Source organism: Sarcophilus harrisii, chromosome 5 (genome assembly GCF_902635505.1).
Source record: "Sarcophilus harrisii chromosome 5, mSarHar1.11, whole genome shotgun sequence".
NCBI classification, from domain to species: Eukaryota; Metazoa; Chordata; class Mammalia; order Dasyuromorphia; family Dasyuridae; genus Sarcophilus; species Sarcophilus harrisii.
In genome coordinates, this window is record NC_045430.1 from 210,206,531 (window position 1) to 210,350,709 (window position 144,179).

General features: G+C 34.0%; 1 protein-coding gene and 1 pseudogene across 3 annotated transcripts; both read left to right on the forward strand.

Annotated features, from left to right (window-relative positions):
* Window positions 1-2,741: 2,741 nt before the first annotated feature.
* WDR60 (WD repeat domain 60) lies at window positions 2,742-86,479 on the forward strand. Of its 3 annotated transcripts, none has more exons than XM_031939583.1 (25): window positions 2,742-3,000; window positions 15,613-15,666; window positions 17,144-17,555; window positions 23,051-23,139; window positions 25,420-25,725; window positions 27,063-27,121; window positions 28,179-28,236; window positions 29,907-29,972; window positions 31,825-31,902; window positions 32,564-32,840; window positions 35,593-35,695; window positions 38,713-38,842; window positions 43,144-43,255; window positions 46,755-46,846; window positions 51,474-51,603; window positions 53,098-53,270; window positions 54,145-54,307; window positions 63,194-63,307; window positions 63,398-63,459; window positions 64,375-64,426; window positions 71,476-71,536; window positions 75,736-75,835; window positions 76,775-76,906; window positions 78,800-79,023; window positions 85,823-86,479. In XM_031939583.1, the coding sequence occupies exons 3-25, from the start codon at window positions 17,213-17,215 to the stop codon at window positions 85,992-85,994; spliced, it is 3,096 nt and encodes a 1,031-aa protein (XP_031795443.1). In that variant the 5' UTR covers window positions 2,742-3,000; window positions 15,613-15,666; window positions 17,144-17,212; the 3' UTR covers window positions 85,995-86,479. The 3 variants fall into 3 exon arrangements, with proteins under 3 accessions (XP_031795443.1, XP_023360785.1, XP_031795444.1); XM_023505017.2 differs by lacking the exon at window positions 2,742-3,000 and adding an exon at window positions 8,518-8,796; XM_031939584.1 differs by lacking the exons at window positions 2,742-3,000; window positions 15,613-15,666; window positions 17,144-17,555; ... (4 more) ...; window positions 29,907-29,972; window positions 31,825-31,902 and adding an exon at window positions 33,062-33,131 and having other exon boundaries at window positions 32,604-32,840.
* On the forward strand, window positions 17,678-18,904 carry LOC105750738 (annotated as a pseudogene).
* Window positions 86,480-144,179: the final 57,700 nt, after the last annotated feature.

Below are 144,179 nucleotides of genomic sequence, written 5' to 3' on the forward strand. Positions count from 1 at the left end.
GTAATGTTCTTTTTGGTTCGGTTTCCTGGAGGTCTCTGGGAGCAGCCTTCATTTCAGTTCAGTAATTACCACAAGTACAGCCAAGTGTTAAGAGTCCAAATCCTTAATATTCTCTTTCCAAGTCTTGTCTCCTTTGCTGGGGCCTGCTTAGCTTTCTTAGAGGCCTATCTCTCTCCTTGGTTCCGAGAGCTTGAGCTCCTGTCACCAGTCCTTTGCCTCTGCCAGCTTCTCCAAGGAATTCTGGCTTAGGCTCCTAGTTTATATGCTGTACATTGAGTATAAACCAATCATTATATCATTAGGAAACCATTATTTGTTGTAAGATTAAATCAGTGCTAAACTAGATTTAACCATTGTCTCTATTAGTTCCATTGACTTAATACCTTGTAAGAATCCTTTGTTTCAAGTTCAGAGTTGTGGCCCATAACACTGGGTTTTAAAAGTCATTCTTGACTTAATTTTACTCATCTTTTACTTCCAAGAATTTGTAAAGTTCTGTTGATTCTACATCTTTAATATCTTTGCATTTGAAGGTTTGTGTTGTTGTTATTGCTGCTGCTGCTGTTATTTTGTTCTCCTACAATACTTCTCACTATAATTCCATGGCTGAAACCTCTAATTCAAATCTTCCCATTTTAATAATTATTTCATGACAGTGTACAGTCTAGCCCAAATGAAATATTCCCCAATGGTCATACTAACTTTTCCCATTTGTATGTCTTTCCAAAAGTTATCCCTTAGGTCTAGAATAAATTAGCCTATCTCTATTTACTGAAATATCCTTCCTTTTCTTCAGTATCTAAATTGTGAAGTCCTTAAACACAGGGATGATCCCATTTAAAAAATATTTAATGTCTGGCCTATTAGTACTTTAGATATGATAGTTATAAAATTCATTGAATTGAATTGCTAATGATTTATCAGAAAATCTGCTCTGCAAATTGATATGTACCTTGTGTAATAAAGTATTTAACCTTTATTCTCTAGATACAAAGTAAACCAAAGTACAAGTGACTATGTTTAATACAAATCACTCCTGGTAGCATTATCTTCCTAAAGACTTACTCTCCTTGAAGCTTTTTGCCTATTAATATGTGAAGGAAAGATACACAAAGTATCCTTCTGTTACTCCTCAGTGCCTTCCTCTCTGCAGAAAATAATCCTATTTCCTAAATGTTTACTCTTACTTTCCCCTGAATTTGTGTCCTGCTATTACTATGAAGATTTCTACCCTTGCCTAAATAAGATACTTTTGTTGCTTGAAATAAATGCTGTCCTGAGGGCAACTCTGGTACAAAGCTACAGATACCTACCCTAATTCAGTTTACCTGATTCTCTCTGAAAACTGGATCTTCTGAATTTAATGTGAAATAGTCACAAAGAATCAAGTTCTTAATCTTTGTTATTCCTTTATAAAGTACATGTCTAGTGCACTTGGGAGGCAAAATTTATAGTTAAACATGCTGTTTGTTTTGGTCATGTCTGATTATCTTGGCAAAGATACTGCAGTAATTTGCCATTCCTTTCTTCAGCTCATTTTACAGATGAGGAAATTGAGGCAAAAAGGTTAAGTGACTTGTCCATGGTCACACATCTAGTATCTGAGGTCAGATTTGAACTCAGGAAGATGAGTGTTCTTGACTCCATGTCTGACATTCTATCCACTGTGTTACCTAGGTGCCCAAACATTAGTTAGTTGTCCTTCATTCTCGAAGAGGACAAAAATGACATCATTATATTAGAGTCAAGTTACAGTGCATCCTTCGTGGCTGATCAGACCATTATGAGCTGGAAATGCTCTGCCACAGACTGGACACAAATAATCCCTATGAGCATTTGGAGTGGCTTCTCTAACTTTGGGCACCTTGCCTTCGGAGCTAATTCAAGCCTGCTTTGCTCACAGACCACCACACTTTCTCTGATGAGGGTTCACTATGGTGGGTGGTCCCGGGCCAGTGTCCTCCCTGTCATACAATCAATTCTAAAGTTCTTAAGACAAATGTTGAGAGTGTCCTTGTATCACTTTTTTCTGACCACCTTGTGAACATTTGCCCTATGTGATTTCTCCATGAAATAATCTTTTTGAGCCGCATACCTTTGGCATTTGAACAATGTGGTGTGCTGAATCCTGGGGAAATGGGTAGTAAGGGACAGTTTTGCACAAGAGTATTTTAAAATGCAAATATTCTTCTATAATAATATTGAAATAAGTAGAAAGGACACACACACACAAACTCTAAAATGCTATTGTGTTTTTATAAGGAAAGAATAAGAGGTTAACAGTAGCTACAATTTTGACGCCTGTTCAAGAAATCTCTTCAGTGGAATGAGCAACCTTTTAAAAATAAAAGGTTAAGTTAAATCTGTTTTCAAGGAAGGTGAGATGCTGTGAATAAATCAAAATAAGCATAGTTAGTGACTCTCTTTAAAATTTCACATCTCACTCTTTAAAATAAAATTTAAAAAGCAACCTTTTATTTTTATTTTTATTTTTTTTATGACAGGCCAGTTTTCCTCTAGATTACCTCCTGCCCCGTTGCTTCCTCAAACACACCCTGATCTTCTCATAGAAATTCTAGAATCTTCTATAATGGAAACTTCCATGTTCCATTGAGAATTTTGCTGGCCAATCCCAAGCATTCCCTTGCCTGTGACATCAAAGAAAGGAAACCAATCAGTGACATCAGAGTGAAAGTAAGTGTGCCCCTCCATAAAATTTATGGTCTTTTCCTGTTTCATTGCCCTCTGCAGGAGGTCATTTGGTTGCTGTACTATACAGAACTACTTCAGGGAGGTAGTTCACTGCTCTAGTTTTGAAGGTATTTGTTCTTTGTCTTGAAGTGTTTAGAGGAGTCAGAGAACTGTCTAGATTCAACTATTACATTATAGAAAATATAGAGACTATAAATAAAGAAGATATATACTTAAATGTATATCTAGGATGAGCCTCCAAAATGTAATTATTCTCTCAGCTGCTCCCTCCTGATATGAAGAGCACAGGTATGCTTTTGGAGATTTTTTTCTCACTTTCTTGGCAACATAGTACCATTCAGGAATCCTAAGTTTATGTGTTCATACTATTAAGAATAGAATGATGTTTTATTAAAAGGAATCAAACAACTGCCCAAAAAAACCCGTTGAATGAACAGCCATTTGTCTAAAAGATAACATTACGCATATCTGTTCATAATTTTAATATTAATCTCCTAGAAAAGTGTACAGTCCCAAGTGGAAGGGTTTTTCTAGTGAAGGATCTTCCCTACAAAGCCTATCTTACTCACAGTATGTGACAATATTCCTTCCTCCTTTCTCCTTTTAACAGTCTGTTCCTCATAATGTACATCTCTAAGAGAAAGAGTGAATACCCATCACTAACTATGCTAATTTTGATTTATTCATAGCATCACACTTTCCTTGAAAACAGATTTAACTTAACCCCAACAAGAAATTCCACTAATCACCAGTCCTATTTTCTTCTTTTTTAAAAAAATATTCTATTAAAAATTTAACATCAAATATCAATACAACCTACTAAACTGACAGCAACTATTTTCATTTAAATTTATTTAAATTCAATAGAGACAATAATTGTAAAAGTTCCTTCCCTTTCAAATTTCCAGAGGGTTTTTCCTTAATTCTCTCTTACTTTTCTTAAAGTTATAGTGTATTTTTTATTATCTTGGTTTTGCCCCCTTTTTTGTGTTACAGGATCTGCTCTGGTTTAAGGGAGAAGATGCTATTTCAGTATGATCTCAATTCTATTTCCTTTGTAATTAAATTTTTCTTTCTGGTATTTGAAGGATTATTTCTTTGATGAGGAGCTCTGGATTTTGGCCCTTACATTCCTGGTATTTTTCATTTTGAGTTCCTTTCACAAAGTGATTGATAGTTTTTTTCTATTCTTAATTTGTTCTCTGGCTCTTACAGACCTAAGTAGTTTACATTTGTGATTTCTGAAATATAGTGTCTAGGATTTTTTAAATCATAGTTTTCATGGAATCTGTGATTCTTAAATTACTTCTCCTTAACCTATTTTCTAGGACAGTTTATTTTTATATCAATTATTTTGCTTTTTTCTACTTTTTTCTCTCATCTTTTGATTTTGTCATCATTTTTTCTTTCTCTCATGGAGTCATTGATTTCTACTTGATCTATTCTAGTTTTCAGGGCTTCCATTTCTAAAGTAAATTACCACTTCTCGTGAACTACTTATTCTACTAATTCTTTCCTAAACTTTTAAAAATTTCTTTTAGCTCTTTCTTGATTTCTTCTAGGTATTCAATAGTCCTTGTTGAAAATCCTTTTTTTTTCTCCTCTAAGTCTCTGGTTAACAGTTATTTTAGAATTAGATTTATCATATATTACACACACACACATGCATTATACTTACATATATATATTTACATTTTTAAATTATATTGGAGGCATTTTCTTCTGATTTGCTTATCTTTCTAGCTTTTAGTTTCTGAATTTGAGCTTTTGCTATATTTAGTCTTTGCCCTCTGCTTTGCTCTTGAATGGGATAGTTGGCCAAACCTGTCTTGCCCTGAGTTTGATGGGTTCTTGTACTGACCTCTGCTTCTTGGGGTTTTCTCTCTCTCATATCTTTGAGGTTCGAAGTCCTTTCTAGTATCTCAGGACAAAATGTTAGGAACTTCAGAAACCCTGAATTTGCACTATCTTGATCTGTGTGCTCCTGGAGAATGGTATTGTGCTGATTGCTACCCATAATCTGGGGATTCCAAGATTACCCTGGGACTTTATCAGGCTTAAATCTCTTTTTCTGCTTTTGGATTCAGAGCCTTGCTGGCTATATACCTTTTCCAGTCAGTGGTAGTGCTGACTGGAGCTTACCTTGCTGGAAGGACTGTTTCCTAATGCTCATGGTCTTCTGATTAAGTTGGGTATAATTCTGGTGTGGAAGATGTTATAATTTCTCACTGTATTGTTCCGGTGGCTACTTCAAAGTATTGTAGAAGGTTGGTAGTCTTCCTCATGTTCAGACTGCCATATTGGCTGCAACTCCCTCTTTGCATTTTATTGCCTCTAGGATAAAAAAAAAATGAACTAGACTTTTTAAAATTTCACTTCAGAATTTGACTTCAGTCTATTTTTCCAATATTACTTATACATTGTTCCTCTTTCTGTATTTTAGTTTGCCCAAATGGCATTTTCTCTTTGTTTTCCAACTGTTTTTACACATAACATTCCATCTTTGATCTTGGTGTCTTTGCACTAATTGTCCCTAATTTTTGAAATCCATTTTCTCTCTTAAAATCTTTTTTTGTTAGCCCAAGTACTATATTCTTTCTGGTCTTTCTTGAACTCCCCAGCTTTTGGCTCTCCCCTTAATATTCTAAACTTTTCTTTTTGGTATGCAATTATATACTATGTTTTGTTTCCCCTAGTAGAATGTAAACTCCTTAATGATAAGAACTTGTGCTTATTTTTTTCTTTAAATCTCTACTTCACAGTACCTGGCAAATAGACATTTAAACAATGCTTATTGATTGATTGATTCTATTGTTGGGTTACCTACAGGTAGTAGTAATTAGTAGAATTTGGACTCAAGCCTTCTCACTTAAGATCCAGGCTTTTTCCACTGGAGCATATTTATATAGATAAACTTGAAACAGGAAATCCTGATGAAGTGGCTCATTTGGATTAAAATTTCTAAGAGGCAGTAGCTATATAGTATAAGAAGCCCTGAATGTTTAAGAATCAATATCTGACTTGTTTCTACCATTTAGTAGATGTATTTAATTACATTATGTGAATTTGAGGAAATGACTTAATTCTTTGAACCTTCTAACAGGATCTTGAAGACAGAAGAGAATAACCTAAAATCTAAGTCTAAGGTTTCTTCCCTCTATTCAACCCCTCCCCCCTCCTTTCTATTAGGTTAGAAGACATTTCAAAAATCATCTTGTCTAATCTTTTAAAATTATACATGGAGATAATTGAGATGCAGAAAGGGAAGGAACTTTTCCAGCTTGGACAGAAAATAAGTATATAAAATTTCAGCCTATTTAGCTTCTTGGCTAGGACCCCTTTGTATGGGATAACAGTTCTCTTGCCTTTGATTTTAAGAGGACCCAGTCCAGTTCACTAAATACAGAGAAGATGTAGCATTCTTTATATATTTCCCTTGAAAATGTCATTGACAATGTTTGTGCTTTGTATAATATAAAATAACAGAGTTAATAGAAAGCTGGGTTTTGTCTATGCCTGGCCATAGGAAGGGAGTTATCAATTCAATTTTGCCCCTTTCATGATGTGGAGTATATGGGGTATTCAGGTAGAACTAATACCTGTGGTGTGAGCTTGCCAAGCTCATTTCAGACTACTTCTCTACCTTTTGTATTTACCTGTTACACAATTCTAACTTGTGGCTTCAAGAAACTATAACATGCACTATGTCCATACCTGGGTAAACCATCTCAGCAGATGTACTAAACCAGGTTGATGGTAACTGACAGACTTCAAGCCCATCAGTGAGTTAGGGGATTGTCTACCCCAAGCATGTGAAGACATTTCCTAGTAGAATGACTGAATAAGAACAATTTGTTCCAGTGGACAAGAAAGTAGCTGAAGGAGTGCTTAAAGGTTGGTCAGTCATCAAAGATGCCCAGCATCCCAGGTCGTGACCAGTTTTTTTCTATCACTGGACTTTGATGATTTTAAAAGATAAAGTGAGATTTACAACTTTTGCAATTCTGCCTCACTAAAATCTAATTTACACACAAGTCAAGATCTTCCATTGTCTATTTTGCCCCATATTATGTTGACATCCCTCCTCTTTGACAATAAACATCAAGTAATAAAAGCAATTAGGCTTTAGTTGAACTAATCCCAATAAACAATAGGATTCTCATCAAATCTCTGGAGGAGAAGCTACTATCCTTGGTATACTATGATAGGGAACTTAGGTTACTTATTATATTGAAATAAGTAGAACTTTGGGATTTCAGGTGCTAAGGAGTACAACAATTCAGATGATTTTTTTTTAAATTTCTGAATTATTGTTTTGGTATGTAGAAAATTCAGAAAACAGAATTTTCAAGAAAAAAAACTTAAGTGATGCCATCTAGGGGAGGGAGTGGGAGAAGGGGAAAATTGGAACACAAAGTTTTGCAAGGGTTAATGTTGAAGAATTATCCATTCATATGTTTTGAAAAGAAGCGTTAATAAAATAAATAAAAAAAAAAAGAAAATGTCATTGACATTGACAAAACAATAATAGCACGACCTTGGTTCCCTTGACCTGATGCCAGCAGGCAGGTTTCACTGCATATTGATTATCCTCTCACCTAGTTTTCAAATCAAGTCTGAATCATTAGCGAATAAATCCATCTTATTAGCCAAGTCATGATTTGAGATTCTTCCCTTTGTGAAAATATTTAAGAAAGGTCAGCTTACTTAAGTGATATGTTTGTGTGCATATATAAATTCAAAATGAATTTTCCAAAACTGTAGCTAAATAATATCCATTAGTGGGAAAGTTAGAAGGGCTGTAGTTTAACATTCTTTAAAAAATCTATAAATTGTAGTAATTATTTTAAACAATGATAATAGCTCATAAAATTAAGAACATTCAGATTATATTTATGAAGTCATTTGTTTTATTTTAAAGACAACTGAAATACTTCAACAAGTACATTTTTGACAGTATTAATACTAATTACATACTAATATATACTAATATAATTAATATAATAGATATAAATAATAATAATAAAAATGTAGTCATAGAAAACATACTTTCATTTCATGTGAACTTTATTAGTGAATTAGCTACATGATATATTTTTTTCGCAAACATTTTGCTTCCCTAAGAACCTCGGGAAAAATTGTCATGATCAAGAAGAAATATTTATTTCTACAAGACTCTAGTTTAGAGGCTCTTTCAGACATTCTTTCACTTAGCTATTTCATCTTCACAATAATGTGTGAGTGATAGAGCATTGTTCTTAAAAATTCCCTTTGTAAGATGTGGAAACAAATTCAAAGAGGTTTAGAGGCTTCCCAAAGTTGACACATTAAAAGATAGTAAAGTTGGTCTAAGGAGTGGCCGACTCAGGACTAGAGCACAGGTCAGTTTTCGGCCCCCTAGTTCTTTGCGCAACCCTCCATAGTTACTCATGGGCACTAGTTTCTGGCATTTCGAGGTGAAAAGGGAATTGTGCAAGGAGTTTCATACAAGATAAACTGACTTCCAAATACTGATTGCTGGGAGATTAATGACTAGAACTAGTACCAGATCCCTATTATTCCTCTAATCTAAATCTAAAAAAAAATTTGTTCTTAGTTTCTTTCCCTCAATATTTCCTGTGTCTGGAGTGCGTTTTACTGGGTGGAGGGAAGAGAAACACCTAACCCCAGAGGCTTTGCAAACTCTGCAAAAACCTCACAAAGAGGCCACAGCCCCTTCAGCCAATCAAACCCTCTGAGCAGAGGGAATCGACCCCTCTAGACTGAGTGGCGGGAGGTGAGGGGCTGGATTGGGATGGGGGTAAGTGTGGGAGGGTGAACTAGATCGATCGTTTGCTCGGCCGTCTCCTGCTTCTGCCTGGCCGTTGCTAGGGAGAAAGGGGACGCGCGCCGAGGCCCCTCAGAATGGCCTCAGCGCAGGCGCCTGGGTGCAGCTGAGCGGTGGAGGGCATTCACTACGGGCCTAGCTCTCTGTCTTTTTTGGAATTTCTCCTCTTCTGGGCCCAAGCCACGGAATTCATTGTCCTCCCGGGACTGGGGAGAAAACGAGGTGTAGGTCTGAGGAGGAAGATGGAGTCAGGAAAGGTCAGTGCAAGGATGGGTCGGGGCGCGCCGAGAAGAGACCTTCAGGGCCTCCTTCCGTGGGCCATGGGGCCCCGGCGGTTCTTCTTCTGTCTCCTGGCCTTGGCCTTTCTTCTCTGTCCTTTGCTCCGAGGAAAACGGTTAAAAAAGTATCCGCCTGTGCCCCTCACAAGTTAGCAATTTCACCCCAAGAGAAGCTGCTTTAAAAGTGGATTGGATGCTGAGAGGACTTGGAGAAGAATCTGGATGGAGATACTGATTTACTGCGCGGAAATTTCCTCCTCCCTCCCTCTCCGGTCCCCGCTTCCTCCCGCTTTGCTTCAAAGCCATTTGGTCTGCCTCATAATCTGACAGTAGCCCTGCTTGGTTCTGTGTTAGCTGCTGGACATCTCGGAGTTATTGTTTTGAAGGAGTGGACCTAGTTCGTTTTCTGCGCCTCTGTATGTAGTTTAATAAAAGATCGATAATCCAAAGCTTATTCTCGTGCATTTTCCAAAAGACTTGGTATTTTGTTGGAAGTCAGATTCTTGAGCTTAAGCAGCACGCATTGAGGTGGCATTTAAAGATTTGCAACGAGCTTGACTTGAATCAGCACGTGTAGATTCCTGGGAGATAAGTCACCAAAAGTATTATGAACTCCATTTTACCCTTGGAAAAACACTCTTAGAGAAACAAAATGATTTTTGCCCGTGATCGTGACAGCGCCAGGGACAGAATTCAAACCCAGGTTTCAGATTTCAAGCATTATTCTCGATCTCCTTGGTCATCCACACTCCATTAGATAACAAATACCGAGAAATCATTATCAGTCTTCAAGCCTTTATTTAGTAGCCACTATCTTGTAAAGGCTCTGGGCTAGCTTCCAGAGACACAAAATAAGATGGGAGAAAAATGATTCTAAGTGCAAATTGAATTATGATTTTCTCACTTTTTTCTTTCTTTCTTTTTTTTTTTGGCGACTTGGCTAATATAGAAATATGTTTTGTGTGATTCCACATGTATAATTCACATATTGCTTGCTTTATTGGTGAATAGGGAAGGGATGGAGAATGGGAAAGAATTTGGAACTCAACATTGAAAAAAAATATATATTAAAAATTCTTTTCAAAAATCCCTCTTACCTATTAAGGAGTTTACATTGTAAGAAGGAAGGCAAAAACATATAAGTATACCCAGTAAATAGGAAGAATAAATTCAAGCAAACACAAAGTATTTAAATACAGGATAGTTTGAGAGGCAGGACATTGTGTGTGTGTGTGTGTGTGTGTGTGTGTGTGTATAAGTGTAATTAAGGTAGTATTTCATGTACAAGGTTGTGCTTGAATTGTTTCTTGTAGGAAAGAGGGATTCTGTAATGCCAAAGTGAGGAGCATCAGATATGCAAGATTGCAAGTGTAACAGCAAGGAAAATTAGGGAAATATATAAGGAAACAAGAGCAAAGACTATTTTGGTTGTACAAGATAGGGGAATATCCAGTGAAGTCAGGAAGGTTGCTTGGGGAGAGGTTGTATAGGGCTCTCTTTTTAAAAAAATTTCAAATTTCATTAATTTATTTTTCCCAATTTATTTATTTATCCAGGTATTCATTTATTTGTTTGGTTGTTAGATTCATGCTGTAGTTATGGTTGATTCATTCAGTGATTTAGCTGTCATCTTTTAGGTTAATAGAATGATAAAAAGAATGGACATATTTCTATCTAAACTTGTAAATTGCTTATTAGCACTCAAACTGATCAAACTTTATCAAACTATTCTGCCTTCAGAGTTCTATTCTATACTCCTACTGACTAGAAAATGTAGAAGCTTCTATCAAGCTATAAATTTATATAGAGTTAATTCATGTGAATTTGTATGGGCCTTTAAAAGCTAAAGAGAAACAGAATTTAGAGGGAGGAGAGAAATGATCTCTGGACAGAAACTTGGAGAACAGCTTCTGATAAAAATAATGAGCCAGTCCCAAGGATGAGCCAGACAGTTAAGAAGGAGAAGTTTGAAAAAAAGAGTGTCAGGATGATCCAGAGAGGAGATAGCTTCATCCTCCAGGAGATGGCAGGCCTCGAGTATCAGAACAGTTCAGTGGAAGAGAGCCTCCAGCAGGAAAAGGGAGGCCAGGATTGTCAGTTCCATCCAGAGGCTTGGAGTGTCAAATTCAGACAATAGATTAAGGGTACAGTTGGGGACAGGAGCAGGGCAGGAGTATGTGAAGGGATTTAAGAGCAGTTGAGATTATTGGTTATTGTGGAGAGATCAATTTCCATTGAGGAATGAATTTAGATGCCAGATTGCAAGGGGGCATCGTGATGATTGCAGTAGTAGTGGCTTACCAAAATTTTCAGTTTGAGAATTACCTTGTTTATACGCACAATCTAGAACATCTTAAATTTAGGTGCCTCACATATGATTCTTTAGGTAATAAGATTAGCTTGGTTATATATGAGGCTGCTTGGTGCAGAATAAAAAAACAGGAAAGTCCTGACTTAAGATTCTGCTTCGTAATATGGGCTGTTTGTGATATGAATGAGTCAAAAAGTTTTCTCATCTGTAAAATATAGACAGTAATATTCATAGCACCTACTTTCCAGAGTGATGAGGAGGATTTAAAGGAAATAACATGTGAAGAACTTTGCAAATCATAAAGCATATCAAAGTATTATTAATTTTCTCCATAATCTTCACTGGTTTTCTCCATTACTTATGAGATCAATTTCCTTTGAGTGAGTCCTTCATTTTCTTTATTGTAGTCATTGTACTTTGTTGCATCAAATCCTCTCCTTTCTCCAGATTCCTTATATTTATAATTTGTTGTCATATAAGAGTATCCCATTGTATTCATATATTGTGGTTTTTTCCAGCTTCCAAATGAAGGGAGTCTACTTTGTTTCTATTCTTTACTTCTATAAAAGGGGAAGATAACAAGCATCTATTAAGTGTTGACTATGTCTCAGTCACTGTGCACTTTTCTAATATAATCTCATTTTCATAGTATCCCTAGGAAGCAGGCGCTTTTATTCCTAAAATGGAGGTGCTTATATCTGTTGTTCAGATCAGAAAACCTGGGAAGATTGAGGTTAAGTGATTTTCCTGAGTCAAACAGCTAATAGTAAATCCTGGAGGTCTTCCTGAGTTGAGGTCCATTATTTAATTTACCACACCATCTAGCTACCTATCTTGGTGTATATCAGACTTTTGTTTTTATTTTTGATTTTCCTGGAGTAATGTTATGTCCATTAGTGATATTGTTCTGTCAAAAGGGTCTTAATCTGTTAGTCACTTTTTTTGACTAATTCCAAATTGAAGTCAAGATCAACTGGACCACTTCATGGCTCTACTAAAAATTATTTTTGTGCAATCTTTCCATAACCTTTCCGATATCTATTACTATTCCCATCTTTGGTTATCTTTGTCAGTCAGTGTGATATGAGGTCCTAATTTGCATTTCTTTTGCTATTTATGATTTTTTTTTTTTTTTTTTTTGGTGGGAAGGGGCTAGGGCAATTGGAGTTAAGTGATTTGCCCAGGTCACACAGCTAGGAAGTGTTAAGTGTCTGAGGTCAGATTTGAACTCAGGTCCTCCTGACTTCAGGGCTGGTGCTCTATCCACTGTGCCATCTAGTTGCCCCACTATTTATGTTTTAGTACATGTTTTCATGTGGCCGTTTGTAGTTTGCATCTGTTCCTTTGAAAACTGCTTATATATCCTTTGCTCATGGGGAATGGTGGTGTTATAAATTTGTATTGAGATTTGGTGTATATTTGCTTTTCTCTAGATTATTTTCTAGGTATTAGAATATGGTATTCGTTATAGAAATTTATGCTCTTTAAGATATGGTGTTTAGTTCTTGTTTATCCCTAATCACTCTCTTTCTGAAGCACAGATGACAATCTATTTAATCAGTTGCATTTGTGATATTTCTGTATCTCTAAGTTTATTTTATTTTTATTTTTATTTTTTGCTGAGGCAATTGGGGTCAAGTGATTTGCCTAGGGTCACACAGCTAGGAAGTATTATCTAGGCTTATTCTTATGTTTTAGTAAGTAAAACATGTACATATATATAAAAGCATATTAGCATCTATATATTGGCATTTTCAGCTGCAAAAGGCATCAGCAATTGGGCATTCAGGAAAAGTGGCTATTGAGTTGAGGTGTGAAAGGTGTACTGAAGGTGTGTAAAAAGAAAATCAAGTATTACTTAAGAACAAGTTAAGAAGATCATTATGATTAACTATAGTGAGTGCAAGGGGAGGAATGTATGATAAAGCTGGAAACATGAGTTGGGGATGATGAAGATGGGTAACAAAGACAGGAGTTTATATTTGCTCTGGAAGAGATAGGGAATCACTAGAATTTATTGAATAAGGGAGTGACATAGTTATATTTGGAATATAGAAAAAAATCACATTGACAGTACTATGGAGAATGGATTTTATTGGAGGATTTTTGGGGAAGTGAGAATGAATGAAAAATATCAGTCACGTCTGGTGCTGGAGATACAAATATAAAGTGGAAGACCTTTCTTGCTCTCAAATTTACAGTCTAATATCACATTTTACACATACACAAGATATATATTATATATATTAATAGTTTATATAATATATTTGTATTATTTATACTTATCATTAATAGTTTATATAATATACTTTTATTATTTAGACTTAGAGAAGACTTTTGGGTATAAGTATATACCCTTTCTCTCTCTTTCACACTCTCTCTCTTTCACTCTCTCTCTCTCTCTCTCTCTCTCTCTCTCTCTCCCTCTTCCCTCCTCCCCCGCTGTGAAATATATACTCAAAATCTTTAGAGACAGTGAATATGTTTGAGGGTAACAGACTATTTTTGAGAACCAGTTTACAGATGTAAAGATATATCACCGAAAATTTAGCCACTAGGTAATAGCTATGGTTATACATAAACTAGATGATAGAAATTGGGTCTCAGTCCTATGTTTGATTTCTCAGTGATGGTAGCATTGTAGCAGAAAGAGGAACAGGAGGTATTAAGAATCTAAAAATTTTTTATGGTCTAAAATATCACTTTAACTGTTGATAATGATAATGTGAGATGTTTAATAGCAAACTTGCTATATCAATAGAGTTCAGTGGCTTGGACTTAGTACTAAGATTTTATATATATATATATATTTTTTCCAATTACATGCAAAAACAATTTTTAACATTCATTTTAAAAAATTGAGTTTCTCTAATGCATTGTTTGTGGAAGTGAACTGATCTAACCATTCTGTAGAACAATTTGGAACTATGTGCAAAAGACAATCAAATTGTGCATACTCTTTGATCCAGTAATAACTTCTAGTAGGTCTGTATCTCAAAGAGACAATAGAAAAGGAAAAAGGACTTATGTGTGCAAAAATATTTATAGCAGCTCTTTTTGTGGTGGTAAAGAATTGGAAACTGAGGAAATTTTGCCTCTGAATTGGGGAAATAATTGAACAAGCTGTGGTATATGAATGTAATGGAATACTATTGGGCTGTGAGAAATGATGATTTCAGGAAAACCTGGAAAGACTTTTGATGTTTTCAGAGTGATGAAGTGATGCTGAGTGAAGTGATTGGGACTAGAACATTTAATACTGTAACAGCAACATTGCATAATGATCAACCAGGATTGATTTAGCTCTACTCAGGGATATAGTGACCCAATTCAATTTCGAGAGATACTTGCTTAAAAATGTTGCCCATAGCCAGAGAATGAACTATGGCGTCTGAATGCAGATTTATATTATTTCCACTTTTTCTGTTTTTGTTTTTTGTGGCTGTTCCCTTTTGTTCTTTTTCTTCTTTCATCACATTATTAATGTAGAAATATGCTTAACATTACTGCACTTGTGTTATCTGTCTTGGGGAAGGAGAAAAATTTGTAACTTAAAAGCATGTAAAAAATGAATGTTGAAAACTTTATTTATGTGTAAGTAGAAAAAATAAAATGCTATTTACTTAAAAAAAAAGTTGAGTTCCAAATTCTCTTCCTCCTTCTTCTCCTTCATCCTTGAGAAGACAAGCAGTTTGATATAGATTATAATATATGCAGTCAATGCAAAACACATTTTTGTATTAGTCATGTTGCATAGACCCCCCCCCAAGAAAATAAAGAAAAATAAAATTAAATAATAATGCTTTCTGACAAATAAGAAAATATGTTTAGAAGAATACATGTTTAACCGATATTCAATTCTTGCTCTCTTGGAGAGGAAGAGAAGGAGGAAGAGAACACAAGGTTTTATAAAGGTGAATGTTGAAAGCTATCTTTGCATATGTTTGGAAAAATAAAATACTATTAAAATATTTTTTTAAAGCATGATTTGATCTGCTTTTAGACTCCATCAGTTGTTTCTCTGTCTGTGGACAGTATTTGTTATTACATGCTTTGGAACTGATTGGATCATTGTATTGCTGAGAATAGTTAAATCATTCATAGTCAATAATCATACAGTATTAGCTGTTACTGTGTACAGTGTTCTCCTGGTTTTGCTCACTTTACTTTATATTTATCTGTTCATGTGAGTCTTTTTTTAAAAAGTCTCTTTTGGGATACAGACCTAGGTGATTTTGCTGGGTCAAAAGATATTACAGTTTTATAGCCATTTGAACATAGTTCCAAATTATTCTCCAGAACAGCAAAGTTTGATTAATTTTTTGATGATTGACATATATCTTATATGTTCTTCTTTGAATAAGACAATAATATTAATTTCTAAAAATAGAAATGAAATAGAAGAAAATATGCAAAAAGGAAACATTGTCAAAATGGCTCATTCTAAATTTCTTTGTACAATTTTACCTTATTTTTCTTTTCAGAGAAGAACCAAAGATGACACTTGGAGAACTGAAGACCTCAAGAAATACCTTCGGGTAATGTTTCAAAGATTTGAAGGAAGGTTCATTTAATTTCTGAATTATTTTTACTGATAACGTTATTTATTCATTAATATGTATTCCATTATGAATATACTATTTTAAATTTTATTTTTTATCATTTTATGCTATTTTTAAAAGGGAGATTTTTGAGATAATATAGCATGTACTTTTTATGTCTTTATATACTTATGTATTGAAATGAATTTCTCTCTTGGATGACAACAATGTAATTATAGAAATAGGGTAAAAAGCATGGGGCTCAGAATGGGTCTGCCACAGTGGGCATGGAAGGAACTTTCAGATCCCAAATTGTTGGGTAAATTTTTGCTCTATATTCCTACTTCCATTGGACTTATTGAGATTTGTTATAATGGTAAAATGTATCAGATATTCCTCTAGTTTCTGTGTTATTGAGAATAGGTTGGACTTAGTAGGGCATGGCAAATCATATAGGGAAAAGGTACAGTGGATAGAACAACAGTCAGGAAAACTTGAATTCAGACACTTACTAGCAATGTGACCCTAAACAAGTCACTTGACCCTGTTTGCCTAAGTTTCCTTATCTGCACATTAAACCAGAGAAGAAAATGGTAAACTAGTATCTTTGCCAAGAAAACATCAAATGGGCTCATGAGGAATTGGAAATGACTGAAATGACCAAATAGTAACAGAGCGCTTTCAAGGCTTCTCTTTCAGATTCTGTAACCAGGATTCCCAGAGCTACTAGCAGGTTTCTATCAATTGTGTAGTAACTTGCTTATATAGGTCTTATGGCCACATCATTTGTTTATATTTTGTGAAACACAAAGTGGAGATCAATGTCCAGAACCAGAGCAGGGATCAGTTTTTTGTTATGGTAACAGAATCTGTTGAAGCCACCATTGGTAAAAGCCCAAAGGTTGCAATAAGGAGATAAAACATTTTTTTTTTTTTTTTTTTTTAAGGCAACTGGGGTTAAGTAAGTGTTATATGACTGAGGCAGGATTTGAACTCAACTCCTCCTTATTTCATTTCTGGTACTCTATCCACTGCACCATCTAGCTGCTCCATGGAAATGAACATTTAAGAGGAGTGGCAAAAAGGGGATCTAAGCTTTGGTACAGTGGGAGATGGGCGGGCAGAAATGGGTTTAGAAAGAGAAATGTATAAGAAAATTAGGCAAGATAGATGATTTGTATTATATTAATGTTTGTAGTGGGTAACATTATTTAATACCTATCATATTATATATGAAATAAAATACAGTTGAAAATTGAAATGATCACCTTACACCTTTATCTTGCTGAGGTTAGAAAAAAGTTCATTTGGATGAATATATTCTAGTGTATGTTAATGGGTGAGCGTGGTTTTTCTCTTTTGAAGGAGAGTAATGATTCTTACCCAATATCAAATATACTTTGGACTCTTCAAGGGCAAAGACTCTTTTCTAGTATAAGAAAGTATCATTTTTTTTTCTCTTTATTCACTCTAGGCATCACAGTCAGATACTCAAAAAGAAGAAAAGAAACACAGAGAAAAGAAAGCACACAGAGATTCAGAAATGAGTGAATTGTTTGACTACAAAGAGTATAAACACAAAGATCAAGAGAAAGAAATACTAAAAAGCAAAGAATCTGGGAAAGGATTTTATAGTGATAGAGACAGAGATAAACAAAAAGAAAAGAAAAAAGAAACAAAAGAACGAGAGAGAGAAAAAAATAAAGAGAAACATCGTGAACAGGATGCTGAGAAGGAAAAATATCACCGAAGCAAGGATAAAGAAAAAGAGAAAGAGAAAAAAATTAAGAAAGAAGATATAAAGCAAACTGTTAGTCCACATCATATTAAGGGATTTGAAATGCGAGATAAAGATGTGGAAAAATTGGACAGGAAGGTTTTTTCAGGTAGGTTGACTTGTTTTATTGGGCAAATCTTGGCTGTTTCTCTCAGTTCATCACAATTACTTAGAATTGATCAGCTGGAATTAGATGTGATTTTAAAAACTGCCCCTTATTTTTATACCAGAATGTACAAAAGTTACACTCAGGCATTGCTAATGTTAACTACAAAAATGATCTCAAATATATTTCTTTAAAAAAAATCTTGCTTTTTGGAAGATTTTTGTTTATGTAGATTTTAAACTGTTTTATTTTAATTTCATTTTTTTGAGCATTTAGATTTTATTGAAAGAATTTATAGTAAGGCTTAATTAGGTGAGTGCCCTTGGGGCCAGGCCCACAGTGGATTAGTGATGGAGTTCCCTATTTCCATATTCCTGTTCATCTTCCCTAGTGGGGATCCTGACTGTTTCCTTTCCAGGACTTTTTTCTTGATTCTCTGGGGCATCAAGTATAAGGAAGGCAGGTGCTATTACTTGCAGTGGTGGAATTGGAATGACTCAACATTAATTTGGAATGCCAACTTTGAAACTCTATGATTCAGTTACAAAAGGAGTAAGTGACCAAGCCCTTGTGGCAGTTGTGATCACTTTTGCTTTCATTGCTATACTGAGAATATATATATATATATATATATATATATATATATATATATATATATGTATACACATACACACACATACAAACATCTATATATATCCACATAGCTATATTTATATATGTGTGTAAATGTATAAATATATATCTACACACATACATATGTATGTGAATGTGTGCGTATATATATATATATATATATATACACATATGTATATATTTTTAAGAATTGGCAAAACAAAACATTCATCCTGATAATCAAGAGCTTGTTATGGGTGCTTTAGGAACAACTTTGAACAGAACAGTATGTACTTGCTGCTGTTTAGTTGCAGTTATACACTAATATGTCCTGTCCAATCTTTTTATATAAGGTATCTCTTCTTGTTGAAATAAACTGTGGATGTCTTTTTTTGTGGTACTTGCATTATTGTATTCTGGCAATATGGTTTATGGCTTGGGACCATTAATAGTCCAAGCAGTTTGCAGACAAATGGTTACCTTATTCTTACTGGTATTTGGTGAAGATAATTAGACTAAAGATGTCTCAGAATTATATCAAAATGTTAATGACTGTAATAGAAGATTCTCAGGACAACGCATTTCCACAATTTTCTATTGTGGAAAGAAGTATAGATCTGCCCACTTTACTGAGTCATACGTTCAGAAAAATGTTTTCATTTGGGGTCTTTTCTGGATGTTTTACATCAGGATATTACTTTATTGGGAGCTTTTTTTTTTATCCAATATCCATTTTGTATTTTATTCCCCCCCATGGGGGGGGGGAGAAATAGGTGAAAAAAATTTTTTTGTTTTTACCTATCTCTCAAAACCAAACCAGTTGTGTTATCTGTACAAAATGTTATTATTAAATATGCAGTTTACTACTTTCCTATATAATGAAGTATGAATATTATAATTTTCTTAAAGTAAAATGTTACATAAAATTTTAAAGTTAAAAAAAGAAAGCATTTGTCGAAAATTCTAGACATCTTTTTTTGTGACTGTTGCAAATAATTTTATTTTAGTGGAAAATTATATGTTCAAAATCTTTGGTAGTTGCTGGTCTCTTAATAAAAAGAGATTAGGTTCATTATTTTATTGAAAATTTAGTTTCCTCAATACTGCATGTACTACTTCACAATGGATCCAGTGGTTCATATTGTGTTATCATATAGTAACCACTTAATACATTCTGACTGAATAATAAATTGATATTATTCATACCTTCTCATCCCATGCAATTCTTATCTATGTTTGGAATTGTGTGGTACATTGGAAAAAGCCAAATTTAAAGTTAGAAGATATGAGCTTAAATTTTAGCTACAAAAATACAACCTTGAATATCCTTTGGGAAAGTCCCTTAATCTCTGCTTCTTTATTTGTGAGGATTCATTGTCCTATGATTTGATTTAGTTTTCTTTTAGTTTTAAATCCACAAATTTGTGTTCTCTCTAAATTCTCAGTCTATTATAGAGGATCAACTTGAACATCTAAAGGTTTTCTTTTGTGTTAGTTATTTAATATTTCAAGTTTTGCAGGTTGTTGTCTTGTCTATTATTTCTTACTTGCGGTATCATACCATGGTAGTAGTTTTTTTTTTTTTTCTTTTCTGATCATTTATTACTAGTATACTATCTCTTGGGCACATATTAGGATTGGTAATCTGTCAGTGCTCTCCCAGTTTACCATTACTCTGACTTCTACTTTCATTTCTCCCCAGTCCTGAATTTATAATCAGCTGATTCAGATACATACTGTCTTTCATGTTTGAATCCCTTAGCATTTTGTCCTATCAAATATCATACTTTTAATACCACCATATGCATTCTCTTTTCTTACTCATTGGCTTCTAAATGTTGGTGGAGGGAGCCACACAACCATGTGGCCTAAATCCACTACTAATTTGGCTTGTCTAATCTCCCTTTAGCTCTCACTGCAAAATAATCCCTTTTCTCTTTTCTCTTTATTATCACACTCCCCTAGCAACTGTTTCAGATCTTTGTTTTACTCTCCAAACTTGTAACATTATTTTTCACCTTGTCACCTCATCATAACACCTTCTTTCATACTTTTCTGAGAAAAATAGAAGCTACTTGCATTAAGCTACCTCTTCTCCCCTGTTTTGTATCTATCTTTGCTGCAGCCTGCAATAAAGAGACTCTATTTCCTTTTCTTATACTTTTGTCTCTGATCTTTTTTTTCTCCGTCTTCTTTAGCAATTTGCTTATACTATCTTCTTCCTATTTTAAATATTTAAACATTTCTTCTTTGAATGATATACTTTTGTTCCCAATTACATGTAAAAAGAACATTTATTTTTCAAAATTTTCAGTTCAAAATTCTCTCACTCCTTCCTGTTTCTCCCCCCTCCCTAAGATAGTAAGGACTTTGAGATAGCTTATACTGGAGGACTTCGTTAAGTGCCATATCCAATAATTTCTCAGTCCTTATCTTTATTAAAATCCCTTTTCTATTTTGGTGTTGGTATTTTTCAATTAAAAGACATATGTTAGTGGCTTTTTTTAGTTCTAAATTGTTCTTTAGAATAAGTTGAACTAATTTACAGCTTCATCAGCCCATCTTCCCACCTCTTTATAGTTTATATCTATATAGTTTATATCTATTCATCGTTTGTCATCTTTTCCAGTCTAATATGGATATGAGGTAAAATGTCAGAGTTTATAAATTTTTCTTGTTATAGGGATTTAGAATAGTTTTTCATATGATTGTCAGAAATTTGTGATTCTTAAATTCACTCACTTATCATTTAGAAAGTGCATCATGGTCTTATATATTTTTGTTTCTTCAGCCAAGACTCTAAGGAATAGAGAATTAATGTTTCAAATCAAGCTTTTATATTGTGGAGGTATTTGTACAGTTGATAGCTTCCTTTCTTTTCTTTTCTTTTTTTTCCTCCACTTAATAACATTTTGTTTTTTTCCAATTACATGTAGATAATTTTCAGCATTTATTTTTGTAAGATTTTGAGTTCCAAATTTTTCTCACTTACTTCCTCCTCCCCAAGATAGTAAGCAATTTGATATAAATTATATGTGTGGTCATTTTAAATGTTTCCATATTTGTCATGAAAATCAGAACAAAAGGGAAGAAAAAGCCATGAGAAAGAAAAACCAAACAAAAAAAGATGAATAGTATACTTTGATTTGCCTTTATCTCCATAATGCAGGTTCTACCTTTTTTCTTCTAATTGTTTGACCTCAACTCATTGTCCATTTGCCTTGCCTACCTCTTGTAGATTAATTAATTCAATGGATTCCAAATTCATGTCATAATTGGGATAATTGGTATTATTTATTCATTTTTCTGTGTGTGAATTTTCTATCTCTTTTACATAATCATGAATCTCACTGAGGAGGATTTTTCGGGTAAAGGGCTTGATGTAGTCTGCCTGATATAATTCATAAACAAGCATACCTTGAGGATGTTACCATTTGTAAGAGGGGTTTTTAATTTGTAAACTTAAATGGGGAAAAAATTACATATGTATTTTTACTAACATTTGATTTCTTTTGTAACCTTACACATTTATGTGTTTAAAAAATATTATTCTAGGATATGGTCAATAGGCTTCAAGAGACTTCCAGTGGGCCATGACACTAAAAAGATTAGGAACCTTTGATGTAAAGGGAAATCCCTCTTTTTTTCTGGCCTCTCTCTGCTCAAGACATAGGACCATGGGTTTAAAGAAAGAAAGAAAGAAGCTTAGAGACTATTTAGTCTTATTTTATGTATAATTGAGTTCTAGCGATGGGTCTTAGAAACATGATTTTGGCAGTTGTATGATGGATGGATTGAAGAGAGGAGAGACTGGAGGTAGGGATGTTAATAGGAAATTTATACAATAGTCCAAACAGATATCAAGGAGAATTTAGTTATAGGACATGTTGGGAAAATGGAATTGACTTGGTCACTGGCTAAATATAGGATGGGAGTAGCAGTTTGAGGGAGAGACAAGAGTCAGCTTCCTTGACAATAGTGAATATTTCTCCCAACTTGGCTCTTCATGTTTTATGTTAGTAATTATTATTCAGCAAATTTACCTTTGTGGTGACATCTGTAAAGGAATCTTGCATTATTTTAACATGTATAATGGATATGTATTCTCGGAAAGAAACCTGTATTTTTTTTTTTCTTCTTTTGACTCAATTGCTTGTTTGTAATCAACATATAATAGACACTGTATTTTCCATTTTTTGTTTTCTATATTTTTCCCATATTTATTAGTAGTTTTTATAATTATGAATATAATGTTCTGGTGTAAAAAATTGTCCAGGGAATGCCAAATATTTTCTATGAAGATTATTTTTGCTGCATGTGTGAGAAATTGTCAGCTTTATTTTAAAAAATAACTTTTTATATATAATTTATTCAGCTCATAAGAACTGTGTAAGATAAGATATAACATTTAAAATATAATAAATATTAAACCCTTATAATAAGAAATAATCTCCCCCCTCAAAACAATTGTTTTCCTCCTTCCTTTCTTTTTTCTTCCTCCCTCTTTTCCTTCCCTTCCTCTAATCTTTCTTTCCTGCTTGCTTGTCTTTCCTCACTTTCTTCCTGCCCTCCATTCCCTTCATTCCCTCCCTCTCTCTCTCCCTCCCTTCCTTTCTTTCTCCCTCCCTTTCTTCTCCCCCTCTCTTTCTTTCTCTCTCTTTCCTTCCTTCCTTTCTTCCTTCCTTCCTTCAGTAAGCATTTAGCTGTAGACATGGCTCTTGACCCCAGTAATAGGATGTGTTAGGACCTACATGCATTTACAATTCTTTCCTTACTAAATAGAAAATAAATAAATAGGAAAAAGTTGCAAAAGCATAATAGAACCATTTTTTGGTGTTAGAATTTCTGTATTTGGAGTATAAATAAGAAAAAAATCATTTTAACAGGTATTAAAGGAAAAGAGAAAGACAAAGAACCAAAAGATGATCCTGAAAGAAGAGATGATGACAAAGAAAAGAAGTATCGAGAAAAGAAGGTAAAAAAGTAGGAATTAAATTCTACAATGTTTCCAAATTAGAGGGAACTTTAATAATCATAACTAAATATGATTCTTTGAACTTTGTGAAATATAAGATGTAAACAGGTCAGGACAAGGCCATGAGATAAATGGGATTAACTCTAGATTGTCTGTATTTTAATGTATAGTTAGTATTGGGAACATGAATAATAAATGTATACAGGATTTTCTCTTTTGCCTTAGTGACATATGAGTATTAGATTCACAGTGATTAGAAAAATGTAGCCAAAAAGGACTTTATCAGAGTAGACTATGTGAATATGGAATTCAGGAATTTTGTTCTATTTTGTTTGATGAGTTTTTAACATGGTCTTTTTACATCTCTTTTTCTTACACCAATGAGACTGCAGAAAAGAAGTATAATCTTGATGACTAGCAGTCCTACTAAAAAGCAGAGAGTCAGGGAACTGTCTGAGCTATAAATGATAGGTGCTCAGCAACCAATATCATTTTTAGGCTCCTTATGATCTGTCAGACACTGATGGAAATCTTTAACTGAAGAGAAAAGTTTGAAGAAATACTGGAGAAGCTACCGCCTATCTTGCCTATTGTAATGCTGGCCTTTGCCTGATTAATCTATCAGATCAAGTCAGTAGAGGGCAGATTATCATATAGGACTACCTACATGTTGAATGAATCAATGAGAGCACACAGGTAATTGCTGTGCTGCTGAAGGGCAGTGAATAATACCTGTTTTGAGACAAGGAAATCTTTTAAATTCTGTTATTTTTTGTTTTTCAGATAAATTTAGATTAAGTAATTTTCTCAGTGTGGTGAAGTAGGGACAAGATGATCTCCAGTTCCCTAATTTTTTGATGTTGTCATATCTTACTCCTGAGTTTGAGGTATCAGGTAAAGAGAATGAACTGGGAAAGTTGTCAAAAATAAAAAGATTACAGACTGTTAGAATACCTCCAGTCAATGAGGTAGAAAAGTTTTTAGGAGAACACCAAAATTTTTTTCTGAGGACAGGTAGTCTTAGACTTTATAAAAAAATAAATATACTGGGTTTTTTCCTTGGTATTTATATTTTCCCTAAGCAACAATAGGAAATTAGGGACAAATATACCTGTGGCCAAACCTATAACAATAATAAATCACATAGTAATAAAACAATTGTGATAAAATGTGATGAGAAAAAAAATGAAGAATTAAAAGCAAATATTTCAGAGGAAACCTCTGAAATAATTTCAGAGGAAGTTATTTTAAATAACATTCTTGGAAGATGAATGAGAGTGTTCACTATAAATCAGAAGGAGTAGAGGGATTTCAGCATAAAGCCCTGCTTGGCAGGATGACAAACAAGTGGCTATTTTAGGAAAGTATTATTTCTAATTATGGAAAATTGGATAGCAACTCAAGGAAGAGAAATAAGGAAACCTAACTAGAGGGTAATTAGTTAGAACATAATATTATCCCTTGATCACTCCTAGTCAGAATTATTCTACCCTCCTTTCCTACAAAACTTCATATACTGCTTTCAACCTCTCATTCTCTTAGTATGAGGTATGATGGTAAGTCAGAGTTTGCATTGCCATCCTTCTTTCTAGTCTTCCTCTTCTTTCATTTCTCTTTTGCTGGTGATAAGCACAATTGACATACTTGAAGATGTTTTTATAGTTAATATAGTCAGTATGTGATTGTTTTAAGGTCAGTGGAATGACTGCTATTCAAAGTTTGCTTTCTCTTCTATGATATCATAGGTTAACATGAGAAGCAATAATTTGGTTTCAGGTTATATTAAGGTCTGTAGATTTGATAAAGAAAGAAGGTTTTCAAGGCTACCTAGCTAAGGTTTAATTCAATTGTTTTTCAGTTGTGTCTGGCTCTTTATAAGCTTTGTGAGCTCTATTTAGGTTTTTCTTCACAAAAATATTGGAATGGTTTGCCATTTAGTTCTCCAGCTTATCTGATAGATAAGGAAATTGAGGCAAACAAGCTTAAATGACTTGCCCAGGATCACACAGCAAGAAAGTGTCTCAGGCCAAATGAGTCTTACTGATTCCAGGCCCAGCATTTTATCCACTAAGTCACCTAGATGATCCTTAGCTAAGGTTATCCATTCATCTTTACATAAAATATATGCAATTCAGAGATTGTTGTTCCTAAAGTTGTTGGCATATAAATATATTCATTTTTCTTCTCATGACAGGGAAATCATGTATTTTGTTAAGTTAAGGACTTAATTTTTTTTTTACAGTCAGAAACAATTCATCTTAATTACTTTAAATATTTCAGTATGGTGAAAATAAAGAATTTACTCTCAGATATTATCTGCATAAAGAAGATGGAGAAAAAAAGCACAAGAAACAACAAGAACAAGAGAAGAAACATAAAGACAGAGAAAAAAACAACTCTAGGGAAAAAAAAGAAAAAATATCAAAAGAAAAAAGCACTTCAATCAATGATAGGGATATGGAAGAAAAACATAAAGACAAACGACATAAAGAAGGAGTTATTTTTGAGGATGAAAGACCAAAATATTTTGCAGACAAGAAAGAAAAAGTATCTAAAGAAGAGCATAGAAAGAAAAGAGATTCTAAGGTAAAAATTTCTTTTAAATTAGAAACTAAATCTTATTCTTTAGTCCTTTAGCTTTTGTATCCTACTTAACCTCAACATAGTAGGGTAGAATCATTTATTGTTCCAAATATTGCAAACAAACTTTGTTGAAATTAGGATTGTTTGATTAATATTGAAAGATGACAAAACCTTGATGTACTGGAAATAAAGCCATCACCTGTCATTTGTATGTTGATAGCATTATTGAAAAATGCTTTGAAGTATTTTGGAACTTCTCTGGAAATAATGTTGAACAAAAAAGAAGTTGTGGCTTTATTATCACTTTGTATAAAATTTTTCTTGGGTGTAAAGGGTCTGATTATGTTATACATTTATATTTATTTAAATGGTGTGGTTGCTTAATACAATTCTGGACTTGTTACTGAATTTCAAAGAAATCAATAATATTTTATTTATTCATTACATGGCTCTAGTGAATTAGAAACTAAGGCTTTTTTCTTTTGTTGCTATTTTCTTCACAATAATTTACATTTATAATATATTGCTTCTCTTTACATGAATTTAAGATTTTCACATATTATTTCATAGGAAGGAGTAATTTTTAGCTCCACTTTACAAACCTGTAGCCCAGAAAAGTCACTTAGAAACACTTATTCCTTTCTTTTATTTTCTACATCTAGTCATCCTGTCCTGTCATTTTTACTTTGAAGTGCCTTTTTTCAGTTACTAACTTCCTTTCTATTATATCCTAAGATAGACTCTGCTTACCTCCAATGTGGAAAGTTATAACTGTCTCACAGCTAGTCTTTTTGACTTCTATACATCCTTTTCCAATTTATGATTCCTAATGCTGCTAAAGCAATTCTCTACTCTTCTAAAAAAAACCCTGTTATTATATGAAGACCAGACTAATCTGTTTGATTCCCAAATCTGGACCCACTGTATCCATCCAACCTTATTTCCCACTTGGCCTCAATTACTACATCAGAGATACTTCTTAACTTGTCTCGTATAGGACATACTCTGAATAGCTTAGTAGATGGAAAGTAGGCTTTGGAGTTGGGACAATTGACTTAAATGAAGTATAAATCTAATGTATGTATCATTGATTCTGTGGTCCAGACCAAGGGAGCTTCTCAGTATAATCATTTTATCAGAATACAAAAAAGGTAAATGTCTACCAAATTCCTCTTTGTAAAGGACATGAATATATCAGCAGTAAAAAAAAAAATTGGATCATTTTGAAAGACTAAAAGTGAAATACAAAATTCTGTAATTGTAAGCATTTTTTCTGTTTTATGGTTTTCTATTTTCTGTAATTAAGAATAATAATAATTCATTATTTCTTTGTTTCACAGACTAGTGAACACAGAAGTGGAGGAATAAATTTCAAGAGAGAACATATATCTGGCAGCCAGTAAGGAAGATGAATAATTTGATTTCAGATACGTATCTCATAGTTCTTTTAGAGTTTGCTTACAAGCTCTATATGTTGGCTCTAATTTTAATTAGAGCAAAAAATCAAAAGATACACTTAAGACTGTTCACTATTTGTTGAAATCTTAGTGATAAAATTTGCAGTAATTTGTGAATGAATTATGAGCATAACTTCCTGGGAACTTTTATAATTAAAAAAAGATTCTACATCTTGGTGAATCTAAATATTGATGGCATGAGGAAGGGCACAAGATTTGTTAATATCCTTTCCTTTGTGAAGAAGAATTGATGTTAGCAACTTGACAGCCCACTTCTGAAAAGTCGCTGAATCAAAGCAGGGTTTTTTGACCTGTGGTCCACAGACTGCCAACAGGCCTATGGATAGATTTCAGGGTGTCTGTGAACTTAGATGAGAAAGTAATTGAATCTTTGTTTTTAATTACTTGTAGCTGAAATGTAACATTTCCTTTGATTATGATTTCTTTTTAAAACAAGCCAAACATTATTCTAAGGAGGAATCCATAGGTTTAATCAGTCTGCCAAAAGGGCTCCATCACAAAAAACATTAAGAACTCTTGCTTAAGAACATTAAAAGAGATGAAAAACCTTTTGCTCAGAATTTTATGCTTTTTAAAAAGCTCTCTTTTTTGAAACACAAACATTAAATATCAAATTGTTGATAGCTTTTTTTTTGGGGGGGGGGAGTAAATAATTAGCTATTTAACAATATAAAACCAAGTAAGAAATAGGGTTAATTTTAAAATGGAACTCATATTGATTAATAAAAATTTAGGTCTCACATTATGTCTAGATTGGGATGGGAGATTAAATAAGAGAGTTCAGGCATTTGCTAAAAATTTTAGCCTATCAAAGATAAGAGTGTAAATTTAACAATAAATACTTAAAATGACAGTGTTGTAATTTTTAGTTTGGAGAAATCTTATTAATATTTTGCCTATAAAGATACTTATTCTTTCTGTCATGTGAAAAATATAGTCTTATTTAGTATTTAAAACTTTGTTGTATTTGGTTTCCAGGCGTATAGAGAATTTAGGAAAGACTGGTGGAAAGGAAAACAAAGACTCAAAAAGAAAGGTAAAATAATTTACTTTGGAAATTAATAGGTCACATACATTTTGATATAAAACAAAATCAGGGGTGTATAAACTAAATCCTTGTAGCCTAACAGGGTGTCATGATTGAACAAGAAATTGTGTCATATGCACATAATTAAAGTTACTTATCTTTTACTATGTGGTCATGTTATGAGAAAAAGTGAGAAATTCACACTTCAAATTTAGAGATAATACTCTACTTCTCTGGAAAAATTTTCATTTTTAATTTAGACAGTTTGACTCCCTATTTCATGCCTTTTTGTCATACTGTCATATTTCTTTTAGTACGGACATTTTCAGCTGATGGCAAAGAAATATTTAAAGAAAATTTAAGCAAAATAAGCAAACATTTTGTTTGTCTGCTAACATATAAATAGGATGTAAGAGAACAGCATTTCTCAGCAATAAATTGCTTGTCCATTAATTCTTTCAGGATGTCAGGTTAACAAGGCCAATAGGCAAAATTTATAGTGCTTTTGTGATGTGAAAATTTATAGGTGTGATTAATTCATACATACCTTGTAAGTACTTGAGTCTTTCATAGTCATCACATGTTCAGGACTCTAATTAATGTTTCTTGAATATCAGCACAACTAAAACTTTAACATGACCTATCTTTGTCAAAATGAATCAGTATGATTTTCTGAACATGAGGGCAGAACTCACCTATAGTACATTTCAAGTCTGCTCCAGAGAATTCTTTTCATCCTATATAATTTAGGATCTTATTATTCAAACAGTATGGAAATAGTTTTAGATAGTGGCTTGCCTAGAGACTTTCTTTTCAAAAAATGAGATGTCTCCTAGTTGTATATTTTTTTATTATAGCTTTTTATTTACAAGATAATGCATGGGTAATTTTTCAGTATTGACAAATGCAAGACCTTTTGTTCCAATTTTTCCCCTCCTTCTCCCCCACCCCTTCCCTCAGATGGCAGGTTGACCAATACATGTTAAATATGTTGAAATATGTTAAATACAATATATGTATACATGTTCATATAGTTATTTTGCTGTACAAAAAGAATCGGACTTTGAAATATTGTACAATTAGCCTGTGAAGGAAATCAAAAGTTCAGGTAGATGTAAATAGAGGGATTGGGAATTCTATGTGGTTCATAGTCATTTCCCAGAATTCTTTCACTGGGTTTAGCTGGTTTAGTTCATTACTGCTCTATTAGAACTGATTTGGTTCATCTCATTGTTGAAGAGGGCCATGTCCATCAGAACTGATCATCATATAGTACTGTTGTTAAGTATATAATGATCTCCTAGTCCTGCTCATTTCACTCAGCATCAGTTTCTGGCCACTACAAAGAGGGCTGCCACAAACATTCTTGCACATACAGGTCCCTTTCCCTTCTTTACAATCTCTTTGGGATATAAGCCCAGTAGTAACACTGCTGGATCAAAGGATATGCACAGTTTGATAACTTTTTGAGCATACTTCCAAATTACTCTCCAGAATGGTTGGATGTATTCACAATTCCACCAACAATGTATCAGTGTCCCAGTTTTCCCACATCCCCTCGCAACATTCTGCATTATCTTTCCCTGGTAGTTGTATTTTTAAGATCCTATATTATAGGTAACATAAAAGTCTACTTTTTATTTTTTTTAACTTGCAATTTTTGTTTATGTATCTTTTAGCAACCTGGTGATGAAGGAATGTCAGTATGGAAATCTGCTCGAAGGCAATCAAGTGAGGACACTGAGGTAAAAAAGAAAATATACTTTTAAATAATAATGATAATAATGACAATAATTTCTATAGTTATTTAATGTTTGCCAAGTGCTTTCATACAGAGTCTTCCTTGACTCTTACAGTGTCTCTGGGAGAGAGGTGTTACTAGTATTATCTACTCTGACGAGGAAACTGAGACTCAGAAAAATTTATTTTCATGTTACCTGCTTGTTGCTGTTATTTGGCTTTCATTCTCAAAAAACACCAGTGACATCATGAGGATGACATTTTGACTCAAAAGTTAATTAGATTTAAGTAATGCAGAGTTGTGCAAAGTCATCAACCTCACTCCTCCAGGGTCACTAAGTCCAGTGTCAGGACTGATTGGTGTGTTTAATGCACTTTGTTCTTGAAGAGGACCAAAATGGCATCACTAGGGTTCCACAGCACCTACTGCAGCCATCTTTTTGGCCTTTGGGGAAAAAGTGTTCTCATCCTATCATTCCATTAGGAGACATCTTCACATGCTTTGGTTCGACATCCCCTAACTTACCAACAGGTTTGAGGCCTGTTAGTTATCCTCAGTGCACTCCAGCTTATAATATTCTTCCAAAATTGTGGAACTTAACACATTATGGCAAGGTGAGCTCTGCAATAAGTTTCTTTTGGCTCTTAGCTTCTCTGTTCTGTCAAATAAGCTTGGTTCCATATAAAATCATTCTGGGGGCCCAGCCAGGCAGATGGGAAACATATAGGCCCCACATCTGTTGGTGAATTAGAGGATATCTACTGTAAACTTGAAGCTTTCCCTTGGTGGAATGGGCCGATGAGAACAATTTGTTCCAATGGCCACAAAGGTGGCCGAAGCAGACACCGTGGAATGCTTGGTCAGCCGTTGAAGATGTGGAGGTCTGCTTGTGTCCTGGTCCATGGCTAATCATCAATCTTCATCAACTCTGGAAGAGAGAGTGGGGCTGATGACTTTGCACAAGTCTGCCTTATTTAAATCCAGTATATGTACAAGTCAGTACATCACCCATGAATTGTCATTGCTCCTTTTCTAAAATGAAGGACAAACATAATTTGATTTTACTGGTTTATTCTTGATCCTAACAAAGAAAGTCTACATAAAAGAATTTATATTTCAGCAAAATTGAGGAAAAAAGAACATAAAAGAATAATGCTTTATTTATTCCTGTTAACCAGTTACATTAAGAGCAAGACAAGATTAAACTCTTTGATCCATAGAACCTCTTAATTCAGATACAAATAACTTCATAATCTGTAAAAATTCAGATGGGGATGAGCGTTGAAATTTGTCAGTTTACCAACCTTTTGTTCATTCAGAGTACCAATCAATAGTATAAAATGGAATATTTTCTTGTGAGGAGAATATGCATGAAAAGATAGGGAGAGGAATCTGGAAACTACCAAAAAACTATGGAGGAATATTAACATTTGTTAAGATGATAGGGGAAAAAAATGTGTAAGTGGAAGCACATTTTAAAAAATACTGTAGGGGGCAGGCAGGTGGCGCAGTGGATAGAGCACCAGCCCTGAAGTCAGGAGGACCTGAGTTCAAATGTGAACTCAGACAAGTAACACTTCCTAGCTGTGTGACCCTGGGGAAGTCACTTAACCCCAATTGCCTCAGCAAAAAAAAAATACTGTAATTTTCCTGTTTATGTTGATACAACAATACTATTAATTCATAAATGTTTGATACCTTCTTACTTGGATTTTAATTTATAAAATTATTCAAAAATATTCATTAATCAAAATAAATAAATAACAAAATTAATTCAACCCATTCAATATATTCAAATGAGGTGAATAGTTTTTATCCACTTTGGTTTATTCTATGTTTTGTTTTTACTTTTCTAGGATATTGAAAAGGAAGACATTGATTTAGAAAATGATGGTGCTGATGACTATACTGCAAATTATGAAGATGATTTTGAAGTACTTGACTTTTTTCTTAGCCCGAATCTTTGATTCTTAGCAATAATTTTATTATTTATATTACATTTCTTATTACTACCACTAATATCCTATTTTTGAACTATTTGGATATACCTTACCATATTTTTAACAAAATCTAACAGTAGGAAATAATCAAAAGAATAAAATTTCTTTCATTTTCAGTTGTTCCTTTTATGATACTTAAGAATCTGGCAATATTTGATAATTAATTTCTATTACACTGGGATATTTTCAATATATATTATATAATGTTCCTAGCATAATTCAAAATATAACAAAACATAGGAAGTTTATGAAAATATGGTGCAAAACTGAAATAAAAATTTTCTTTTTTTATAGTTTTTAGCTCTAAATTTAGACTTCTAAATCAATTAAAAACTAAAGTCCTGTGGGAAAATCTTATTAAAAGCTACCCCACAGTATTATTTTGTTTTATTTAAAACAATGTCATTTGTTTTTGACAAATTTTATTTAATTTCAAGATCCCCAACATAATAAAGTTTCTCCTTAATGATTCTGTCATTTGAATAGAAATATTCCTAAATTTTAAAAACAATCTCTGAAATTGTTTGAACTTTAATTAGGGTTAACTAACCTTAAAACTTAACCTTAAAATCAGAAAATCTTTTTTTTTTTGAAGGACTATGAAGATGATTTTGATAATTGTGATGGTGATGGTAATGGAAAAGATGATGATGATGACGATGATGATGATGATGATGATGATGACAATGGTGATGGTGGTTATACCGAAGATCAGAGAAAGGAAAGGGATGAAGAAATTCCTCTAGCTAGGAAAATGGAGATACAAGAAATCCAAAGAGCCATTCATGCAGAAAATGAAAGAATTGGCACATTACCTTCAAAACAAATTCAAAAGCAATTTCAGTCAGAATTTGAAAAAGAACCAAGAACAGGTATACAAGTAAATGCAAATGATTTTTAAAAAACTGTTTGGGTAATAATATAATCATTCAATTCACATTTTAAAATCAATTTCTTATTGGTGAAAATGATTTTTATGGATTCATGATAATACATTATTATGGATTCATGATGATACATTTTTATGGATACATGATGATATTGTCTAGCATAATTGAGTACTTACTAAGTTCTCAATAAATTGATTATTCAGAATGAGACTATCCCCGAGTCCAGCCAAGTCAATGGAGAACACTTGGGAGTCAGAAGCCAAGAATTGCAGGGTAATTACACTAGACCATTTTGTCCTTTTTTGTATAAGAAATTAGTGTGGTATTTTACTTACAATTGATATCAAATTTTTATTTTGCTAGTCTTATTTGACTGTGGTACTCACTTTGATTCCCTCTTACCCGGTTTCATTATTGACTCTATTGAGGTAACCAAAGAACTAATCTGGTCATAATAGTACAGGGAATTCAGAAATGTTGTAGGGAAGCAGGAGATCAAGGTTCTTTAACATAGTTAGGAATTGCCTAGTTTATGGAGTTAGATACATTTCAACAAAGTTTCTTATAAATAGATTTCTAAATGAATTTTATTTTCCCCATTGATTTTATTAAGAAAAATTATAGCCCATACTATTCAAAATTTAGAATACTATCCCAAGCAAGTTGTAGGATAATATTGTAGAAAGTTAAAGGATGCTAGCATACCAGGAATTCTGTCAATATAATTATCTGTTTGAATTCCACCTTCTGTATTGTTTCTATCCTGTAGGAAGTATAAAAGTAGCAATATATAGTAGTTTACAGAGCAGCAATCTCTTTTAAGTTTTATAAGCTTGTCTCAGTTATTCACAGACTATAAACTGTGTTAAAATTTTAACTTGACTGAAAATGTTTTTTGAAAATTGTTTGTTTTTTATCTATCACTTGGACTTACTGACTTCTTTCCCCTCATTTCTAGTTGGTTCTGCCCATATATTTTGTTAGCATATCTTTGCTTAAAGAAGATAAATAATGAAATTAAGGTTACAGATGTCCAGTCCCTTAATAGCTGAGGCTTTGGATTCTGGCTTTGTCTTTGTTAGTTATGAGTCAACTGTATGTATAAAACATGATTTACTTAGCAGTTTTCTTTAGAACAGATTTCAATTTCCTTAAGCCAAGTATTAACCATGACATTAATACATAATTTGTGTATTAATAGTAATAATGATAACAACTAACATTTATGTAATATTTTAAGTTTTACAAGGGATTTCACATATATTATCTCATTTATACATAATTGTCTAGCAACTGACACCAAACAGTGATCAGCACATAGACTGCTTTCCATGACTTACCTGATGGCTGTTAGTATCTTTTGTGGAGTCTGCTGAAGTGTTGCTCATACATAATTAGATCCTAGTTCCATAAGAATTGAGTAATAACACAATATTGTATGGCAAGATAGTATCCTGCAAGAATAAAATAGGTATGAGTAGGAGTCCACAGAGTTGGTTAAATTGGGATATGATATAAAAGAAATTTGTGAATTTCTTAATTTTGGAATGCTGTTAATGGATTTCTTTTAAAGAAAAGATGTTTTTATTGGAGATTCTGTTGTCTAATGTTTATTTCTTTTGGCCCTAATAATTTATTCAAAGTACAATTTGTTGTCTAAAACCATCCAAATTTCATGGTCTCCAGAAAGTACCATGTCATTATCAAATCAAATTCCATTGGCTTCTTTGTAAAACTCCCATACCGTACTTCTAAATTGCTGAGAACTGTTGTGTATTTTCCTCTCAGTCCCATAGTTTCATAGCAATTAATTGTATACTATAAGTTTTTATTTTGCAGTATTGATTTACTACATTTAAGTTTGTTACCATATATTATTTGTAGTTTGAATTACATATTTAAAACCTCAGAAGCTCTTCCAGAAGAATTATATTATCAAATCAAATTCCATTGGCTTCTTTGTAAAACTCCCATACCGTACTTCTAAATTGCTGAGAACTGTTGTGTATTTTCCTCTCAGTCCCATAGTTTCATAGCAATTAATTGTATACTATAAGTTTTTATTTTGCAGTATTGATTTACTACATTTAAGTTTGTTACCATATATTATTTGTAGTTTGAATTACATATTTAAAACCTCAGAAGCTCTTCCAGAAGAATTATATTTTCCCCTCTGCTTTCAAAACTAATTATATACTATGAAACAGTGTATTTTAAAACAATTCAGTATGAAAGTAGCCTTTCACAAATTATTTGATATGAACATGTATTAAACATGTTCAAATTTCAGGATGCCTAGACTTTCATCATTTATTGAAGCATTGTGAGAGTTGTAAAAAAAACAAAACAAACATTTCAACATAAATAGTATTTTTCATACTGTGCTTTTTTATATTCCCTAGTTATTTAAATTCTGTGTGATTTGATTCCTCATTTTGACTGTAAACTCCAGTAGGGACTGTGATTTATATTTCCCTTTTTTTTTCTTGCAGAGGTATTAAAATAGCTCTAAACAAATAATTATTAAGTAAATATCTCAAGTTAAAGATTAAAACTGTAAAAGTTGTAATTGTTTATGGCAAACGATCTTTTATTAAGATTTCTTTTTGTTAATTTTAAACTAATGCCCTATTATTAAGTATAATGATTAGAGGTGTTAATAATCTATTCTATGCCAAACTCATTTTCATTTTTAATAAAAATCTTCACTAAAACAATTTACTTTTTCATACAGAAGCAAAAGAATCCCCTTCTAGAGGCTCTCTCTGTGGAATATTTATGGACTTTGCTGCAGCTTCACAGCGACAAAGTTGTCGGAATCATGCCCTTAAACAACGGTGAATGGCCTCAACAAATTTATGCCATTATTGATTTTTATCAAAATTTTGTTATATTTTAAAATACTTACCACTTAGTACTAATAACCTATGTAGTTTACATTTTATATAAAATCATGCTGTTGCTGTTCCATAATTATTTTTTTTCTAAATGTAAATAATGACATGTCAAATTAGAGTATAGTCTTTTTCGAAGAATCTCTTGAAGGAGGGTTCCTTTCGAAGGTGAATATTCAGCAAAACATGAATAAACTTAAAATTACCTGGTTCTTATGAGGGGTTCAAATGAGATTGTGGATCATGTCATGATTTTAATAGTGTCTTTAGAACAGATTTCAATTCCATGAGCCAAGTAGGCTCTAAGATGAGTGTTTTTTCTCATCATCTGAGTCTCTTCATAATACCATCCCTTAAAATATTCTTAGTCTTTATAAGAAAATATGATTTGACAAATGTGAGGATATAATAATAGTATAGCTCCCATTATGATAGTGAGTCTTACAAAATGAACTTTTTTTAACCAAGGTATTCCATTAAACTTGATCATGTAAGTAATTAGAAAATAAACCCTTAAATATCTGTAGCATTTGAGTTAGAAATTTAGTGTTGATTTTAAGTATTGTGGCTGTGGCCAGCTCTGACTCAGGATGGTACATGAGATGTGAGATGGAAATTAAATGAGACATTTGTCCATCCATCTAATATTAGCATAGGGACTTTTATTTAGTCAGAGTAGGAAAGACATTTATGGTGTTGAAAGGATTCTCAACAAGGATGCAGTCTGATTCAGTTGACTTTCCTGACTCTTGCCCATGATGATTCAAAGTCAGAAACACACACACACACACACACACACACATGTAAACACACAATATACATATACACACATATATGTAAGCAACTAATATAGGCCTTATGAAGTGAGAACAAATTGGAATGGGCATATATACCTTCCTCTTAGAAGAATTGGGAAACTCATAAAGAAAGTATTTTCTTTATGAAGGAGAAATACATTTGGGATTATATGTAGGTGGCAAGCATTGTGAAATTCTGAGTTTTCTTCATATTATTCCTTTTATTGTTAATAATGCTTATTAAATATTTATTTTTAAATTTCATTTTATAGAAAATAGAAAATGCAATAGAGGCTACTTATAAGATATATTATATATATATATATTTCTATAGTGGAATTATTCACCTACTTTAATGCCAAGTTAAATGCAAAAATAAAATTAATATTGTGATGCATTAATGAAACTTTGTCCTCCAAGTCCATACCCAGTAGTTTAGTATTTCTCAGGAGGTCTCAAAGCATTATCTAGTAGATATCGAAACCATCTGTCCACTGATAGGTCATCTTTGTGGTTTCCTGGGTTCTCATAAGGAGAGGAATGCAGCATGGATTGAAGGGGAAAGGCTGGAAGCAGGCAGGCTAGCTAAGAGACTATTGAAGTAGTCCCAGATTAAGTAAGGACCTATATTAGCATGATAGCCATGGGAATGGAAAGGAAGAAACATTTCCAAGGAACAATTAATAAATGAAGGAAAGAAGAGGTTAAGGACCCAAAGATGATTCACAGGTTATGAGCTTGGGTAACTGGGAAAATGTTCAGTACAGTAAAATAATGGAAATCAGGAAATCAGGAGGAGAAACTGGTTTTTTTTGGGGGGGGGGTTCGAGGAAGTAGCAGCAAAATGATTTTGATTTTAGTCAGAAAACATTTATTAAACACCTACTGTACTAAGTACTTGGAAGTATACATAAGTATAACTGTGTACCAGGCAGTTGGAAATAGGGACATGACCATTTAGGGAGAGGTTGGGGATACATTTGGGAGTCACCATTATAGAGGTTGAAATCATAGAATGGAAGGGAGTATGAGAAAGAAAGACTTAAGCATTAAACCTTGGAAAATGTCTGCATTTATGCAAAGTAATCAGAGGCTGCATGAGGTAGAATGAAAGAACTGGGTTCTTTCAATTCCATCCATGTCACTAACAGCAGTATAAATTTTGGTAAGGTTTTTTTTTTTTTTTTTTTTTTTTTAACATCTTTGGGCTTCAGTTTACTCAACTAAACCAGGAAAGGCTGTATGATATGATATTTAAGATGCCTTGTGTGATAAAATTCTACCTATGAAGTGGTATAACTTGGGTAATATAAAAGAGAGCTAAGAGAGTCTAGAGTTTGAAGGAGGAGGTAGTTAACAGTGTCAAACATTGCTGAGAGATCAAGGAGACTGTGGCCTACTGATAATAAAGGCCTTGTATTTGCTGATTAGAAGTCATTGTAATTTGGAAAGCAGGTCCATTAGAAGGATTGATCAGATATCAGGCCAAAAGGGGTTAAGGAATCACTGGATGCTGAGGGAGCAACATGAATGACTCTTAGAAAGTTTATTAGTGAAAGGAAGATTGAAAAATGAGGCAGTAACCTATAAGGGCATAAGAATCAAGGAAAGCCTCTCCCCCACTTTTTTTTTTTTTTTTTAAGATAGAGAAGATCTCATTATATGTCTAGGCAAAGGGTGAAGAGCAAATGAGGAGAGTGAAGATACAAAAAGAAGATGGATTTTTGGTGGAATCAATGTCCCAAGGTTTCAAAAGATGTGATGAAGAAATGCATGGAAAGTTTAGCCTTGGGAAGAAGAAACAATTCTTCTGAGGAAGAAAGGAGGAAGTAACGAGAAGGTCCACAGAATTTTTTAGATGAAGGTGGAAGAAACTGAGAAATTTTTCTTTAGATGATCTCATCTCCTCAGTAGAGTTACCTTATCTCCTAAGAGTAAGAGACTCAGGATGGGAGTGAGAAGTATGATAAAAGATTTGGAATAGCAACGGAAGGTGATAAGAAATGAATAAAATAATGAAGAGCTTCATTCGAGATGTTAGGGTAGAGTTCTATGTCTGGTAAATAGTTGAGATGTAGAAATAATAAGGTAAAATATTAAAGAGTCATAAATGCTTATAGTATGCTTCTTAATTTTGTATTCTGTCGTCTATTCATCTTAAAGGACACGCAGCGCAAAGTTACTTCGACTGATTGACTTGGATTTTTCATTTAGTTTTTCTCTCTTGGATCTGCCACCAGTAAATGAATATGATATGTACATAAGAAACTTTGGTAAAAGAAATACCAAGCAGGTGAGTGCATAATTTTTCAAAAATAAGCTTTATTCCTGAACTTTATTTCTGAATTTTACAGTAATTTCTGGATGAATCCTCTCCATTCCACCCCCCGCCCATTGTAACAAAGAAAGAGATTTTCAAAGATTATCACTACATTAATCATGCATAATAATATTTGCAACATTCTTCTTTTTTTTTTTTTTAGCTCAAAGAAGAAAGTTTGTTTTATGGGATGGGTATAATAGTTTTTAGTTTCTTTAAATTTTTTTTTCCTTTTAGTGTTCTCAAATAAGCAACCAGACTAGCTTAATTAATTAAACACCATGTCAGGCATTGTGCTAGGGATTCAAAAACAAAAACAAAAACAAAATAAAAGAAAGAATCCTTGCTCTTGAGATATCATGTACCTACAAAAATAGGTAGACACACACACACACACACACACACACACACATGAAATAAATATGTAGTGCTTGAGCTGCTTCCTGAAGAATATGTGAGGTGAGATGAAGAGGAAATATTATTGTAGTCATTATATACTGTTTTTTTTTACCTTGTATAATTTCATGTTTTTCATCTTTTTCTTAATTCCTTATCATTTCTTACTTTTAATAATATTTGCTACTTTTCTATGCCACAATCTATTTAGCCATTCCTTAATCAGTGGAATAAAACTGGAATTTTGGAAATAGTAATGTTACCAATTCTTTGCTATCACAACATGTACTTTTATGAATGTTTTCTTAAAAGTTCATGACTCCTGAAATTAATAGACAAAATTAAAATAAAAGGTGAATTAAAAATAAATTTACCTCATTATAACATCAGAAAGAAGGAAAAGAGGATGTTTTTTTCAAAGCTTGAAGATTTGTAGAGTTGAGAAAATTAAAAAGAATTCTTTTTTTTAAAAAATATCACACATGCAAATCTTAACGTCAGTAAACAGGTTCAAGAAGAGTTTAAATAACTTTATGAATGATAGTTCCATAATAGATTGAATAGAAAAGCTACTGACATATTTTCCACAAACACTTCTTGTTTAGAAATCAAATGCTTTTCAATGAACCATTAGACTTAAGAGGCAACAGTGTTACAGATCTTTCTAGAGAAAACTGGGTATCATTCTCATATAAACCACTGGGGACTTTAGACCTATCATCAAACTGAAACTCTCAGAACCTAAGGTTCTTCACCCATAAAATGGGGATAATAATGCTTGTGCTTTTACTTTTAAAGGTTGTTGTGAAGAAAGTTCTTTGTAAACCTTTAAGCATGATGTATTTTACTGTTATTATTATCTCATGTGGTATACCTTAATGTTTTTAAAATTCCTATACATTAGTTATCTGTTTTTGAATCTTGACATGACATTTTACATATCTAACCCTTTCTCTTTGTTCACATTGTGTTTAATACCTTATTTCATTTCTTCTTCATTTCTTATCTGGACTAGTATAGTAGCCTCCTAATTGGTTTTCCACTTTTTGGTCTCTCCCTTCTTCAGTTTATTGTCCATCTGGCTGCCAGTGTAATCTTCCTAAAACTCAGGTCTCACCATATCACTTCTACCCAAGAATTCAGTTATTCCCTACTACCTCTAGTATTAAACATAAACTCAGCCTTGATTTCGCTATCCTTCTTTGAGCTTTTAAGATTAATTTCATTCATTCTGCATTCCAGCCATATTTAGCTTATTTCCTGTTATCTCAAATTGGTTTTTGATGTCTCCCTTTTTTGAATTTATATAGGCTTTCTCTCATATCTAGCGTTCACTTCCTTCTTCACCTCTCTAAGATCTTTGGGTGCCCATTTCCATGGAAGACTTTTTTCTGATTCTTCCCTAGAATGGTTCTATTGTTTAGAAATACTGAGTGAGAGTTTTCTCAGTCATTAATTATCCTTTCTTAGCATTTTATTATTAAGTGAGATTAAGGAAGTTCTGTTGCCTCCTTTGTTGTGCTATTTTTTTCTTCTTCTGGAGTCCATTTAAGGTAAAACACAGCTATTGGACTTCAATATACTCTTCTGGGCTTTCAGGTAAGCTAGAATAATAACAGTACTCAGAATAATAATAATTAAAATTTTATTTCATAGAATCAACTTAGAGGTTTAGAGGTTTTCTACTCTTAACTCCCCCATTTTACAGATAAAGAAACTGAGATCTAGAGAGCTGAGAATATACAAGTGGTAGGGCTTGGATTAAAAACTGAGTCTTACTTTCAACCCATTGCTCTTTTTTGCCTTGTTACACTATGTGTATATCATTCATAGTGCACATCCTATCATAAGGATCTCAAAATGTTTTATACTTAATAACTGTGTATTCACAGTATAATTCAAGGGCATCCAAAATCTGGGATCCCTCTACCTATCTAATCATATTTCCCACTACTGGCACTTATCCTTAGTTTGAGGCAGCGCACCTTCTTCACTACACCATATGACACGTTCATTCCACCCTGCACCTTTCATGGAAGCCTGCCCTGACAATTCCCTTATCACTCCTTCTGAGGCAGTATTTCTCTAACATTCTGTGGTTTACCACAAATTTCTTTCTAATTATTCTCCTAATTCTCAGTTATCTCATATGCATTTTCCATTTCCTCAGATTACATACTTTTTGAAAGCAAAAATTATGGCTTCCCTTTTTCTTATGTCATCCATCATCTCTAATATGTCTTTAAACTTTAAAAGAGCTATTATTTCATCCACGTGGGTACTTCCCCCACTGTGTACTGTTCCCCACACAGATGTTACTAGGTGGTTCTTAGTGAACTACTGTATTTGACTTTCTGATTATGAACACTTGCATCAGTTGTATCTTTGGGTGAGAGATGCTTTATGCAAGTCCATTCCAAGCACCACAGTGGGGCCTTCCTTGCTTGTTAGTTTTCCTGCTTTGTTGCTGTAGTATATGAGAAACCACTCTTACCTTCATGCTATCACAAAGCATCAGGGTAGGATTTTGGTCAAAGAGTGACTATTATTTAATGGTAATTTAATACCAGGTATCTACTCTGTGCAAGCCACCAATAATAGTACAAAAACAAAACCATTCACATTTCCTGGGAATTGAAACAAATATATGAATTGCAACATATCAACAATGATTATCCCAGTATTTGATCTTGAGAAAGTATTCAGCCTTCTAAACTGAATCTTGTTTTTTGATACCAAAATGATAGTTTTGTTAAGGGACATATTTTGTAGAATAAAATAAATTTGCGTATTTTGCTTTATGCAAAATAGTTACTAAAGAAGTGATGCAATAAGTTCTAGATAGTCTTGAGAATATAATTTTTATTTTAAAGCTATAAAACAGTCTTGAGTAATATAATTGATAATTGAGTAAAGCAAAATTTTCAGGTATAGAAGGTAGATGGATTTATTTGGACTTTTCTCCCTCATCATGATTAGTAGGTACTTTGCCTAGTTATATTACATATTCCCCAATGTGAGAGGTTGTGTATATCTACATCTATAGCTGCACTACTTTAAAAAAACCCAACAAAACAATTAGCTTCTTAAGCACTATAGGAAGCTCTATATATCAGCTTTGCAGAAATCAACCCCTTCCTCTAAAGTCTTCATTGGATGTCTTATTTTGTTATGGAAGTAACCCTGGAGACCCTGATTCTTTTGTCTGCCCTAGTCTGGATGAAATTTGATAGAGACAAATATAAAGTTTTATAGTTGGGTTCTAAAAATCAGCTTTACAAATACAGAATGGATCAGGTATGCTTTAAAAAGCAGTGTTTTTGAAAAATATCCAGGCATTTTAATAGATCACAAACAAATGTTATCGTAGTCAAGACAGTGTTACACTACATTAAAAATAAAGGTTGTCCTGGATCATGGATACAATAGTGCCATTTTACTCTGTCCTGGCCAGCTACAGATGGAGTATTGTATCCTGCTCTGTGGCCATATTTTAGGGATAAAATTGATTAGCCAGAATTAGAAAAAAATTGATTGTCCTGATTAGAAGGACACCCAGGATAGTGAAGGGCCTTGAGATTGTGCAATGTGAGTATCCTCCAAGTCACAATACAGCAGAACTTTAGAGTTTTCTACTTTGTTGTAAAGCTTCTAATAATGGTCTGTGTGTTTCTTATTTGATGACCAACCTAGTTAAGTTAGGAGGATTCATCATCGCCAGAACATTGGAAACTAGGCCATGTATGTCTTTTGGGTCAACAATCACAAAGGCTCTTAGCTGAAGTGAAGAAGGCCTTATATGGAGGAACAATCATGTCAGTTATAAGAAGTTGCCATAAGCATTAAAATAATAACTGCAGCATATCTTTGTATTTAAGGCATATGTTCAATATAATGAAGATAATGTTGAAAGAGATATTCAAACTGATGAAATAGAAACCCATGAAGTATGGACCCAGCATCCTGGTGAAAGTACCATTGTATCAGGAGGTAAGCAATTTTTTAATTATGTAAAAGCTTTGAGTTAATTCATATTTTTTAATGTACCTTTTCTAATATATATCTTTCAGATAGTTATCTGGTATGGAAAATATTTCCTATTGTTTTAAAGGAATAAATCATGTTTGTTTTAGTTTACTCATTTTAACTTTGAAATCTTAATTATATAAAATATCAGAGCTATAGTTAAGTAATGTACACATAGTCATTCAAAATATAGTCTAAGGATGTATTTCTATGCATTTGTAATAAACAGTCTTTTCAACTATTTAGTTCTTCTTATGACTATGGCCCTGTCAATGAGACATGATCCTTCATGGTGAAAGGGACACATATAATGTACTTAAAGTGAATGAAGAGCCACGACATTTACTTTTTATCTGGAGAATCATTTTTAAAAATTGGTATATGCCCACTGAGGCATTTTGGGATCTACGTGTTCAGGGTTTATGTAGGAAGTACTTTATGTACTGGGTTCAAGCCAGTAAATAACTGTTATCCCTTGCCAACCTTTTTAATAAAAGAAGAGGGTAGGCCTTTCATGAGGAATATGTTATGTGCACATATATGTTTATAGTCACCCCAGAACCTCCTTTAAGAATTTCACAGGAAATGTCCCCATTCAACCTCTTTGTGATGAATTTAAGGCTAAGAGGACTCAGTAGTACTCTGGGATCAGAGCTACTGTTTAATACTATTTTAGATACGATATGAATTGAGTCTTTCACTCAGATCTTTCTCTTATGCCTATTTATGTATATAGGTAATTGACTCTGAAAGCAAGTGAGAAAAAAATTCTTGGCAGCTGCTAACAGTCTGCAAAGGCTTCAGGCATGAACATGATAGTGGACCGTATGCTTGCTGCGGACTGTTCTAGTTAAGTTTAGAGACAATCATCAGGTTGATTGTAAGATCAGATATTTTTTAGTGATAGCAACTTTTGAATAGCTGCTTGATTATAGCAGATTTTGGGAGGACCCAGATTGATAAAATCACAGATCCTTGAAGAATTTATGTAAATATAAGTAACATAACATGTATAACCTATATCAGATGGCTTGCTGTCTTGGGGAGGGCGGAGGTGGGGTAAGGGAGAAAAAATTTGGAGCTCAAAAATCTTTAAAAAATGTATGTTGAAAACTATCTTTACATGTAATTGGAAAAATAAAATATTATTGAGAAAAAATATATTACATAGATTTTTTTGAGCTTATCTGGAAATTATAACATTGTTTCTGTGAGAAAATGTAGTTTAAGTTCTCTCCTTCCCTGCCACAAATATTTGTTAAGCTTCTACTATATTGTTAAGCATTGCCAAATATGTAGAGCTGAAGAGGATCCAAGCATGGGTTCTATGACAGATTATGTCTTTTGTTTGAGAATTGGCTTAGCTTAATCTGCAGAGACTCATCTCCAAATTGGCTGCAGGATAACAATTTTTTTTTTTGGTTATGATAGTTTCAAAAGACCAGCTGACAAGCAGCATAGGGCCTTGATGTGCATTGATAGAAAGAGAATGCTCTCTGTTAGAATTACAGATTCCTGAAGTTTAGAGCACCCACTAGCTACTGGAGAAGATGCAGTGTTTAACTCAGATACGATTCTTGCCCTTACAGAGCTTAAAAGACTTGGAATGGGTGTAAGATATGTAATTGCATGATAGAAATATATAACATTAAAAGATAAGTGCAGTAGTTGTAAAACAGAGCGCAAATGTGAGGTCTGATGGGGGAGGTAGTGGCTATCCATCAGGAGAATCAGAACCTGCTTCATGGAGAAAGGTAGCATTTACCTTGGAATTTAAAAACTGGATTGGGATTCAAGAAGTAATGAGGGAGAGCAGTTATTCCAGGCTTAGTAGATACCTCCTCTAATGCATCTAGAATGAAATTCAATAAAATGCAAATTTTGGAGAGTATATTAATATAGAAGGCAAGGAAGTGGGGAGAGTATGAAAAATCACTAATTTCTTGTTTGTATGACTGTAGATGTCTCTTAAATTTATGTGACTTTTAAAAGAATTTGGCCATATGTTATCTCATTTTATCATTACATATTCACATAAAGTATCAGACTTGGTATTATATCCACTGAGTAGATAGAGATTTTGAATCTTTGGGAAGCTGTGACCTGTCCAAGGTCATATGGCTAATGTGTCAAGGAAATAGGACTAAAATAGCTCAGTACCTTTCATACTCTGTTATGTTGGCTTCCACAAGTCAACTTAAAAATGAGCTTTTGGAACATAGCCTAGTTATGCACTCGGTACATCTATATTCCTTTGCGTCAATTACTTCATTTTCAGCCTTATTTTAAAATAAGATGAATCGATAGCTACTAAAGGCTTGTAGAGTTCCTGGCATTACATGAAATACTGATTCTTATGCAGTTATAATTGAAATTGCTTAGTCATTGTTACTTCTTCAACATATCCTTCTGAAGGAAGGAATTATTATTATCCTTCTTTATAAAAATGAGCCTTACTTTCTGAAAACTAATATACAAACAAGTGAATTTATAAACTAGATAAATTAGTAGTGACTATTTTATAAAAGGAATCACACTAGCCATCTTTTAAATAATAAGCTTCCTTAGAAGATTTAAAATAAATTTAAATTTACAGAAATTAAATTTTCATTCTTACAAAGTAACATCTGATTTGGAACCAAGAGATCTGGTATTCTTGATTTTTCCATTTAGTAGCTGTATGATAGCAAACGGGCCACTTCACTTTTCTTTGCCTTAATTCCTTTATTGTACCATTGGGTAAATCATACCTGCATTAACTCACACAAGTTTTACATGATGATCAAATAAGATAATAGACTTAGTAAATGCTATGTAAATGCCATTTATATAACAATAATTATTATAGTACTCAGTACTTTAAAGATCAGAAATTTGATATATGTGTTCATACTCCATTTACTGATGTACAGTACAACTCCTCTGTACCTTAGCATATGGTTTAACAAGTTTCTGTCGCCAAACAAGTTTTCCCAGTGAACTAGTCATGAGGTTCTTTGAATTTAGCTAGAAAATATCATCAGATGTCAGATGAATAATCAGCCATGCCTATCACAGGTTTATCTTATTTATATGGGACAATAGAAGAGGACCTTGGTGGGGGGATGATGATGATGATGATGATGATGATATGCATATAATTAAAGGCATTTTTGCAAGAATTAGCATAGGGTGACTATATGTAGAGGCAAATAGATAACTAGCATCAAAGTCATGAAGACTTTTCTTCAAGTCCCACACCTTAGATATCTGGGCTTTATTTAGGATCCTGAGCAATTCAGTTATCTTAAAGGTGGGACTTCTGATCTGCATTGATGAAGGACTTTCCTCTTGGGAGTTCCCTATACCAATGAAATCACAGGTCTGATTAAAAAAATGCATTTGCAGAAACTGAGGAAAACATTCATAGTATATCGTTAGATTATATTACCATATGCTGTGTAACCTAATATCTTTTTTTCAGGTACTAAAAACAGCAGAGATATGTCTGATGGTACATATATAACAAAGATTGACACACCAAGGTTAGCTAATTTTCTCCGAGCTGCTTGTCAGGTATAGTCAATGTTCTACAAATGCTTATACCTATAACATATGGGGAGTGGTTAAATACCTGGGCGGTCTGTGTTGCTCAAGACAAGCCATAGTAAAAATTATTATTGCAATGGTATATTTTAAGTATATATGTGTGTGCGTGTTTGTGTGTGTGTATGTATGTATATGTGTGTGTGTATGTGTATATATATATATATGATGCTGTTCAAATTACTCTTTATATTTTGTATTTAATTTACAAAGTAGTAAAATGGCAAAGACACAAGATGTTATTTGTCTTGCATGTTCTGAAGTTAACATAGGCAAAAATGTTAGACAGGTCTATATATAGCATAGTGCACCATTTGTAGTAAATAAACATAGGAATGAAGCAAAAATAAGAAAGTAATATTTTATTTCCAACATGATCTATTTTGTTTTTACTGCATCAACTATACCTTTATCTTTACATATCCTACAATAACTCATCTGACCTCTTCTGTTCATCCAAGCCTCAGTTTCTTTCTTTACCTGACCTCCCCCAAAAGCTAAACAGGTGTTGGTGTAACCAAAAATTCTTAGGTTCTTATGGTGCAGCAATAAAGCAGAATGTTTTAGTTATGATACTTCCTAGCATAAGAATTTATAGTAGGGTCCTGTTTTTGGCCACCTCAGTTCTCTGCTTAACTTTCAAGGCCTTCATAATCTGGTTCCACTCTACTTATTCACTTTTATTCACTTTAGCTCTTTCTACCTGTGATATAATTTTTAGAGGGCACCACTCGGTGAGAAGTGATATATCTTTGAATCCAAGGCAAACTATTTAGCATTAACAGTAATATGTCTTTGCTCCAACCAGATGGAAGAAGCCAAAGTTGATCAGGTCTATGAAGACCTATAATATCTTCTAGAAATAACATCCCTGCAAAAATGTCATGGTTATAGGGTTGGAACTGCTAATGTAGGAAATCAAAAGAAGCAAATTTGGTTTTAGAATGCAAAATGAAGCAAGGCAGAGGTAACTTGCTGGTCATAGCAAACAGTCTTGCTCCCTCTCTCCCTCCTTCCTTCCCCCCCCCCCAATAAAATAGCTATTTTGTCAACCCTGTAAAATTTTGTTCCAAATTTTTTCCTTCTTTCCCTCATCTGCCCCTTCCCCAAGCAATCTGCTATATGTTAAACATGTTTAGGCCTTTAAAACATATTTTCATATTGTCATATTGTACAAGAAAAATGATATCAAAAGGGGAAAAAAAACAAGAGAAAGGAAAAGCAAACAACCAAAAAAATGTCGAAAATACTATACTCCAATGCATGTTCAGTCTCCATAATTCTCTCTCTGAATGCAGATGGCATTTTCCATCCCAAATCTTAGTTAATTATCTCATAATCTTGCTTTTACTGTGTACAATGTCGTTCTAGTTCTGCTCACTTCACTCAACATCAATTCATGTAAGTCTTTCCACACTTTTCTGAAATCAGCCTTCTCCTGATTTCCTGTGCTATCTGTCCCCAACATTCATTTTTGAAAAACTTTTTGTTCCAAATTTTTCTCCTCCCTCACTTTGCCCCCTCCCCAAGATTTGATGTTGGTTAAATATGGGGAACTCTTTTAAACATATTTCCATATTTATCATGTTGTACAACAAAAATCAGACCAGAAGGGAAAAAATCATAAGAACAAAAAATAAACAAAAAAGGTGAAAATACTATACTTTGATCCACATTCCGTCTTCATAGTTCTCTCTCTGGATATTGATGACATTTCCCATCCCAAATCTATTGTAATTGCCTTGAATCACAACATTGTTGAGAAGAGACAAGTACATCACAATTGATCATCAGCTAATACCAGTCTTAGAGAAGGGAAATGTTAAGGAATGTTCAAATTACCAAACAATTGCACTTACTTCACATGCCAGCCAAGATTATTCTTAAGATTCTATAAGCTAGGCTTCAGCAGTATGTAAATTAATCAGAGGTGTAGACTGATTTTTGAAGAGGCAGAGGAACTAGAGATGACAGATTATAAAGAAAGCAAGAGAGTTCCAGAAAAAAAAAAATCTACTTCTGTTTCCTTGACTACATATAAGTCTTTGACTGTGTGGATCATAAGAGAATTTTAATAAGTTTTTTTAAAGAGATGGGAGTATTAGATCATTTTACTTGTCTATTGATGAACCTATGTGTGGGTCAAGAAACAAAAGTGAGAACCAAATGTAAAACAGCTGATCAGTTTAAGATTGGGAAAGGCATACAAAATACAATAAGCCTGTATAATTGTCACCTTATTTATTTAACTTACATGCAGAGTCTGAATGCAGATTGAAACATACTACTTTTTACTTAATTTTTCTTGTGGTTATTTTTTCTTTTGTTTTGTGTCTTCTTCCACAACATTATTAATATGGAAAATTTTTTTGCATGATTGTACATGTATAACCTATATCAAATTGCTTACCATCTCAGGGAGTGGGATATAAAAGAGAGGGAGGGAGGGAAATAATTTGGAGCTCAATTTTTTTTTAAATGAATGTGAAAAAAGTCACATAATTGTCATCTTATTTATTTAACTTATATGCAGAACACATCATGAAAAATGCCATACTGGATGAATCAGAAATTGGAATTAAACTTTCCATAAGAAATATCAACAGTCTTAGTGGTGCAGATGATATCCTTTTGATGGTAGATCAAATGGGGTTGAAAGAAGAGTGTAAAATTGACTTGACAGAAGGACCTGAGTTCAAATTTGGCCCCAGACACTTAACACTTACTAGCTATTTGTCCCTGGACAAGTTACTTAATCCCATTGCCTTTTTTAAAAAAGCTGGCTTGAAATTTAATATGTAAAAAAACTAATTTTTTAGTTTTTAGTTTTCTTTTAGTTTAGTTAGTGATGCGACCACAATAACTGGTCGCATCACTTCTTGGCAGACAGAGGAAGAAGAAAAGGAAGTAGTGTTTGATTTTATATTCTTGGACTCAACGATTACTGCAGATGGTGACAGCAGCCATGAAATTAAAAGATACTCCCAAGGAAGGAACATTGTGGGAAATATGAACGACATACTAAAAAGCAGAGACATCACCTTGCTGACAAACATCCAGATAGTCAAAGCTTTGGTTTTGCCAATAGTAATGTATGGTTGTGAGAGTTGGATTAATAAAGAAAACTGGATTCCACAGAATCCATGCTTTTGAATTGTGATACTGGACGTCTCCAGAATTTCTTGGACAGCAAGGAAATCTAATCAATCAATAATTAATGAAATCAGTTCAGAATACTCAGAAGGACAGATACTGAAACTGAAGCTTAAATACTTTGGCCACATAATGAGAAGAATAAACTCGAAAGATCCTGATGTTGGGAAAAATTGAAGGCAAAAGGATGAGGGGGCAGCAGAGGAAAGGATGGATAATTGGTGTCATGGAAGCATAGAACATGAACTTGGACAGATTTTGAGAGATACTAGAGGATAGTAGGGCCTGGTGTCCATGGAGTCACAAAGAATTAGACATGACTGAATGAACACTCAGTGAGGAAAGGCTCCTCTAGCAGTGTAAACCAGCAACTACTCTGCAACTTACAGTCTTAGAGAGTTGCCTACGATACTGAGAGTTGGTAAATTATCTACTATATTTTGACCACCATTTTAGGGAATGGTAAATACACAGATTAAGATGTGGTATCTAATTACTTGGTGTTCATAGCCTAACTTATTATTTCTTCAAAAGAGGACTTTGTTGTATGTTCTTTATCTAAAAGATTTAATAAATAAGACATGGTCCCTATTCACAGAAGCTTATAGTTTAATAGGAGAAGACGACATTCTAAAATGATAGTCCTGATAAATGCTCAGGAGGGGTACAACTTGTATTCTGGGAGATCTGAAGAGAGAATAGGCATTTCTCAGTGATCTCATATGATTTCTCAGTGATTCTTATATGATCATGGAGACACATGTTCTATGTGGAATGACCACTCATTAATATCTTGTTATTACATCTCAACTTTTCTCTTTAAATGACATCTATTTATGTGATTAGCTATCTTTAAAATATTTATGAGAAAGTATAGCACTTTTCATATTATATATGAATTACAGAGAGTACAAGATACATTTATTTTCACTTTCCTATTCAGAGCATACAGGATCCCGTTTCTTCCCTAGCTTTTTCAAGCTAGAAATGTTATTTTCAGCAATTCAATAAAATTCAACAAATACTATGTGTTACATGTCGAGCTCTGTACTAAGCAGTGGGGACAGTATTCAATCAGTGTAAGATGATTCCTGCCCTTATGGAGCTAACAACAAAATGAAAAGATAAGTTAGATAGACTGATCACTGTAATATATGACTACAAGTCAAATACATTAGAGTGGTACAAAGCAAATTCTTTGTACAGGAAATTCTGTAACAAAACAATTTAATTAGCCATAGAAGTTGTTATAATATTGTAGTCATTTGAAATCAACTTCAACTACTTTCCAGAAAAAGTAGGAAATTAACTTTTTAAACTATTGAATTTATTTAATTGTTGAAATATGACTTTAACCAAAAAAAGCAAAATTTTTTTTTCAAGGAAAAGTCCACATAATGTGAAAATTTCACATTTAAAACATTTGTGTGTGTGTGTTGGACAGGTGATTGCTGTATTACTTGAGGAAGATCGTGCTGCAACTGAACCTAATTGGAATCTCAGGTCTCAAGAAAATGCCCTTAATATTAGTGAAAGCTGTGCCCAGATGAACACTAACCTACCATTCCTACAAAGTAAGACTTTAGCCAAAAAAAACCCCCAAAACCCTAAATAAAGTAAGAATTTATTGTATGTTCTTCATCTAAAAATCTTAATTGATATAATCAGTTAGTGATGAATAGTTTAGGAACTCCAGACATTGACTTGATTGTGCCAGAGGACGACATTTGATAGCTGGCTTCAAGTATTTGAAAGGCTGTTATGTGGAAAGAGATATTCAATTTAGCTTGGATAGCTCCAGAAGGCAGAACTAATAACAATTGATGAAAGGTAGATTTTTACTCAGTGTGAGGAAGATTTTTCTTAACAATCACAATTGTCTCAGAGCTTAATTAACAATTCACTCAAAGCCAGTCGTTTTCAGGCAGTTTATGTCTACCTTTTAGGAAAGTTACATGGGACAATGAATGCAGACATTCTGTGGGAAAATAGTAGATTATCTCTTTAAGTTCTTTTATATCACTTGAGATGTTATGATTCTCTTAATTAGGAATGATTTTTGGAGATAGAATTGAGCACCAGCATGGCATTAAACTCTAGTTTCCATTGAAAGTGCTTGAGCCATTGGTTTTCGTAGCCTTTTGTATACATTTGTGAATCCTAGACCTACCACAGCTACTAGCAGTGTGCTAGATTAACACTACAAAATAAGTAAAACTCATTTATAAATACGATAATCAGATAAATTAAGGTACTCTATTAATTAGATTAGGTAAAACATTTTTAAGTCCTTTAGACATGATGCAAAATATAAATACAAATTATATCATTCTTATTATTATACAGAATTGATATTCATAAACAGAAGAAATGGTATAAGACAGCCTTAATTCCAAAGGGAATTTTGTAGAACTATTAGATGGGGGATTATCTGAAATAGTCCTCTCATTTTTCAAATTAGGAAACTGAAACCAAGTTTGTGAAATGAATTAATTACTAGAGAGATAATTCAGAGCACACATAAGATTAGATTTCACATCTGACTGTACCATATGATCTTTTGTATTACCTAAGATCTCTTCCAGTTTTGATACATTTTAGGATTCTGTGAAAACACAGTACCCTCCAAAATGACTTAATATGTGTATTTTGGGGAAGTCAGAAACTTGGTTAATTAATATAATTGTTTTGAACAAATATTTCACTGAAATGAAAATTCCATTAAATAGTGATGTCACTTATCAAAATTTTTTATTTCCTGAACTAATGTATTAAACATCTTATGTGTAAGCATTGTTTTGGTTTGCTCTTTTTTATCCCCAGTGACTACCACATTATCATGAGTATTGTAATTGGCTTAATACATGGTTATCAAATTGATATAGATTGAACATAGTGGAAAAAAAAGTGGTTTATTTAGCCATTCTTAAATAGTCACAATTAACATCATAAATATTGAACTTTTCAGTGTTTGGGTTTTGTTTTTAAATTAGCTTTGATTAAATTGGGATTTTATTTTATCAACTTGCTTTTTACTTGAATAAAATTTTTCTTGATTTTTTCTCTAGATCGAAAAGTGTCCTCTTTACATATTTCTCAAATTCAGAGACAGACTTTAGTTTCTGTTCATGAGTTACCTGAAAAGCCATTCTCTGATATACTGGATAAAAGATACATTCTCTGTGTATGGGATATTTGGCAGCCTTCCAGCCCTCAGAAAGTTTTAATCTGTGAATCAAAGGTATTGTCAAGGGTTGATCTTTTTAGTATGTGGACTATGTATTATTGGTTAAAAGGACAGGAATGGAGGGCTTTGTAATTCATTGACTTGATATGAAAGGGGAGCAGAAAGGGCATTTGGGAATAAAAAGCATCAGAAAACTTTTTAAAAGGGGAGAGAAAAGAAAAAGTTTCTCTTTTTTGATAGGCCCTAAGATATAAAAAAAAGTTTTCAATGTCCCATTCATTGTTTGCTTTATCAGCTTGTTAGTGAAGTAAAATGATGGTCCCCCTACCCAGAGATTTGATTCAGGAAAACCTTCTTTCTTTTATTACTAGAAGTGATTGCCTGAAAGGAGTTCCTCAGGTCAAGGAAGATTATTTGAAAGGTTTAAGCTTTGAGCTTTAGAAGAACATTTTTAAACTGACTATAATTTTATTGCCATAGAATAGTAAGAAGAACAGTATCACTAGTTTGCAGAGTATGAGGGTGTAAGAAGATGAGAAAAGTGGGGGATCATCAGGTTTTAAAAGGCTTACTGTTTTAACAATCAAAGGCTTACTGTTTTAACAATCTTGATTGAGAAAAGGTAAATTTAAAAATTATTTTGTTCCTTCTTTCCCTTCTACTTTTGAGCTCCTGCCTAAGGGTGTAAAGAAGAATAATTTCTTTAGTAATTAATTGTCAAGGATTGAAAATATATTCTATAATACAGATGGTTAATATAAATAAAATAGTGGGAGTGGGAAAGGGGAAATGAAGTAAGAAAATTGAGTAGGAAGAGACTGATGCAGAAGTTTCTACAGCTTAGCAAAAAACCAGGAATTATTTTTGCTTTGTAATTGTGGTCTTAGAATAGTTCAATTAATGGAGTTTTTCTTGGCTTTCTTTAAAGGTCATGTGCTGCTGTTTTAGCCCTTTTAAAGCAATTTTATTATTTGCTGGAACAATCCATGGCTCAGTAGTTTTATGGGATCTACGGGAGGATTCCAGGATGCATCATTATGTGAAATTAAAAGATTGTGCTTGGACATTTAGGACAGCGACATTTTCTACTGGTTAGTAGTATCTATTTTCTTTTCAAGAAATAATATATATATATATATATATATATATATACACACAAATAAATGCACATATATGTATATACACTATATATAGCATATTTTATCATCATGTGTTATTATACTATTACTATGGGATGTATATATACATATATAGATGTATAACATCTATATACATAATATATCTTTTTAATTTAACTTATTACCAGTGTTCAGTCAAATCTGCTTACAAAATATGTCTTAAAAAGTGAAGAAGACAATGAATGTAGACAATTTTTTTCCCTAAGAGTTTGAAAAATATTAAGAATTAATTGGTTTTTTAAAAATAATATTTTATATTTCTCCCAGTTAAATGTAAAGATGATTTTAAAATATTCATTAAAAATATATTTTAAGTTCAAAATTTTCTCTCATACTCTTTTGTCTCACCCTTTCCTGAGATAGTAGGCAATTTGGTATAGGTTATATGTGTATAATAATGCAAAACATATTATCATATTAGTCATGTTGTGAATGAAGACACAGACCCAAAGTAACCCCTTTCCCCCCACCCTCCACACACCGAAGAAAGGGATGTAGTATGCTTAAATTTACATTCAGACTATTCAGATCTTTCTTTGGAATTGGGTAACATTTTTCAATATGAGTCCCTTGGAATTGTCTTTGAATCATTATATTGCAGAAAATCATTCACAGTTGATCTTTATACAATATTGCTGTTACTATGTACAGTGTTATTCTGGTTCTGCTCAATTCATGTTCCTGGACTTTGTATAAGTCCAAGTTTTTCTGAAATCAGTCTGCTCACCATTTATTATAGTACAATTGTGTTCTTCACACTTATCTACCGCAACTTGTTCAGCCATTCTTCAATTGATGGATATCCTCTCAATTTCCATTTTCTTGCCACTACTATAAATATTTTTGTATAGATATATCCTCCCCTGACCTCTCTTCTCTGCCTTTTACAATATCTTTGAGATACAGACGTACTAGAAGTATTGATGGTTCAAAGGGTACGCTAGTTTGTAGCCCTTTGGACACAGTTCCAAACTGTTCTTCAGAATGTTTGCATCAATTCAGAGCTCTCCTCGCAATTTATTAATATCCTAATTTTCCCATACCCTTTCTAGCACTTAATAGTTTCCTTTACTGTCATATTAGCCAGTTTAATAGATGGAAAGTGGTACTTAAGAATTCCTTTAATTTGTATTTCTTTAATCAATAGTGATTTAGGACTTTTTTTCATGTAACTATAGATAGCTTTGGTTTCTTCATTCGAAAACTGCCTGTTCATATCTTTTGGCCACTTATCAATTGGGGAATAAAATAACAATTCTTAGCTAATTATTTAGTAACTTGCTGGGTAACTTATTTGAATAATTAAAAAAAACCCAAAATGTATTGGCTAAAAAACTAGAAGGTTAATGAAAATTGTTATTTTGATATTGTATAAATAAATTAAAGATGATCGACTTCAAGTTTCATCATCTTTTCCCTTGATAAAGTGATGTTATGGTGTTCAGCTGGGGATTAACAATGTCTAAAAAAGGTAATTCGATACCGTATGAGTATTATATTATTGTTAGGTAAAAAAGAATGATCACAAATAGAATTGCAATTAAAATCTTTGACACCTATTTCTAGGCTTGAAGTGAACCATTCATCTTAGTGTAATGTTTGGCACAATTACATTCCATTATGACAAAAAATATAGACACTCCCTGGGGTGATCACTATAATAGGTCACTTTTGTTTTAAATAGATGGGACAGGTTTTGTTTTGTTTTGTTTTGTTTTTTTAACAAGTCACAAGCAACATATAAAATAGGAGTTGATAGGATAGAGAACTAGGGATAGATGAGTTAATAGAAAAAAATGTAGGGGTTGATTGAAATGCTCAATCTCTTTTTACTCGGTGTCATTTTTATAATCAGTGAAATTTTCTAAAATAAAAAATTTTTAGCTGTAGTGGCCTAATGACAGTCTCAACTGGATAATTTTTCTTTCCTTTTATTATATGGTTACTATTTACAACATTAATATTAAACATTAACGTATTAGATAATAGAATTTGAAATTTACTATTAATATATAATTAACAGTATAATTAACATACAAATATATATTAAAATATTTATTAAACAGTTATTAAATTGTGTATACATGTTAAAAATGTTTCCCAATCCAAAGTAAAATATTTTGTTATTTTCCTTCCTCAAAAACTTTTAAGCTTACAGTCAAGATTAATTTCTGTACATAAATTTACTAATCTTAAATATTGTCTCTATACAGAGTGAATATATAGAAAATAAGGAGAAGGGAGAGCAATAGATGTGTATATATAACACATACTATGTGCTAGGCACTGGGCTAAAGTACTTTTACAAATATCTTACCCACTCAGTTTTCAGTGAGATTTTCCTAAAACACAGATCTGATCATGTCTTAGAAATCTTATTCAGTAAACTCTGGTGGCTTTCTAATATAGTTAGTTTGAATGCTAACTAGAGCATTTTCTATTTGTTCCTGGAGACAATAGAAAGTTTTGTTACATCTTACATATCACCACATGCTATTTGATCAGTGACAAGCATCCTGGCTATTCCATGAACAAGACTTTTCATTCCTTGGCTCGGGTCATTTTCTCTGACTGTTCTCCATGCCTGAAATGTTTTCCTTCCTTATCTCCACCTACTGCCTTCCTTGGCTTTCTTTAAATACCAACTAAAATTCTGTCTTCCATAGGAAACCTTTCCTTAATCCCTCTTAATTAATTTTGTGTTTTGTACCTTTTTTATGTGAGATAATTTACCTAGTTATACACTCTTTCCCCTTTCTCCCAGTGCATTACTCTTTCTTATCCCTTAATTTTATTTTTTTAGATACTATCTCTTCATATTCATATTCAACTCATACCTAAGTCCTCTGTTTATGTATATTCCTTCTAACTGTCTTAACAACGAGAAAGTAGTTGTTAGGAGTTTCAAGCATAATCTTCCCAAGTAGGAATGTAAATAGTTTAACCTTATCAAATCCCTTATGATTTCTCTTTCCTGTTTACATTTTTATGCTTCTCATGATTCTTTATTTGAACTTTTCATCAAGAATGCTTGGGAATGCTTAAAAGTCCTCTATTTCATTCATGTACATTTTCTCTTATGAAGTTTTGCTTAGTAGGTGATTCTTGATTGTATTTCTAGCTCCTTTGCTGGTCTGTAACATCATATTCCAAGTCCTCTGATCTTTTAATGTAGAAGCTGCTAATTCTTGTGTCTTGACTCTGTTTCCACAGTATTTGAATTGCTTCTTTCTAGCTGTTTGTAATTTTTCTCTTTGATTTGGAAGCTCTGGAATTCATCCCTTTCCTTTGGAAATTATTTCTTATTTTTCCTATATGTATATGTAGCTTGTTTGTACATATTTGTTTGCTTATTATCTCCTTCACTAAATTGTGAATTCCTTGGGGGTAGGAATATCTTTTGATTCTTTCTGTATGCCCAGAATTTAAGCCAGTGCTGGATGTGATGCATAATATTTATTGTTCATTTGTTTCTTTTTGTAAGCTCTTTGGGTTTCCTTGGCAAAGATATTGGAATGGTTTGACGTTTCCTTCTTCAGCTCATTTTACAGATGAGAAACTAAGGCAAACAGGGTTAAGTGACTTGTCTAAGGTGATGTAATCGTAAGTATCTGAGGCTGGATTTGAACTCAGGAAGAGGACTCTGCCAGACACCAGGCCTGGCACTATGTGCACTGCACCACTTTGACTGAATTTTTTACATAAGTAAGCATGATTTTGATAGGAAGTAGTTAGTTAATGTATGTTAAGTTCTCTTTAGAGTTTTGAAAAAGGTACAAAATGAGTCATTTTTCCTATTATTATTTTCTTGAGTTGCTTATGCACACAATTGGAGCCACTGAAAATTCCACATTTTTTATTGTTTATAGTAAGCTTCATTTTATACAGAATGCTTTGATTTATATGGCTATATTTATATGGCCAAAATTTCTATTATATATATCTTAGTATATTATATATAAATATGTTATATATATTTTAAATGGCTATTTATATGGCTAATATAAAGGTATGTATTTTCATATATAGCCTATGTGGACCATCAGTTTTTAAGAAATTGAATACAATAAAATAATATAAAATGCTACCAAACACATTAATTTCACTATATGTGTGATTTCATGAGTGAGTACTTCTTCCAGTAGCAGAGTATGTAACCAAGAAAATGGTCCCTGTTGTTTGGACTGAAGAGTTCATGAAGGAGAGTATATAATGTGTAATAAAGCTGGGAAGGTATCATCAGGTTGTGAAAATGTCTTTTTAAAAAAATAAATTGTCTAGCTGAATATTGATTTTAATATCATTAAATAGATATGCCTTTGGTGACATATTAGCTATAGTACTTTAAAAAATTCCCATTTCCTTAGCAATACCCTTAGAACTCTGAGGAAAATGTTGTCTCTGCTATTAGAATATAAGTTCGTAGAAGGAGGAAATCTGATTTATCTGCTCTCAGCTTATGCTTTTGTCATTTGGTTCTTTCTTTCAGTTTAGAAAAGAATGCCAATTATTTTAAAAGTTGTTTGAAAATGGCCATTTCCTGTATTTTCTTTTTTGTCCAATATTCAACTGACACATCAAGGACTGGATTGTCAGTGTTTCAGGTTTTATGTAGGAAGAGAACATTTCATACTTTTTTTCCCAAAAAATCAGTCACTGAAGACTTTCTTCCTTAGGCTTCAACTTTATGGGGAAGAAATTGGACTCAAAATTACATTGTAAAGTGAAGACCACTTACTCTTCTAAAATTTCTATTTTCTTTCTCCAGGCGAAAAATGTTTCTTATAGTCTTTATGCAGTAGAATTGATGTCTGGAAGTGAATAATGCATTTTATTCTTTTCTGCTCATTAAGTGATAATTAGTTAATTATCATAAATGATTCTTATTGAGTTGCTTTCATTTGAGGATAAAAGTTATCCATTTTAAATTATTTTTGCCAATTTTTCCTTCCTGAATTTTAGTGGTTATTCCTCTTTCTGTTTCTAATGGAGCATGAAATTAATATGTGTCTGTTTCCTTGTTGCTTGATTATCAACATCATTAATAATTCAGGATTATAGACTTGAGTTTTAATGTTGCAGTAATATTGTTTATTTGCAACTGCTGTTGTAGCCAAGTCAATACAGGTAATTAAATTATAAAATGAATCTTGATTATGTTTAAAGTGTGATTCTTTGTAAAAATATAATCTCTTGAAACATATAATAATTTAAATACAGTACAAAATCACAGTTCTTTATTTCACTGGGACTACAGTAATGTGTGAGATTTTTTTTCTTCCTGTTTTTGACAAACGTGTATGTTTAGATAAATGTTAGATATTCAGATGCTTGATAAATTTGGTAGTTACATAATAGAAGCTTACTATATCACTGCACATTGGATTTATACTGCAGAACTATGCTATAGGTAAAACTAAATACTTTTAGTATTTTAGATTAATTAATTAGATCGATTAATCCATTTTCTAATGAATCTATTTCACTCGAGTTTTCAAGAGAGACCTGAGTTATTACAAATTCACAACTAGAATAGATTATATTATAGTAAATCCTCTAGTCTGTACTGTATGTCTCAAAAGTCTTGATATAGTTTGATAAACTTGTATGTCAACCTAATTTTTAAAAAATCTTAAAACTATAAGTTCTATAATTATACTGTGTTTATACTATTCAAATATATTGGTTTGTTTAAATTTTTGTCTAGAACACTTATCTCCTTCACCCTCTCTCTGTCAGTATGTTCAGTTATTCATCATCTTTTTAAAGGGAGGGTAATTGAGTTCCCTGAACTCATTTCCTGTAACCAATAATTTCACTCTGCTTCAGGTGCCAGCTAGCATGATTAACTTTTGACTTCACTGAAACTTCTGTAAATCCAGGATAATCAACTCTGAAATTCTTTCAAGATTACAATCTCCTGTACTACCTCTTGCAGATCCTTATTCCTACGCCTGTTTTTTGCCTTCATTATGACCTTTTAAAGTTACTTGATTTTTCTATATTGTTCCACTTACTCATTGTTATTTTGGCTTCCCTTTCTTTTCTACTCTGCTTTGATTTAATGACCAACCATTTCAGTATTACTTTGTTTTCCATATTTGAATTCTTGTCTCTTTGACCTTTTATTCTTTTTGACCTTTTAATTTTGAATACCTAGTAAATCTCACCCTCTTCTCAGTTTTTGAGTAGCTAAAAGCTTTTGGAGGAAATGATAGAACATTGTAGACTAGACCCACTACAAATTTATGTTACATAATACAAATTGGCTTGCATGGCAATCCTATTTTTTTTTTTTTTTTTTAGCTCTGTGGAATTCATTACAACAGCTCTTTAAAACATTTAAAATGCAAGCTACCTTGGAAGCTTCCTGACAATCTTGTTTCTGTGTCACATATATTTTTGTTTCTTCAGGCCCTATCAGAGTATCTTGCCTATAGTAGGCATTTAATAAATGTTTCTCAAATAAAATAAAATAAAAATTGTCTCAAGTGCCCTTGTGCTTGATAATTTACTAAACTTTTCATGTCCCTCAAAAGTTGACAAAGATTAAGTATTAAATTTATTTGGTCGACATAATTTTAAACAACATTAGTGAAAATAATGGTATAATTAGGCTGGTACAGGGAAAATGTCAGAAATCATCAATCCAGTGGAATTGAATGAAATTTTTGCTAAATTTTGCTAAAATGAAATTAATATTAAGTAAGCATTCACTTATAGCTAAGTGGGTCAGTGGCAAGAGTGGTGGATTTGGAACCAAGAAAAGCAGAGTTAAAAATCCTGCTTTAGATTTTTATTATCTTTGAAACCCTGAGCAGCTCAAGTAACCTGTCTCAGCCTCAGTCTCCAAGCACCTTCATAGGGTTATTGTGAAGATCAATTTAGATAACATGCTTTACAAACCTTAACATGCTATATTAATGCTAGATAGTCTTCCACTCTTGACTCTTTACTCTGGTTGATGACTGAGGTTTCAAAGACAAAAACAAATAGTCTCTGGCCTCAAGTAACTTACATTTTGTTGGGGAAACCTCTTCTGTGTATATAAATAAATGTCCCATTTAAAAAAAAAAAAGTAATTTCAGGAGAAAAGGCCCCATGTAGGAAAGGGTACTTGAGCTAAGGTCAGAGGAACACTGGATAGTTAAAGAAGTAGAGTTGAAAAGACATTTCTGGCATAGACAACAACCTGTGAAAAGCCATCAAAATAGCAGGTATAATGTCATGTATGAAGAATACTAAATAATCAAGTTTGACCGAGTTGTTAAGAATGATTAATATGTAATAAGAGAGAAAAGGTTAACAGGAACCATTTGTGAAAGGCTTTAAATTACAAAGAAAGGAGTTTATATTTTATTCTAGAGGCAACAGGTAACCCCTCAAGTTTTTAGAACAGCAGGATGACATATTCAGATCCATCCTTTAAGAATATCATTATTTGCAGTTGTGTGGAGAATTGATTGGAATAGTGAGAAACTTGATCTGGTAAAGCAATTGGGCCTCTATTGCAGGAGTTCAGTAAGAGGACTGCAGTTACATGATGAAAAAATACAATCCACCTCCAGAGAGAGAACGATGAAGTCTGATTGCAAATTCAAGTATATATTTTTCTCTCTCTCTTTTTACAGTATGGCTAATATGGAAATGTTTGCATGATTTCACATGTATAACTAATATCATTTTGCTTGCCTTTTCAATGGAGGGTGCAGGAATGAGAGGTGGGGGAGGGAGAGAATCTGGAGAGCAATTCTAAAAGAATGTTAAAAATAAATTTTAAAAAAAGGACTTGAGCTATTAGAGGAAAATATGGAAGTTAAGAATATGTGTGGATTTTGAGGGCAAAATAATGAGTTCTGAGTATGTTAAATTTGATGTGCCTGTGGGATTTTCATTTGAAAGTGTTTAATTGACCACTGGAGAAGTGACTGAAGTTGAAAGACTAAGATTGTATGAATAGACCTGGGAATAATCTGCTTAGAGAGAATAATTGAACTGGTGGGAGTTGACAAGATTTCTGACAAGAAGTGAAGAGTTAACCCAAGATAGAGCGTTGTGGTATACTCACTCTTATGAAGGGAACTGGATGGTGATCTAGCAAAAGAGACAGAATGAACAACCAGAGAAGTCAGGAGAGAATATATAGTATCAAAAGTACTAAGAGAAAAGACAGTTTCCAAAAGAAGACTGTGGTCCATATTGTCAACCATAGTGTAGAGGACAAGAAAGTTAAGAACTCAGAAAAGAATTGTCATTAGATTTGTCAGTTAAGGAAGTAGATCAAAGTTAGGGATAGTCAGAGTGAGAATATAGAAAAGAAAGGATTTGGAAAAGCCATTGCATATAGACACAGATAATTAGAGACGAATAAAGAAATTCTTTTTTGTAATGAAGATCAAGTTGAAATTATAAATTATATTTGCAATGGATATAATAAACTTGATTGTAGGATTTATGTCAGGACAGTTTAGCAACATATGAACAGGAGTAGTTGGGATGGTTGATGGAGATAATTCAAGATTGGAGATTATACATGACTGTTAATATGACAAGGATGGGAGGGGTGCTAATGGCAGGCAGTATAAAATTGAATTGGTTAAAAACTATGAATATCAAGAGTAGGAAAGGAGGAAAGTAATTCCAAAGCATCAAATATAATCCTTGTAAGATTTTTATGATGTAAAATTTGACCTTGGTCCCAGATTTTAGAAACAAATTATTTTCCATTTCTATATTTTAATGTGAGTGCAAATGTGTTCAAAAAAGTGTAATGATTTTTGTTTTATTTTTAAACCATAGATGGTGTTCTTACTGCAGTAAACCACAGAAGTCCTGTTCAATCAATAGAACCTGTTTCAACATCTGTCTACAAAAAACAAAATTTTGTGCTCTCACCTTTCTCTAATCAAGAAGGTTTGTGAATTGCAATTCCAAATAAATGTATTAAATACATTTCTATTTCTAAATAGTTGGTGTTCATGTTCCTTTTTTTGTTTCATTTAGAAATATCTGGTTTGTCATTCCACATTGCTTCATTGGATGAAAATGGAATTCTTAATATATGGGTAAGTAAAGAAATTAATATTTGCCTTCAAACAAAAATAATGAAGAAATATTTCACATCATTAAAATGAACAGTTACCTCCTCTTTGTCTCTGTTTCTATCTCTCTAATTTTTTTAAAAGAAGTACACAACTTAAAAACATAACTTAGTCATGCTAGGTCTTCTCTCTTAAATAGTACATTTTATGCAAAATTCTCTAGGCATTTCCTTGGTAAATATTGTTTACTCCTCTTTTTCCTTCTCTTCTTCCTGCTGCTACTGCTACTTATTCTACTATTACTACTATTTCGTTTTGTTACTTTACTACTATTTCATTTTGTTACTTTAAAACATCGTGTCTTGAAATTGTAAGGAGCAGAATAGATGATCAGAAATCATTTGAGTCAGTGATAAAATATACCAATATAGTTTCTATCTTTGAATTCTGAAGTTTTGGCCCTTGGTGATTATGAATACTATGAGACCAGTAATAGAAATAGCAAAATATAGCTGATGAACTAGAAGGAAGTTGATTGATTTTGAACTTGAGGTTTTTTTGGCATCTTGATTTGGAAATATTCATCCTAAAGTTGGAAGTTCCCTAGAAATCAGGAATTAGGGATCATCTGCATAGAAATGATGTTTGAAGCCAAAGAAGTGAATGAGCTTATAGAGGGAGCAAATGTAGAGAGTGAAGACGATAATAAAGCAGAATAAGTAATAATATTCACAGCTGGTGTTTATATAACATTTTTAGATTTGTAAAGTATTTTGCATATGTTAACGCAAGTTAAAAATGTTATATGGAGTCTTAATAATTTTAGTTTTTCTTACAGTATTTTTGTCATTGTTAAATTTAGCCAAAGCAAGTTGGTGTAGTCAAGTTTTGCTTAGTTTGTTTTATAATTATTATTGATCATGAATTTTCTAATTTTAGGTGGTGGTTGAACTATCAAAAGCGGATTTTGCAGGTTCCCAAAGTGATCTAGGTAACTACAAAATATAAAAGAACAATTATGATCATGGATGCTTTTAAAAAAACTTACATGAGAAATGAAAAAAGTTTTAACTTACTTTGAAATAATGTGTTTTCAGGGAATATGCCATTATAATGCAGTAGAAGTAGCTAATTGAAAAGTTTATAAGTATTTTATTGTATTTCGTTGACTTACTAGTAGCATATGAATAACACTTTGGTTGAGCTAATCTGACCTAGGAATGAGGCACTAGTTTGCATGGTGGTAGTGTTGGGCTTGGAGTTAGAAAGACCTTAGTTCAAAATCCCACATCAGTCATTTCCTTATCTGTGTGAGCGTAGGCAAGGCATTTGAACTTTTTCAGTTCCTTCACCTAAAAATGAGGTTGTTAATAATGTCAAACTCACAGAGTTATATATATTATATACATGTATATGCATGTATACATGTATATGATACATGTAAAGACTTATGCAAATTGTAAAGCACTTTATAAAATGCCAGTTATTATTATGAATATACTTTTTAGTTAACAGCAATAATCGTATTTGTCCCTGTTGTTATTTATTGTTATAATTCGTCCCTATTTAGTAGTGTTTTCCTAAGGTAGAGGAGATCTGTACTTTTTTTTTTATATTATTATAGCTTTTAATTTAGAAGTTATGTGCATTTTTCCCCTCCTTTCCCCACCCCCTCCCCCAGAGGGCAGGTTGACCAATACATGTTAAATATGTTAAAGTATAAATTAAAATCAAAATAAGTATACATGTCCAAACAGTTATTTTGCTGTACAAAAAGAATTGGACTCTGAAATAGTATACAATTAGCCTGTGAAAGAAATCAAAAATCCAGGTGGACAAAAATAGAGGGATTGGGAATTCTATGTAATGGTTCTTAGTTATCTCCCAGAATTCTTTCGCTGGATGTAGCTCAGTGGTTCTCAAAGTCTGGTCCAGAGCATCCTCGGAATCTCTGAAATCCTTTCAGAGAATCTACAAATTCGTAATTGGTTTTTATTTTTAATGTGATCAATATCTATAACTATAGCCCACATAAACAAAAACTCTTTGGACAGATCCGCAATCATTTTTTAATAGGATAAAGATATTGAGAACAAAAGTTTGAGGACCACTGGTATAGCTGGTTCAATTCATTCCTGCTCCATTGGAACTGATTTAGTTCATCTCATTGCTGAAGATGGCCACGTCCATCAGAATTGATCATCATATAGTATTGTTGTTGAAGTATATAATGATCTCCTGGTCCTGCTCATTTCACTCAGCATCAGTTCATGTAAGTCTCTCCAGGCCTTTCTGAAATCATTCTGCTGGTCATTTCTTACAGAAAAATAATATTCCATAATATTCATATACCACAAATTATTCAGCCATTCTCCAATTGATGGGCATCCACTCAGAGATCTATACTTTCTGATATAACAGGAAACTACCTTTTTTCCTTAAAGATGAAAAAGAATCCTGTGCTTATAACTACAAAGTAGGAGTTTCAGAACTTTATTTTCTAGTTAGAACTTTATTTTCTAACAAATTTTCATGACACTGTTTTTAGTTTCTCTAAAGAAAAATTCAAGATCATTTAATATGTTAGATCAAAAATAAGTTCTCGCAAAATTTGTAAAATTCCAAACAACAGTAGCCTTTTTTCTCCAGTATCACCATAGTGAATATACCATTTATTTGAGTGCTCTAATTAAATGTAGTTAGCTAGAGTTCTACTGAATAAAGAATTTGAATTAAATCTCAACTCTTCTAGAGTTCTAGAATCTTAACTGGGAACCTAAAGCAAGGAAACAATAGTAAACTAAATCATATTAAAGGCTAAATGCTATTATGTTATCTCAAAATGATTTGACCAGTACTATTTGGTCTCCATTTCTTAGCTCATTTTTTACTTTGTGACTTATAGTTCTAATATGACTCTGAAATAATGGAACATGTAGGTGTATTTCCAACCAAGGATAATATTTATAGTCAAAATTTCCTAGACTCTGGTTTTACTTTTACTGTTTCTTCATGGAAATATCTAATTATCAACAAGAAGATGTAGTTTAATATTAAAGACTTAGATCTATCTGAAGGTATCTAGAAAATACAGTAATGCCTTCCACATCTCGATTTGCCCCATTATGGTATATTGTGAGTTGGTTAAGAAATTAAATGGGAATTTTTTGGGAGTTTTATAGAAGTTACAAACAACATACAAAGGCCAGCAAGATGATGCAAAAAAAGCTTAGAAAGTCAAAAATGTGTAATATACATATACACATATCATATCAACATATTTTATTTTTTAATATATAATAATTCATACTTCTTCTCTGGTACAAAGGAAGGCCAAAAAAATTTACACAGATTTCCCAAATCACAGAGACACTGCACCCCCACCTTCCAATCCCCCCAACAATGTTAAAGGGATAATTGTACTGATAAATATTACAGAGTCTTGATCTGGGGGCTGAAGACATTAGAGAAATCAATTTTTTTTCCATTACTGCTAACCACTGAAGACAAGAAGTTCAGAAGTGAATAGTAATACAAAAGCCTAGAATGAGCTGGCAGAGAAACTAATGGCAACAGTAAGGGATTTTGTTTTTGTTTTTCCCTTGGTGGTTGTTGGCCATATTGGGGAAAAGAGGAAAATAAAAGGAAACATCAGGTGAATGCTTAGGATAGATAGAACAAGAATCATTGATAACAGAGAGGAGGCACTTACTTTAATTTGCTTCTGTTTTCTCTGCCATAGAGGATAATCTTTGGACTGGAAAGGAGAAAGTAAAAAAAAGTCAGGGAGTTGATACCCAAGATAGATAAGGAAATAGTGAAAAGATTACCTAGTTGGTTTTGATGATCATAGTCAAATTACCAGACCCAGATGAACTTTATCCAAGGTTCCTGAAAACACTAATCAGTGTAATTGCCTTATTTCCATCAGTAGTCTTTGAAAGATTAGGAGAATGTGAAAGGTGCTGTAGGTTTGGAGAAGGGCAAGTTCCCTATTTTCACAATAGGAAGAAAGTAGTCTGTGTGCTATAAGAATTGACTTTAATTACTTAAAAAAGTCTAGAATATATTATTAAGGAATGGTTAATTAACATCCCACAGATGCTCACAGAGCAGGAGAATGGCTCCATGAAGGGGAGGGTCATATCACATTAACACTTTTTTTTTTTTTTTAACAAAGTTTATAAGTCAGGAAAATGTTTAACTTTTCTTGTGGAAGTGATGGAGAGATGTGGGCTAGATTATATGTCTAATTAGGTGGATTCACAAATGATGAAATAGCCAGACCTAAGGAGTAGCTCACAATTATTTGAGCTTCTCCAGTGAAGTGCTCTAGTATTCTCTGCTTGGCTGTACACAGTTTAACATTTTTATCAGAGATGAAGCTGTGGAAGGGACTTTTGAGATTGTGACAAGCGCAGTGTGAGCTTTACATAGGCTATGCTGATTTCCCTTTAAGAGGGCAAGGATGCTATCCTTGGGATCTGGTTGGTCCTTTTGTCTAAGGCTTGAATGTTGATATGCTTTCCTTTGTAAGACTTATCTGGAATATTGAATTCAGTTTGTGGTGTCACATTTTATGATACTAATAGATAAGCCAAAGGACACCTAAGGAAGAGCAGCCAGGCTGAGGAAGACCCCCTACTTTCTTGCTATATAAGAATCAACTAGAAGATTTGGGGGTGTTTGATTTGGGGGAAGAGAAGACTTGGGTGAGCAGGAAGAGTAACATAATTGGTTTTTTCCAAAGGTCAAATAACCTGTCACAGAACTAGGAATAATGGATCTGGAAGTTGGAAAGGGACAAGTTTAAACTTGAAGTGGGGAAATTTTTCAGGGCAATTATAACTCTCCAAGAGTGGAATAGACATCCCTCAGAAGATTAAAAAGTGTGGTGTTCTTTTTCTTTAAAATATAATGGTTCTCTCTGAGAGCAGGTTTCTTGGGGAGGTTTTCTGGAGGTAGCCTTAGTTTCAGTTAAAAGTAATAATCACCCAAATGCAGCCAGGTGCTAAAAGTTCAGATCTTTTATTGTCTCCAATATAGCCTGGTTAGTTTTCTTAGAGGCCTCTCTCTCTCTCCTTGGTTCTAAGAGCTCTTGCAGCTTCAGCCTCCAGCCAACACCTTCTTGCCTGGGGCTGGGCAGCTTTCTAGAGAGCCTTTCAGACCAGCGTTTGGTCTCAGTGGGGGGAAGTGCAGGAGCCCAGCCACCACAGTTGTGTGAGATGAAGTGAATCTGGTTGAGCCTCCGAGAGAGAGCTTCTCCTGAACTGACTTGACTCTTCCCTCTCAATGTTTTCAGCTCAACTCTCAAGAGAGCCTTTGTCTTTTTCTTATATATGATCTCTTCTGAGAGAGGGATTATGGATTTCTCCCAGAGTGCTCTCTGGCCCTGAGAGCTTCAAGGGAGGTGTGAATTCAGATATCTCATACTAAACCCTGGAATCTCCCAAACGTGAACTCCAATGAGTACTTAAATACTTCTTGCATATATGAGCTCTCTGAAGGTTTGAACACAAGCATTGTTTCTATCAGTTGTACTTAGTACCTTGTTTCAAGTTCTGGCCCATAACATCTCGTAGGATCAGATCAATCATACTGAACTATGCTAAATTAGATAATTATTGTCTCTATCAACTTTAATGACTTAACACTTTGTAAAGATTCCAACAAAAAAGGCTTTCCCTTGTCGGACAAGGGAAATGACCATTTGTGTGGGCTATGTTGGAGAGAAAACACATTTTTTGCGATAGTCCAGATTGTAAATTAGTAAATAGTTCCTTTTTCCTTTTCTTTATCTTAAAATTTTTTTTTAATAATGAATTTAGTATTTTTGTATTTCCTTAATTTCTGAAAATAGTTCTATATTCAATCAAGTATACTTAAGGAATGTTTCATCTTTAATTTAATTTAGAGCAATATAACAAGATTCAAAATAACTTTATTAAAGCATAAGGAATTTTGACATGACAAATTCTGAAGTTTAGGACAGAGGTGTAGTTTGAATTACTGTGGAAGTAGCTTTTACATGCCTTAAGTTGTAAAATTGCTGATAGACTATCTGAAGTATTTTGAATATAATTTCTACTAAGAGCATAATTGGTATATCAATATCAATTGTTTCTTTCTGGCTGCTTATAGTATTTTCTTCTGGGTTTGATGATTCTGAAATTTAGCTACAATATTTCTTGGGGTTTTAATTTTGGGGTCTTATTCAGAAGATGACAGGTGAATTCTTTCAAGGGGTATTTTACCTTCTATTCTTTTAAAGGCATATTCTCTCTCTCAATGAGGAATAGTAAACACTTTTATTATTATTATTATAGCTTTTTATTTACAAGATATATGCATGGGTAATTTTTCAGCATTGACATTTGCAAAAGCTTTTGTTCCAGTTTCTCCCCTCCTTCCTCCTACCTCCTCCCCCAGATGGCAGGTAGACCAATACATGTTAAATATGTTAAAGAATATGTTAAATACAATATATGTATACATATCCATACAGTTGTTTTGCTGCACAAGAAGAATCGGACTTTGAAATAATGTACAATTAACCTGTGAAGGAAATCAAAAATGCAGGCAGACAAAAGTAGAGCGATTGGGAATTCTATGTAGTGGTTCACTCTCATTTCCCAGAGTTCTTTTGCTGGGTGTAGCTGGTTCAGTTCAATACTGCACTATTGGAACTGATTTGGTTCATCTCATTTTTGAAGAGGGCCACATCCATCAGAATTAATCATCATATAGTATTTTTTAAAATAATTATAACTTTTTATTGACAGAACCTATGCCTGGGTAATTTTTTACTATATTATCCCTTGCATTCACTTCTGTTCCGACTTTTCCCCTCCCTCCCTACACCCCCTCCCCCAGGTGACAAGCAGTCCTATACATGTTAAATACATCATATAGTATTGTTGTTGAAGTATATAATGATTTCTTGGTCCTGCTCATTTCACTAAGCATCAGTTCATCATGTATGTCTCTCCAGGTCTCTCTAAAATCATCCTGCTGGTCGTTTCTTATAGAACAATAATATTCCCTAACATTCATATACCACAATTTATTCAGCCATTCTCCATCTGATAGGCATCCACTCAGTTTCCAGTTCCTAGCCACTATAAACAGGGCTGCCACAAACATTCGTGCACATACAGGTCCCTTTCCCTTCTTTAATATCTCTTTGGGATATAAACCCAGTAGTAACACTGATGGATCAAAGGGTATGCACAGTTTGATAACTTTTTGAGCATAGTTCCAAATCGCTCTCTAGAATGGTTGGATATATTCACAATTCTACCAACAATGCATCAGTGTCCCAGTTTTCCCACATCCCCCCAACATTTGCATTATCTTTCTAGTGAACACTTTTTAATCAGGAAAAAAAATCATCATTTTAGACCATTTCTTCATGTAATATTGGTAAAATGTAATTTCTAAGGAGCTGAAAACAGCTTGCTTTTAATAAGGGGGAGGTGGGGAAAGAAATTCCTCAGTTAATGTTTCCAAGTTGATGTTCTATTTTCTTATACAATCATTTGTTAGAACCTTTGTGCAAAGTGTAAGATAATAGCTCGACAAACTCCAAGTAATATTTCATTTTTGAACCAGAGATAGGGGTCCAGCATTGCTCAAGAAAATGTTTCACTAAAGGTTATTTATAGAAAAACAAATTTGAACTATTACATTACTGATCTTTTTATGTTGCTTATCAATAAAATATTCAATGGAATATATACATAAATATTTAAATTCAACAGAATATACAAGATCAAAGTACACGTTATAAATTTAACATGCTTATTAGTTATAAATTAAATAATTATTTGTTCTAATTATTAATTAATAATTATTTGTAAGTATGACTTACATGCATTTTAATTAAATTGATTTGTACTTTGTCATCATTTCCTAAGATGTGTAAGTAATAACAAGTGATTTATTTTATTTTTAAGTAATAACAAGTGATTTATTTTATTTTTAAAAGTTCTTTAGTTACTACCTGTACAATAGAATAACTTGATTTTGGTCAATTTTTAGGTTTAATACCGGGAGGGAAGATAAAGCTGGTGCACAGTTCTACAATTCAGTTGAATAGCAGGTAAATCATCTATATCATGTTTAATGTGCTAAAAATAATACCTTTTATCTTATTAAAATTCCTTAAAAGTAAGATAGAAATAAAATTTCGCATTTAGAAATGTATACATGATGAACTTTGGTAACTGTTATAGTCTTTGTATTATGAAAAGGACCATTGATAAGAAGCCTATGTTTTTAGGGAAATTTCTAAAGAATTGATGATTTTGTACCTAAGGGGGTTGTAATCTTTTTGTGTGCCATGAACCTTTTTGGCAGGCTAGTGATGCCTATTCTACCCTTCTCAGAATAATGTTTTTATATGTATAAAATGATACATGTACATAGGCAAAAGAGACAAGTTATATTGAAAGAATTATCAAAATATTTTTAAAAGCATAACCAAAGTTCAGACTGCAGGTCAAAAATCCCTGCCAGAGGATAGAGATGCTTTAACTTTTATAGATCATTGTTATTTTATTTATATTTTAAATCTGTTTAAAATAAGCTGTGGCAATGATAATTGTAGAAATATATATAAAAGAATTGCACACGTTTAACATATATTGGTTACTTGCCATCTGAGGGAGGAAGTGGGGGAAAGGGAGGGAAAAAATTTGGAACACAAGATTTTGCAGGGGTGAATGTTGAAAATTATCTATGCATATATATTTTTTTTACTGTTAGATTTTTATTTTTTAAATTTTAATAGCCCTTTATTTACAGGTTATATGTATGGGTAACTTTACAGCATTGACAATTGCCATACCTCTTGTTCCAATTTTTCCCCTCCTTCCCCCCCTCACTCCCCCAGATGGTAGGATGACCAGTAGATGTTAAATATATTAAAATGTAAATTAGATACACAATAAGTATACATGACCAAACCGTTATTTTGCTGTACAAAAAGAATTGGACTCTGAAATATTGTACAATTAGCCTGTGAAGGAAATCAAAAATGCAGGTGGGCAAAAATATAGGGATTGGGAATTCAATGTAATTGTTTTTAGTCATCTCCTAGAGTTCTTTTGCTGGGCGTAGCTGGTTCAGTTCATTACTGCTCCTTTGGAACTGATTTGGTTCATCTCATTGCTGAGGATGGCCAGGTCCATCAGAACTGGTCATCATATAGTATTGTTGTTGAAGTATATAACGATCTCTTGGCCCTGCTCATTTCACTCAGCATCAGTTCGTGTAAGTCTCTCCAGGCCTTTCTGAAATCATCCTGTTGGTCATTTCTTACAGAACAGTAATATTCCATAATATTCATATACCACAATTTATTCATCCATTCTCCAGTTGATGGGCATCCATTCAGTTTCCAGTTTTTAGCCACTACAAAAAGGGCTGCCACAAACATTCGTGCACATACAGGTCCCTTTCCCTTCTTTGTGATCTCTTTGTATGCATATATTTTAAAAGTAAAAAGTTTTAATAATAAAAAAAAAACAAAATAAAATAAGCTATGACAATATATTAAGTATCTAATTTTGTTAGTGAGGGAACTACCTCCACCAATGAAGATTGCAGCCTGTCTGTAATTTAATAAATGAGTTTTAGAAAAGTGCCTGAAGATTAGAGAAGCTACTTGATTTGCTTGTGGTAACATAGTATCAAAAGAGAGATTTGAATTCCAGTCTTCCTGACTTGATATCCAGCACTCCACCATGCTATCTGGCCCCTATTTAGATAACATATGATACTGAAATTAAATCATCCTTTAAATAATTCAGTTTCTAGAAGCATAATGTAATATTTATGTGAAACTTCTATTAGCCTGGGAACTAATCCAGAAATAAAAATTCTTCCTTCTGCATGTATAAATCCTTCTTGCCATATTCAGCTAACTCAAAAATTGAGCAAATTTCATAAAAAATTTATCTTGTATGTGACATCTATTTAATATTATTTTTTTTATCTTCTAACTGTATCACTTAACATTTTGAAAATAGAAATTAATTGTGATATCTTTATTGTGCCAATATTTTCCTCCAAAAATTAGTTCTGTGATTATCAAAATCCCATAGTTTTGAAGACACTGATATCACATACTTATTTTATCCCTTATCTTATTGGAAAACCCTCTAAGAAATCCCTCTAACATCCTTATTATAGAGAATTCTCACCCATGGTTTTAAATAGATACTATATATTATTTTTAGGAAAGCTCCATTTATTTCTATACCTTGTGCTGTTTTTTTTTTTCTTTAAAAAAAGGAATGGGTATGGCATTTTGTAAAAAGCTTTTCTTGCATCTATTCTAATAATTATGAGATTTTTTCTTTTGTTATTAATATGTCAAGTTATGCTTTTAATGTCTCTAATATTGAACCAGTTCTAAATTCCTGGAGTAAATCCAGCTTGGTCATAGTGTTGATCTTTGTAGTTTATTACTGTAGTTTCCTTGTTAAAATTTTATTAAAATTTTTCAAAAATAATATTAGAGAAGTTGATCTCCAGTTTTTTTTATTTTGATTGTCTTTGGCTTAGATATAAAAACCATATTTGTGTCATAGAATGTCATAAGATCCTTTGCCTATTTTTTCAAGTAGTTTATATAGTATTGGAATCAATTGTTCTTTAAATGTTTGGTAGACTGTGCTCGTAAATCCATCCGGTTCTGGTTTGTCCAGAGAAAGAACTGAAACTGAAACAAAAACAAAACAGAAAGATTCTGAATGCAGATCAAAGCAAACTTTTAAAAAACTTTATCTTTTTTTATGTCTGTATTCTTTTGCTTATGCCTATTAAGGAAATATATTTTACATGAATGCACAGGTGTGAGTTATATCTCTTCTCAAAGAGAGGGGAGGAAAGGGAGGGAGAAAACTTGGAACCAACAATTTTCTAAAATAAACAATAAAATAAATAAAATAATAAATGATAAATATAATAATAAAATAAATAATAAAAATAAGAATTGTTTTTACATATAATTGTAAAAAATGTAAACAATGTAAAAAGCAAATGAGAATGTTTGGAACAGCTACTATAGAGAGTGGGATAGTGAGTTGAATAGGGAGTAGAATGATTTCCTTGATTTATTGAAAGTTAAGATGAAAACACATAAATTTGTAATATACCCAGCATTAGCTACCAAGATCATTTGGTGATTTGTCCAAGATTACACACTAGTAAATTTTTCAAACTAGGAGAGTTTGAACCCACATCTTTGGACTCCAGAACAAGTGTTCTTTCATGTCTAGTCCAACCTTCTTAACTTCACAAGTGAGGAAACTAAGTCTCAGTGATATGAAGGAACTTACTTGAGATCATTCAGCTAGTTAGTGATACAATAGGATTTAGATCCAAATTGCCCTTTGGATTTAGGATTAGAGTTCATTCATTCATTCATTCTTTATTTTATCAACCATTTATTATTACTGTGCCAGGCAGTGTCTCAGGTGCTGGGAACATAAAGACAAAAAAAGAAAGAGACCAAGTACATTGGGCCTACTTCTTTTATTATTTCCATTTTTTTAATGATATGGACTGTATTTGAATTTATAAATTATCATCAAAGAAAATATCTGAATTTTTATTCCTGTTTTATTCCATCCAATAATTTTAGATGATTCCTACAGAGAAATATTCAACTAATTATTCTTGACCTACAATGCTATCTATATTTCACATTATATTTTTTTCCTTTTGCCTAGTGTCTTTTGACTTTTTTTCATTAGAAATAGAATCATAGTTAATTTTTAGTCTTCCTTTAAAAGAGAACATCTCCAATTCCTGCTATGTATTAAACAAGAAGGCACATATGTGACTTCTTCTCATAGCTGTGTCCATTAGCAGGCAAGATCAAGGCATCAACCTTATATGGGAAGCATTTCAGTTAAGGGAGCTGTTAGGGCACCGCTAACCACTTTTATTCATCATTTGTTTTACTCTTATTATATTCATGTTAAAGGCAGATAATATTTTTTCATTTTATAGATAGAAAAATTGAGTTAGGAACAGTTAGTTGATATGTGAAAGGTCATTAACACATAGTTTTACTTTGATTTGAACTCCTTTTAACTCTTCCTCCAGTATTATATCAGAAAGCAAATAGGCTAATTTCCAAAATGGAAAATAAGCAGTTTCCTCTTGTGTAATCTAACTATGAAACAGATGCCTATGTCAAATATTTAATGCAGTATTAATACTATTTATATATATCCTTAAGATTTTTAAAGACAGACTCAAATTGCTTTTCCTATTGTATTTTCTTAGCTTTCCCCCTAAAGTTAACACAAGTTTGAAGCCCATGCAGACACTTATTGTTAAGTTTTTGCCTTCAGATCCTAATCGTTTCATTATTGGTACAGATATGGTAAGTAATAGTTAAAATTTCCTTCTATATTAATTCCTTATATTTTCCCAAAATATCTTTAAAATTCATTTTATGTTTTTGGTGTGAGTCAATAAATTATTTTTCCTTATAAACTTAATGTGCTAACCATTCCCAGAATAGAATATATAGATCTAAAATTCATTTGAATATATGATCACCAGGGACTGATGAAATCAAGTAAGAGATCTTAGATAAGAGAAGGGTGTCATGACCAGCACCCTTATTTAAGTCCTCAACATCTTTTGCTGGTGTTATTTCAAGAGCCTTCTATTTTTCCCAACTCAAGTCTCTGCCTATTCCCATCTATTCTCCAAAGCTGTCAGTGTTATTTTCCAAAAGTGCAGGTCTGACTATATAATACACCACAAACTCCAGTGAACTCTCGTTTTACTTCTGGAATAAAAAACTCCACTTTCTGGCATTTAAAGCTCTCCAAACCTGGGCCCCACTTGACCACTCCAGCCTTATTATACATGATTCTCTCAAGCCTGTTTCTCATTTTATCTATAACCTCTGCATTGATCAATTACCCATATACTCCCAACTCATGTCCCCTTCTTAGAATCCTGTTGTACTTCTTGAAGACTTCCCTTAAACCTCATTTGCTGCAGGAGGCCTTTCTTATTCTTCTCTCAGCTCTTTAAGTGCCTCTCCACACCCCAACAAAATTACCTTGTATTTGCATTATATGGCCTTGTATATATTTATGTATGTATATGTTGTTAGAATATAAGTCCTTGTTAGAATATAAGTCTTCAGATTAAGAATCATTTTAATTTTTTAAAATCCCCAGTGCTTAATACAGTGCCTGCTGTGTAATAGGTTCTAATAAATGTTTTTTGATTGAATGATTGGAATATTTATCTAACCACTTCTGTCTACTTTAGATATCTATCATCAATTTCTTCATATTAATAGGGTGTTATAAGTCATGGGGCAAGACATGATTCGAAAGTATCTCCAAAACTTTTCAAACCCCAACAACGTGAAGAAAGGCCAGTGAAAGTTACTGTGATTGACTTTTCACCATTTGGGGATCCAATGTTTTTGGTATGAAAGTTTATTTTTTTTAATGTATTATTCATATTTGATCTATTCTGTTTAAGGAGCATGATCCTTGCAAAGATTTATCTGTAAAATATTGCACATGCAAACATTATGCTTGTTCTTTGAGCAAATAGGATGTTAATAATTTGGATATGTCAGGAGAATGGTGAATTTTTTTTAAATTAGTAATTTTTAAGTTAAAAAGGTGAAGATCTGTGTTTATTGTGGGAGGAAGAAAGTTCTTGAAGGCTGCGATAGACCAGGGGTCAGCTTTGGCAGGGTTTTACTAAGCTGCCAAAAGGCCTGGAGTATATGCTGAATAGTCATCCATATTGTATAAGCCATATGAGTAACAGTCAAAGGGTGCTGTCATTGTCAGAAGGCTGGCTCCCAGACACTTAAAATTCTTAAATTAAATTAAATGCATAAAAATTACCTTCCAAGGCTTGGAATGATAGAGGTTTACATTGGCAAATGAAGTCACAAATCCTTGTAGTTTTGAAGTACACTATATAATTAAATGTACAACGTTATATTCTGTGAAATTTTCCCTTGATTATCTCTTGCAAAACAGTAAAATTGCCTTTTGATTGGCCCTTCTTCCTTTGTTTTTTACTACTTGTAATGTCTTAATTACATTTGTAGTTTAAAATAGCTTATAATAAATAGCAGCTCATGCTTTTTTGTACTCTTCCAGTTAATTTTAATTCCTTTCTCCAATTTTGCTATCCAGTTACAAGAATTGTGTTCTAAGAAATTTTAAGATTGGGTGACTAGTAAAATTTCTTGATCCCAGCATAATGTATAATAACTCCAAATGTTGCATTGGTATATTAATAATAGTTTTTGCCCTTGGAGATAAAACAAATAACTATCTCATTAAGTAAAGCTTTCCTTATTCAGCACCTTGTTATGTGTGCCCCTCAAAATCTGTAACCTAAAATTTAGAGAATTACAAAGATCATGAGAATAATCAGAAAAGTAATAATAATAATGATCTTCTAATACTCCTGTTCCTGTTTAAATAATCAAGAATATAAATGAATAATAATATTATTATTTTTTGATTAAATTCCAAATTTGTTATTATTATTGGGGTAGAACAACTTTGATTCAATAGGAAAAAATTAAAGACTATTTTGTTTCTTTTTCTTGAACAAGTTGTCTAATATCATTCATAATTACCTCTCAATGCATGTGCCAAGCTATATTCTGTGAAAGTTATAAATTAAAAAAACAACAACCACGAATTATTCCAAAAAATCCTAAAAAAATAAAGCAATGAGATTTTTTTTTTTTTGAGATGAGAATCACAGTAATGTCAAAACAGTTTTCATTCAACCTTACCTATTAGGTGATATATGAGATCACAGATCTGCTTAAATTGTCTAACAGTTATAGTAATCAATTGTTGAATTTTAAAATTTTGTCAATACGCAATAGCTTACTTTTTCCAGATAATTATATTTTCTTTTCTAAATGTTAGAAAGTTTGAAGATTTGGTTTTAGTTATTGTATATATTCTCCCTTGGGAAATGACTTTTTTGAAATAAAATTATGAAATCAATTATATATTTTTTTCAAAAGGCATTTAATTTGTTATATTGGTCAAAAGAATCATAATTCCTTGGTTTAAGCTAAGTTTAGTTCACTTTGGAAGTGTGAGAGTTAATAAGTTAGTGGATTTTGGGTTATATAAGTAATAAATGGGTAGAACAAATTTGTGACTAAAAATAGTTGGCTATTCTTTTGTATCCAAAGAGGTAATGTTAGTAACCTATATGATAATATTTGATATTTTAACTCTTATTAACAATTAACTTCTATTTTAATGGTGTGGTTAATTTATCTTTGGTTAGCCTAATTATTTACCTTTTTTTTCTTTCTGTATTAAAGGCTGGCTGTTCAGATGGAAGCATTAGATTACATCAGCTAAATTCTGAATATCCTATTTGTCAGTGGAATGACACCACAAATGGTCGGGCAGTTATTGCCTTAAAGTGGACTCAGACAAGACCTGCTGTGTTTTTGGTCCAGGATGACATTTCTAATATTTACGTTTGGGACCTATTAGAAAATGATCTGGGACCTGTAGCCAAACAGCTCATCTCCCCAGATAAGTAAGTCAGATAAAATTTATAATGGGATTGTTAGAAGGATTTCTTTGCATAAGATGATTGATGGTCAATCTGTAATCCTATGGCTTTTCCTTCTCTATCTCAATTGATATGAGATCACTTAGGTCACATCAGAATATTATGGATTCTGAAACACTGCCTATTATTATATATCATACCCTACAACTCTCCCACTTCTTTAAAAAATTAATTATTGTTAATATTTTGTTAAATTCCAGGTTATTTGGATATTAGACTTATGCTTAATACCCAAGAATCGAAACTAGTACATCTAAAAGCAAAATCAATTAAAGAGCATAAATTAAATCTTACCTTTTGAGGAATTTATAAGCATCCACTATTCTTACAGTGGATGTAGGATTTAGTGGTAGGAATAGAGCAAACTTTTCTAGGTATTCCTTTTGAAAGATGACATGTATTTATGCTATATAAGTATTCTTGCAACCTCTGAATAGCTTTAGTGTATCTATTGTTTCATTTACATGCCATATTTTGTGATGCTTTAATTGCCACTTAATTTCAATCTATTTTTGTCATTCTCTTACTTTTAAGCTTTATAGGATTTATTATAGGATTATTATTTTTTTATAGGACTATTTTTTATAGGATTATTACTAAACCAATGATTATTCTAGAATGATGATTGTTTCCTACTTCTATAAAGGAGTCAGTAGTAAGATGACAGGCTCTAAGAGGTCATCTGGTTGAACACCCTCTTTTTATATCTAAAGAAAAGAGGCTTAGAGAACTTAAGTGACATCTTATCAACATCATCAAAGTAGTAAGTAGTAGAGTTTGGATACAGACCTTCATCCTCTGGCTCCAAATTCAGCATTATTTTCAGAACATTATTATTGTCAAGTAAGCTAACTTGAAAGGCAAATTTTTTATATTAACTAATTATAATCAAAGTAATTTGCAAGATAATTTTGTAATATTGTGAGCTACTAAGACAATTAATTGCTACTCAAAAGTGGAACAGCAGAGAAATATGAAGACAGAGGGAGACTTTTAACATATTAAGAGAGAAGAGGAAGATGGGTTGTATCTTACATGATTGGAAGCTATACATTACAAGATACCCCATGTATATTTTGTTATTTGCATTAAGTCATTGGCAGGAGGTTACTAATTTCTACTCAAAGACAGCTAATCAACCTTGCCTCAGTTTGGAGAAAGTCTAGGAAGACTATTAGAATTAAATTAAGCCTCTTAGGAACCTTCTAGGGAGGTGAGCAGGCAAGTTTCCAAAACAGTTTTACATGTCAATTGGCAACAAGTAAACAATAAGAGCAACAGCAAATATGAAGTAAGTGCCATGTATTTAAAAATTGCACATTAGTTTTTTTTTTTTATAGAAAAGAGGGAAAATTTAAAGGTTCCCTTATAAAATGGACAAAAGTATTTCAAGATAAAAGACAAAAAAGAAAGAATCTGAGGAAACACAAGAGAGTCTTGACTTCTGCCACATTGACAGGTAGAAAAACTAGAAAAAGAGAATACAAAAAAGGTCCCTAAACATTTGGAACAAAGAATCAATTTGCAAGGCTTTGTTTTGCACAAAGGGAAGAGTAGAGTAGGGAATCTATGCAAGAAAATGTTGTGTATTCATAGAATGCTGATTTGCATGCACAAATGGTGATAGTGATTATCTGGTAAGGATCCGAAGATGGAGAGATCAGTAGCATAAGTTGGTGATTCCTGGCTCAGGAATACTGTAGTAGCTATTTGTAGACCTGATTGACATGAATGGCAGAGAGATCTGCTGCCTTTTTAGAGTATATATATTTAAGATGTGACAGATGGCTCCCAACACTTATCAAATCTGATATCCTTTACCATTTATGGTGAGTTGCTGAGTCATATGGAGATAAATGATAGTTTCAGATGGGATTTAAAACACATTGATAGGAATCATGAAATATTGAATGAGAAAATGAGGTTAGAGAATAGTGGCATTTTAATAATTTCCAATTAAATACAAGGACACCCCCCATCTAAATATTATACAAATAAAAAGGAACATTTTTTTTTGTATTCCTTACCCATTTGTATTTGCGAACTTCATAAACAATCCATGACTAAATGACATACTGCTCAGATAGCATACTGTGTTTTTAATTTGTAGAGGAAATAAGAAACACAAAGGAAAAATGTCCAAAAACCTCTAAAATGTTCAATGATACCAGATAGAGATTTGAAAAGTAAAAAATTATATTTGTTATAGTTTTGGTACTTTTTAATTGTGGAAATGTAAAGAATCAAATCCAGAATATATAGTATACAGAGACATGCATATCTATATTTATATCTATGTATTTACTCCTCAATTTGTAAATTCCCTAAAAGTTTATTTTCAAATAAATTGTTTAGAAATCAGACTATAATTTCTTATAGAAACAGTATAATAGAGAATGTCTAGGTTCCCAGTTGGCCAGAACAAACTATTTAATATTGTTAGATTATTTTATAAGCTTCCATTTTTTCTTATCAGAAAATATGGATTGAATTCTAACTGTAGAAGCCAATTTTTACCCTTTGCTGTTTCACCATCTTGCTGTTCTAAAAAAGAACTCTTTCGCCCTTCTTGCCACCCTGCTGAAGAAAAGGGACTCCATTCTTTTGATGCATCTTTGGGAGAAGTGTATTCTTTATTCCCTCCCTTATTTCCCCTAGGGGTGAGAAAGGATTCCATTCTAATTCTCCAGCACTTTTCAGTTTTTTTGTTATGACTTCTTAAGGCTTTTGAGATCCTGTACAAACTAAAGATAAAGCAGTAAAAACTGGGCATATACTTTTGGGTCACATATTATTCAGGTATAGAACAAATTTATGAAGATGGAGATACAAATTAGCAGAAATATTTTTTTTGTTTGTAGATTATTTTTTATAAACATTTTATATAGATGGGAAAGCAAGTCTATGGGTCTGTGATTGTTGATGTTCTCTTGGTTATATTTTTAGTAATAATAACTGGTTTTTATTAATTAACAATTCCATATCTTTCACTAAAGATTATATTTTTATTTTCAGGGAATAATAAGTGTTCAATTATTTAGAAGAAATATTGTATAACATATTCAGGATAGCTGTTCTCTGGTTTTAAAAACAATAGAACAAAGGAACATTACTTAAATTGAAGAAGGGATTTGGTTTAGACATAAAGGAAGAATTCCTAGTCTTTAGGACGTTTGATAATAGGATCAGTTGGCAGTGGTAATTGGAGAATATCTCTTTTTTTGTAGCTTTTAAAAATATATCAAATATATTTGGCATATTCAGAGAGGTTGACACTATGGCTACTAGAGAACCATTTTAATTCAGATATTAGCTATCATATTCTATTATAACTTTGTTTTTATATTTTTAATTATGACTTCATGGATTATAGGTTTAATATTAGTAGTTTAATATCCATTTAAAATATTCCAATAAAATCCAATAAAATATTAATCTTCCCCATTTTGATCCATAAATAGTATATTTTATTACTCTTACTGCATCACAATATAAATGTCTCAGCCTTTCTGCCATGAAAACTCAGTGTTAATCAGCCATTAAATAATGTTCCCATATTTGTAATGATTAATTTTTATCTGCAATTGATATCAGTAATTGAATAACAGGTTACCCATAGTGTACCTGTTTTATGTAATTATTAGAAATGATGGCCTAGAACTACTTTTTACCCTGTTATTTGTCATAAATAATGACTATGCTTTTATTTATCTTTTCCAATTTTCCTGATCCATCTGCATTAGGATGCCTGAAGAACATTGGACATTCTTTCTTCTTCTTTCTAGTTAACTCATTTATACTCTACCATCCTCACAGTAATCACTAGGTGTGCTACATTGGGAGTAGATTGAATTTTCTTGACAACCATCAAGTCCCCCAAATTTTATGAATGTTTTCCTATGTCTGTCTTTGTAGCAGGGTTCCTCACTGTGCAGTGATCTTTTGGTCTGACATTCCAATTTTTCCACCTTCTAGCTCCAAATTACCTTTCCTGCCTGGTTTTCTATTAGTGTCCTGTGTGCATTTACACTCCAATTCAGTGGACTCTATCAAATATAATTGTTTTCTCCTTGCAAGACTGTTTCCCGGGCCTTGAGCCTTCAGAGAAAAAACCAAAATCTTCCTTGTCTCCTCAAGGGGTTTGCATTTTTGTGAGGCTGGAGTGAGGACACAAGATGTGAACAAATAAGGAAATACAAGATATGAAGATTGAATGAATACTGACAATGAGGGGAGTCAGAAAGAGCTTTATAGAGGAGGGGGTACTGAGGTGAGCCCTAAAAAAAGCTTAGATTTCTCAAAGGCAGAGGCTCAGAGGTAATGTATGCTAAGTAGAAGAAAGGAGGAATAGTCTAGAAATAGAAGATGGAATGGAAAGGCAAATTTGGGCTGTGAACACAAAATAAGTGAAGGAGAAATGTGAAATGACTGGAAAGACAAGTTAGAGCTAGAATTCAGAGCTTTAAGTGAAAGGCTGAAGAGATATATTTTATCTAAAGGCTCTAAGAGAAGAGTCATTAAAAATCTTTAGGGAAGTAGTGAAGTTTAGTGAAGTAAACCATGAAGACATGGTTTAGGCAGACCCACGTCTTAGGGTTACTAATATAATGCCCATATGGAAGATAGATTGAAGAAAGGAAAGAATTAAAGTAGAGACATCAGTTAGGAGACTGTTATAATATTCCAGTGAGAGATGATGAAAACCTGAAGTAGGGTAAGTGATAGGGTCATATGAATGGGGAGAAAGAGGTCCAAGAAAATGTGATGGCTCAAGATGGGGTGAAATGGTTAAAAGGACATTTATTAAATATGGGGGGGATCTGGACATGTTTCTCGGGGAAGGGGTCAGTATATAAGGTTGGAGATGTGACGGAAAAAATGGTTAAAGACAGAATCTTCTAGAAAAGAAGGAAAGGTATCAAGGCAAAGGGTCTCTTCTTCTATAGGGATCAGCAAGCAGGAGAAACTTGGGGAATTACATAGAAACTTGCTTATATTGAATAGACTCCATTTAGAAGTAAAGTAGGTGCATAAAGGGGAAGAAAGTGAAGGTGATGGCAAAGGTGGCTTGAGAAAAGAAGAGGTTGGAAACAGTCACTCTGGGAAATATGAGAGTCAGGCAACATTGGCCAATCTGGATTGTTCAGCTTTATTCATACATGTCTTGCTCTTTACTTTCCCTGTGCTTTTTCTAAAACTACTTATATCTTATGCAATTCCATTCTGTACTTTCAACATATTGACATCCTCCCAGCTGTACCTAAGTATCCTTCCTAGAAAGCTATAGCATTTGGTTTGCATCATATTCATGTCACCCACAGCATCATGGGATTTGGATTGGATTTGGAACTGAAAGGGACCTTCGAGTCCATAAAGAGTATTCTCATTTTGCAGAGGAGGAAATTGAGGTCCAGAAAAGGAAAGTAGCATGTACAGCTAAGTGATAGAGCTGGAATTTGAACTTGGATCTCCAGATCAAGTACATTTTCCTAAATATTATTTGAAGGTGAGGGAAACAGCAGATCACAATAGTATAAATATTTTTGTTGTTGAGAATTAATCCTTCAATGCCTGAGGATAGCTTTATTCTAGATAATAACTCCTCCTTCAGGGCAAAGAATTAATCAACTATTCAGTTCAATTCAGCAAGGATTTATTAGCTTCTGGTATCCAAGGTATCAAAAGACTTGCAGATTCAAAACTACCTTTGCCATTGGACATTATGTGTCGGAACATGCAATATACATGCCTTTAAGATAATATGTGCCAAGTTAAGAAGGGAGAAAGCTTTAGCAACTGGACAAACTTCACCAAGGAGATGACAACAGAAAAATGCAGATCTGGAAGGACATGTTCATTGTAAACAAATTCATTTCTGGTTTAGGCTAATGCTGGGCAAGTCAGATATCTTTGGTTTACTTTTTGTATTTTGGGGACCTAGAAGAATGAAGGGAATTTCTGTGTTCTCTCCATACCTAGACAGATTAGAGAAGAAAAGATCACCTTTTTCTAATAGTGCTGGGAGGAATGAAAAGGATATCAGAACTGTCCAGAAAATAGTATACCTTCTCTTGTAATTTTCAAGTTTTCAAAGTAGTGACTCCTGTGCCAGGAAATATTTTGTCTGTTTGGTGGATCTGTTCATTTGAATATTATTTTTCTTTTTAATATGCAAGCATGTCTTTTGATTTGGAGAATACAGAAGCCAATTTGCATAATGCAAATTCACATGAAACAAAAGTTCATCAGTAAAACTATTTTTATCCTTGCATGAGTAATGAAAGAAATATCTTCTATAAATATTTTGTTTTATAGTGATACATTATGTCTGAACTTGCATTATCTAGTTTTAAATTTTATCACTCATTTTTTTTTAAAGTAAGTTTTTCAAGGTTATATGTGAGGTATAATGGAAAGAAGTCTGGACTGAATTTGGAGTAAGATGAATGTAGTTTGATTTCTGGCTTTTGAAATACTCCACTTCTTGTGGCCTAAGTTTCCTGATATGTAGACTCAGGAGAGTTGACCTCCAAGGTCCCTTCAGTGCCAAATCTGTGATCCTATGAAGTAAAGAAAAAGCAGAAGTGATAAGGGGTATCTATTCCAAAATGACTTATACTTGTCAATGGAGGCAGGAGATAGAGGGGAACATAAAGTAACCCAATTTGGCAGAAATGTAGTGTCAGTCAACAATAATAACAAGAAGAGTGTTGTGTGTCTCCTTATAATTGTCTGGCTGTAAATAAATGCTTTCTCACTTTAGGCTCATAGCTGCAACAGTCATGGGTGATCCAGAAAAGACAAACAGATTCCTTGGTCTGGCACTGGCCAGAACATCTGGGATGATTGAAATCCAGTACCTAAAGAAGAAATGGGCATCACCCAAGAAGGAGGAGCAGAAGAAACTGCGTTTGCTTTTGCAGGATGTCCTCTAGAAATGTGGGAAAAATGGAAAAACAAGGGATTCATAAAAGATGAGCATTACCCAGAGAATTTTTATTCAATGATTAAAATGCATTAGGTGATACTAAGAGGTATATACTTTAATAGCTAATACATCTATATGCATGTATATTTCTGTAAATAGAATATATATACATATATATATTGTATATAATTCATTTTACTATTGACTACAACATTTCTACTAAAATCAATATTTTTGAACAGGAAAAGAAATGACACTTTCATATCTATTGAACTTAAAAGGAAATACATATTATAGTCACTCTCAACGTGTTGTTTATGAAGAATCTTTGTATATATATATTTTTCAGAATAGTTCTAAAATATGATCATCAGATTTATCACTGGTTTTTAAATCATCTACCATGAAATGAATTTTAACGGACTATTTTCTTATTCACACAAAAATATCTATGTCTATCCAAATTAAAAGCAGTTCTGCTGTTGAAATTTTCTTTGCTAGTATGTTGTTTTTTTCCCCAAAAAGTCCTGCCTCCTTTTTGGTTACCATTTTAGCACCATTTATCCAGTCTTGTATTATTAAGTACCCTGTTAAAAAGAAAATTTAAAGTAGAAGAAATCTGAGAGTAATAGACTTTTCCCAATATGAAAACTGGAAGAAAGGACATTAGAGATTATGTAGTTTAATTTTTTCACTTGAGAGATAGTGAAGACTTACTTAAGCTTATATCATCAGCCATGTAGAATCTCAGCCCATTGCTCTTTCTATTATATCCGACAATTCTTGGCTAACAACTCTTCAAAGTTACATGGAAAAGTGAACATTTAGAAGCATTTCTATCTTTTGTGGACTGTGAAAAAAGTACATATGTCCCTTTAAAGAACTGAAAACTCTTGGTTCTATGCAGAATAAATTCAACAAGAAAAATAGATAAAAATCTACTCCATGTGGAAGTTGTCATTATTAGTTCCACTCTTGATAAAATGTAGCCAAGAATCTTTCTATTTGGAATGGAATTTTGCAATCATCTAGTCTAACTTTTTTCCTGAATCCAAAAAGGCTTTCTGCAACCCTGCCATGGCTTTCTATCTTCTTCCTAAACATTTTCAGTGATGATCAGACTAGTTCCTCACTTTATAAGAATTTCATTGTTATATTCCTCAAAATATTAGAAGAAAAGTTCTTTATTACATTGAGTTAAAAATCTACCTCACTGTACTGCAACATGAACCTATTGGTTTTAGTCCTGCACTTTGTATGTTTTCAAATATTTGAAGGTACCTGCCAACCATCTTTAAAGTTTTCTCCTCTCTTAACATCCTAGTTTCTTCTTCATAAATCATGTAGCATGGTATCCATATCATTCATGATACTAGGTTATTCTCCTTTGGACACTGTAATTTGTTAGTCCTTCTCTAAAATGTGGTGCTACTAATAGAACACTGTATTCCATATCTAGCCTGGATATTAATGAAACTATCCTTTCCTGGATCAGGATATGTGGTTCAAGCTAAAAAAAAATCTTTTATTAATGTCTTTTGTTCTTACATCACTTTTATTTTTCAATATATCCTCCTCTCCTCTGCAACCTATCATAACTATGTTAAATTCTCTGGATTGTCCCACTCACCTCGGTGTCACAGTATCCTTGGGGAGTAACTATCCTAGATTTCAGGGTACTCTCTGGATCTCCACTCCTTAAGCTATAATTCACAAGCCCTCAGAAATTTACCTTTAGTAGTCAGACAATGGAATTAGCTTAAAGCAAAGTATTTATTGAAATGGCAGAGTAAGAAATAGTAACTACAAAACATTCCTTCCATAAACCCAGAGTGCATTCTTCCACAGATGTGTCAGTGGTAAGAATGTGTTCTTACATTAGAGAGATACAGAGAAAATCCTGATGGCCAGAGTACCCCTAATACCCTAGGAATCCAAATGTCTTATTGGTGTTTCCTAACTGCTTTCTGCTGGAAACATTATCATTGCTGGAGACATTGCTCCATTTGTTTTCCTGGGCTTTCTTCTATATTTTACAGGTACCTCCCAGACTTGAGTCTCATTTAGGAGCAACATCTCCTTTTGGTCTGCATTGTAAAAAGCCAAAATGCCATGACTGATGAGCAAAAGGGAAATCTCTCCTGCCCTGTATGTGGGACGGTGAACTCAAATTAAAATCAGAGACTATCAAAATAAGAAAAGCAAAAAGGGGTTTATTACTATCTTGTGAGAAAGGGCAACTCCCAATAGACAGAGTATCAGTAGAGCAGTGCAAAGTACAAACTGCAGGAACAAAAGATTATATGGACCCTAATCAGAATTCCCCACCCTACCCATTGGCTGGAGGGTTCTGTTTTGCCCAGAGATTTTGTATGGACCCTAGAACACACTTTACTGTATTAGGTACTTAAATGTTACTGAAAGGGGAGGGGGTGAGAAGAGACAGGAACAAAATGTTTGTTCATAAGGCAAATACCTGCAGCTTTTAGCTATTGTTCAACTTGTTATTGCAAAGTCTCAAGTCACAGTTAGGGTATAAATTGAACATATATCCTTATGAAAGGGCCTTCACTCAGTTAATACCATTCAATCCCTTCTCTTAATTTATTATCCTTTCAAGATCTTTCATACCATTCTTTATACATTTCCTCAACCATCTTCTTCTCAGTGTCCAAACCCTCTGGGTCTGGTTTGTCTTTTTTCTACTGGAGTACTGCTTCTGTAGTCTGAGTGGCTTGGTCTGCTAATAAATCCAGTGACTTTGTAGTCTGATTAATAATTATTTTGACCACGACTTGGAGTCTAATGAGCCCCTTTAGCATACAAATTGGGGTTCTATATCCCCAGCTCCCATTGGGGGCCATCACCTCAACCATTTATGTCCCCAGTAAGGTAACCTTTCACAAATAAAAATGCTAAAAAACACAGATATATGCATCTAGCAACAGATAAATGACTAGGCCAAATACATATTTAGGATATAATGAACAGATATTTTCAGATAGGAAATTGCAAGATCTTGCATACTTGAAATGTGCTCACAGCTTTTACTGAACACTTGTCCTGATGATCAAAATTTGCTGTAAGAGGAAAAAGTAGGGATATGATTAGAATCAAAAATTGATCCTTCAGGCCTTATCCTGAGAGCACATACATGACAGGATAAAGCATCCTTAGCTAATTGTATGAAATAACAATTCCACCTCATAGCCATACTCGGGAAAAATCAGGTGATTTCTTATTTAAAGGAACACCACTGGGAAAATGTCAGAAGGATCCCACCTTAAATGGAAGTCAAGGTTGTCCTCCCAACTCTTGCCCAGATACTAACCTCCATCTGTAACATATTCTTGAGTAGCTTGTGACATATTTCTTTCAGATAGTGGATTACTGATTTGATGATCCATTAGACAATCATACCTGAATTAAAAACTCAAGTATCAGCTGCAGTCCCAAGAGATTATATCTCAAATATCAAGTCTCATTAATCAAAGGTTCAGGTGAATTTAGCTCTCAGGGATCACATATCCTAAATAAGTATTGACTATAATTTTACATTGATAAAAGTAAGAGATTTATCCTAGAAAGTTCATAGTTTATCTTCATATCTAAGTAGATGGGTTTTAAATTCAACATTATGCAATTCACTTTAAAGATGCTCAATAAACCAATCTATATCAAAACATGTTCAGATATTAATCATGTTCAAAGGGACAAAGGTATAGATCACTGTTCTCAGAATCTCTAAACAATGAGAACAGGTTTAAAATGACAATATAACCTATTAAAATTCACATAGAGTATAGAATGTCCTAATTTCACATTAAAAACCCTATTAGAATTCATCCTAAAAAATGTTAATTCAACTTCCTCCAATCTAGGAGTTTCTTTAAACTTTTCTGGAAATATAAAAAACAGGTACAACACCAATATTTTTAAAATTTTTCTAAGCACAAACATTCCCACCTTCCGCCAAAAATTCCTAATTGCAAAATCAGTTTTAGAGGTTATAAATTATCCTTAACAGTCCTTCTGTTAAAGTTCTTGAGGTTCCTTCACAGATTCTTTAAGTGTGGTGTTTGTTCTCTACCTCCAGACTGTAGTTTCAGTCATCTAGAGCATCTGGGTAAGGTCCTTCCCACTCTGCTTCTTCCAAGGCTTATCAAGTATCCACTTTCTTGGAAATGCAAACTCGAAAGGTGTTGTCTGAGCCATCAGTCTTTGCTTCTGGAGAGCTAAAAAGATGAGGGCACTATCAGTATATAATTCCTTAAAAACTTATACTTTATTTTAGTAGAGGGTCTTTTCCTTTTACCTTCCAAATGAAATAAATCATTCTCATATGGGGAAAGTCCCAGATCACTTCTGAGAACAATTCTAATTTTTTAACAAAGCTATAGGCAAACATTTGATCCAAGGCAATTTAGTCTCTCTAACATCAATTTAGTAAACATTTTCTTAGGAATCTGATGAATTCTTTTCACTTTCCCTGATGAAGGAAGATGCCCAGATGTATGGAATTGCCACTCAATTTGCAGTCCCTCCCCATTATTCCCTATAAAACCTTAGAAGTAATTTTTTAAAAATCAGAATCAAGAGTCTCTACCAATGCATAGTTAGCCACAACTTATTCCAATGTTAGTCTACTAACCCATCTTAAAGAAGTAGAGCCCAGGGAAAAGCTTCCACCCATCCACTGGATCTGAGTTTTCCCCACTGATATCATTTCATTAAAACCTAACCTAAATATTTTGAAGCCAGGCTCTCTCCCTGTAGAGAGATACCTCCTATTAACTTATTTATCTTTAGACATATTACATACCTTTCAGATATAATTAGTTCTGCAATTACACATATCTCTATATCCCAAATTTTCTTGCTTTTACTTCTTTGTTAAAGGGAGAAAGCCTAACAATTTAAGATTAGTATTCTAAATAGCTTTGGAACAATTTTCACAAAATTTATACCACACATCCAGCTAGGCTAATGTGTAAAAGCACAGCTCATACAATTTTTGTAAATTCCCCAATATACAATTTAGAAAGCAACATAGTAGGTTAAATATATTTCATCTAATTAGGAGATACAAACATGTGACCTCTAGGTAAGTTACCACAGAATCAAAATTTTAAATTTATAATCAAGTTAAGTACAGATTTAAATTTCTATGAACTGTATAAGATTAATGCACACATTTTTAAAATCTTACACCAGAATAAACAAGTTCAGTTTTAGCATTCACTAGTTAATTGTCATTATTTCATGGAATTTCAGAATCAAAATTTCAATTTAAAAACACATAGAGCCCCAAAATTTAAGGTGGCAGAAAACTGTCCTTTCAAGTCTATCTATAGGGCTTTAAGAAATTGGCAGACTTTAGGACCCTGGAGGAGAGAGTCAGAGAATTTGGACCCAGATGTCTTGCTGCAGGTCTGTGTCCCAGTGACTAGCCCAACCTCCATGCCAGAAATGCTGGGGGCCATCTGGAAGATATTGGGATATCAGCGCAAACCCCAGAAGAATATAGCCCAGTAAGGGACACCAGCTTAGCCAGGATAGATTTTCACAAACCTGAGAAACTTGGAAAATCCCAGAAAGAGCAGTTTTTTCCTTCTGCACCTTTTCTGTAAGCTTCAACTTTTGGCCCTCTGAAGGCTTTTAGTCATGTAAATTAGGTCTACTTAAAAATACAATAGATTGGGGCAGCTAGGTGGTACAGTGGATAGAGCATGGTACAGTGGATAGAGCACCAGCCTTGAAGTTAGGAGGACCTGAGTTCAAATGTGGTTCAGACACTTAACACTTCCTAGTTATGTGACCCTGGAGAAGTCACTTAACTCCCATTGTCTCAGTTAAAAAAAAAATCACAATAGATTAACTCAAGTTAGCTATTAGAGAGACAGTGCCAAGCAGCTTTATGTAATTCTCAAAACCCCAAATTCTTGGCAGAGTGTTTTAGAAGTTGTTTTGACCATTTCTTCAGACTCCAATGGGCCCGTTTTAGGTACACAGAAAGGTCACTTTTTTTCTTTTTGGTGTGGCAGTTAAAACTTTCCCAATCTCAGAAGTAGTCTTTCCTCTCTCTAGCTAACTGCTATTTGCTTAAGTCCAATTATGTACAAAACAAATACTTTTAAATTCTAAATTTAGATCTTTTCCTTTGTAATTTGGCCGACTGAGAAATACAGAAGACAAAATACAGGAAGCAAGCACACAGACACACAGACATACATAAGAACTTTGTTCTGGGCTCTACCTTGGAGTGGAAGCCAGGAGAGGAGTTCTGGAGCCAAAACCTTAGCCAGACAGCCAGATATCTGTGAAGGCTCCTTTGAATTTACACTCAGCCCTCAGGAGATGGACAATTCTTCTGAGCCCAGGACACCTATACATTTTGATACTTCATCCCAATTCTTTCTAAAGATCTATCTTCCTGGGATACTAGATAGGAGAGCCAGCTAGATTGTTCCTTTCCCAAAGTTCACAGTTTCTTCTTCTCTTTAATGGAAGACTCACTCAGTCTTACCAAAGGAAAATAAAAGAATTCATACAGACTAGAAGTGCTTAGGATTTTCCCAATATCAAAGGGAAATAAGGAGCCTTTAAAATCTAAATAGACTTTAACCACCTAAATCCTTCTAATCCCAATCACTCTGGTGTGCTCACCATTTCTTGGTTGAGAATCTCTTCTCTACCCCACACCTTCCATTTTTGCTTTCTCTGAGTGTCTTTTTTCAGGAGTTTAACCAATCAAAGTGGGAGTTCTTCAGCAGAGTCCAAGGACCACTGGAGAACTCCCCAGAGGACATTTGCCCAAGGATTCAGTATGGGAGATACTCCTCATGAACAGGAATTATCCTGTAATGAGCCCCCACACTGTGTGGGACATTGAACCCAAATTAAAATCTGAGACTATCAGAGTAAGAAAAGCAAAGGGTTTATTATGAACTTGGGAGAAAGGACAACTTCCAGCAGACAAGGTATCAGTAGAGTGCAAAGTGTAAATTGAAAACACAAGATTATATAGACCCTAAGAAGAACCTCCCCACCCTACCCCACCCCACCCTCTGACCTTTTCTCCCCTTGGCTGAGAGACTAATTTATCCAGAGAGTAAATATGGATCCCAGAACACACTTTACTGTTTTAGGTACTTAAATGCTAATGAAAAGGGGTGAGGGAGACAGACTGGAGGGAAATTGCTTAACAATCTAAGATAATTGAATACCTGAAGCTTTTAGCTATAGCTCAACTTATTACTTTGAAGTCTCAAGTCATAATCAGAGCAAAGGTAGAAGTGATATCCTTATATAAGAGGTCTTCACTCAGTTTATTCCATACCCTTTCTTCTCCTTCTCCCTTCCTCCATTTCTCCCTTTCCTCTCCCAAGAGGCATAAGGGAAAATTTCAAAATCAGAGTTCTTCCTTAATAACTAGTTCTCTTCTCAACTATCAGGAATAATTAATTCTCTTAGTGAGTATGTCTGCAGAGCTGGCTCATTTACTTTTTAAAGACAATTGGAGGTGTTAATAGAGGAAATTCATACCTCCTAAAATAATAAAGTATAAAGTTTGGTTTCTTTATGTACTTCCTATACAAGCTATGAATTAACTTTTTTTTCTAGTAAATTTATTTATTTTTAATACATATTAATTTGTGAATCATATTGGGAGAGAAAAATCCAATCAAAAGGGAAAAACTATGGGAGAGAAAAAAAATTTTTAAAAAGAAGTGAATATAGTGTGTGTTGATTTACATGCAGTTTCCTTAGTTCTTTTTCTGGATGCAGATGGCATTTTCTGTTCAAAGTCTATTGAGATTGCTTTGGATCACTGAAGTACTACTGAGAAGAACCAAGTCTTTCGTAGTTGATAATATATTGTACAATATATTCTTGGTTCTGCTTGTTTCGCTCAGCATCAGTTTGTGTAAATCTTTTTAGGCCTTTCTAAAATCAGCTTGTTCATTATTTTTTATAGAACAATACTATTCAATTAACTTCATATACTACAACTTGTTCAGTCATTCCCCAATTGATGGGCATTTACTAATTTTCCATTCTTTACTACCACAGAAAGAGCTACTACAAACATTTTTGCACGCACGGGTCCTTTTCCCTCCTTTATGATTTCCATGGGATACCGATCCAGCAATGGCCCTGCTGAGTCAAAGGGTATGCACAATTTTATAGCCCTTTGGGCATAGTTCCAAATTGCTCTCCAGAAAGTTGAACTATTTCACAACTCCACCCACAATGCATTAGTGTCCCAGTTTTCTTACATAACTTCCAACATTTAGCATTATTTTTTCTTGTCATTTTAGCCAATCTGAGAGCTGTGAGGTGGTACCTGAGTTGTTTTCATTTGCATTTCTCTAATCAATAGTGATATAGAGCATTTTTTCATATAATTATAGATGGCTTTAAAATTATTCATATCCTTTGACCATTTATCAGTTGAAGAATGGCTTATATTCTTTTAAATTTGACAGAGTTCTTTATATATTTTAGAAATGAGACCTGTATCCGAAACACTAGCTGTCAAGATTTTTCCCCTTCCCTTTTAATCTTGTTTCTGTTTTTTTTTGTTGTTGTTGTTGTTGTTGGGTTTTTTTGCAAGACCTTTTTAATTTAATGTAATCAAAGTTGTCCATTTTGCTTTCATAATGTTCTCTAGTTCTTTGGTCTAAATTCCTTCCCTCTCCAAAGATCTGTTAGGTAAATTATCCCTTGCTATCCTAATTTGTTTATGGTATCATCCTTTATGCCCAAATCACGTACCTTATTTTGCTATGGGGTGTGAAATGTAGGTCTATGCCAAATTTCTGACAAATTATTTTCCAGTTTTCACAGCAGTTTTTGTCTAATAATGAGTTCTTATTCCAGAATCTGGAGTTTGGGGGTTTATCACATACTCGATTACTATAGGTCTTGATTATTGTGTTGTGTGTATCTAAACTATTCCAGTGATCTACCACTCTTTCTTAGCCAATACCAAAATGGTTTTGATGACTGCTGCTTTATGATATAGTTTTAGATTTGTAAGCTACCATCCTTTGTATTTTTTTTTCATTAATTCCCTTGATATTCTTATCCTTTTATTCTTCCAGATGAATTTTATTTTTTTTTTTTTTAGTTTTATAAAATAATTTTTTGGAAGTTTGATTGGTATGGCACTGAAAAAGATTAATTTAGGCAAAATTATCATTTTTAGTATATTAGCTTGGCCTATCCACAAGCAATTGATATTTTCCAATTGTTTAGATCTGATTTTATTTGTGGGAGAAGTTTTTTTGTAACTGTGTTCATACAGTACTTGGGTTTGTCTTGGCAGGTAGACCCCCAAGTATTTTATTTTGTCTACAGTAAATTTAAATGGAATTTCTCTGTCTCTTGCTGATGGGCTTTGTCAGTAATATATAGAAATGCTGATGATTTGTGTGGGTTTATTTTATATCCTGTATGTGAATTGACTTTTTATCTCTTAACCATTTAAAAATCTGTGAATAAATAGCTCAGAGTATGAATTATTCAAGGTTTCACTCTTTAAGGGGTATAAATACAACCAAGTCTAAAACATTTCATTGAATTTATTACGGCTCATTCATTACTTTTATTAGGATAGCTTGATCAATACTGCTGTTTATATATATTCAAGAATTTAAAATAACAACAAAACAAAACAAAACAAATAAGCAAAATAGACACATATATAAAATCCAACGATATGCATCATGTTCTACTTCCATAGTCTCAACAGAGAGGGAAAAGCAGGAAGAAACTTGTTGCCTAATTTGATCATTATGATTACACAATATTAGTATTCATTTTCAGTATTTTTGTTTTCATTTATATTGTAGTATATTTCCATTTAAAAAATCACTTTTATTTCTTCACTTAAATTCTTTGCCTTTGTGTTTTTCTTAATTTTATGGATTTCCACATAAATATATAATTTCTTGAAATAGAGGGCAAATATCCCACAAAGGAGTATATCTTTTTGACATTTATTGCTACTATGTTTCTTTTGAACATATTGGGCTCTTCTTTAAGAAATAATATTCAATAGAATAATACTCAAATATTAAATAATATTTAATGCTAATTGCATTAAATTTGTCACTTGATTTGGGACCAGTAATGAACTTGTTTTCATGTGAGTTATAAGCAGTCCAGAATTTGTGTACATGCAGATAGATATCAGAAAATAATTACTTGACATTAAAACAAAAATCAGTCCATTTATGGTAGAATGCTAATACACATGCAAAAAGGAAAAGCAATATCAAAGCAGAAAAGACTAGCTGCTATTTTGTGAACCCCTAAATTTAACAAATATTTACCAGCAGATCCAGAACTAAAAATCTTGGCACCTGTCAAGGGACCATCTCCCAGAAAGTCTAGGTGATATGCTTGAAAGGGATGGGAAGAGATACAACTCACCCAAGAAAGATAGTCTTAAAGTGGACAATATTAGTGGGATAGAGAGAGTAGTCCAGGTGATAACAGTATATCAAACATTGGTCTAGATTCGAGTACTTGAGTTTTATTCTGTCCATAGACATATGTCCATACACATAGTAGCTGTGTGACCTTGGACAAGTCATCTAATTCTTCTCTGCCTCAGTTTCTTCAACTATAAAATGATGATAATAACATCTACTTCCCAGGGTTATTGCGGAAGATCAAATAAGATAGTATTTGAAAAGCATTTAACATAGTGGCTGGCACTAGTAAGTGCTTAATAACTGCTTGTTTCCCTGCTTCCTTCCCTCTCCTGATTTCCTTTCCCCAGTGAATCTGTTTCCTCACCTTCTCCCAAGGCTACTTTTGCTTTCACCCCTCAGTAAAGAGTGGCTTTATTTTAGAAGTATGTGAAAATAATGATTTCAGTATCACAAAAAAAAAAAGGGAAGCAAACACCTCCTTTGCCCACCAGTCCATCCCTAGAGCAAAGCCCCTGGCACACTGTCCAAGGCATATTATCAGCCATTTGCCAATGATATATGTGCAGAAAACCATGCTAGCCACTGATGGAGATACAAAGATAAATAAAACAAGATTCTTGCCCTTATTTTTAGTCTTAAAAAGGAAAGAGACATGTATATAACTGTAATACAAAATAGAAATCAAATGGATCACATAGGTACAAGTACTGTACTATATAAGTTGTGAGAGAAAATAACAGCTCAAAAATGAGGGATCAGGGAAAATTTCATAGGAGTTGACATAAGTTGACAAATCTTATTGAGGTGGATGATAAAAGCTTGGCTTCTTTTTTTGTAGTTGGATGGACAACTTCTTATATATATATATGATCTATCTATACATACTAATCTATGTAACTATATATGTGTGTGTATATATAAATCTAGATCTCACTTTCTCCATATAGATGTATATGTATATATATACATAAACATCTATATGGAAAATATTACAAATATTCTGTAAATTAAGGCCAAAAATGAACAGGAGGAAGGGAACGACATTGGGAAGTTATCAAATTCTTTCTAATAACCCCACACTTCTCCCTGAAGCTAAAGATTCATCTTCTTAATATCAATATTCCTCTGTTATTGTTCAAGTCATAGTGAATCATTGGGAATTCTAATCTATAAAGAATTTAAACTGAACTTCACCCAAAGAACAATGGAAAGGCATGTATAGTGAGTGTGAATAGGCCATGTCATATTACAAACAAAGGATTACATAAAAGGAAAGATTCTATTGTATGGGCTGTAATTGAAAAAAAGTCTATGACTAATATGTTTGTGGATTTTGTTGAACTGTTTTTTTCTTTTAAAATCTTTGTTACAAGAGAAAGATTGTAGGTTAGGAAAGTAAGAGAGGGGTATCTTAAGAAATTAATGTGATGCAAAGGCAAAAGGTATTAAATCAAACATTATTAAAAGAAATGTTTGGCCAAAAATGATGACCTACTGACATGGAAGGAGTAAGGGATGAGTCCATGCTCTGTTGGTATCAAGAGAACACGAAGAAGGTCTCCAGCATATTAGATCAATCACACGTGACAAATTTATAGGAGGACAGGGCTGAGAGTTACACATAGGATAGACAAATGTTTTAGAAGGAATAAATATGCATTTTCAATGAGATTGTGGATCTTTTTGAGAAATTAATATATTTCATCAAGAACAAATAAAACATACTTATGCTTGTGTAGTTGCCTATTTATTTGTTCCTAAGTCCAGATGATTTTGATGATAATTTAAGTTTTTTGTTGTTGCCCTAATTATACTCAGAGATTCAGAGATTACTTTTCTCCTTTATTTTTATAGAAATTGAGAGAGATGGTAGCATTTTTATTTCTATAACATTAGAATGATGATCATGAAAATATCATATTAATATTTAGTGACTGATTATATCCTGAAATTTGTACAGTGAGTTCAGGTGTGTGCTGGAGCCATCTCTTGAGCTGGCTTGTAAGAGCTGATTTTTCAATTTTCAAGGTGAGCATCTACATCTCAGAAATCAGCAGACTACAAATCATGACTTGACTTATTGTTTTATAGGTTGTTAGCATTATTTATTATTTTGTTGACTGTTTAAACTTTAGAAAATAATGGAGAAAATGTTAATAATGCAGATTAAACTTAAAAGTAGGTCATATATATATTTTCTCCCAGAATCATAGCCATTTTTTAAACGTTCACCAGCACAACCCTGGTGAGTGCCCTGGTAGATAGCTACCTCAGATTCAAAGTGTTCTGTGGGACTAAATCTTTAAAACGATAGCTCATGAGCCCCCCAAAATTAGCTCAAGAAAAAGCATTTGATGAAATGGGATGGTAAGAATAATCACACTAAACATTTTTCCAGAAAACTGGGGCACATTGTTACAAAAATAATACTTGTCATTATCATCAGAAAGAGTGTATAATTTTAGAGAATGCAAGTGGAGAGGCATATGGAAAGAGAATTGATGTGGCCAAGGCCCATGGATGGATAAGTGCCTAATGTTGCCACACATACCCTCTAGTGATATCATTGCACTGTTCCTGCTGATAGTCTCTGCTGCATAGAGAGTACTCCATGTTGATCTTTCAATCTCTGCTACATGTTGGTTATTGTTGCATAAGGCTTCAATATTTTTGTTCAGACATCCTCTGAAAGAATTGTGATTCTTGCTTATGCTGTTTCCCTTTAGTTTCTACCACCTTTAGTTTTTGGCTCAGCTGAAATCCCTGGCTAGAGTACCACTGTATTATTTTAGCCAACATTTTAAGAAATGTTTTCTCCCATCAAGTCTGGGCTCTGAATCTTCCCATTAAGATGCTCATAGATAAGAGCTAAGCTTTTTAGAACAGAAGTGGAGCCCTCCCAAATAGCTAATGCCATTAGGTTCTTCTTTCTATTACTCTAGCTGGTAAGAGGCTTTGTTTTCTCAGAAAGAGACCTCATCCTAGTTTATATTGATGATGTAATTTATTTCCCAAATTTTCCATTCTTGAACACTTGCTTATTAGCCAGATAAGTTATTTGCTTAAATAAAATAGCATTGGATAGAGAACTGATTCAAATTTATAAGGATACAGACCATTTCCCAAATGATAAATGACCAGAGGACATGAACAATTTTTAGATGAAGAAATTAAAGCCATTTCTAGCCATATGAAAAAATGCTCTAAATCACTATTGGTTAGAGAAATACAAAATAAGAAAACTCTGAGGTACTAACTACACACCTCTCAGACTGGTTAAAATGACAGGAAAAAAAAGTGATAATTGTTGAAGAGGATGTGGAAAAACTGAGACACTAATTCATTGCTGGTGTAGTTATAATTCAACCGTTCTGGAGAATAAAAGGGCTATAAAACTGTGCCTACCTTTTAATCTATCAGTCTCACTACTGGATATGTATCCCAAAAAGATCATAAAAGAGGGAAAAGGACCCACATGTGTACAAATGTTTGTAGCAGCTTTTTTTGTAGTGTTAAAGAACTAGAAATTGAATGGATGGCCATCAATTGGGGAATAGCTAAATAAATTATGGTATATGAATGTAATGGGATATTATTGTTCTAAAAGAAATGATGAGCAGGCTGATTTTAGAAAAGCCTGGAAAACTTAAATGAACTACTGCTTGGCAATGTGAGCAGAACCAGAAGAATGTTGCACACAGTAAAAGCAAGATTATGTGACAATCCATTAGCATAGAGCTGTGCATTTGAAACCAATACAAATGGATTATGCTATAGTTATAATACTCCTGTAGACTAAAGTGAGTTGTCTATCCAGATTCAAGTAAGTAGTAATTTAGTTGACCAATTATGTGATAGTTGGAGCATTTATGGCCAGTTGTAGGTTAATGAATCTAAATTGACATATATATATATATATATGTAGCATATTTATAGGATTAGGAAAACATATAGTGCAATATGTAGCTTAATTTCCATAATAGTTGTAACTATTTCCCTTTGACATTATGTGGTGGAAAACCAAAACCAAAAAATAAACAAAAAAATCCCTTCTCTTTAAAGATAAACCAAAGAAACACAGTATGTCTCATATTTCTTATGCTTCATTTTGTAAAGCATTTTATAGATGCACTCTTCAATTACTCCTAAACATCTGATTCACTGAAGAATTTCCTTTCTAATTTATTAATGCAAACTTAATTTGGCTGAAGTAATCTAACAAAGTATCATATACTAAGAAAGTGATTTTTTAATAAAACTATTTAAATGCAAAAAAGATCACGTGATGATCAATTATGATGGAATTGACTCTTCTCAACAATGTGTGGTGATTCAAGATAATTCTAATATTTGGGATGGAAAATAACATCCGCATCCAGAGAGAGAACTATGGAGACAATGCAGATTGAAGCATAGTATTTTTACCTTTTTTTTGTTTGCTTTTCTTCACAGTTTTTTTCCTTTTGGTCTGATTTTTCTTGTACAACATGAAAAATATGGAAATATATTTAAATGCATTGCATATATTTAACCTATACTAGATTGCTTATTATTTTGGAGAGATACAAAAGGGAGGGAGAAATTTTAAATACAAAGTCTTAAAAAATGAATGTTGGAAATGAATGGAAAAATCAAATACTATTAAAGGAGAAATATAGTTTTGGGGTTCTCCAATTTTAGACACTAAGTTCCTTCAATTTGCCTATGTAAATGAGCAATCAAATAAAAGGTAGAGAGCAAGTTAAATACAGAGAGCAATGTCATTTCTCCCCCTCAGCTACCTACTTAATGGCATTCCTTAGAGCCCTTTCATATGATGATATAATGACTCAAATTCTGAAAGGGACTTTGTCCAATGTAATAAATAAATAAATAAATGTATTGGCATAATTAACATAGATTTGAATTTCTGAAAAAGAGACCCCTGGGAAGTCTACATTTGTATAAATTCCTTTCCTCTTTCATGTTTTATATTTTATTCAATTTCAGGTCATTGTATCAATCTCATCTAAACATTTCCATTATTCCTAAAATATAAAAAACACATTGAAAACTTCAGCTTTCATTTTGTGCTTTGTTTCCTATTACACAATAGTATTATTTCCTAAATGTAACTAGATGCCTTATAACAAAGAACACATTCTCAGCCTGGCAAAAGGAATGAAACAGGAATGAAGTCCTTTTAAGTGAAATGATGGTTCTCTGAAGTAAGGTATCTTCCTTTCTGAGTAATGTAGACAGTGACATCCATGATGGATTTTAATCATATTCCAAGATTTTTATAAACTTTGTTGGCCACTTCCTATAGCAAGGAGAGGGAAAATAATATTTGAAAATAGAGTAAAGCCAAGTTTTAGAAAGTGAAGAGAAATAGGGCAAAACAAACCACAAGAGGGCAGCAAGCTTTTAGAAGAACAACTGATAGCTCTAGTCTTGAAGAAATTTAAAGCTTAACCAGGATGCCAAGAAAGATCTCATCACATGCCTTTACCAGGGCATCCATTCTTGAGACATTTAGAATGGTTTGAAAGCAAGTATTCTCAGAGTTCTGTCAAAGAAAAGATATATTCTTCTTCTTTTTTTTAAAGCATATTCATCATTTGATGACCATCCTATTGGTGAGATCAGAATAGAATACCTAATAAGACAGTGAAGGAAGGGTGAAAGGATACCATCCTGGAAACAGATGATCAAAAAATTGGTTAGTCAGTCATGAATCATGGGCAAGGAGAGTAAAAGGTAGATAACTGGAGGATAAGGCTTTAAACTAATTGAGTTGATATTTTGTGGAAGATTGATGGGAGGACATGGACAAGAATTTTATGAAGAGAGGGTGCAGATTGTTTACAAGCCACACTGTTAAGAGGTAATACCCACAATATGATATATTCATGGAAATATTGAAATTTATTTTCATTTGTATATGTATCATGTAATATGTATTATGTAAAAAGTAATATAATTTATATTAATAAAAATTTTTAAAAAACATAGTCATAATATTGATTATTTGCCTAGTCAAAAGCACTGCTTTCGGTTTCTCTTTCTCTCTCTCTTCATATTATATACATATATACTTAATTTTGTTTCCTTCTTTCGTCCTTGCTTCCTCCCTCCCTATTTTCTCTCTTTCTTCCTCTTCTTTATATTCTTCTACCCTCTTTCTTTCCTTCTTGCTTTTCCTCCTTTTCTTCCTCATTATCCTTTATCTCTTATTTTTATATCAGACATCTTGCTATGGGAAGGTGGTTCTTTTGTATTTTTGCCCTAATAGAATTGGGTTCTCAGAGTGAAAAACATTACTTTGAAAACACCTTTGGAAGTCAAGACACCTGATCCTGGTGTCCTGGTGGTACTCCTGATTGTGTCACTTTGGGTAAAATGTTGAACTTTTCTGAACTTCTCCCTGAAGCCAAAGATTCATCTTCTTAATATCAATATTCCTCTGTTGTTGTTCAAGTCATAATGAATCAAAATTAGGGAACATAACCCAGATCCCTTCTAACTTTGAAGTTCTAGAATTCTATGAATGAAATGATTGAGAGCAAAAAAAAACCCCTATCAGCTATAAAAAGGGGAAGACCAAGTCTTAGCTGCTGTCATTTTCAAGGAGTTCAGCATTGTTTGACCTGTGTAGATTCTTTCTGAGGAAAAAAAACCCTCTAATAATTGGCACCAGCTTGAACACAATAGTTTACCATGAACCATGATAAATAGAATTTGAGATCTTGTGAAATTCTGATTCTTCTTGTACCACTGTTTTTTTTTTTTTTTTAATTTAATAGCCTTTTATTTACAGGATATATGCATGGGTAACTTTACAGCATTAACAATTGCCAAACCTCTTGTTCCAATTTTTCACCTCTTACCCCCCCACCCCCTCCCCTAGATGGCAGGATGACCAGTAGATGTTAAATATATTAAAATATAAATTAGATACACAATAAGTATACATGACCAAAACGTTATTTTGCTGTACAAAAAGAATCAGACTCTGAAATGTTGTTGTACCACTGCTTCTAAAAGCTGTTACTACTTTTCTTAAAATGGAATTTTCTTCTTCAAAGGTATGCACTCACTACATATTAGTTACAAAATGCCTCTCTTTTCCCTGACGAAATGCAGCTGTTCCTTATCCTGCCCCACTTTTTCTGTTTTTAAATAGAAAATTTTCCATTGAGTATTTTTATAAATAGAACATTTATTTTAAAAAAGTAACAGTCCTAAGTTCACATAGTATAACATTTTTAAATGTATAAAAATGTATAAAAAATTTTTTTGAAGAGTTTTAGATTTGGAAGCATAAAGCCTGAGTCTTTGTGTTACCTCTATCTCTAAATCCAAAATTCTGATTATTATACTATAGTGACTCATTAATTTATTTTTACAGGGCAATCAGGGTTAAGTGATTTGTTCAGGATCACACAGATAACTGTCAAGTATCTGAGGGCAGATTTGAATTCAGGTACTCCTGACTCCAAGGCTGGTATTCTATCTACTGTGCCATCTAGTTGCCCCAACTTTTCTATTTCATACATTAACACTATTACATTATTTTATTGTAATATCAATCTGGGCAAATGATAGATTTTTTTTTTCTGAGGCAATTGGGGTTAAGTGATTTGCCCAGAATCACACAACTAGGAAATGTTGTTTCTGAGGCTATAGTTGAACTTGATTCAATTTAGGACTGGTTGTGCTATCCACTGTGCCATCTAGCTGCTTCAATGATGACACTTTTCTAGGTCCTAGCTTCTTCATTTGTAAAATGAAACATTTGGACCAGCACAATTCTAAGGTTTCTCCCAGGTCTAATTTTCTATAACCTATGGGATGGAGAAGAGGATTAAACCACAGTATAATGCTGGGCAAATCACCTACCTCTCTAAGCTTCAGTTTTCATAACAAAATGAATGCTTTGAACTAGAGGATTTATAAGATAACACTTGGCATGAATACTTTGTTGATTTCAAGGCTCTTAAATGGAGAAGTTTAACTTTAGGTTTAACTATGAAATTTAACTTCAATCTTATTTAAGGTTCTTTCCTCCCCTCTCCCTTATTTCAGTGGAGGACAATACTAACTTCTAAAAAATATTTTCAATTTACAGTGGAACTCTGGTCATGTACTCAGGGATTTTGAACGGATCTCCTAAGCCAACATTTCTTGAGCTGTGGGTCACAACCCCATATGGGATAACTGAATGAGGGGAGTCACAAAAATTTGACAACAGTAAGGTTTCTGAAGGCAATGACCAACATTCAAAATCAAAGTCTAATGAATCAAGGGTGTTTTTGTCTTGCTGGTTTTTCGCTGTGTGATTTCACTGCAGCTTTGGTTCTGAAAATACATGTGCACTTTGCACTGCCGGTGCATGAACATTTTGGCTCAGATTCGAGATGAAGTTGTGTAAAAATTTCTTGGGTAAAAAGGGGTCTTGAGTAGAAAAACCTGAAGAATTCTTTTCCTGTGGTATAAATCTTGGGTAGTTGAAGCTTTGTCTCAAGGGCATTAATATTTGGAGATAGAGTGCTTCTTCCAAATGGTGCCAGATATTCTTATACTTAAAGTTTATACCTCTATGATGGAATCTCTGTTCCGGCTTATCACCTCCAACGTCCCATTATTGCTATGCACTTTTCCCGAAACCCACCTTACTCTTAGACATTAAGGTAATGAGTTGGGAGATTAGCCTAGGCTTTCTTCCAGCAGTACTCCACAAAAATCTAGAAAATGGACCAGATTGAATTCTGATCGAGAAATCCAAGAAAATATCAATCATTTTTTCCAATCTCAGGTTGGCATAATGAGACAATGTTCCAGAGGGCTTTAGGAGAGAGGTCTATGGAAGGTAAGGATGAGGGGTAGACAGGTACATACTGTGTGGATGGAGCCTTCCTGACTGGGACCTGAAAGAGGGCTAGGAGCTGTGTATGAGGGCATGAGGAAATTCCAGATTTGGACAGAAGAACTTGACATTGTATGGGGAGCAACAGAGGTGACAACTGGCAGCTATATCACTCATATACTCTGAACCAACACCACCACTACTGGTTCCATACTTCAAAGAGTTCAAAGAAATAAGAAAAGGACCCATGTTTATAACTGCCCTTTTTCTGGTAGTAAAAAATTGGAAATTGAAGGGGACCCATCAATTGATGAATGGCTGAACAAATTATTGTATATGAATATGATGGAATGCTGTTATTCCAGAAGAAATGATGAGTGGGATAGTTTAAAATGAAACTGGGGAAGAGTCATTTGTGCCAATACAGTATGAAGCAAACAGAACCAGAACAATTTATACAATATTGTAAAACCAATAAAATTTGAAAGACTTTTACAGAACTTCCTGCCATATATGGGTCCAGAAAGACTTATGATGAAACATGCTATCCATCTCCTGACCGATAGGTGATGGATTCAGGGTACCATTAGGGACATATTTTTGAATTTTTTTGCTTGACAATACATTTTTGGTACAAAGGTTTTGCTTTTTTCTTTTTCACTGGGAGAAAGTAGGTGGGAGGAAACAAAGATGAATTTTTGTTATTTGAAAAAGAGATTTTAAAAAATAGAGCGTGGGTTAGACTCACTTTAGAACAGATTACCCCCTGGCTTGGCACTTATACGTTTATAGTCAGTTTATTTTATTTGGTGCTCTTATATTCCTTTTGAAATGAATTTGTACCATATCCTTGGATCAGAATCATATCTGTTTTATTCTATTGCAGTAGCACACTTGGAGTCTTAGTACATGATCAAACAGATGGTTAAGCAGAGGCACAAAAGATACATATTAAGTTTAGCTCCTTATGTTCTTCCATTGTCTACAAAAGTACACTCAGTATCTGTGGGCAGTCGTGGCCTGAATTAGTAGATTTAAGGAGCTCAGACATGAGTGTCAGAACTTTAGGCTCCTCAGTCACCTCCCTTCCATGTGATGTCTCACTTATGACCCACCACAATTTATCCCTGACCTCTGGCTCTCCATGACTTTAGTGGCCACGGTCATTAATTGCTACAAATCCCTAACACCAAACTCAGTCCAATTATCATTCTCCTGAATGATATAGGTTCCTGTTGCCCTGAGGGGGAAGTCAATTATGATTTCAATCACAGGGTATTGTTCAGGTAGCAAAGTGGAAGGACCTTGTCAGTCCCAGATTATAGACAGTAATAATAAGCAGATGGATCTACCGATGTGATTACTTTCACTGTTACCAATGTAACAGCCCAAAGCCCAGCAAGTATTCTCCATCTCTTCTAAACCATGAAGCCATTGAGTCAGAGCTTGGTCAACAATACCAATTATCTCAAGGTGAGATTCAAACCTGAACATTCAGAGTTGAATAAGAGAGAAAATCTTTGCTTAATAAGTCTATCAGCTAACATTAAGTGCTAATGTAGTAGGTACTGTGCTAAATGCTAAGTGGTAAAACGACATAAAAAGAAAAAGCAGTCATTGCTTTCAAGGAGTTTGGAGTATTATTGGGGAGGAAATATGTAAACAACTATGGACAGTAGATATAGTATGTACATATATGTGTGGATATATGTATATACTCTATAATATTATATATGTATGTATATATGTACATACACATATATCCATACTTTTATGGCAGAAATATTTCCTACTAAATTCCATTATGATAGGTTGTGGGTATGTGCATGTTCAATGGTTTCTGTCACGTCTGATCAGTCATGACCCCATTTGAGGTTTTCTTGGAAAAGACATGGTTCCTTCTCTAGCTCATTTCAGAAATGAGGAAACTGAGGCAAACAGAATTGACTTGCTCAGAGTCACTAGTATCTGAAGCCAGATCTGAACTCAGCTCTTCTGACTCTGGGCCTGGTGAGCTATCCATTGTACCATCTAGCTGCCTGTGAAAGGTTGCTTTTGCCAAATAAATCCATCACAACACAGAAATTATAGAGGCAAAAGCCTAGGTTTTATTATATTTAAGTATATATTCAGAAGATAGAAAAATAACCTTAAACAAAGTTTGGAGTTTTTGACAAAGCTTTTCTGAGGAAATCATGCCAGATAGACAAAGAAATACATATATATTAACATAGAACAATCTCTATGACCCAAGAGGCCCTAGAAGTCACATCTCGTGTTTCCTTCGGTTAAAGGTAAACAAAATACGAACAAATAAGTAAACAGACGAAATAACACATTTAAACACTGAATTTGAAAAATCTTCTACTCACAAACTTCAAGGTTTCATTTTAAAGAAGAAACAATGTGCTAATTAAAATGAAGAGATTTACATGTTATAAAGATCACCAAAAGTTTGGTGTCAGGGAAATTCTTCCAAAATGGAAGTAGATAAATCACTTTAGGGGGGATTTAAATTTTTTTGTAGATGCTATATTCTCTCATTTTCTCTTGCCTTCTTTTTTTGTGAACATCAACAGTTTTTCCTTAATATTATCATTCCATTAATCAGGTTTTAGCCAGATGAGGTTAATAAGGAATAGGTAGTCAAATGTTCCCAGGAGGAATGCATCATAAAGTTAAATAAAAGGAAATAAAAATTATCATAACAATATCTTATATTTTATAGAACAGATAATATATTAAGACAATATGTAATATTAGTATACTTTAAAATTATAAAATTGGTCATTTATTTATTTTTAAAATAGTTTTTTTATTTTTCTAATAAATGAAAAGATATTCACCTTCATCATTCACCTTTGCAAAACCTTGTGCTCCAAACTTTTTCCCCTTCCTTTCCCTCACCCTCCCTTCCTAAACTACAAGCAAGCCACTATAGGTTAAACATATGAATTCTTCTTAACATATTTCCATATTTATCATGATGCTCAAGAAAAATCAAATCAAAAGGGAAAAAAGGGGGGAAAGAAAAACAAACACCACCACCACACAAAAAAAGGTGAAAATACTATGATTGGATCCACATTCACTTTCCATAGTTCTTTCTGTGGATGTGAATGGCTCTTTAAATTACAAGTCTATTGGAATTGGCTTGAATCACCTCATTGTAAAGAGCCAACCATCATAATCATCACATTTGATTATTTATTATTGATAATATTTAACAATATAGGCAGCTTAGTGGTGCAATGGATAAACGTTTATTGGTAAACATTTATTCAGTGTCTACTATGTGTCAGGTGCTATGCTGTATGTTGGGGATACAATTAAGAAAAGACAATCTTTGCCCTCAAGTAGCTTGTAATCTAATGGGAGGAACACTATATACAAAAAGAAGCTGAAAAAAAGTATGATGATGATGTTGAAGGTCAAACTAAATAGCAGCTGATGGCAAATGAAATGGATAGAACACCAGGTTTGGAATTAGAAAGACCTGCATCCAAATCCAATTTGATATTTACCAGCTGTATGACCTTGGACAAGTCACTTAATCTTTGCTCCTGTTTCCTCATTTGCAAAATGAGAATAATATCACCTACCTCCAGGATTGTTGTGAGGATTAAATAAGATATTTGTAAAAACACTTAGCACAATGTCTGGCACTACATGTACACACACATATCCACTGTACATAGTTGTTTGCATGTGTGTGTGTGTATAATTATAAATATATATATCATATCATTATATATTTATATCATGTATATGAAGAGGGAGAGAGAGAGGTGAGAGGAAGAAAGAGAAAAGTGATGTTAAAGACCTTTTAAACATTACTTCCTTCTGAGATGAGATTTTAGACTATGGGATTATAAATTTGGATTTTAAAGCAGACTTTAATGATTGCCTAATCCAAACCTTTTGTTTTACAGGTAAGAAAACTAAAACCCATAAAAATGAGTTCTTGTGTAAGATCTCAAAGAGTAAGTGACAGAGCCAGGATTTGAATTCTGGTCCAAATCTGACTCAAATCCAGTGACTTTTCTCTTAAATGATAATTCTTTTACTCGGAGGAGATTAAGTTAGTCAGTCAACAAGTGTTTATTAAACTCTTACTATGAGGCAGGTGGACAGCTTGTGACCAGTGGATAAAGTGCCAAATGTAGAATTTTGACTTATCTTCCTGAATTCAAATCTGGTCTCTGACATTAACTAGCTATGTGACCTTGTTTAATTTTATACTGTTTGTCTCAGTTTCTTTATCTGTGGAATGAGCTAGAGAAGGAAATGACAAACCACTACAGTAATTTTGCTTAGAAAAACCTAAAAGCCATCACAGAGAGTTGGACATAACTGAAAATGATTGAACAACTGCAGCAATATGGCTTAGGAACTATAATAATTATAATAGCATTCATATAGCACCTACTATATGCCAGGCTCTTTGCTAATTACTTTTCAAGTATTATCACAATTGACTACTGGGCTTATATCCCAAAGAGATTGTAAAGAAGGGAAAGGGACCTGTATGTGCAAGAATGTTTGTGGCAGCCCTCTTTGTAGTGGCCAGAAACTGGAAACTGAATAGATGCCCATCTATTGGAGAATGACTGAATAAATTGTGATATATGAATATTATGGAATATTATTGTTTTGTAAGAAATGACCAATAAGATGATTTCAGAAAGGCCTGGAGAGACTTACATGTACTGATGCTGAGTGAAATGAGCAGGACCAGGAGATCATTATATACTTCAACAACAACACTATATGATGATCAATTCTGATGGACCTGGCCATCTTCAAGCAATGAGATCAACCAAATCAGTTCCAATAGAGCAGTAATGAACTGAACCAGCTACACCCAGTGAAAGAACTCTGGGAGATGACTAAGAACCACTACATAAAATTCCCAATCCCTATATTTTTGTCCGCCTGCATTTTTGATTTCCTTCCCAGGCTAATTGTACACTATCTCAGAGTCCGATTCTTTTTGTCAGCAAAACAAACGGTTTGGACATGTATACTTATTTTGTATTTAATTTATACTTTAACATATTTAACATGTATTGATCATTCTGCCATCTAGGGGAGGGGGTGGGGGGGAAGGAGGGGAAAAAATGGAACAAAAGGTTTGGCAATTGTCAATGCTGTAAAATTACCCATCCATATAACTTGTAAATAAAAAGCTATTTTTTTTTTAAAAAGTATTATCACACTACCCTCACACTATCCTAGGAAATAGATACTACTCTTCTTATTTTACAGTTGAGGAAATCAAGACAGATGGGGTAAATGATTTGCCCAGAGTAACCCAGTAGCAAGTGTCTAGAATGGATTTTAAATCAGATCTTACTGAGACCAGCTACAGTCTTTTAATCACTTAGACAATTTGCAGCTATGCTAAATGCTTGGGGATAGGCTATGTGTCTTAACTTCTCTTATTTGTTACTATTTCTCATTGTGGATGAACATGGCTTATAACTTAACGTTTTTTTGAGGACCCAGATAACTTTTTCTCACTTTTTGCAATTGCTTCCATAAAGAGAGGCTCTTTCCAACCTGCAAATGGATGTTTCCTTATCCAGAAAATACTTAAGACACAAGTTATATATTATACAGTATTGGCTTTTTTTCCATGGACGTCAGACTTTTTAGATTATAAAGTATGGCTCATACTTGATATGTGCTTTTCAAAAGGTTTTAGTTCAGCCACTGTTGCTTTTTAAATAGTAGTCATCATAAAGGAGCTCTTGCTCATATTTAACATTTATGTATTACTCATGATGAAATTCTTTCAATGCTGAGCTCATTTCTGAGACTGTTAGCCTAAATTTACTTTACATAGGCTGAAGAGTGACTAAGTCTAAGTTTTGCCATAAGGTGCTATTTTAATGAATCCAGTCTTAGCTGTAGTCACCCATTTTCTTTACTTGCTTTCTGATGTAGGGAAGACTTGAATGGAATCACAGGTTGCAATTTGAACCTTTTTTGAGAAGAGATGTGCATCAGACTAGAAAAGAATAGATTTTTTTCTTATAAGAGAATAAAGAAAATCATTTTTCTTTCTTTCTTTCTTTTTTTATATAAATTTCTACAAGAACACACATTCATGTTTTTTAAAGGATAATTTATCAGATTTTCTTTCTTTGTAGGAACACATTTTAAAATTAGTTTTTCTACTCCCTATTTCCTCCTTCTCCCTGTCTCTTCTCTCTTTTTGTAGGGGAGAGGTAAGTTGCGGCAGGGAAATGAAGTAACAAGAGCCAACTTGATTAACTAGAACAACACAACTAACGAAAACTTTGAATTAGCTGGACCTTTGTTCCTCTCCAACATCAACCAGAGGAAAAACAGCCAGATGATGGCAAAACTTTTATTATCAATCCACCTGGGATGTTTTTTACACATAATATTGAATTGACTCCTCCCTAGCCAAATACTGCATCCTCCATAAAACATTCCCTGATAGCCAATAATGGGAGGCATTTAGGTGGGTCAGTGAATAGAACACTGGGCTTGGAATTAGAAAGTCTCTTCTTGAGTTCAAATCTGGCTTTAGGCACTCATTAGCTGAGTAACCCTGGGCAAGACACTTCATCCTGTTCATCTACAAAATGAATTAGAGAAGGAAATGGCAAACCACTCCAACATCCTTCCAAGAAAACTCCAAATAGGGTCACAAAGAATTGACCATGACTGAAAACCAAACAGATAGCTAATAATAATAGTCAATAAATATTTACTAAGCACCCTATATATATATCAGGCACTATGCTAAGTACTTGGGATATAAAAAAATAATGGGAGGTGGGGAAGGAGACAAAAAATAACAAGACCTTTAAAAAAGGGATGAGGAGGTAGCTGATCTGGGATAAGGATGGTTGAGAAGTCTGTTAGGGAAATCTCAAGGTAGTTCTGCCAGATGAGAAATGAGATGTCTGAGCTGGGCTCTCTTCTTAAATGGAAATTTGGATTCATGGTGGATGCCCCCACTCTTAAGAGAAGTAGAGAGTAGGGATGAAATGGAAGGCTGAGATCTTAGAGAATGATGAGGTTAAAGAATTTCTTTGGACATGTTGGAGAAATCAGAGAAATCCCAAGGCATCCTCAGCCAGATGAGAAGTGAGCTGTGACCTCCCCAATCACTTTCACATTTACTATGTTCTATATTTATTTGCATATGTATCTTATTCCTTTCTAGTAGCAGAATGTAACTTCTTTGAGGGCATGCAATGTAATTCTCTCAAGTAGCCTTCACAGTGCCTTACTTAGAACCTAGCACTTAGTAGGTGCTTAATACATATTTGTTGAAAGAACCCAAAATAAAACTGGCAAGTTTAGTCTTTAGAGGGTCAGTTACTATTCCATTCAGAATTCTAATGCAAATTCTTGCATGGATATCTGTTAGAATCCTTACAAAGTGATGTCAGTTGCCTAATTTAGCATGGTACTTAGCAAATTCTCTAGTTCACTAATGTATTTAAGTACTCATTGGAGTTCACACTTTTGGAAGATTCACAAGTCAGTATTCAGTATGAGATTCACAAGTCAGAAACCCACAATCCCACTCTCTTGGAGGAGGAGTCAACCTTTTACACCGAGCATAAAAAGAGTCAGCAGTCACTTCGGAAGATTGAAAGCTATAAGTCGGAGTTGAGGCAGAGGCAGAAGTAAAGGACAAGCTGCTAGAGCTCTTGGAATCAAGGAAGGTGAAAATAAACATTTGGATTTTATCAGCCGGCTGTATTTGAGGTGATTATTACTCTGAACTGAAACTAAGGCTGCCTCCAGAAAACCTCCCCAAGAAACCTGCTCCCAGAGAGAACCATCTTATATAAAAGAAGAGAACACCACAGATATCATTTTAGAAGAGTACCTCATAACTCCCCATCAGTGTGCTTTCCTTTAATAATTAATCAGTAATTTCATTCTTTAGACAATGTATATATTCAAAAGCCATAGCAGTAATATGTCTAATTTTTTTTTCCTCCAAACCTATTGCAAAATCTAAAAAGAAGGGTATAAACTTATAACACCTTTATAGTGAGGCACATGTGCAGGGAATATATGTGGCCAAATAAATTCGTGATTCTGGAACTGCAGGATCTTGTACATCCTTTAGAAAATTCTCACTGTGAGATGGGGAATTAGTATTGTTGGTTAACAAAGCACTAAATGACTGGGTGAGACTTTTGACTATAAGGACACAGTTATCCTGACTGTACAGATGACTCAGCTGGTTTCATAGGTTTCATCAGACTACCAAAAAGGATTTAAAAAAACCTGTTTTTACTTCCTTATTGACAATATTTACAATTAATTGTTTTTGACCTGAAACTTCCTAAGTCATTTTGTTTTTGAATTTAGTTCAGAATTCAGCTGGCCAGCAATGGGTTAATTTTAGAACTCCAACTCTCCTTTTAATCACTCATCTATTCGTACTGTAAGGAATTTACCTGATCTTGGGGGATGCCTGTGAATACAAAGGAGAGGAAACTAGTTTCTTTAGACCACCACGTTATTCTTCAAGGATGTCAGGTTTGCTATCCAAAAAGGTCTTAGTCTATTATTTCTAAACTTTGCTTCTTCACTCAAATAATAAGCACCTCTTAGTCTCATAAGAAAACAAGGAAGTTTATAGCTATCCCCTTTTACCAAAATTCCAAACAATCATGTTGTTCCCTGTACCTCTACTTTGTAACCAGTCACGTTGACCCCAATCTAATGATGTCATCTACTGGGTTCTGTTCTTTGTTCTATCCTCTTCAAAACCTAGAAAAGGAGAGTTATATGTTTCCTCAGGGTCTTTGGCATAAATGGAGGCAACCAATGACCCATTTATTGATAGGCAGCTTGCCTCTGATATAAATGTTATCTTGTACAGATAATTGCCTCCATATATCTTCTTATTAAATTTCTCTTGTGACAGTACAAAACAAAAAACAAAGCAGTTTTTGACCTCAAATAATTTTGCTATATTTTTACTCAATAATTTACTCAAATAAATTTACTTTTATTAGTAATCAAGACATATATAAATTAGTAAAATTATTTTTATAATAATATATATTAATCTTAGTAATTCAATAATGGCATTTCCAATGGTAGTAGAATACTAATAAATGCTGAGAGCAGAAGATAGCATTTGAACTGTATTTATAAAGAAGGTAGGAATTTTAAGCAGAAAAGGTGAAGAGTTACTATATTGCAGACATGGGAGAACCACTTATGCAAAGAAGTCACAGACAGATATTAGTAATAAAGGCAGTAGTAGAACTCAAATCCAATCTTCTTTTCTGACTGAACCCCAGATATGAAAAGAGAAAGCCAAAATAAAAGATTTCCCAATTGGAATTCTTAATTTTCCCCAGGGACTAAAGGAGACATGAGAAACCTTAGGAAGTTATATGAAGAAGTAGGATCTGAAAAAAGGAATAATTCTTCTTGTATAGAGTGAAGAATGATATTTGAGAACAATAATGTATATTGTTACAAATATGGTGATGGTGAGAGGGCAGTGTTTCCTCTCTTTTGATTTTCACAATTCCATTTAAAAATTCCATGTCAAAATAAATGGACATTCACATCTAATCCCACCTTCTTCTTATTCCCCTGCCATGTTTTTGCTTCATTTTATTTCACTTTTTGTACTAAATCAGCCAAAAGACAAATCTGAGATAGATTAAAGATTAATAGATATGGAAATCTCTCCTGGAACACAATAAGATTCCCACAATGCTAGTGGCTCAGACTTTCCTTCTCTCTAGACCATTGTCTGAATTCCCCAGTCATGGCATTAGCATTGGATTGAACTGGATTGTGGTATTGCTTTTTTCATGTTAGCATGAAAAATATATTTTTGTAGCAGGCTCACATCCTCATACAATATCATAGCTTGGGTGGGGGTAATGTTTCCCCAAGGTTAGATTTCAAGGAAAATGATAGTTCTCGTAGTCATTTAGCATCGTAGATGTAGCACCAAAGATTAGCACCTGGGAGCCAAGAATATTGCTATTTTTTTCGGTCTTTTGACTTTGCTTTAATATTTCTTGTTATCTCATGTAGTCACTACGAGTCTAGGTAATTCAAGTAGAAAAAGCACAGGACCTTAAGTCAGAAAGATCTGCGTTCAAATATACCCTTAAAAAGTTGTGTGACAACTGGGCACTGTGGGCAAGTCTGACTATAAATAGTATCTACACCAAAGGTTTATTATAAGACTCAAATAAGAAAATTTTTGTGAAATGTTTTACAAACCTTAAAGTACTAAAAAATGGTAACTATTATGTGTGAATAATATTAATCTTGACTAACTCCTATTTGGTTCATTCTAATTTTTATGTAACTTATTGCTTGAGCAAGATTTTATGCCAAGCTATTAATTCCCTTTCCAATTCCTTTTTCCTTAGCTCTTTTTTTCTTTTTCTTTTTTTTCTTTCTTTTTCATTTTTAATTCAAGCACTCCTATTTCATTTTTAAATTAAAAAAAAAACCCTCTTAACTCTGGTTTTCCCTCTTCTAGGAATTCTAGCTGAATTTGCACAGCAGCTGTGTTTTGCTTTTAATCTTTGCTTGTAGAAGTTTTGGAATCATTCTCTTTCTGGATATGTGGCTTGATCATCCTTTTCATCATAATAACTGCAACAGAACCACAGGCCTCCTTTGATCTGCGATATCTAACCTGGTCACCTTCCATAGGTTTAGACAGAGCCAGAAAGTGGAACTGAGATAGTACTTGTCTCCTGGGGTCTTTGTCACAAAGCCACTTCTTGCTTTTGGACTTGCTCCTTCTTTGGAACAAAGTCAATGGCCTGTAATTGGTCCTCACACCAGAAGGCCAACCCTGGGGATACAGGTGCTATCCTGAATCCTCCCTGGATCTATGACTCAGAACTGGGTGGTAAGGGACAGAGCTGTCAGTTGGCAACTACCCATGTTACAGACCCCTCTTTCCTGGACCTAGAACCTCTTATTGATCTGGTGCACAGCCTCTCCCTACATTGGAATGGTCAGGCCCTGAGCACAAACCTTTCTGTATTTCTGTGTATTTCCATATGCAACTTTTGCTAGAAAAATGAATCACTTTTTTTTTCCTCCTCGGATTTTTTTGAGCAGGAATCAGTCTTATGTCTTTTCTAGGTCTGTTTAGAGGAATTTTTTTTTTTTTGAGGGTGATTGATCTTTCTGCATTTTTTCTGATTCTTAGCAACTTGGCTCTGTCCAAATACATTTTTGCATAGTTTATCATTTTTCATAATTTATCTTCAACAATTTGATGAAGAAAAGTAGAAAAACAAAGTCAAAATCAAAGGAATCCCTGCTGGCTGAAGGGCAATCAGAAGTCAGTCATATCTCTGAAATGATAATATGGAATAATGGGAAGATAGTGTTTCATTTATTGGAATCCATTTTATTCACATATAAGTCACAAATCACTTAACTATGAATTTATCCAGTATGATGGTATTTTAAAAATGATTATCATTCATCTCATCTGTTTTGAGCCTCTTCATTCAGTTCACTTGAAGCTTCTAAGATCATCTAAATCAGAAGCTCTTTACTTGGATTCCAAGGACTCAGATCTCTCTATCCAGGAGAAAAAGTCTGCTCAGCACCAGTAATCCCCACCGGGTCCACAGTAACATTGATTAAACTTGGTCATTTTGGAAGTTGATAATTTTTTTACTCTAGATAAACTCCACTGACAACTGCCCTGCGCAGGTCCCTGAACTTCTGGCTGATGAACCTTTTCATTTCTAGCCAATACTCATGTTGCTATTCCTTAGCCGTCTCTCCACTCTCCCCTCATTATACCTTTTACTCTGAGAATTGTAATCAAATCAAAACTATTGATGGGGGAGTGAAACTGTGTTCCCTTTAATCTGTAAAATTAATACTCTAAAATTGTGTCCTCTTTTGATCTGTAAAAGAAGAGAGGTTCCTGGTTTCCCAGGCTCCATAGAATATATGAGAAAACATATTTCTCTAGCTGGGCCTTTTTAAGGCAAATCATCCTCCCATTGATAGCCGGATCCCCATTCAAGTTCTTTTGGGAGATCTGGGTCTGATACTGAGTGGCTTGAAACTCCATGTATCTAGGCCTGGGGGGCATTGACTTTCTTTTCAACTTGGAACCTGAGACTCAGATTTCTAAACTCCTGATCCTTGCAGAAGTCTGGAGTAGGGCATAGCTGCCTGCTAGCACTGAAGACATTCTCTTCTCAGTGCCAGCCTCCATTTCTCTAATAGGACTTTGCCACTTGAAAGTCAGTCTTCCTAGCAAAGCTGACTTCTCATCCAACAATAAACTTCCCTTTTGCCATTCAGTATTTTTAATTTGTGAATTCTTTCACAAAGGACCTTCGCCGACCAGAAGGAGATTCCCATAACTCTCTGACTGCCACTAACCTCATCACTGTCATTCCTGGAAAGGGGAAACCAGTCAATTACTGTGTACCTCCACTCATCTGTGACTTCTCTGACTAAAGCATCCCACCCTTGCTAAGCCATCTCTGTGTGCATGTGGGTGCATGTATATGTGTGTATATACACACATTCCAGGATTTAATTAAGTGAAAGGACTATATATGTGTGTGTTTGTGAACATATATTGCACATGTACATCTATATATATACATAAACATGTATATATGTATGTGTGTGTATATACACAGAGAGAGACAAAGACAGACAGAAAGTCAGAGAGAGAAAGAGAAATAAAGAGAAGGGAGAGAGAGAGAAAGAGAGAGAGAGAAAGAGAGAGAGAGAGAGAGAGAGAGAGAGAGAGAGAGAGAGAGAGTCTTTTTTTAATTAGAATATAAATGTCTTTGGGACATTTGGGATAGTGGCAATTTTGCTTTTTCATTTTATATCCTAGATGCTTTGGATTCATTCATTCACTTATTTACATTTCTTAAAAGTCATTTCATCAATGATTAGCAGGATAACTTCAGAAAGACCTGGAGAGAACTGATGCAAAGTGAAATGAGCAGAACCAGGAGATCATTATACATAGCAACAACAAGATTATACGATGATCAATTCTGATGGATGTGGCTTTCTTCAATGAAATGATTCAGGTCAGTTCCAATGGACTTGTGATGAAGATAGCCATCTACACCCAAAGAGAGGACTGTAGGAACTGTGTGGTTTACAACAGAGCATTTTCACTCTTTTTATTGTTGTTTGCATTTTGTTTTCTTTCTCATTATTTTCCTTTTGATCTGATTTTTCTTGTGCAGCATAATTGTAGAAATATGTATAGAAGAATTGCACATGTTTAACATATATTGGATTACTTGCCATCTAGGGGAGGGGGAGAGAGAAAGGAGAGAAAAAATTTAGAAGACAAGATTTTGTAAGAGTGAATGTTGAAAATTATCCATGTATATATTTTGAAAATAAAAAGCTTTAACTAAAAAAAGTCATTTCATCACTCAGGTTCTGTGTCTTGGTCACATAGCCCCATGTACTATAGCTTTATGGGAAATGGAATCCTCTTCTCAGTGAGGTGTCTTTGCCATACACACTAATTTGGTGATATCCATTTGCTATAACTCTTGCCAGGAGCAACATTATCTTTTAAACTCTTCTACCTCTCTACATCAGTTTTTCCAGGATTCACCTAGAGTTTGCTCTGGGGATTAGGATGCAGATCATCTTTGAAGGACTAGGACTCAAATTCCTTTCTGAACTTTCTTAGATAAAAATGTTTTTTTTGTGTGTGTGAGTGTCCTGTGAAACTGCTTTTAGCCTGTGGTTCTACGATTATGCCAAATGTTAGCAGATTTTGCTAAGAATCCATGCTTAAATAGCATGGAACTCTAATGTAAGCCTGAAAAAGGAGTATGAGAAAATAAGTGGAAGGAGTAAAAGATCAAAGCCGTAACTAGGGTGGAGCCTTTGGTATGTTGTCCAGGGCCCTGACACAAGGTGATAGAATGTGATTGTTCTTCCTTGTAGTCCACACCTTGTGCCTTAGAGGCCACTTTCTCTTAGTCTCAAATTTGGGGATCCTCTGCAAGTCTGTGCCACATCATGAAACTCCGTCTTTTATCCTGTCCTATTGACAAGGATTTGTGACCCCTCTTCAAGGATCCGCCTTCCTTTTCCTGCAAATGTTAGCTGGGACACAGAAAGGACACTTTGGGAAAGGGCTGCTCTCCACACTGCCACCCTCCTTTCTGGACCTTTTCTGGACCTTTTTCTGCAACTTTTTTTCTCCCCATTGGAACTGTGTTTTGTTCAACACTGTCTCTTCTCCCTCCCTCCTAGTGCTACAGACAAAATAAATTTCTAGTTACTGCTCTCAGATGCCCATGATTCTCTCACGTTTGAGGGTTGTTTTTGATTGTACATCAATATAGCTAGAAGAATCATTTGTATTTATTTTGTTTCCAATTTATATGTAAAGTAACCCAATGTTAAATTGATTGCAGTTTTATTGTAGACTTTGTAACAAAGCTGACTTAGTAATGATAGTTTTTAAAGTTTTAACATCATCTAAATGTAGGGAATAGATGAGCTAGGTTGAAAATCACAGGGCTGCCCACCACTTATTTTGCAATGATGGGAATCCCAAGATAAACTGATATCTATTTGCTATCACAAATTTTGTGATTAATATCTCTCTTCAACAACTTTGTAAAATATTGTTCTTGGAAACTAAAGGGATTTTCTCTTGAGTTTGCAGTAGGATTAAACTATTAAATTCTAGTTTTCTTCAGAGAAGGGACAAAGTTTTGTACCTTTTTTTTTTGTATTCTCTAAACTCCCAACACTGTTCAAGGCACAGCATTGAGGTACTTAATTAATATTTGTTAAATGAATGAGCCTAATTTCCATTTGATAACAATTCTTGCCTAGTTTTCTTAACTACCTTCCCAGTATGAGGGATTAGTTATTTAGCACCCTGTGGATTTATCTACAGATAGAAATTGGGAGACTGAATTAATTTTTCAAAGGAAAAAAAAACGATTGTTTTCTTTTGTTGAAATGTTGCCAAGTAATGGGTGTGCTGTTTTTTAATTAGCCTTTCAATGACTATCAGAAATCTTATAGACATAGCCTAATACTTTTCTTCTCAGTTAGACTCTTTTACACACACACACACACACACAAACACATTTATTTATGTAGATAGTTGTGGGATACAAATTATATTATAAAACAAGATATCTGATGTTTGAACAATTTGAACTCATGATAAAAATCTAAAATGAGTATCCTCTTCAAAGTAGTTACCTTGGAAGGCCATATCCCATCTTCCAGTGTTTTGTCTACTATACTCCATTCTGTGCAATTTAATTCAACAAACATTTATTAAATGTCTTCTATGAATAGAGTATACTGTGCTTGGGGCTGAGTTAGATATAAAGTCTAATTAAGATAGCTCCTAACCTCATGGAATTTATAGTCTATCAGGGGAATACATTTCTATACTTTTGTGATCTCATCAATATAGATATTCTCTTAATTGGTGGAGATTCCAATCTTACCTACTTTTTATCTCATGATTCTTTTCCATGTTTTATTTTTAAAGACCTCCTTTAGAGAATCTTTACATGAAACAAATAAAAAGAAAAAAATGGCTTATAATCCTATGTAGTCTATTTCTACTTCTGTATTAGCAGTATTAAGTGATATTAGTAAGGTGTTAAGAATCACATTGTAAGGAGATACTCACAAACCTTTAAAAAAAAAACAAGGGAAAAACCATCATAAATATTTAGGGAAAGTGTAAATATTGTTCACTCTCCTTTCTCCTGACTTTTCCAAATCATGTCTTGTTGGGTTTGCCTCCAAGATCAATGGAATATATATATATATATATATATATATATATATATATATAAAGCCTTAGTAGCATAGGAAATGCCTAGTAAAAACCAAAGTCACTTGATTAAGTGCTCTCAGCAAGTTTAACACACATTTGGAGGTCTCCAAGATTGAGTTAGGTGAAATGGTTAGCAAGCAGAAACCCTATTGTATTAAACAATTTTTGAATATTTTTATTTGCATATTGACTGGGCTTTTACCTTCTTTCCTTTTTTTCTATCTTATAGATCCTACCTTGGATCCTATGGGTATGGCTCTGATGCCAGCAAACTATCATGTATTGGTATGGATGCTTATGCTTGGGATTACCTTTATAGCTGTTTCAATATGATTTCTTTACTAATCTCTTTCTGAAATAGAATTTGAAGGAGCCATAATTCAAATATGTTGCGTGAAACAAAATTTAATTTTTTTTATCATCACTTTTCTGACGATAGGATACTTCATGCGAGGAGTGAGACCTTAGGATGCCATTCACTTTTTATTGAATGTTGCCTCCCTCAACAGATCTCAATGCATTGTAGTGGTCTCTCCTTACTCACATTCCCCATAGATCTGTTTTCATATGGCAGCTCAATCATTCTTCTCCAACTGAATTCATGTTACAACTTTTTCTCTAGTCTTTCATTCATCACTTCCACATCATTGTAAACCTTAAATTTTCTTCTTTTTACTTTGAACTCAACAAATACCAAATAAAATGAACATTTTCATGTACATATTGTAGAAGAAAAATTATGTATGAAATCTTTATTATTGAGAAGTTTTTTCCTTTAAAATTCAATATAGAACTGTCAAAAGTGTCCAGGTTATCTATGATCCCTTGTATTCTCATCTCATTTTTTGAAATTGCGATTCCTTATCCCTCTTCTCTTTTACCTTTCACCCATTCCCCCAGATGAAAAAAAAAAAAAACAAACACTTGTAAAAAATATGTATAGAGAAGTAAAATAAATCCCTACATTGGTTATGTCCAAAAAAAGTATTTCTCATTCTGCAACTTGAATCCTTAACCTCTCAGTTAATAGATGGGAACCCACTTCTTCATTAGGAATTATGATTGGTCATTACATTGATCAGAGTTCTAAAGTCTTTTAAAGTCTTTCAGAGTTGTTTATTTTTATAATGTTATTATAGTATAAATTATTCTCCTGGTTCTGCTCACTTTGCTCAACACTAGTTTATAAAATCTTCTTAGTTTTCTCTGAAAGTGATTTTTTTCATGATATTTTACAGCACAATACTATTTCATCATATTCATGTCCTATAATTTATTGTTACTTCCCAATTGATGGGACTCTCCTTTAGGTTCCAGCTCTTTCTCACTGCAAAAAAAAAAAAAAGAGCTTTTATAAATAATATCATGTGTAGTTCAGAAATGGTGAGGGGTCACCGTTTAATAAAAAAGCTGGAGAGATCTCTAGAAGCAAAGCAAAGTTTATTATACATTCTCATGAAGGACTTCCAACCAGTGGAGCAGACTATCGAAGGGAGGAAGCATCTTCTGGCAGGGTTAACACTTTTAATCCCTAATGCAAATATTTCCTCCCACCACTGACCCTCATCCTCATTGGCTGAGGATCTTCTAAATGCAGGAATTACCCAAGAAATTGAACTTGACCAATAAATACATAGTTGTTCATATTTGACTGAAATAGGGAGAGAATGATGTCATGGGAGGATAGCAGGAAAGAGACTTAGGTAAGCCCTTGGATAAATGCTCAAAGTCCTCAGGCCTACTCAAACTCTGAAGTAAATGAAGCTTTACTCAATTTTCACAACTGTTTTGAAAGATCTCATTTCATCTCGTTCAATCATATTTCAGTATCCTTTCCCTCTTACTTTGATCTCAGATGATAGTTCTAGGAACGATATTGCTGAGGCTCAAAAGAAGACCCCAAAAGGTTGAAGTTGCAGATCAGTGTCATGAGTTATCTCAAAAAAAATTTGCAGGCTTGAACTCATCTCCAAATCAAAGGGCAAAGTTTATTATAATTGTAGCACCAATTGAAGCAGGCTAAGTTCCAAAAGGATTTATCAAAGAACCAGGAGCAAGAAGATACATTTATAGCATAAGACCAGAGATCCAGTTCTTCATGTCACTGATATGCTAATTTTATAGCTTAGGTGTAGAACTGAGGAGTGATCTGGTATGCACCTCACCATTTGGCTTTAGGATCATTGACAGATTGTTAGAACAATAGCTCTCCTAAGGTCTGGGGGCTTCAGGATTACTGCTGTATTTCTAGAAGTTGTACTCTGTCAATATCCTTGGGTGAAAAGGTCTGCATAATTTATTGACTTTTTGAACATAGTCCTAAATTGCTTTCTGTCATGGGCCAGAACTCTGAAACAAGAATTCTTATAAAGTATTAAGTCAGTAGGATTGATGATACAATGCTTATCTAGTTTATCTAGTTCTCTAAGTTCAGTATGATTGATTTAATCTTACAACAAATAATGTTTCCTAGTGACATAATGATTGGTTATCCTCAGTGTAGAGCATATAAACTGAGAGCCTCAGCCAGATTCCTTGAGAGCCAGAGAAGACAAGTGGATTGGAGGTGGGAGCTCAAGCTCTGGGAGCCAAGGAGAGAGATTCATTTCCATCTTCATCAGCCTTGTGGTGGATGGCCTGGTCTCCTTAGCTTCTTCACTGAAACTAAGACTCCTGAAAGCCTCTAAGAAAGCTAGCTGAGCACCAGGTGAAGGAGACAATAAAGACTTTTGGACCTTAACACCTGGCTATTCTTGTGGTGATTAGTCTGCTAAAAGAAAGGCTGCTCAAAGACTTCCAGAAAACCAACAAGAACATTACAGCTTTCCAGGATGGCTAGACCAATTTATAACTCTTCTTTTAAATATTTTATTTTATTTTATTTTGCTCTATTTCATGTAAAAATAATGTTTAACGTTCATTATTTAAAATAATTTTTGAGTTCTAAACTCTCTCCTTTCCCTTCTTTAGAAGAAAAACACTTCGATGTAGATTATGCTTGTACAGTCATATAAAACAGATTTCCATTTTAGCCATGTTGCAAAAGAGAATACAAACCAAAAAAAAAAATCCAAGAAAAAACTAAAAAAGTATAAAATTTTCTAATAGCTTATTAAATGTTCTTGATTTCCCTCCACCTTTACCATTTTCCTGGTTTTTTTTGGTCATCTTTGTTGAACTGAAGGGTGTATTGTTGAATGTTTTCAGATGGTCAGTGCATTCTTTCATTCTTTCCAGTCTCCCTCAAACATCTCTTAGCACAAACTCTCATCTCTACGTGTATATTCCTTCCTTCATCATTTCCAAACTAGTCTATTATTATCCAGAATTTCAATAATAACCTGAGGCTTCTTCCTGACTCTAGAGACCTGGAGAAAAACTGACACCTTGCACATACAGCTGTAGCTGGTTTCCTGTTTGACCAGATAAGTAGATTTCTCAGGGTCCTACAATACAGGGTTCATAGTGCTGGGATATTAGCTATCTCCATATCAAACATGGGCTTTTATTGGGGTTACCCTCTAGACCAGAGGTCCTCAAACTTTTTAAATAGGGGGCTAGTTCACTGTCCCTCAGATTGTTGGAGGGCCAGACTATAGTAAAAAAAAAAACAAACCAAAACTTTGTTTTGTGGGCCTTTAAATAAAGAAACTTCATAGCCCTGGGTGAGGGGGATAAACGGCCTCAGGGGCTACATCTGGCCCGCCGGCTGTAGTTTCAGGACCCCTGCTCTAGGTTTTCATCTTTAAGGAAGGGAGGCAGCCCAGTAAAGTGAGGAATTATATTGAGAAGGCAGAGTAAGAAAGAATAGGAGAATTGGGTAAAACAGGAAAATTGGGCAACCTCAGATATGCTTGGACAATCTCAAATAAGATAGGTATGTAAAAAATCCCTGTGATTAGATATATCTCAGATAGGATATACATGGGAAAAGTCCTTTTGCTGTAGTGCAGCGAGGTGGGGAGAGGAAGAGGGAGAAAGAGAGGAAGGGAGAGAAAAGAAGAAGAAGAAGAGATAGAGATATAGATAGAGACAGACACAGAGTCAGGATGTTGGGGCTGGGGAAGCAGCTAAGATTACATCAATGGGGTTATAGTTTTTGATCTGGAAGGGAACTCAATCCATTTAGTCAACATCCTCTTACTCACCCAACCTCAGTTTTACAGAGGATGAGGTCTAGAAATGTTAGATGATTTCTCCAGGATAGGTACAGGAAATAAAAAGCCTTTGGGAGTTTTCAGGTGTTTCAATCCATTCTTACATCTGGGCTTGAACATCAATTACTTCATGATCATCCCTGCTCCCTATGGTTTCCAACCTCAATTAGAAAATCCTGTTTGATATTCAAAGCCCTTTATAACCAGTCTTTCTGCTCTCTGCCCTTCTTTGTAATCTTTTTATACCTTAAACCCTTCAATTGAGTTATACCAGACTATTTCCAAGCATTTTCTCCAAGCATTTTTCCAGGTCTGGAATGCTCTTTTCCCTCATCTTTATTTCCAGGTTCCTCCTGCTTCCACTAAATCCTAGCTAGAACCTCACCTTCTACAAGAAATCTTTCCCAATCTCTCTTAATTCTAGTGCTTTTTCTCTATTGATTATTTCTATTTATTCTATAGCTTATTTATATATAGTTGTTATACACACCTCTGGTGCAAGAGCTTGCTGAGTTCTTTTCAGGGCTGCTTTATCTGCCTTTGGAGTCTACTGTTGGGGTGCTAGGGCATATGTTGTAATGTTTTCTTTGAAAGAACTCTGGCTCAAACCATCTCCAAATTAAGCACAGGCCTTTATTGGGATTGACACACCCTGCAGGCTTCCTCCTTAAGGTGAGACAGACAGTCCAGGAGAGTTAAGGTAAGGGATGATAAAGAGATGAGAGAGTAAGAAAGAAGAATTGGGCAATAAGCTTTGGACAATCTCAGATACAATGGGAATGGAAAAAAAAATCCGTGTGATTAAATATGCAATATGATTTTGTAGTCCCTTGATTTTAGTGTGTGTGGAGGGGCCTTCTGTTCTAACAATAAGTCAGGAAATCCTCAATCTTTTAGATTTTGAATCCACACTCCCAATCTAAGAACAACAATCTGTCTGATTTTGATCAAGATTACTCCTCAATTCATTGCTGACTGCTGATCGTCTCTAGCCTCAGGATAATCTCATGGACCGAGAACTCCTGAGACAATAATCTGGTCAATGCCAGGTACCCCTGGCAGCACCCAGAAAGCCAGTCAAACTCTGCATTTGGTAAGACCACCATTCTCTGTCTCAATTATAGATATGTATGAGCTATGTAATTTGTGGCAAATTATTTTATCTCTGCCCAGTTTTCTAATTTTTCAAGAGAAATAATAGGTGTTGTGAAGTGCTTAGCATAACATGATATATGAATGTTAACTGCTTTATTGTATATAATTGCTTCATATTTGATAACTATGTTTTTTTTAATGTGACCAACAGGTAAATGATTTCTATGTCTATGTAAAGTAATTTGGGAATTTGTTTGAGATATAATAATAAAAGCAATTTTAAAGGAAAAGTCCATTAAAGAGATCTATTTGCATTGATTGATAATGTTAACAGAAGAGTTTTGGAACTTTAGGAAAACATAAAAGCACTTTGCTGCTACTTTCAAAATTCTAGTTATCTAGAGTCAGACTTCTGAGGGCCCTGTCAGTAAAAACTGGCACCTTAGCCCTTTTCCTGGCTCACAAAAGAGAAATGATTTGCATGAATTGGAAAATAACCAAATTGCAATTCAATTTGTCTAGGCTGATTAAAGTTAAGTCAGTTTTAAAATGTGTTCTATCTTAATTTTAAGAATTGTCTTGTTTTCTCCCTAAAACAAAAGGGAAACTTATTTAAGGGAATAGAAAATACAACTAAGACTATTTGGCTATTACTTAGGAAAATTCAAAAATTGTTAACTAAGTTATGACTTGGAGTTATTTCATGTTAAGCCTTATCAGTTTACCTCCAAGTATGAGGTATGAACTCCTTTCCTTCTTCACAGAGTGGGGGAAGGTATCAAATAACACAGCCTATGAAAAGCACTTAGAATAGTTGGGGTGGGCAGTTTAGTAAGCTCAGCCCCCTCCCTGGGGTTTCTCTGTCAACTCCACTTAATTTGTAAGCTTGCCAGTTTTCTTGAAAGCACCAGGGTAAGTCCTTACATCATCAGCCCTGAAAAATGAACCTGTTGAAGATTTATAGTTTCTAAACAAGGAATGAATTTACAAAAAATCTTTAAGCCTGTGTAATGATAGATCCTTTGCTCAGGATAATTTAAACACATAAAACATGTTAAACAAAATCTCCTAATTTAAATCCTGCAAAACTTTTAAAATAACGTATCTGGATAGATACTAAGCTGAGATGGGTAGAATTTGCTATTGAGAGAAAATTGCCTGGGATTGTAAATGATATTCTTTTGAGTCCTGAATTGGATTGCCTGATCATAAAGTCAGTAGCTCACCATTTTGAGAGAAATGCCATAAATTACTCAGAGAATATCTTTCTGAAATCTCCAGGTAGACAACTTATCTGGCAAAAAGTTGGAGAGGACATGACCTTGACCTCTGCTTAAGGTGGGATCCTTTTGGCTCAGTTTCCCAGTTCTGCTTCTTTGCTTCCCACCTGATTATTCCAGAGTCTGGCTAGATAATATCTTGCTCTGCAGGTGCACCTGAGAGTCTTCTCTGACTGCACCCATGCAAACCCTTAACTTCCAACCCCCTCTATTCCCCCCACAGGGCTTTGAAGTTTCTTTGTTAAGTTTGTTTGTTAAAATCCTGAAAGCTAAACTAATCTCTTGCTCCAGCCTTAGCCATACTTAATGAAAAGTGGGGCCAAATTTGGTGTCTTTAGAGTGACCCTCCTGGCTTAGAGCTAGCTGAGGAAGCCTTTCTAAGCTCACCCCAGGCCGACCAGCTCCAGCTCCTAACGCCCACCAGGTTCAGAACATTTTTGCCCTCACAGTTTTAGAATTGGGGAAAGGAATGAGGGTGAATATCTATACTGACTCCAAATATACTTTTCATGTTTTGCACGCTCATGAGGTTATATGAAAAGAAAGGGGACTTTTGACAGCAAAAATCTCTCCTATTAAATATGCAAGGGAAACAAGCTTGCCGATTCAGCTGCCCGTGCTGCTGCCCATTTAGCCCTGACCATAGCATCTTTACTTCCCCAGCTCGGAAGAAAGGGGACACCCCCTTTCTCCTTTTCGGTGGCTTCAAATACCCTCAGGCCAGCTTCTAATCACAGAAGCAAGTCACTGGGAACACCTTTCTGGCCTGCCCAGCTCTTTGCAGAGTAACAATGACCCAGACTTTACTTTTCAAATGACTCAAAAGGTGGTTGAGGCACTTAAGATTAGCTTCCTTTCTTGTTATTTATGAGAGCTTTTGCTCCTAATATTTTCTTTCCAGCTCTCTCAGCTAGATAGCTAGATAGTGCAGTGGATAGAACCCCAGCCCTGAAGTCAGGAGGACCTGAATTCAAATACAGCCTCAGACACTTCAAGTCACTTAACCCTAATTGCCTCAGCCAATATATATCAAAATTTGTAGAGTTCTTGGTGGTTTTCTGGAGGTCTCTGGAGCAGCCTTAGTTTCAGTTGAGTAAACACCTGAGAATAGGCAGGTGTTAAAGTCCAAATTCTTTATTGTCTCCTTGCCTGGGACTGGGCAGCTTGCTGGAGAGCCTTTCAGACAGGCCTTGGTCTCAGTGGGGGAAGTGCAGGAGGCCAGGCCAGCCCCCACCGTGGTGTGAGATGGAGTCATTGTCTCTCCTTGGCTCCGAGAGCTTGAGCTCCCACCTCCAGTCCACTTGTCTTCTCTGGCTCTGAATCTGGCCGAGTCTCCCAGCTTATATACTCTCTTATAATTACATTATTATAGGTGTGAATCTTGTAGAACTATATTAAGTACTAAGTACATGTGCTGAACTAGAGAACTATTAATCACCATGCTAAACTAGATAACCATTGTCTTATCAATTCCACTGACCTAACACCTTGTAAGAATCCTTGTGTCAAAGTTCTGGCCCATAACAAAAATTATTCTGGCAAACTAGCTTATAATGCCTTCCTTGAAGCTTCTTCATGAATTCCTGAGAACTAACATTCCAAATCCCAAAGCCAGCCAGTGGAAACCTCTCTATGGCCTATACCAAACTACTCACTTGAAAAAAAAATGCTCTCCAATCCCCTGTGTAACCTATTTTTACTGGTCACAAGCTAGGGGAAATAATTAAACGGACATATGCCCCCTCTTAGGGGTTTCAAACTGCTTTTTGGTTTTTTGTTGTCACCTTTACTAATTGGATAAAAGCCTTCCCTTGTAAGACTGAAGGCTCAGGTTTTTGTTAACAGAGATCAAACCCATTTAAGATTAATTATTATCCCTATTCTGCATTCCATCCTCTCTACCTGATGCTTAACACCTTTTCAACATGGTGCTTGCACAAGCTCCAGGAGTGATGCTCTAGCATCTGAGTGCTCCTTTCACTATATATAAGTGAAAAAATATTTCCCCCTCCCCTTTAAGGAGAAGCAGGGATTTAGGGGAAAACATTCTTTGTTATTTATAGGAAAAGGTGTTTGGATGAGAGGCATTCATGATAGCCTCATCTCCTTCCCCCAGCTTTCCTCTGGATGGGGTCCCTAGCTATTGTCCCTACTAACTCCACTTTTAATTATTCCTTTTGCTCATATCCAGCACCTGCATTTTAACCTACTTGTGAGATTTGTTTCCTCCCGACTCCAAACTACGAACTTCCAACTACTCATTCAATCTTAATAACACTGACTAATTGATTTTGGAACCCAGCACCCCCTGAATGCTGCTGCCACCATCTTGCCTCCCTTCTTCAGTCTGGATCCCACTGGGCAGAGCCTTATACTACACCCTTTATCAACATGAAGCAGCTCTAGAAGATGAAACCTCCGTCCCTTTGTCCCAAATGAATTTGGGGTACAAACTACTTGAGAGGGGAAAATATGATATAATACGACTTTGTGGTCTCCTGATTTTAGGAAGGGGGGCTTCTGTTCTAACAATAAGTCAGGAAATCCTCAATTTTTTAGTTTTTGAGTCTGCTTCAAGGACTTCTCACACTCCCAATCTAAGAACAATAATCTATTAGAGAGAGAGAGAGAGAGAGAGAGAGAGAGAGAGAGAGAGAGAGAGAAAGGAGAGAGAGAGAGAAGAAGGTAAGAAGGAGGGAAAGAGAGAGAAAGAGAGAGAGGGGGAGGAGAGAAGGAGAGAGGGAGCGAGAGAGAGAGAGAGAGAAGGTGAGAGAAGGTGGGAGGGAGAAAGAATGGGGAATGCTTGGAGTTTGGTCTAGCACTGAAGATCATCCACTTCATCACCAGGCCTCCAGGCTTTTATTTTGCCTCTGGACTTTGATGACTCTGGAAGAGAGAGTGAAGCTGATGATTTTGCGAAAGTCTGCCTCACTTAAATCCAGTTCACACATGTCATCACCTCATGATGTTATGGGTCTTCTTCTGAAGGACAGACAACATTTTTTGCATTTTGAGGGCAGGGACTGTCTTTTATTTTTCCTTGTTTCCCAGTGTTTGATACAGTACCTTGGGCTCATAGTAGGTGCTTAATAAATGTTTATTGACTTATTGCTTTGCCTTCCCTTAACACAAATCCTCTGCTCTAATAGGAGTGGTACCTGTTGTTGCTATAATTAACATATTAGACTATTTCGTTTTTGGGAGTGGGGAAGAAATGCATCATGTTACATAAGTTTAAAAATATAACTTAACAACTTATTTCCATCAAATTCCAATCAGCCTGTTTTTTCTACTTTAAAAGTTGCAAAACTTAAAAGTTTTAAAAAAGTTTTTTTGAACTTGTTTTTTTAAAGTACAAAATCATGTTTTCTTTCTAAGAAATTCAATTTAAACTAAGGAAAGTTCCCAGAGTAATAAAAGCTGATGTTTATATAGGACTTTAAGGTCTGCAAAGGACATTACATATATTACCTTATTTGGTCCTTATAACTGTTCTGTATAAGAGATGCTATTATTATCTCTTTTATATAACTGGAAAAACTGTAACTTAGAGTTTAGTAGCTTGCCCCAGGCTCATTCAGCTGGTAAGTGTCTCAGGGAAGAATTGAATACAGATCTTCTTTACTGAAGGTCTAATGACACACTGTCCATTATGTAATCCTATCCCTTTAGAGCTAAGAGGCCTTGAGGTCCTAATCTCTCATTGTCCTAAGCAGTGCCAAAAAGTGCCAAATTTCTTTTTGAGGGAAGTATGGTAAATGACACAGGTGATCAAGTTGGATGACAAAATTTTGATGAAAAAATATGACAAATAATAAACTGATTTTTCTCAGGTGGTTCATATGCTGTTTCTTGATAGCTCCACAAGGAAAGCCTCCAAGCAGGACTTCAACAGTAATATCTCTAGAAGATGTGTATGGCTATCCAAGGTGCTGGTTTTGAAGGCTTCGATAGTCATGCAGATTGATAAACTCTTGTAGATCTCTTAAAGAAACAAAAAGGAGGTTTTATGTTGTATCATTGCATTTTATAAATCTATGTTACAGTTAAAGATGACACAAGGTCAGTGTCCCATATGAGGAAAGTAATTACCATGTTAGCTACTTGGATTATTTTTAAATATCAGTTGAGGACTAAAACAAGATCTTTTGTTTTTTATTAGTCATTATTGTCTGTTGGCAAATGATAACACATTTGAATTTTACCAGAAAAATATATGAAGGATAGGGGATAATATAGCCCTGGACTTGGAGATGAGTCCTGGATTTTAATGCTGCCTTTGCACTTAATAGTTATATAATTATGGGTAGGTCACTTAAAGTTTCGCTTTAACACTTGTAAAGTTCATCTGTAAAATGGGAATAATAACATTTGAACTACCAGCTTGACAGGACTATTATAGGAAAGCATTTGTTAATATTAAAGCACAATATAAATGTGTTGTTATTATTACACTGGATTTTACTTAAACTAACAAAATGGTTATCTTTTTCAGAAGAACAATTTTGAAGGTGTTGATTGATGAGAATATCTTGCCTCTATCATTGTGAAAAAATGAATTCTATTACAAAAAATGTGATGCTTAAAAGACAGAAATTTTAAATGTTTACTAAGAATTCTAGGAAGCTAGAGGTTTCTGAATGAGAATTATGGGAAAGAAAGTTACCATTTTATGATCAAAGATTGATTCTTGAATGATGTGACAAGATTGATAGGTCATACAATAAGCATAGGACTGGGAAGCAGATGAGTGGAATTTTAGTTCTTTCTGACTTTGCCATTTTAGGCAAAACACTTGGGCTCTCAATGTGTCATTTTTCTCATCTGCATACTGAGGTGTTGAGGCAGCAACAAATAGTGGCTAGAGTGTATATTTTTGAGTCACAAAGTCCTGGATTCAAATTCTGCCTCACTTACTAGCTACATGACCCTGGTCAAGTAACTTAATCTCTCTTCCTCAGTGAAATGTGAAATGTGAAAAGGTGTTAAACTCAATGATCTCTAAGGTTTTTCTTCAGGTCTAAATCTATGATCCTTCTAATAGTTTTTTTTTTAATTTATAAGATGTTTTTAATAAAAATTTTATTGATATAATTTTAAAAAAATTATCTTATTTGGGGCAGCTAGTTGGTATAGTGAATAGAGCACCAGCCTTGAAGTCAGGAGGACCTCAGTTCAAATTTGACCTCAGTCACTTAACACTTCCTGGCTGTGTGACCCTGGGGGCAGGTCACTTAACTTTAATTGCCTCAGCAAAAAAAAAAAAAAAAAAAAAAAAGAATTATCTTATTTGAAAGAACAGTAAGAAAAAAAGAAAAACAAAAAAGGAATACAAAACAAAATAAAGCAAAACAAAACAGGACATTGTCATGCACTCAGTAGAACATCAAGGAGGATTCTAAATATGTAACAACAAATTACCAGATGAAGGAAGTAAATATATTAGCAGAAGAAATTGTATTCATGAATGTCCATTTTTTCTTTACTTCCTTGTAAATTGTTCTTTGGTTCTCTGCTGTGCACTTTATTTACTTTATTCTCCCCCTTCCTATTTTATCTCTCCCCCTCTTTCCCAGGCAAGCTACAATTAAGAAAAGATAAATTTATATATACATATATAGATATGTACATACATACCACACACCACACATACACACACATGTCTTTCTTATCCCTGCTGACTGTAATTAAATTGTGCTGCATAACTTGCCTTGCTATTATTTAACCTATCTCCACCCTCACCTGGAAGTGTTTGTACTTCAGACAGGTTGGTTAATCCCTAGACCATGATCTTTTTTAGAACTTCTTGGGTTATATCAGAAGGACCCCTGTTCCTACTCCAAATCTTGATTTTTCACCAGTCTATGTTCACTCTGAGGTGCAAATTGTTCTATTTGTGGGGGAAATCTGGAGAGCTTAAAATTTACCAACCTACTCTGCCACCCTTCCTAGAATCCTCCCCAATATAATTTTTTTTGATAGAAAAAATGTATTTCCACAAATACCCAAATGAATCATCTGACAAAATACATTCCCTGAAAAAGCAGCTGGATAAATAATGCTTATTATCTAGGCTATATAATACACAGTTGAATGAGCAAACTATAGAACTATGGAAAATTTATAGGATGACAGCAAAAATTGCTTAACATGGGCAGGCCTGGATATATTATAATCTGCTTTGTTGTTAATAACTAAAAGAATTGATTTGTACAAAGCCCTTATGTTTCCACTGTTGTTGTTGGAAAATTATATTGTATAAGATTACAGTTGTATGATACTTTCCCCAAGTATAAATATATTTGAATATATATATATATATATATATATATATATTGCTGATGAACAGCCTCTGTAGGTTGTATTAACCCATCTGAACAATAGGCTTTCTTCATCTAATTGCCTTTTCCTGTGTGGATAATTGACTCAAGTTCTTCTAAATGATTATAAATGTATATAACTTTAAGAGACTCAATGGTCTTAACTTAAACTCACCCCCTTTAAAAAATGTTTTAAAAATGTTGGATAGAGTTAGGAAAAAATCATAATAAAATTCACCTGGAAGAACAAAAGGTCATGAATATCAAGGGAATCAATGAAAGAAATGTGCAGGAAGGTAGCCAACCAGTTTCAGCAGTTTCAGTTCAATCACCCTCTCTCCCCCTCTCCCTCCCCCAAATCTTATACTGGCTAGGAAAGAGAATGATGGATCAGTGGAATAAATTAGGTATATAATACACAGTAGTAAACAGTAATCTACTGTTTGATAGACCCAAAGATCCAAGATTTGGGGGCAAGAACTCATTATTTGCTAAAAATTGTTGGGAAAACTAGAAAGCAGTTTGGCAGAAACTAGTCTAAGATCATCAGCTCACACCAACACCCAGATAAGGTAAACATAGATAAATGATTTAGACATAAAGGGTGATATCATAAGAAAATGAAAGGAGCATAGGAAAATGTACCTGTCAGATTTATAGATAAGGAGCGTTTACAACCAAATAAGAGAGAGACAGTATCATGGAAAATAAAATAGATAATTTTGATTTAATGAAATTAAAAAGCTTTTGCTTTCCCAGTTGATAAATGGTGGAAGGATATGAGTTGGCAGTTTTCAAATGAAGAAATAAAAATGTATCTATAAGCATATGAAAAGATGCTCTAAATCACTATTTATAAAAGAAATGCAAATTAAAGCAACTGTGAGGTATTACCTCATACCTATCAGATTGGCTAATATGACAAATAAGCTAAACGATAAGTGTTTGAGATGTGAAAAAATTGAAACACTAATGCATTGTTGGTGAATTGTAAACTGATCCACTCTGAGGAACAGTTTGGATTATGCTGAAAGGGATATAAAACTATGCATATCATCTGATCCAGCATATTCCAAAGAGATCATTAAAAAAGGGTAAGGACCCACATGTACAAAAATGTTTATAGCAGCAATTTTTGTGGTTATTAGAAGTTGGAAATTGAGGGGATGACCATAAATTGGGGAATGGCTAAACAAATTGTGCTATATGAATGCACAATGCTATTGTGCTCTAAGAAATGACGGTAAGTGACTTTCAGAAGAACCTAGGAAGAATTACATGAACTAATGCTGAGTATAGTGAGCAGTTCTTAGAGAACATTATATACTGTAGTGATGATCAACTATGATAGACTTAGTTCTTCTCAGCAAAAAGTTATCTAAGACTGTTATGGGCCAAAACTCTGAAACGAGGATTCTTACAAGGTGTTAAGTCAGTGGAATTGATAAAGACAATGGTTATCTAGTTTAGCATGGTACTTAATAGTTCTCTAAGTTCAGTATGATTGATTTAATCTTATAACAAATAATGGTTTCCTAGTGATATAATGATTGGTTTATACTCAGTGTAGAGCATATAAATTGGGAGTCTCAGCCAGATTCATTGAGAGCCAGAGAACACAAGGACTGGAGATGGGAGCTCAAGTTCTCAGAGCCAAGGAGAGAGAGATTCATTTCCATCTTCATCAGCCTTGTGATGGCTGGCCTGTCTGCCTGCATTTTCTCCACTGAAACCGAATCCCCTCTGAAGGCCACAAGAAAGCTAGCTGAGCACTAGGTGAAGGAGACAATAAAGACTTTTGGACTTTAATACCTGGCTATTCTTGTAGTGATTAATCTGCTGAAAAGAAGGCTGCCCCAAAGACCTCAAGAAAAATCAAACAAAGAACATACATTTTGGTGTCTAAACATGGGACTAAGGACCTACATCTGTGACCCAGAAATTAGGGTAATTACAAAAACAGATGAAAAGGAAACTGTTGAGGGCTAAATTAGTGCTTCAGCTGAAATGGGACAAATATTTAGAAAGGAGCCTTCTTTTTTACTTCAAAGAAAATATGTTGAAAGCATGGTTAGACTAATGAAAAACCAAGGTTTGATTATAACTTGGATGCAGATCATTGAACTCTTCAAAATATTACAATACACATCTCTTTGGTTTCTTTAAGGAAAAAGAATTAGATCCAGACGAGTGGAAATTAGTAGGAGAGCAACTATGTGAATATTACAATGATAATGGTCCTGATTCAATTCCCAAAGAAACATTTTATATATACAACTGGCTTTAAGGAATTATATAAGTATTAGAATAAAGAAAATAAAGAAAAAGAAGAAAGTGCAGGAGAGGGAGGATACTGACAAATTAGGTGAAAAGCATGAAGAATTAGACAAAAATGGAGTTAAGTACAATTCTGATGAAATTAAGGGATGTGGTGCTTCACAGCAGGAGCCATTATGGCATTTCCCAAACCCTGACCTACCCCCCTCAATTAACCCTTCATGGGTGGAGGGAGAAGGAGGAGGGGGAGGGGCAGTAACATAATTAACACCACCTATGAAGCAGCCTATGACAAGATTACAAAAGGCACTAGTTAAAACTAAAAAAGGACAGGATATATCTGATTTACAAGTAAATGTATACCCTGTGATTAAAGAATTTGATTCTTCAGGTCAAGTTAGGAGAAGATACACTCCTTTTGATCTGGAAATTATCAAAGATTTGAAAAAGGGTTGCATTCTTTATGGGGCTACATCATCTTATGTTAAGATGGTATTAGAGAATTTAGCTTATGAACTCTTAACCCCTAGTGATTAGATATCCATAGCAAGGATATGTTTAGAATCTGGAAAAAAAACTTGTTGTGGCTTTCTGATGTATGCATGTAGGAATCAAGCCCAATGAAATAGGCAAACTAGAGTTAATATACAAATCACCTTTGACCAACTAGCAGGTAAAGGTCAGTATAGCATATGAGCAAATTGCTGTTGCTGCTATCAAAGCATGGGAAACAAGATAGAGGGGAAGCCTTCACAAAAATAGAGCAAGTTCCAAATGAACCTTTTTTCAATTTTGTGGGATGTCTGCAAACAGACTGTCATATGAACTATCAATGAAAATGCAGCTACAGGAATAATGATCAAACAACTTGCTAAAGAAAATGCTAATGAGGTTTGTAGAAGAATTATTCTGGGATTACACAAGGATGCTCCTTTAGAGGAGATTATAAGACACTGTGTCACAGTGGGCACAAATGTCTTTTATACCCAGGCTATGATGCAGAACATGGGAAGACAGGGTCCTTCTTGGCAAGGAACTTCTAGAGAGACTTGTCAATGCTTTCAGTGTGGTAATGTCGGGCATCTGAAAGCTCAATGTAGACAAAGAAATAGAGTGAGAAGACAGGATGGGAGAACAAGACTCTATGTCCAAAATGCAACAAGGGCTTCCAATGGGCCTCAGAATGTAGATTAATCCAGGGAAATGAGAGGTGGGACCCAGCTCTAAGATCTCAAACAAAAAACAGGTGGGGCATGATGGCAGCCAAGGTTACACCCAGAGAATCTTTAGAAGTTCAGGACTCTGATATGATCAATCTGCAGAAAAGCAATCAGATGGGAGAAAGGGATGACAATTGGGGAGGATAAAGGCTTTTTAACCCAACAGAAGGGCAGTGTCCAGTGCAAGCAGGTTCAATGTAATTGCCAGGTGATGAGGAGAGATCCTGAAACTGGTGAATGGAAGGAACTATATAGGTTAACTTCTTGGAAGAAAGGGTTTACTTGTATTTCTACAGATGGAGAAGGAAACAGAGAGGGGGCAACAAGCACCTTGAGAGAGACAGAAAAAGAGAAAAACCTCAAAACAAAGGAGAAGACCTAAAAAACATCTGACACTGAAAAAGCATGGATGATAATGAGACTCTTATAGAACTTCAAAACCAATAGGAATCATTGGATTCCCTGAAACATGATAAGACTGATATAGGACTTCAAAACCAATAGGAATCATTGGATTCCCTAATATAAGATGAGCCTATTGCAGGATTTCAAAACTTGCAGGAATTATTAGATTCCTGGCACATGAAGTAATGGACAATAGATTGGTTTTGGACTATTTCTAGGACTTATGGACATGTATAATTCCTCATGTTGATTCATGTTGTTTGTAATACCTCCCATGTTGATGGATTTATGTATACCAGTTTCAAGCAAGATCCTTCAGAAACCCACTAATCTGGTTTGATTCCCCATTTTCCTTTGGTGTTTTCATCTCCCTTCCTGAGATGTCAGGGAGGGTGTGATCACCTCTTTTTTTGGCGTTTTCACCTTTTTTAAGGAGTCAGGGAAGGTGTGATCACCTCCTTTTTGAGGGTTCTCACTTTCTTGGGAAGTCAGGGCAAGTGTGACCACCTTATGTTCTAAAACAAAAGAAAGCAGGAGCTGTTATGGGCCAGAACTCTGAAACAAGGATTCTTAAAAGGTATTAAGTCAGTGGAATTGATAAAGACAATGGGTATCTAATTTAGCATGCTACTTAATAGTTCTCTAAGTTCAGTATGATTGATTTAATCTTACAACAAATAATGGTTTCCTAATGATATGATAATTGGTTTATACTCAGTGTAGAGCATATGAGCTGGGAGCCTCAGCCAGATTCATTGGGAGCCAGAGAACACAAGCGGACTAGAGGTGGAAGCTCAAGCTCTTGGAGCCAAGGAGAGAGAGATTCATTTCCATCTTCATCAGCCTTGTGATGGCTGGCCTGTCTGCCTGCATTTTCTCCACTGAAACCAAGTCCCCTCTGAAGGCTACAAGAAAGCTAGCTGAGCACCAGGTGAAGGAGACAATAAAGACTTTTGGACTTTAACACCTGACTATTCTTGTGGTGATTAATCTGCTGAAAAGAAGGCTGCCCCAAAGATCTCCAGAAAATCAAAATGAACATTATATAAGACAATTCCAAAAGACTCATGATGGAAAATGCTATACACACTAGAGAAAGAATTATGGAGTTTAAATGCAGATTGAAGCATACTATTTTCATTTTTTTGTTTTTTCTTTCTTTCTTGTGGTTTCCCCCTTTTGTTCTGACTCTTCTTTCACTATAATACAAATGTAGAAATATGTTTAATATGATTGTACATATATAACCTATGTCAGATTGCCTGATATCTTGGGAAGGAAAGAGGGAAAGGAAGGAGAAAAAAATTGGTAACTTAAAATTTTATAAAAGTGAATTTTGAAAATTATCTTTGTATGCAATTTCAAAAAATAAATTGCTATTAAGAGGGGAAAAATCAAGAAACAACCTGAGGTAAAAAAAATGCTTTTGCAAAACAAATCTCATGCTGCCAACATTGGAAGGAAAATAGGAAATTAGGAGGAAAAAATGTATAGCAATTTTCTCTGGTAAAGGCCTCATTTCTCAAATATATAAAGAACTGCTTCAAATTTACAAAAATAAGACCCATTTTCTAGTTGAAAAATGGTAAAAAAAAAAAAATATGACCAGGCAGTTTTGAGGAGTTAAAGCTATCAATAGTTACATGAAAAAATGTTCTAAATCACTGCTGATTAAAGAAATAAAAAGTTAAAATAATTCTGAGGTGCCATCTCACAACTATCGGATCAGTTAACATAACAGAAAAGAAAAATAACAAATATTGGCCGGATGTGGAGTGATTGGGACACATGCACTATAGGTGGAATTGTATCCAACCTTTCTGGAGGACAATTTGGAACTAGGCCCAAAGGGCTATAAAGCTGTTCATACTGTGACCTAAAAATGCTACTAGTACCTTTGTATTCCAAAGAGATCAAAGAAAAGGGAAAAGGACCTATATGTACCAAAAATTTATGGCAGCTCTTTGTGTGATGGCAAAGAAATGGAAATTGAGGGGAGGCTCATCAGTTGAGAAATGGTTGAATAAGTGGTCTATGATTGTGATGGAATACTATTGTCTGATAAGAAGTGACAAACAAGATGATTTTAGAAAAATCTGGAAAGTTACATAACTGATTCAAAAAGAAATGAGCAAAACCAGGAGAACATTGTACATAGTAAAGCAATACTGTATAATGATCAACTATAATTGACTTATTCTCAGAAAAACAATGATCCAGGATAGTTCCAAAGAACTCGTGATTAAAAATGTGATTCACCTTCAGAAAAGGTACTGATGAAGTTTGAATGTAGATTGAAGCAAATTAAAAAAAAAATTTTCCTTGGTTTGGAGTTTTGGTGATTTTTTATTTTTGGTCTATATTTTCTTTCACAACCCGGCTAATATGAAAATATGTTTTGTATATGTTTTTATGTGTAATTTATATTAATTTACTTGCCTTTTCAAGGAAGGCATATAAGTGAAAGGGGAGAGAATGTGGAACTTTAAAATAATAATAAAAAAAGATTGTTAAAATTGTTCTACATGTAATTGGGAAGTATTTGGTGAAATAAAAAATTTAAAAATGTTTTTTTTTTTTAAATGTTTAAAAAAAAAAACTTTAGTGAGTACTGTCTTCTCTAGAAATTAGAGAAACAGATTTGGGAGAATTCCATTCCATAAGCATTAAATGTTTCCTCTACTGAAGTCTCTTTGAATTAAATTATTCATTATAGTTAAATATCTACACCTTATTTAGAGCTTATTAAAATTGCTCATCTTATTTCTATTTATGTTTGCTCCTTACAAAATATCATGCTATTCAGTTTTCTCCCCAAAAATAATCCATCTCAGAATTCAAGGAACTACTACATGAATATCAAACTTGGTTTATTGTCCCCAGTCATTTGCCGATTTTATTGTATTTGCATACTTGCATATTCAGGGCTATCTAGGAAGGGGAGAGGGGAAAGGGAAAGTGAACATGGGAGGTGAACCAGTGATTTCACCAGCAAGAAGAACTTCTGGTTCGGGAAACTCCCTTTCCTTCCACAAATGGGCAACTTGTCTCTAATTTAGTCTTTAAGAATTAGTTGGAGGCACGGAAAGGATTAAATGATTTGTTCATTGTCCCAGAAGCAGCAGATGAAACATTTCCCCGCCCTGATTCCAAGACTAGCTCTCTAGCTGTTATGCAATATCACCTTTCTCCTAGAAATTTAGTTCTTTGTATTTTAGTATCCTTCCTTATGCTACCTTTTGTCTCTTTCTATCTCCTTGGATTTTGAGTCACTGATTCAGTACTTTGCATCTCAGACTCTTTTAGCTCATTTATGAAGTGGGAGTATTGTTGCTGCTCAGTTATGTCAGTCCCATTGTGACCTCTGTGGACATTGTATGCCAATACTGTCCATGGGGGATTTTTGGCAAAGATACTAGAGTAGTTTGCCATTTCCTTTTCCAATTATAACTTATCTATGAACCCATAAATAGATACAGTTGTCTCACAGTGGAGGATGCTCTATTTTTTCAGAACCAGAAATGACATGGAGAGTTGATCATCTTTGCAAGTTAATTGTCATCCTAACCTGATTTGATGGGTATATTTTTAGGAAGTGAGGAAAAAATGCCTAGGCTGCAAAACCGCTAGGACCCTCCTAATTTAGTCCCTAACATGAAGGAAACCCTCAACCAGATTTCTATGTATATCTCATTGATGGGGCTCATCAATCAAACAGAGCTCCTCAAGGAAATGTTTGCTATAAACTTAATGTCAATCACTGGGGGCTTGAGGGTAGGGAGGGAATGAATGACACAGTGGCTTCAGGGTCACATTCGATATTGTCTCAGTCTACACAAATAATATTAATAAAAAATAAAACCTTCAGGGTCCAGGTTCCATATAGACTGCATAATGGATAGGCTTGGCAGTCAATGGCAGGCTGCATTTACACTAACAAACAAAGCAGTTTCTCAGGGAGAGAAATTATTTATGATAGAAGAATATCAGCTGCAGCATATTGCTGCTATAAATAGAATAAGCTAAGACAGATTCCCTCATGCTTAAACTACTCCCCGAGAGTGTTAGGCTAGGTTAACTCTTTCAGGCCATTCAGGAAGTGTTCTAATGCACTCTTAGATGGGAACGCACCCTGAAAAAAGTAATGTGTCTCCTAAATGAGATAGATTTAGACTGGATTTAGATTTTTGGTTACTATAGGCCTAATTTAAGCTCTGACTCCAATCCTTCCAGCTCTGCGACAGTGGGTCACTTAACTTTTGTTCTAATCACTAGATTGAGCAATATGACACTTGTGTTACCTACCTCCTGGGCACATCTCAGGGAAAATGATGTGTAAACCTAAAGTACTTGACACCAAACATCTGGTGTAGATGATTTTTTTTTATTTGCTGGATTGACAATCTATTTCTTTTTAGCACTGTTTAGCTATAATTTTTGTTTGTGATATAATGGATAGAGAACCAATCTTGGAGTTAGAAAAACTTGAGTTTAAATTTGACATTAAATAGTTATTATAAACTGTGTGGCCCTGGGCAAATCACTTAATCCTGTTTGCCTCCATTTCCTCATCTGTAAAATAAACTGGAGAAGGAAATGACAACCCTTCTAGAACCTTTGCCAAGAAAATCCCAAATGGGGTCAGGAAGAATCAGACAGAACTGAAGAACAACAAACTATAGTTTTGCTTCTGGGAGACACTGGAGAAACCCAATTCAGTCTTATAATTTTCCCCCTACCGACACAGAAAGATTTGATATGGACAGGAGTGGGAAGAAAGGAAAAGAACATTTCTTTCCATAGGACTTATGATTATAGAATTATAGCTGGGAGGAATTTCAGAGACCACCTAATGTAATACCTGCCTCTCAATTTTACAGGTGAGAAAATAAAGGTCTGAGGAGATTAAGTGAATTATTGAAAGAAGAAAGCAGCAGAGGTGAAATTTGAATCCAGATCCTCTGATTCCAGAGACAGAGCTCTCCACTCTCCATACTGTTCATCTTGGTCCCCACCCCCCACCCCCCACCCCCGACTGATTTGTGATTTTTCTCCTTGGAGAGACAATGTCCAGATTGTGCTATATGACATCCTGGGATGCTTAACATCTTGCACAAGTCAGCAGTTGGAAAATTAGGCTTCTCTCTTGGCCTGGGGCTACAGAATATATCTCCCTTAAGACTTCCAACTTCATTTACTCTCCAGAGCCAGTTGGGGAGGAATGGTTCATGAATTAATGTCAGCCTCCATCATGTTCGGGAGTGACTCCCTGTGGTGAACCTATGGGAGTATGGAGAAATAAGTTACTTAGGACTGGGATGGATCATGACCTCATTGTGAGGGGCAGGGAAAGGGATTACAGATTCATGTGAATATTTGAGTAAATCTTGGGATCATTTGGAAGGGACCTTGGAGACCCTGCGGTTGGTTCTCTTTATCTTATAAATGAAAACACTGAGGTTTTGAGAAATAGTTTCACTTTCTCAAGACCACTCAAAAAAGTCACATCTGAAAAAAGTATCGGTACCTAAATCTTCTGGCCCCATGTCTAATGTTCTTTTTACCAACCAATCCACTTTCTCACCGCTGTTCGTTTTATAACTCCCCTTCTTGGTTGTCCTGTCCCCTTTAGCATATACCTTGTCTTTCTTTTGGGTCATTAGCCTTTAGATAACAAGTCCTCTGAGCACAATACAGTTGTCATTTCCATATCTGAATTCTACCTTAGACTTGATGGTTCTCATGTTGTTGTTGTTGCTTTTTAAAAGTGTCTTGCTGTTGGAAATGATCCAAAGTTATAAATTCACTATAAAACATGTTACCGACTCCCTCCAGTTAGAGACATATGGCCACAGGAGACTGTGAAGGGTCATTACTCCAAACTTGATTTTTCTCCCCTTGTCATCTTCTGACAGCTGTGCTCTAACTCTTCTGTTATCCTGACTGTAATCAAGGAAAAGACATTTGGCTCCATCTTTAGAAGGAATGTGGCACTTAAGGGACCTAGCAAGGCGCTAGCTTGGCAGCAAGTTCAGCTGATTGTTCCTACTTTCCATTATATTACAAAGCACAGGCTCCAAATAGATTTTAGTTACCAAAAAGAAGAAAAACATTTTCTGAAGAATAATCAAAAAGCTTCCTCAGCTGCAAACCTTATTTTAAAAATGAAAGAATAAACACTCTTACTATTTATCAAATTCACCAAATACATAAATATACGCACACATATAAATTAATTCCTTCCAGAAAGGAGCCAGAGCTCTGAGTTAGCTCATGAAACAATTAGGCATCTACACAGGGTGTTACT

Coding starts and splice junctions, on each gene's coding strand:
- WDR60 (XM_023505017.2), top strand. Junction 35,696..38,712: donor AATCATGCCCTTAAACAACG/GTGAATGGCCTC, acceptor TTCATCTTAAAG/GACACGCAGCGCAAAGTTAC. Junction 43,256..46,754: donor AAGTACCATTGTATCAGGAG/GTAAGCAATTTT, acceptor TCTTTTTTTCAG/GTACTAAAAACAGCAGAGAT.